The sequence below is a fragment of the Heliconius melpomene genome, chromosome 14 (genome assembly GCF_056956725.1).
Source record: "Heliconius melpomene rosina isolate 202511_hmr_F chromosome 14, ASM5695672v1, whole genome shotgun sequence".
In the NCBI taxonomy this organism is placed as follows: domain Eukaryota; kingdom Metazoa; phylum Arthropoda; class Insecta; order Lepidoptera; family Nymphalidae; genus Heliconius; species Heliconius melpomene.
The window spans coordinates 5131013-5243126 of NC_140402.1; the positions used below are offsets into that span (position 1 = coordinate 5131013).

The 112114-nt window shown below is 33.1% G+C and overlaps 11 protein-coding genes and 1 long non-coding RNA gene across 18 annotated transcripts; 7 read left to right on the forward strand and 5 right to left on the reverse strand.

Moving 5' to 3' along the window:
- Window positions 1-9045: 9045 nt before the first annotated feature.
- On the forward strand, window positions 9046-10907 carry LOC146532081 (uncharacterized). Its single transcript, XM_085197368.1, has 3 exons — window positions 9046-9566; window positions 9833-10025; window positions 10512-10907. Exons 1-3 carry the CDS (start codon window positions 9249-9251, stop codon window positions 10808-10810), a joined length of 810 nt encoding a protein of 269 aa, XP_085053494.1. The 5' UTR covers window positions 9046-9248; the 3' UTR covers window positions 10811-10907.
- Window positions 10908-11852: 945 nt separating this feature from the next.
- On the forward strand, window positions 11853-13265 carry LOC146532082 (uncharacterized). Its single transcript, XR_014878754.1, has 2 exons — window positions 11853-12898; window positions 13039-13265. It is a non-coding gene; the product is annotated as an uncharacterized LOC146532082 (long non-coding RNA).
- A 1467-nt stretch (window positions 13266-14732) lies between these two features.
- Window positions 14733-16895, forward strand: Prosalpha3 (proteasome alpha3 subunit). The gene is made up of 6 exons (XM_085197438.1): window positions 14733-14874; window positions 14996-15038; window positions 15252-15581; window positions 16045-16175; window positions 16390-16513; window positions 16699-16895. The coding sequence occupies exons 1-6, from the start codon at window positions 14872-14874 to the stop codon at window positions 16839-16841; spliced, it is 774 nt and encodes a 257-aa protein (XP_085053564.1). The 5' UTR covers window positions 14733-14871; the 3' UTR covers window positions 16842-16895.
- Window positions 16896-17569: 674 nt separating this feature from the next.
- Use1 (Vesicle transport protein Use1) lies at window positions 17570-21872 on the forward strand. Of its 2 annotated transcripts, XM_085197052.1 has the most exons (7): window positions 17570-17865; window positions 17961-18057; window positions 18268-18397; window positions 18595-18800; window positions 19168-19309; window positions 20082-20143; window positions 20474-20643. In XM_085197052.1, the coding sequence occupies exons 1-6, from the start codon at window positions 17675-17677 to the stop codon at window positions 20129-20131; spliced, it is 816 nt and encodes a 271-aa protein (XP_085053178.1). In that variant the 5' UTR covers window positions 17570-17674; the 3' UTR covers window positions 20132-20143; window positions 20474-20643. The 2 variants fall into 2 exon arrangements, with proteins under 2 accessions (XP_085053178.1, XP_085053177.1); XM_085197051.1 differs by having other exon boundaries at window positions 20082-21872.
- On the reverse strand, window positions 20637-25542 carry LOC146532085 (peptidyl-alpha-hydroxyglycine alpha-amidating lyase 2-like). Its single transcript, XM_085197047.1, has 5 exons — window positions 25327-25542; window positions 25092-25237; window positions 24572-24770; window positions 23640-24155; window positions 20637-23308 (listed from the first exon to the last, which is right to left on the reverse strand). Exons 1-5 carry the CDS (start codon window positions 25456-25458, stop codon window positions 23189-23191), a joined length of 1113 nt encoding a protein of 370 aa, XP_085053173.1. The 5' UTR covers window positions 25459-25542; the 3' UTR covers window positions 20637-23188.
- A 113-nt stretch (window positions 25543-25655) lies between these two features.
- LOC146532086 (uncharacterized) lies at window positions 25656-26582 on the reverse strand. The gene is made up of 2 exons (XM_085197053.1): window positions 26301-26582; window positions 25656-26104 (listed from the first exon to the last, which is right to left on the reverse strand). Exons 1-2 carry the CDS (start codon window positions 26403-26405, stop codon window positions 25931-25933), a joined length of 279 nt encoding a protein of 92 aa, XP_085053179.1. The 5' UTR covers window positions 26406-26582; the 3' UTR covers window positions 25656-25930.
- Window positions 26583-26869: 287 nt separating this feature from the next.
- LOC146532087 (uncharacterized) lies at window positions 26870-41029 on the reverse strand. 3 transcript variants are annotated; one of them, XM_085197049.1, is made up of 7 exons: window positions 40479-41029; window positions 34726-34849; window positions 31848-32118; window positions 29755-29968; window positions 28556-28702; window positions 28265-28405; window positions 26870-27643 (listed from the first exon to the last, which is right to left on the reverse strand). In XM_085197049.1, exons 3-7 carry the CDS (start codon window positions 32107-32109, stop codon window positions 27565-27567), a joined length of 843 nt encoding a protein of 280 aa, XP_085053175.1. In that variant the 5' UTR covers window positions 32110-32118; window positions 34726-34849; window positions 40479-41029; the 3' UTR covers window positions 26870-27564. The 3 variants fall into 3 exon arrangements, with proteins under 3 accessions (XP_085053175.1, XP_085053176.1, XP_085053174.1); XM_085197050.1 differs by lacking the exon at window positions 34726-34849 and having other exon boundaries at window positions 31848-32115; XM_085197048.1 differs by lacking the exon at window positions 34726-34849 and having other exon boundaries at window positions 40479-41028.
- On the forward strand, window positions 32257-34749 carry LOC146532088 (uncharacterized). The gene has a single exon (XM_085197046.1). The coding sequence runs from the start codon at window positions 32453-32455 to the stop codon at window positions 34400-34402; it is 1950 nt and encodes a 649-aa protein (XP_085053172.1). The 5' UTR covers window positions 32257-32452; the 3' UTR covers window positions 34403-34749.
- Window positions 41030-46715: 5686 nt separating the features above from the next.
- LOC146532089 (uncharacterized) lies at window positions 46716-53041 on the forward strand. Its single transcript, XM_085197239.1, has 9 exons — window positions 46716-46944; window positions 47998-48122; window positions 48619-48887; window positions 49388-49507; window positions 49746-49961; window positions 50425-50639; window positions 51460-51686; window positions 51758-51924; window positions 52226-53041. Exons 1-9 carry the CDS (start codon window positions 46757-46759, stop codon window positions 52697-52699), a joined length of 2001 nt encoding a protein of 666 aa, XP_085053365.1. The 5' UTR covers window positions 46716-46756; the 3' UTR covers window positions 52700-53041.
- Rab19 (RAS oncogene family member Rab19) lies at window positions 52961-56107 on the reverse strand. The gene is made up of 4 exons (XM_085197240.1): window positions 55821-56107; window positions 55672-55756; window positions 55307-55563; window positions 52961-55140 (listed from the first exon to the last, which is right to left on the reverse strand). The coding sequence occupies exons 1-4, from the start codon at window positions 56028-56030 to the stop codon at window positions 55039-55041; spliced, it is 654 nt and encodes a 217-aa protein (XP_085053366.1). The 5' UTR covers window positions 56031-56107; the 3' UTR covers window positions 52961-55038.
- A 262-nt stretch (window positions 56108-56369) lies between these two features.
- PIG-K (Phosphatidylinositol glycan anchor biosynthesis class K) lies at window positions 56370-59005 on the forward strand. The gene is made up of 7 exons (XM_085197436.1): window positions 56370-56528; window positions 56609-56887; window positions 57008-57216; window positions 57550-57667; window positions 57968-58078; window positions 58423-58601; window positions 58862-59005. Exons 1-7 carry the CDS (start codon window positions 56466-56468, stop codon window positions 58935-58937), a joined length of 1035 nt encoding a protein of 344 aa, XP_085053562.1. The 5' UTR covers window positions 56370-56465; the 3' UTR covers window positions 58938-59005.
- A 351-nt stretch (window positions 59006-59356) lies between these two features.
- On the reverse strand, window positions 59357-108382 carry LOC146532092 (carbohydrate sulfotransferase 11). Of its 4 annotated transcripts, XM_085197055.1 has the most exons (9): window positions 108319-108360; window positions 108092-108148; window positions 90905-91170; window positions 90710-90766; window positions 67958-68145; window positions 67283-67580; window positions 65426-65602; window positions 63194-63351; window positions 59357-61815 (listed from the first exon to the last, which is right to left on the reverse strand). In XM_085197055.1, the coding sequence occupies exons 3-9, from the start codon at window positions 91055-91057 to the stop codon at window positions 61734-61736; spliced, it is 1113 nt and encodes a 370-aa protein (XP_085053181.1). In that variant the 5' UTR covers window positions 91058-91170; window positions 108092-108148; window positions 108319-108360; the 3' UTR covers window positions 59357-61733. The 4 variants fall into 4 exon arrangements, with proteins under 4 accessions (XP_085053181.1, XP_085053182.1, XP_085053180.1 ...); XM_085197056.1 differs by lacking the exon at window positions 108092-108148 and having other exon boundaries at window positions 108207-108382; XM_085197054.1 differs by having other exon boundaries at window positions 90905-91284; window positions 108092-108382.
- Window positions 108383-112114: the final 3732 nt, after the last annotated feature.

Consider the following 112114-nt stretch of genomic DNA (forward strand, 5'->3'; position numbering starts at 1 on the left):
GTAATTGACGATTCTAAGATTGTTATATGATTTATTTATTTATAGGCATTTCGTATCATAAAATACTATAAATTAATTAATTAAAATACGTATTAATAAAGGACAAAGCTATAACAAAATAATAATAAAAGAAATTAATAATACTGTCAACAACAATTGAAGTTAATTTTCTCTAAACATAATTATCATGTTTATTTTTCTTGTAATACAAGAGTACGTCGCCGTCGGTCCGCATGCGCGTGCGCATGGCCCAGTGGCTATAAATCTAACGATAATAATCGAACGCAGTCGGTGCCGCGTCGATTTATGATAATAAGTATGAGAATCAAGAGAGACGTGAACAGATCCGATTCGGCCTTGCTTCGGTGAGGTCGCACAATTGGGCTATTATATTTATTTCGATCCCTTGTCGAAGTGATACTGTATTTATATTAGTGTTGTGCTGCGGATTCCTGCGACTGCTGAGCTGCGTGGCGTCCTACTGCGCTGCGTTGCCCTGTGGTTGCCGAGTCCCGCATCGCTCGTTTCCAGCGTCCGGATTGTTGTTCAGTAAGTGGATACACAGTTGCTATTAGATAGGTACTCACCTACCGTTCACCGACGGTAGATTTTGCTTGTTATATATAGTGTTAGTCTTAAAGCACACACCCCGTCCCTCGCCGCAAGGTGAGGGGAGAGACAAAGCATGGCCGGCCTCAGTAGCTCCGAGCTGCTGAGGTACTTAGAGACCTTCCACGGGGAGGCGTTCAACGCCGTGATGAAGTTCGCGCAAACGCGACATGATGCGCCTAGCTCGCCTAGCGCGCCAGAGGTCGGCCCGGATGCCGATATGCAGCCTTCAGCTGCCGGCCCGAGTGCCGATGATGAGCCGATGTTCTCCGGTGGGCCTTGCGACCTCGGAGTCGCCCCGCCGAGGGAGCATTCTCGTGCCCCTACACCGATCCAGTCTGAGGTAGAGATGGAGGAGGGCACTTGCCTGTCCTCCGATTCGGACGATGACGGTTTCGAGACCGTCGGATCACGCTCGGCCAAGCGTAAGGCCAGGGCCCCTAAGGCCCCCCCCCCCCCCGCCCAAAAAGGCGAACAAGCCCGACGGCCGCCGTTCCCGCGCGAACGACTTAACGGTTTTCCCCTCCCCTGCCCCCGCCTCTGCGGTTGAGCGGGAAGAGGACGACTTCCCCCGCGCGCCCCGCGCCCCCCGTATTAAACCGCCGCCACCCATTTATGTGCAAGAGAAGCACAAATGGGGAAAAGTATCCCAGTGGCTTAATAGCCACAATATTCAATACACTACCGCGCGTTTAACGCAGGTAGGTATTAAAATCCAAGTCAGGTCTTCGTCGGAACACCGACAACTCACCTCTTTCCTTCGTGAGTACCAGATAGGGTACCACTCTTACGCCCTGGAGGACGAGCGCCAACTGCGCGTCGTCCTTAAGGGCATTCCAAAAGAGATCGAAGTCGATCTCGTCCTTGACGATCTCAAAAGCAAGGGCTTCCCCGTGCGCCAGGCGCACCGTCTATACAATTCTCGCACTAAAGCGAAATTCGACATTGTTCTTGTTATCCTGGACCTCACTAAGGAGGGAAAGGAAATTTTCAACCTGAGGTCGGTGTGTTCTCTCACCGGCATCAGAGTCGAACCCCCACATACGAGGGGTCTCATAGGGCAGTGTCATCGCTGCCAATTATACGGGCACTCTGCCCGCAATTGTTTCGCGCGGCCTAGGTGCGTTAAGTGCCTAGACGATCACGCGACTGCGGATTGTCCCCGCAAAGTCCCCGATCCCGCTGTGCCCCCAAGCTGCGTGCTATGCGAGACGCAGGGCCATCCCGCGAACTATCGCGGATGTTCCCGCGCGCCGCGCAGACGCACTAGGCGCGGAGGCAAAAAGCGCACCTCCAATAAAAAGGAGCCGGCTCCTACTCAATATGAGCCCGCCCCTCTCCCTAAAGAGAATGCGTGGTTTAAACCCGCACCTACACCGGTCGTCGCCCTCGCCGCGGCACCGGTACAGCCGCCTACCCCTCAGGTAGCGGCTCCCCGCCCCGCGCTCGCGCCTTCCGGCGCGACCGCGACCGCGCCCTTGCGCCCGGCGCCTTCCCGCGCCGCGCCCGCGCCCGCACCCACGCATTCCCGCGCCGCGCCCGCCCCCTCTTCTAACGCTAGCGACTTAGCACTTGTGCTAAGATTCGCTAGATGTTTTGATTTCAAAGAAATCAAAGTCCTCGCGGCGAAACTTAGGAACACGAACGGTTCCGACGATCGCGCTCAAGTTATTATAGATCATATAGATCTCATCGAAGCCATTCAAGGCTTCGTCGCGGTTTAAATTTTTCCAATGGCGGTCATAAATAGATTTACCCCACGGCCCGCTGACTCGCAACTCGCGCGTATTAAACCTAGAGCCCTGTCAATAGCGACCTTTAACGCAAACGGTGTCAAACGCCAAAAAGAGGCTGTGAGCGCCTTCGCGCACGCCCATCAAATAGATATCTTATGTATACAGGAGACTTTTCTTAAACCTGCTGTTCGTAGTCCTGGCATTGCGAACTACAGGATTGTAAGAAATGATAGAGCCACCCACGGTGGAGGCACTATGATTTATTACAAGAAGAATTTACACTGTATACCACTCGACCCTCCGTCTCTCGAAGCAGCCGAGGCGTCGGTGTGTCAGGTATTCCTCACAGGCCATCAGCCTTTAATTATAGCTTCAGTTTATCGTTCGCCGTCTAGGCAATTATTAGAAAGCGACATTTTGGCGCTACTTAGTATGGGAGACTCGGTCCTTCTGATCGGGGATTTCAACTGCAAACATAGACTTTGGAATTCGTCGGTGACTAATGTCAGCGGCAAGAGGCTTCTAGCCTTCACAGAGAAATATAACGCTTGTGTTATAGGCCCGCCTTCTCCCACTCGCTTTAGTGTCCTCGGCACAGGCGATGTACTCGATATTGCCATACTTTCGAACGTTGCACTGTCGCAACGTTCAATAGATACCATTCTCGACCTAGATTCGGACCATCGTCCTGTCATTCTCAAGTTAGGTGACGAGCGCCCCTCTGGCCCTCCCACCAAAACTGTGGTCGACTGGAGGAGATTCGCAAAGCTCCTCCGCTCGAATGAATCCCCTCTTAAGGAATTAATACCTGGCATCGCCGACTCCGCGGCGCTAGCGATAGACGCGGCGAATAAATTTACCGATTATATTTTAAATACAATCCAGAGCTGTTCGAAAGAGGTAACAAACTTGCCCGACGGTAGGTTTGATATCAGAAAAGCTCAGGCGATTGATTAGACGCAGGAACGTAGCTATGCGACGACACGATACCTACCCGACTGACAAAAATCGTAGGGAATTTTACAGATTAAAGAGGAGAGTTCGATTCGAATTCGAACTTCTGCGCGGTGAGTCGTGGGATAAGAAGCTCGAGGGGCTCGCTCCATCGCACCAGGCATTCTGGGCGCTGTCGCGAGCTTTTAGAGTCGATTGTCTCTCGACTATGCCTCCTCTAGTTAGGTCAGATTGTTCAATTGCCGCCGATGACACCGAAAAAGCGGAATGTCTCGCTGACAGTTTAGAGGCTCAATGTACCCCGAGTAGTCAGCCCTGCGATCCGAGCCACATTGCGCGTGTGGATTCCGCGGTCGCAGAATGGGCGCTGACGCCCCCGCAAGGGGAACCGCTCCGCCCGACCTCTGAAGACGAGGTCAAAGTCATCATCAAAAACCTCAAAGATAGGAAGGCCCCGGGGCCCGATAAATTGTCTAATAGAATGTTCAAGTCCCTACCGGCTCAGTTCATATCTCTATTGGTCATTATTTTCAATTCCCTTCTTAAGTCGTGCTCATTCCCCGACGAATGGAAGGAGGCCATAGTCATAGGCATTCCCAAGCCTAATAAGCCGCGGAATATCCCGTCCAGTTATCGACCTATCAGCCTTCTCAGCTGTTTAGGTAAAATTTACGAGAGAATCATTCTCGTTAGACTCTCAGAGGTGGTAGAGGCCGACTCTCTGCTCTGTAATGAGCAATTCGGTTTCAGAAAGAAACATTCCGCCATACATCAAGTCCACCGTGTTGTAGAGCATATAGCTCGATACAACCTTAGGGATCCTTCTCACAGCAATACAGCTGCTATTTTTCTCGATATAGCGAAAGCTTTCGATAAAGTCTGGCATAACGGCTTGATTTACAAGCTGCGCGCCGTTTACGGCTTGCCAGACTGTCTCGTACACATCCTGCGGGACTTTCTCTCGAATAGATACTTTCGCTATAAAGTCGAAGGCACTCTCTCTTCCCCCCGCCTCCTCCGCGCAGGCGTGCCACAAGGCTCTACGCTAAGTCCTATCCTGTACTCGTTGTACTCCAGTGATATCCCGCTCACTCCGGGTGTTCACCTGGCTATGTACGCCGACGATACAGCCCTCTTCACAACCTCGCGTTGTACTATCCTATTAAAAGATCGACTCCAGAAAGCGGCCCGCGCACTAGGTGAGTGGTTCCGCCAATGGAGAATCGAAGTCAATCCCGAGAAGAGTAAAGCAATACTCTTCCCTCTCAATAAAAATATAAGAGTCTCTACCATCCATCTCTTAGACAAACCCATTCCCTGGGAAAAACAGGTCAAATATCTAGGTGTCACTCTAGACTCTAGATTAACTTTCAAACCCCACATTACAAAAGTCTGCAATAAAGCAAAGTACATTCTCAATAGATTATATTATCTCATAAACAAGAATAGTAAAATGTCACTTAGAAATAAGCTGACACTATACAAAGCTTGTATTAGACCTGTCCTTACTTACGCTTGCGTTGCGTTCGCGCACACCAAGCTTGCTCCCTTGCAAAAAGTGCAAAATAAATTCCTGCGCATCGCATCAGGTTCCCCCTGGTACGTGCGTAATGTCGACCTACATAGAGATTTTGAACTGGAATCGATTCACGAGCACTGCAAACGCTTAGCGAAGCGCTACTTTGAGCGCGCAGGCTCGCACGCGAACCCCCTCGTCGCTGAGGCGTGTAATTACACGCCTCACGCGATTCGTAGACGCCCGCGTAGCGTCCTCTTAGACCCCGATGACGCCATTACCGTAGCAAACGGCCCGTACGTAGGTAGGAAACACACTACACACGCACGACACACACACCGTCGTCGCCGGAATCGACGACGTAGTCTAGCCTATCTCACGGCCCGGCGGCGCCTCGGCGCCGTCGGGTCCAGCGGTTAGGGACCGTTAGCTCCCTTAGATTAGTCTAACTTTATTCCCCGGTCGCGGCTTCTGTGTCGCGGCCGGCTTTGCTTAGAATAGGGAAACTCCCAGCCCGCTCGACGACCGCAAGCCGAGGTTCGAGCCCCGCAGGGGGCGCCCTTGCGTCGTCGGCACTCCCCACAGGCAGCCACACAGTGCCTGCATATTTTCAGGGACAGAGTACCCTCTTCCCTACCCACCCGGTGTCGCTGTAAAGGCCAGTAAGGCTAACAGCATTAAAGTCAAGTCCGAAAAAAAAAAAAAAAAGAGACGTGAACTCGGGTAATTTACCAGGTTAACTTAGGTTTCATCTTTGTCCAATTAGAAAAAGATAGATAATATTTATTTAATTATGATATTTAATTCTTAAGTTATGCACTAATGACGTTTATTTTTATTTATCTCGCTTCACGCTCTCATTCTGTATCCAGCAGGGTAGGCAGAGGAAACCTGGTTTTATCGAAATTATTGCCCGAATTTTTAAAGGCATTGCATGTTGAATGGCGAAAACCAACGCCGGGCTTTTTGCCTTAGAGCCAGAGCAAAGAAAAGAAAATATTGATATATGATAATTCATTCCCTCGAATGAGGATCGAATCCACGACCATCGCATTACACCTCTGCGTCCCTCCGCCACGACAGCCTCAATTATTATTTATTGTTCAGTTACAAAATAAATATAAAAGCGTCATGAATCAAATAAAATATATTGTTATTCGTTAATTTATACATTTTAGTGATTTCTTCACTTTATAATTACTACTGCGTATTATATATATGGAACCCACTTAGTTCTACCTTTTTAAATGAATGTGTAAAACACTTAGCAACATCTGGTAAAGGGTCGACTGAGATGGCATTCGTCAATCAGCTGTTACAATTACCGTGTCAAACTACCGCAAACAATTTTTAAATTACAGGTCGTGCCTAAGATTCCAGCAGAACGAGCCAAAGTAATTTTATTTAGTCTGTGAAAATGTGATATTTATAAAAATATGGAGGCACATGGGTAACCTAACGCGACGGTTGTTGGTTCGATCCCCACTCAGAGAAATTAATTATTATTTGTTAATATTTTCATTTCAGCACACACAATGCCTCGAAAATTTAGCAGAAAATAATAGAAGCAATTTTTTTCTTTATTTAAAAATATATTCTTATTACTTAATAATATACTTATCTCATTAAATTAGACAATTATTTAACTAGCAATTAATTAAATACTACATAGAATTAATAATATATAACCACAGACCAATTTATTAAAAAAAAAAACAAAAAGTTACACAAACACCACTTCCCTTGTTAGCCAAAACCACATAAAGATGGATATTATAATGTTGCCATAAATCAAAATCAATAATCTACTATAATCGATATTCCATGCCGATACCGAAGATCGATTTATAATAGAATAATCGAGAAGCCGTCTATGGGCTTAGGAAATGAATTTGATGTTATCTGGCAAAAAAATAACTATATTAACTTTGTGCAATGATTTATATGCCAAATACATTTAATTATTACATATCGTAAGTGTTAAGTACGGCTTAAGCAAAATTGAAGTCACGATTTTCTATTATTTACTAGCTATCAGGTCTTGTTTCTGTTAGTACTGTATAAATTGCAATTATGAATTAAATGAATATATAATTGTATAGGTGTTGTTCGTTTTTAATGTCATATATTTGACCTTGGTTGACCTATCAAAATTTAGTTATATTATACAGATATGAAGAAAATGGAACCTTCCACCAGTAACATAACTTATGAAGTGAACACATAACCTAGCACCCATTTTTTATGAGACCAGTCGTGGCGCAGGGGCACAAAGTGTGACTGTAAAACTGACTGGTTCGATCCCCACTCGAGGAGATGAAATATTTATTTAAATTTTTATTTCTATTTCTTCGTTCTGATGTCGAAGAAAAGCGCACCTTTTTGTTCTGCCAGTCATCACGCAATGCCTCCAGAATTCGGTGGAAATTGGTTCTAACACTAGGTTCCCTCTGTCTACCCTGATATATGAGGAATACACCGTGAAGCTGATTTATTATTTTTTATACTGTATTCCGCAGATTTAGCAGGATAGGTAGAAGGAACCAGGAAGATAGACTTTCTAAACTAAGACACTTCTGTACCCATTTTCCGCCGAATTTTGAAGGCATTGTTACCAGAGCGAGGAAATGCATTTTTTTTATTTCAATTTAATATTTCATTTCGTCAAGAGAGAATCGAACTCACAACACAACTGACTTCTCGGTAACTTCAGTAAAACTTCAAATAGATATCTATCTATTTAAAAAAGTATATGTACCTTATATCTTGAAAACATTCAGTATCTGACGCTGACCCCTTATTATCAAGTGTTGGTAAGGTGACAAATGGGGTACGCCTCACATGGCTGCAGGGTAGAATTAATTAGACACTTATTAATTTAGGGACTGCCCCTCCTTGCTGACGGCGCGGTCTCTTTAAACTCCTGCTGCCTCTTATACTATAATTGTACAATCTGTAGGAATAATGTGTCAGTTATTAAAAAAATAAAATTTATTGATACACATTCCTATCTATTCTGAAGCCAGCCGTGGCGCAGAGGCACAAGCCTATGAATGTAACCGCGACAGATTGTGGGTTCGATTTCCAATCGAGGAAATTAAATATTTAATATTTTCATATCATCTCTCTGGAGTCAAACCAAATCGCTAAAAAAGCTGTAAAAAACATTCCTATCTATTATATTAGGTTTTTTTTAAGAAATAACATTTTATATGTGATCGTAGTGTGCCTTTTATGCCTAATGAAAGATAAATTTTCACTACCTCAAAATTTGGCGGAAAGTGAGATATTTATTTTTAGTTTCTTAACACTAAGTTCCCTCTGGTTACCCCGCTATAGGCTGGATACAGCGTGAAGCTAATACGATAGAGGCACACAGTGCCATCTAGCGAGTAGTAGCGAAAATAGTTTGGTAATATTTGTTAACAGATGGCTCTACTATGTAAAAAATATATAAAATTTTAAATTATGTTACATTATTTTATTATTTATAGCCTTGTCGTTTTTTTAAATAATATTTTCACTGAAAAGATGACTGATAAAAGCGTATAATGGTAAAATATATAATATGATGCAAGAGTCAGTGTTACAAGAGGAAGAGGGAAACCTCACTTGATATATTAGAAAATATTAGAGATCACTTTGGCAAAAGTTTTTGAAGCCATCTTAGTGCGTGAAACGGTTTTGGGTTCGATTCCCACTTGGGAGAATGTCATATTTCATATTTTTATCTCTAGTAACGAGTCAGTGTGATGTTGACTTCCACTCAACACGCAATGCCTTCGAAATTCAACGGAAAGTGGAAAACAGAAGTGTCTTAATGGTCACGTAGCGTGTTAATACTAAATTCCCAGGTTTCCTCTGCTTACCTGCAATAAAAATATTTATTTGTATTCAAGGTAAGTACTTTTTTTAAATAAACCTTAGCTTAACTATACATATGCACATATTTCCATTGTATAGATCAATAAATTAATTATTTACATTTCACTTTGCCATACCTATGTTTTAATATATAACGAAGAACAGTACAGTCATAGCCACCTATATTTACCTATATATTTGTAGTTAAAGTTCTTAAATAGGTCAAATTATCACATTTGCCAAAACAGTACGAGAAAAAGTGAGTTTCAACATTAATATTATAGTGTCTAACTAAACGTAAGATAATCATAATCTAACTTATCTCAGAATATCTACGAATTACCCAATTTTCTAATCTCGTACCTGTCAATTCCTTTATGATAGCTGAAGCGGAGATCGAATTCCCTACCGTTATCAATAGCGAGTGCGCTATCTCAAAAATTCTTACTATGTTTAGAGTACTCCCGTCGACAGATCTTAGTGATTGTGCGTGAAAACTGAAAAGTATTCAATTGAATACTAAATTTCTAGTAAATACTAGATTTCTAGTAGTTTGAGCGTTCGTTTCGATGATTGGAAGAATGGATATAAACAAGCCCAGCACGAGTCAGCAATCTGTGGAGAAGGTGGAAATGTTCGAGGTGCGCGAGCATGTTCCTTACCAAGCAGAGCTGACGAGAGCCCCCGCGGCGTACGATGAAGAGAGCGGCGATGTTTACAGCTCCTCCTGGAGTTCCGCCTGGTCTTCAATATGCCAGCTCATCAACTTACTTCATCATATGCAAATTGCTATAGTGGTGTTCTGTTTGTGGCATTTCGCGTTAAATTCGCAAGCCGATGGAACGATTACCAATTTACAGCTACATATAGTTTTCGCGGGTACTGGGGTAAATATTAGTTTACTTAAAAACATCTAAATTTGTAATTTTTGAAAATATTTAAATTTTTTATGTATCTTATTCGTCGTAACTTTTTTACACTTGTTTACATTTATAAAATAAATATCGATAATATTTATTTAAATAATACTTATAATTGTATATTTCAATTTCGCAGTGTAAAATTAAATATTAACTAAAAAACCAATTCATACGTTCATCCTATATCTTCTATAGCATAAAAAAAATATTTTTTGCCAATTTAATATTTTTAGTATCAACTGTTCATGGTGGAGTCCATGCTAACACTCAACCGGCACAACTCCTGGTCGTTTCAACTTAGCAACGACAGTAAAAGAGTAGTCCACGGATGTCTCCAACTAATCGGATCCATCTTCGTCCTCGCGGGAACCTTCCTTGCATTGTCAGAAACAAACATGTCAATTAACACAGCTCATGGAATTTGCGGTAAGATGTTTCTGTAAAGCTATCGCTATAAAGGTATTCCGAGATAGGGTCACGAGTGCCGACACGATAAAATATCACACTGATAGTTCGATTTCAAAGATAAAGTTAGAATGCCTACTCTACTCTCACTTAAAACCGTTTTAATATACAATTTTTATACCTACCTTATAAATAACATAGCATGCTGTGTGACATAAATTTTTTTATGTGTCAAGGTAGAGGGTACTCTATAATGTGGTTTGCCTTGACACCAGAGCGAAAAAAATGGAAATATTGAATATTTAATTTCCTTGACTTTTGTCCCTCTGTACCACGACTGGTCTCATACAATCATCAATACATATATTTATGTGACGAATATATCTTAACAGTATCAAAGTCGTAGAGAAAACATCCTGTTCCCCTTTTTATATAGAATTGCAGTCCGTTTTAAATTATTTATCAACTCATAATTATTTTCTTATATTTTCTTTTTTGTATTTTCAGGTGTCATCGCGCTCACATTTACCCTCATCAGTTTCATTTCAGGCGTCATAGCATTATTCTCATCCAAAGTCAGATTACTGGTAAGGAGTGGGCCTATTAAGATAGTCCACATGGCTGTCGGCATGTTAGCGGTATCTATGGGTCTTATTACTATGACGATAGGGTTGAACATGCCCTTCTATAGGGCAAGCCAAGGAGGATTGGCGACAGCACTGATAACATTTGTTGTTATCATTCTGTTTTACACTCTCATTCAACCAATTGTTGATATTATTTCGTCTTCCCGAAAAGGTTTGTGACTAGTTAAAGTCGAAGGGTCTGTCAGTGGTGATAGTGATGCTTAACTGTCAGTAAATCAGCCACCAACACTTTTTACTTCCTTTTAGTACCATTCTTTTACTATTACTTCCTTATTCTTTTATTTATGTTCAAGTTCGTTAAAACACTGCAGTATTTTTTTAGATTTAAGATTAATTTTAAGGTATTAGGTTATATTTTTTTATTCTTAATTATTTTAGCTATAGTTTACATACATATACAAATATTATTTTATGTGATGCGTTTGACATTTAAATGAGTAAAAATTTTTGTGCGTAACTTCATGGGTTACACATTTAAAAGTTCAGTTTGCAAGACTATAGGTGCACTTTCTGCTTTCTAAAATCCCTTAAATAGTATACTCGTATAGATTTGAAAAATAAAATGGGAGTTAGTGACATGATTAGAGAAGATAGTGACAAGACACTTTAATATCAATACTAAAAAATAAGTTCGGTTCGGTTCGGTTCTTTATTTATGGCGCTTCGAGCATGCCAAAAAAAAAAAAAGTTAATAAAGATTACAAAACTTTAGAGAAGTTTTGATGAGTATTTTAAATATTTTTTTATTGTGAATGTTTATAGAAATAATTACTAGATTAATAAAGAAACAATGTTTCTTGAAATTTTTATACTTATATTGTTATTAAAATATAATAATATAAAGTAGATGTAAGTGGCCTATTTTAAGAATGAATGGTTTCTAATAAAGATATTTATTTTATGTTTATTTTTTATTAATTTCCCAAATAATGTAACATTTAAAATTAAACTATGAAGTAAAAATAGAGGACAGTCGTCGCGGAATACAAGTGTGCGACTGTAAACTCGACAGGTTGTGGGTTCGATATCCTGCTCGAGAAAAATCAAATATTTCATTTTCTCGCTCTGGTAACGCATTAAATTCCTTCACTCAATAAGCAATGCCTCCAAAATTCGCCGGAAAGTGCAGAATGGAAGTGTCTTAACGAAGTATTTTTTTATACTAGGTTCCCAGATTCTCCATCCCTAATAGACTGGGATCCGGCCGTTGAATCCTGCATATACGAGTTTTCTTAATTAAACCAATATTAATGAATAATACATGATTAGTAGAACAGATTACACCTGGGTTGCCTGGAAGAATCCTGCCGCAATCACCTTTAATTACATTTTTTCGTAACTCGTTTTTGGAGAAAATTGCACCAATACGTTTTTTATATGAATCGCACATCATTTGAAAGATAATCCCATAAGGAATTGGAAAATTAAGGGTTGCCAGCTCTCAGTCTGCCGCAAGTCTAGGGTTGCCTGGTTTAAACATGTCACTAAATGTTAATAATTTGCACTCATGTGTTTTTTTAATGAATTATATATCAAATTAAAGCTTATTTTTTTCTGAACACTATAAAACAGGGTTGCCTGGAAAATTCCTGCCGCAAACAGGGGTTGCCAGCGTTTGAAATATTTTATTCCGGTTCCGTTTGACTATGAGAATAGACGATGAAATGCGCGGTCTGCCTTATGTTTTAAAGTAAAATATTATATAATAGAAGGTCAATCTTAAAATCAATGTTTATTCTAATTGTTCACCTGTTAAATGATGATTTTAATCATATTAAGTACACGCAGAAAACTATTTAAAGATCATGAGGCAGAAGAAATCATCCTTATTTTTAAAGTAAAATAATGAATCTATAATATTGAGTCTTTGCAAAATCTATTTTCTAAATACTAATATTTATTTATTAATTTAAATTACCATTTTGAAACAATTAAATTATCTAGTTAAATAAATGTTTACAAATATTGATCTACTATAAACTATTAATATATATACATATACATCATGTTCCCTTAATATAATGAAGGGTGACCATTATTGCGGATATTTTTTTTATTAATTATATTGAAAAATACATTTCAATGAACTCTCTCTCTTCGTCCTCTACTTGTTTGATTTGACAAGGCTTGCCGCAATTATTTTTTTCTCACGCAATTTTTAATAATTTGCATAGGAAAGAAATATATATAATAGAATTATAATAAACAAAACTAAGTTAGCAAAATAAATTCGAAGAAAATCCGACAGTAATGCCGACTAATAAACGCTATTTACGGTTTATGACCAAGAGTCGGCAAATATCAATTAGTTGGCTATTTTTTACTATAGATAAACATTTTGCGGCGCCATACAAAGCAAACCAAATGCAATAAAATTATTTTCGAAGATGTATTGTTTCTAAATGCAATGAAAGTGCAGATGGCCAAATGAGTTGTTTTTGAGCATATTACTTAGTTACTTACCTCTCGTTTTGGAGTAAAGACGTTTTTACTTGACAAAAATGAAGATGTGTTTTTTGTGCGGCAGGAGTGAAAATGTGATAGAATTTAACAAGGAATCTCTCCAAAAGTGTAAAATTATGTTATTGTTTCGCCAAAAAATGAATTTTAAATACAGTGACATTTTTTTAAATAGTAACACAATGCACAGTTATCATTTACAGTATTACAAAAAGTTCATTGTTTTAAAACAAAAATATAAAGAAGTATTTTTTAATTATTTTCTAATGCAAAACGTAAGTATACTTTAATATTTAATATTATATAGTTTAATAAAATGTAGACAATTGTGGCCGTGGGAGTTGCCTCAGTTTTGATTATACTAAGTTAGGGACGTTAGTGAGTGATTACGCTTTATTATAATTATAAGAACAATTCTTTCAGACCTAAATACCTTAAAAACTCTCAGCATAGACGGACAAGTTCTTGCTAGCGACATTTTATTATCTATATTTTTTAATAGTTTTTATTAGTTGAATAGTTTTCATTTACTTTGCAAAAACGTAAATATTCGTACCAAAAAGATGGGCGCCATAGTTCTTTCTACGGATACGGACGGCGTTGTCAAATCAAACAAGCAGAGGGCGAAGAGAGAGAGAGAGATTGTTTATTGAAATGTAATTTTCCACATTTTCTTAATTAATAAAAAAAATATCCGCGATAATTGTCACCTCTCATTATATTAAGGAAACATGTTCTAATTAATATCTTATAGTAGATCGATATTTGTAAACATTTACTTAATTAGATAATTTAGTTGTTTTAAAAGGGTTATTTAACTAAATATTATTATTTATAAAATAAATTTTGCGAAGACTCAATATTATGGATTATTATTTTACTTGAAAAATAAGAATGATTTCATCTTTAAATAGTTTTCTGCGTGTACTTAATATGATTAAAATCATCATTTAACAGGTGAACAATTAGAATAAACATTGATTTTAAGATTGACCTTCTATTATATAATATTTTACTTTAAAACATAAGGCAGACCGCGCATTTCATCGTCTATTCTCATAGTCAAACGGAACCGGAATAAAATATTTCAAACGCTGGCAACCCCTGTTTGCGGCAGGAATTTTCCAGGCAACCCTGTTTTATAGTGTTCAGAAAAAAATAAGCTTTAATTTGATATATAATTCATTAAAAAAACACATGAGTGCAAATTATTAACATTTAGTGACATGTTTAAACCAGGCAACCCTAGACTTGCGGCAGACTGAGAGCTGGCAACCCTTAATTTTCCAATTCCTTATGGGATTATCTTTCAAATGATGTGCGATTCATATAAAAAACGTATTGGTGCAATTTTCTCCAAAAACGAGTTACGAAAAAATGTAATTAAAGGTGATTGCGGCAGGATTCTTCCAGGCAACCCAGGTGTAATCTGTTCTACTAATCATGTATTATTCATTAATATAGGTTTAATTAAGAAAACTCGTATATGCAGGATTCAACGGCCGGATCTCAGGGTATAACACATGAATAAGAATACAAATTATATATTTTAAAAAAGTTAATGTTTACAATTTTTTATTCTCGAACGCAGCTTACTTTTGAAAAGTTACCTGTCATCGTGTTGTTAATCTGTGGCTTTTGCTTATAATTGTCAAATCACTGTCATATTCCGGCAAAGCGAAGCCGTCTCTCAAAAACTATAAAGAAACTGCAATTATCTTTGAACATTACTATATTTAATATTTACATATATTATCAAAATGGTAAGTTTATATTTTCAAAATATGAAGATATTCACATATAATACAAATATATAACGAAATAATAGGTTAACGAGTTATTGCTTGGTCATTGGTGTTCACAACATTTTTTTGTATTTTACAGGCTCGTCGTTATGATACGAGGACAACAATATTTTCTCCAGAAGGTAAGAATAGAGGGATTTTTGAATTTATTTAAATTTTTAATTATTTATAATTAATTAATTTTGTATGAAACTTTCTCATTAGTCATTCATATCGATGCTTATATGGACTATGCCTAAAAAATATATAGATACATGATGACAGAAACCCGTATTTTACAGTGATGTGAATATTTTTAAAGGTATTTTTAATTTATCATACTCTTCGTTTTACAGGGAGATTATATCAAGTTGAATATGCTATGGAGGCGATTAGCCATGCTGGAACCTCTCTTGGAATTCTCGCTACTGACGGGATCTTACTTGCAGCAGAACGCAGGAATACTAATAAACTGCTAGATGAAGTGTTTTTCTCTGAGAAAATATACAAGTTAAATGATGATATGGTTTGCTCTGTGGCTGGAATTACATCAGATGCCAATGTTCTTACAAATGAGCTAAGATTGATAGCACAAAGATATTTGCTGCAGTATGGAGAGTCGATTCCTTGTGAACAATTAGTTTCTTGGCTCTGTGATGTTAAACAGGCTTACACACAGTATGGAGGTAAATAATTATATTAATTTCAAAACAATGTTAATTATTTAAATAAAATGGTTTTCAAATTTCATTATATTTATGATTTCTGATATCTCTAAGACTCTTTATAAAAATGTTTAGATATTTAAAATTTAGTTTCTTGTACGAAATATACCATATTTTGATCATTATATCATCATAAAATTTAGAGACAGGATAGAACCTCGCACACCACTGTATATGTTGATATATTGAGTGATAAGAGTCTGGTTACCAAGCAACAAATAAAAAATGATGTGTTCCTCTGAATAGAAATTAAACCCACAACCATTGTGTTTACAGTCATATTTTACTTAACAATGGGTACAAAAAGTAAAAAATAATTTAAAACAAGCATTTTTTTTTGATTGAATTCTCAATAATAATTAACAATTAAATCCATATAATATGTGAATGATACTTTAATTTTAATGCTATTATTTCTCTTAAGGTAAAAGACCATTTGGTGTCTCCATTCTCTACATGGGTTGGGATAAACATTATGGATATCAGCTATACCAATCAGACCCCAGTGGTAACTATGGTGGATGGAAAGCTACTTGCATTGGAAATAATAGTGCTGTAAGTATGCATAGTGCTATAACTATACTGTCATATGTCATGTTGTTTAGAAAATTAGACAGATGGAGAACAGAGTATTGAAACATTAAAGACAGGTTCCTTCTGACTACCAAGCTGTGCAGAATACATAGAAGCGAAAAATTATGCATAATATTTTAGTTACAAAAAAAAACTTATTTGTCACCTTTTCTATACTATCAAAAATATTTTTTAGGCTGCAGTATCCAGCCTGAAACAGGAATATAAGGAAAATGAAACAACATTGGCTGAGGCTCAAGCATTAGCTATTAAAGTTCTCAGTAAAACCTTGGATATGACAAAACTCACACCCGAAAAAGGTAATAACTAAATTACTAGTGCATATATAAAATTACTAATAAAATAAATAACAATTAATACTAGTAGTATTGACGAAAATGTCTTAAAATTTAAATATAATAATAGTGCTTGATATAATTTATAATTAGTACAGTTTTCTTATCAATTTCTAGAAAAAGTATGATCCATAATCTTTTTTTTTTAGTTGAGATGGCCACACTCACTCGTAAAGATAATAAGACTATAATCAGAGTATTATCCAGTTCAGAAGTGGAAAAATTAATTGCAAATTTTGAAAAGAGTGAAGCAGAAGCAGAAGCTGCCAAGAAACAGCCACCTAAACCATAATTTTATAAAAAAATAATTCTTATATTTGCACATTAAACACTTTACTTGAAATTATATTTTATTTCAATTTATATATAATATTTAAGTTTATATCACTTGTAAAATTATACAATGATCAAATATAGCCAAAATAAAATAATGTTTTGGCTATATTACTAAAAACAATGATAGTAATATAAACAAATAACAACATTTAAATATACAATACCACATACTTATCCATATTTATTGAAAATTTTATGCATAAAATATATTAAACAAAGTCATTTGAATAATTTTTAAACTACTAATAAGTTTTTAACTAATTTACTGCCTATGTCACTATTTATAAGTTTTATAAAACTTGAAATATTCCACATTTATAAGTTTTTTGACCATGATAAGACAAAAAAAAAGGTCTAAACATACCTTTTGTACTATTGTAATAATTTCTGAAAAATAAAAAAAATACTATATGTTCCTTAGTAACTAAAACTCGAGCAAAGCAAGATGCACAAGTTTTAGTTTTATAAATACTTGATGCACCAAATTAATAAGATAACTTATCTATTATTTAGTTAAATATTTACTACGACATTTCCCCTTAAAAGTGCATATGAGCATTTGGTAGAACCCGTATCGTAACAATGTTTACTTAAAAGCCAAGCAACAATATACATCTTTTAAAAAAAGTTAATGACATTTGGGTGAGGTTTTGATTTATGCCACATGTATGTCATATATGACAAATGACAATTGACAAGTCATAATAAATACGGTCGATACTAATATTTTGAACAAAACAGATTTTTTCTCAAGAATTTTTACTAATTTCAAGGATTTATATTAAAAAAATGGCTGTAGAACGGGCAAAAGTTAATGCTACTGTAGTACCAAAGAAATCCAGATTAGAAATGAATGTACGCCAGCTTCTAAACAAATGTGAAAAGATGGCAAAAGAGGAGCCTATTGATGCAAACTGCAGACTTCATCAATATGTGAAATCCTTGAATGAAATGATCGCTGAACTAAAAGCTGCGAATGAGTAAGATTTTGTTTTATTGAAACTTATTATTCATTTAAAAACCAATTAATGTTTAGTTCTAGTGTTATTGTAATAAATTTGATGTTTATTTCCAGAAAACCAACAAAAGATGTTTTAGCTGAGTACATTAAAAGGGGAGCTTTCCTTAAAGGTCTTATTCAAACGGTTAGCCTCAACAGCCCCATGGAAAAGGTTATAATTAATAATCTTTTAAATATAATTAATATAACAGAAAACAGTTTTGCAAATCAACAACCAATGTCTTAAATTCAGGTGTAATTTAGAAAGCTGTGTTTTATTATACTCTTGGCTGAAAACAAATATTTATATAACAATATACATAATAAAATCCCTATTAGTATTTCAGTAAAACCTAACATTATGCATATTTAATTATTTTAGCTGGAAGCAGTACAACAGTTATCTCATGGAGCGGCTACAACAAACTCTGAAGATGGTTCAGCTCAAGAAATACACCAAAAAACTGTTGCAAAGTATGGCGTGGAGTTGAGATCCGAATTATTTGAATTAGGTTGCCATCACTTTTATATTTTATTTATAAAGTTTCATGATTTCAAACTTATTACTCAACAAAAACTAATAATTTCCTGTATCATTATAATTCACATATCAATATAATTTATAGTAACTTTTGCCATAACCCTATTTCAATGACACTGTTAATTTGTTGTAAATTTATTATAAATATATTTTATACTAATATTGCAGATGACAGTGACAATGCTCTAAGACAGCGAAATATAATAAAAGCTGCAAACTTTACAAGTAACCGCACTAGCCAGGAGGACATAGACTCCCTATTGAAATATCACCAAAATATGCAAGAAAAAGTTGCTGAGAATATGGTCATGTTGACGAAGAGCTTAAAAGAACAGTCACAAATTGCCAGCACAATTATAAAAGGGGATACTGAGGTACTTAGAAACATATTTTTTTTTTAGTTTCAGTTTTTTTTAGTGAGAAGGAAACTTCACTTAATGGGTTATTGATAATTAACAATTATATATTACTTCAACAAAGATACATTAATTTCTTGTATGCTTTATTTACTTTTAAATATTCTTTCTCAAAAGTCAAGACTATGACAATAACTATTCAGTATGAAACCCATGGTCAAGATAATTTTATGCAAACAAAAGAGATCTGCAACACAGTTTATACTACTGCAGTTATTAACAATTAAAGTTGTATTGTAATGTATCAAATATTAATTTAATAAATATATTATTATTATTATTATATTATTATCTACTTATAACAACTTTTATTATTTTATTCCAGGCGTTACAGAAATCATCAGACTTGACAGACAAAAATATAATATCTCTGAAATCTGAATCAGAAAGGCTTCAAGAGCACAGTCGCAGTGCGTGGAAGTGTTGGTTATGGCTGATGCTAGCTGTCGTCATGGCAATATTTATAAGTGAGTATTTTATCAGCTGTAAGCATGTTATAGTCTGAACATAACAGATCATCCATAGGGTACCTGGGAACCTACTTTTAAATTCCATCCCCATTAAGATGCTTCTATTCCCTACTTTACACTGAAATCTTGAGGCATTTTGAGTGGCATATTATACATTATTGTGTACATAAGTAGACTTAAGGTTGTGGTGCAGTGATAAAGTGTCTAAATGTAAATGTGTTGGTTCTGGGATCAATTCCCACTCTGAGAATAAAATATTTCTTTATATTCATTTCCTCGCTCCCGTAACAAGGCAAAGGGTGACGTTGAGTTCTGCCAGTCGTCACTAATAAAATGATGAACTATTGTTATAAATTTTATATTTGGCTTCATTTCTTAATATTTTACATGTTATTCTAATAACTCATCTAAAAAATTGCTGATAGTATGCTTTAAGTTACTGAAAAAAAAAACTATTGATTAATCTATTTTTAGTGGCTTAAATTGATAAAAAATACTTTTGTAATGTTTATGAAACATTTATTTAAAAAAGATACTTGTTCTTTTGAGGAATTAAGTGAAATTAAACATTAAAGCCATTGGGGCACAGTGGCTAAGCATCTGATTGTACACCAATGGTTGTGAGTTTGACTTCCTGTATATACATAGGGAGTCAAATTCCCACCTCCCAACAACACATCCCAACGTTAGTTTCGCCACTCAACAGTGTCTTTCTGAAGTGATTAAATGTGCAATGGAAAATATAATTGTATGTAAATTTTATTTTCAGATATGGTTTTGTTTATGAAAGTTATGAAGAAGCGAAAATATGACACTTAAAAAATATATTAGGTTAGTTATTTAATTTATTATTTATATTACTGTGTAATTATTGAACATTTGTTTCTAATAATAACAATATAATAAATTATCTGATTATTTATTTTACTAACTATTATTACCGATTTTTTATATCACTATTTAATTATTTGAAATGTTTTATCATTAACACAAAAAATGTAATTTTATTGATTTATAAAGATATTTATTATTGAGTGAATTACATGATATGAAAGGTAACTTATTTATATTTAAAAAAATTACATAAATGCTTTACCAGAGACAATTTAAATTGTTCGCAATTAATAAAGATTCATCTATAAATTACGTCACTATTTAAAGGAGACGCCGCGACGACGAAGTATCACACACGCAGAAAACTAGAAAAGAGTAATCAAAATATCAAAAAATTGCTAGGGCAAAATTTATGGATCACACCTAAAATAATTATATCACTTAGATATTTAATTAAAAGTAAGGATAAGTTTCAATAAAAGAATTATAATTTCGTATATCTTTATATTTCTCTACTAGCATTTTATAGTTACATATAGTTACCTAGGTATCTATAATGAACATACCAATTCCAATATTGGTCCGTTAGTCATAGCGCATTCAAATCTTCAATTTCAAAGCCAGCTAAGTTCTACAATTCAATTGCATTTATATAAAAATATTTATTTATATATTTGGATATTACTATGCGTGAATAAGTTGATAAAAATATAAAAATAAAATACAAAACTTTTATTTCTAATAAGGTACCTAATATGATAGATAAGTAATCAATATGATTACTTTTAAAAAACATAGCTTCGCGCTTTATCCCACATATAGTAGGGAATGCAAAGGAACCCTAATGTTACGACATTTCATTCCCCACTTTCGGCCCAATTTCAGTTTCATTAAATCAACCACAGCCTTAAATGGTATTCCGATTCCTCCATTCCAGGCTAGAGGCTTTGTTTCTCCCATAGAGTGCTCTCCCCCAGTCCACAATTTGCAGTGGCAATCAATTACGTGGCCAAATTGGCCTATGCAAAGGAAACCTTGTAAAATGGGGATATGCTCAGAAGGATGAAAAGACCTGTGACTGTGTCGCCAACCCACAAACAATGGCATACTCGCTCTCCTGCCCAAATTGTCCGTCTGCCTGGTCGTTTAATAGTCCTATCATATGACACGAAGAAGCCCAAGTTGTAACTTAAAGTGCATTTTATGTATTTTTTATCAAATTATTCACGCGAACCAAAGTGCATTTAAGTAGTAAGTACCAACTACACAAAACTTTAGTTAAACTATTATTATTGAGATTTAACTGCGTTTATAAGTAATAATATATTTTCGTGTGCGTGTTTTTATTGACCCTACCAGTATTATAAGAAAATTATATCATTATGGAAAAAAAATTATGATATATAAAGAGTTGAAAAGTTAACGTAGACTATAATTACTCTTAGTTTACGTAGATAATAAATATATTTTGAATGAAATTTTAACTAAACACAATAGTTGAAAAAGGAACAGACTGGCCCGTATTAAAACTGGCCCGTATTTAGTAAAATGTGTACAAAATATGTAATATTTTTTATTATAATCTTTTCAAGCCGATATAGAAACTAGTGTTATTTTTTTTATAAACATATAAGTATATTAAGAATTTGACAGCGACTTTTTTTTAACTCGCAACAATACTTTTTTATCTATTATGCAAAAATACAAAAAAACTTTTTAACTAAAATACTTTTTTATCTATTATTTTTGTAATATTTAATAATATAATTTTGTCAATCATAGAATTGATTTTTCTTTAGCTTCATATCATGTGATAAGCTGATTATTATCGAAGTGTGGATATTGCAATAGGTAATCTATATATATAAAAGGACTTGTCCTCACTGACTGAGGTAAGATGCACGCACAGCCGTAACCGCTGATGGTAGAAATGTGAAATTTTGGACAAAAGTTTACTTTTGTAATCTGGACATCCACTAAGAAGGGATTTTGAAAAATTTTAACCCTAAAGGGGTGAAATAGGGGTTCAAAGTTTGTATGTAAAAAAATTTAAATCGGCACCGATTTTTATAAAATTTGAAATTTAGATTTTTAAAAGTATTTAATTGAACACGTGTTTCATCGTTTTCTAGAATTCTCCTCCTAAGGGTGCAAAAAAGGGGTTGAAAGTTTGTATAGGTTTTTTTTAAATCGTCACCAATTTTTATAAAATTTGAAATTCAGACTCTTAAACGTATATAATTAAACACATGTTTCATGGTTTTCTAGAATTCACCCCCTAAGGGTGCAAATAAGGGGTTCAAAGTTTGTATGGAAAAATCTTTAAATCGCCATCGATTTTTATAAAATTTGAAATTTAGACTCTTAAAAATATTTCATTGAACACATGTTTCATGGTTTATTAGATAGAATTCACCCCTAAATAAGCAAGCGTAGCTGCGCGCGTCCGCTAATATCTTATAATAACAAATAAGTCGCCGTCAAATGAACTCGTAGGAAGTCCCTTCCAATATGTTAATATTACTTCCTTTTTTTTATTGTAATCCTCTCTCACAAATTGCCCCAAAAAGATCTTATTGTCCATATTAACCATTTGAACATATTTATTTGACATGTACACTATATAGATTTTACAATAAAAGTTAAAGTTAGCCCTAACTGAGTAAAATGACTAGAAAGAATCTAGTACCTTTAGTTATCCTAAAATCCTAAAAATTAACTAATTTCGTTAGTTAACGTTAGATATATATATATGGTTGCATACTTATGTTTATTTTATGATTATTTAAAATATATATTTAATTACATAATTAATATAATATGTGAATGTTGAGCACTCTATGACGAACACCTAAAGAAACACACGATTTAACCAACTTTTGCCTATAAATTTTAATATATCAATAGAAGATTTAAATTATCATAATTTTCGATTCAAAATTTACGTATTAAAGTAGCATAGTATATTTGTAAGTGAAATTACGTGTAAGAATAGATCGAGCTGCTATTAAGCGTTCACTATTTAAAGCCTATGACTATATTCTACTTTTTATCGTAAACGTCGGTCAATTCGAATTTCCATATCTTGTTTGGTCCAATTTCCGTAACGTAAAGGTGGGAGCCATTTCTCGTTACAGCGACGGAATGCGGGTTGGAAAAGCCCTGGAAAAAACGTACATACTTTTAATTATTACTGAATGACTTCTCATACCACAAACTTTTTCTTTCCTAAGTGTGGAAAAGCACTTTAGAAATGTAAAAAAAATATCGAGACTTCCTGGATCTATTAGTTAGTAGTAGATAATTGGATAAAAATAGGTAAAGCTTTAAATTCCGTTGCGTTGAAAAAAATTGTAGGTATACTTAAATGTTATTTTTTATTAGATGTTCTAAAAGAAATATTTAAAAAAATACATGAATCTTGCGTACAAATTACAGTACCTACTACACATCCTGTTTGACAACATTGAGATACAAAAATAATATAACTTACGGTACTGGGCTCCCACGTGTCCAGTATGTTTCCATATAAGGCATTAACAGTAAAACCTCTTATTGCAATGTTCTGAGACGTTGGTCCATTTACAGCGTATATCATATCCCCATGGGAAGCAACAGCGAACACACGGCCTAACGTAGGGTCCTCTATCACAGTGGCTGGTTCCAACATTTTTATATAGCTTTTCAATCCTGCTTTAGGACAGACTATTCTCATATTTTCTCGATCGGCAACACAAACTATATCTAGTTGTTCTAGTAATGTGACACTATGAGGTACGTTTAGCGTTAGTGTATCAGAAAAAGAAGGAATGGCGAATAGGAGTGTTCCAGCTGCATTGAATTTTAGAATTTGATTATTGCAATATCCATCAGCAACGAAGATTTCACCAGTTGTGGCGACTGCTACTGATGTGGGCATGCAGAGTAAGACCCGACGACGATAGGGATAGCCTGCTGTAAAGGCTTCTCCAATTGTTAGACTTGGGTACTTGTGGTTGTTGGGCGTGTACTGAAAGGGTAAATATCACCATCTTAATTTAAGGTTGCTTTGGCAAAGTGGGACCGCGTCTTAATGTGGGTTGTGGGTACGATCCCCATTCGTAAGAAAGATTATATTTAAATGACCACTCTTAATTTTCCATCTTTGAAAAAGCGCAGTATTGCCATACGATACATGTCGTATTCAAAAACGGAGAATGGAGTGTATTAAAACTAAAATCTTTCCGCCTAGAAGTATTTCTATTTTCTTTGCGAGTATTTCTTTTCATTAAATTGCCGTTGTTTCTATAATAGAATGGTGATCTATGGTATTATTATATTAAAAGATATAAAATTAAATTATGTATCACACAATATTTAAATTTAGACTTCAGTTTTAATCCAAAAATACGAATTACTTAATCATTCATTTATTTGATTACTTACTTTAAAAACTTGATGCTTAGCTACATCAGTAACCCAAACATTGTCGTGATGGTCAACGGTTAAGCCGTGTGGCATATAAAACGCATATGCTCCCCAACTATGCAGAACTGATCCTGATTGAGGGTCGAGAACTAATATGGTATCTTCAACAATTGGTCCTTTATCAAGATTTTGGTACACATTCGATTCGTTAAAAGTACTGAAAGTAATATAACAGAAAATAAGCCATTATGCTAATATAACCATATTCATTGCCTCGACACCAGGGTGAAAAAATGGAAATGTTAAATATTTCATCACTCAAATGGGAATCGAACCCACAATCTGTCGCGTTTTCTTTTTTTTTTTATGGTAAAAGGACAAGGCAAACGAGCGTTAGGGTCACCTGATGGTGATCACCGCCGCCCACGACCCCGTGTAGCACCATTTAAAGTCATATGCGCCCCTTCTCCGCGCGATTCTCCTCAAGACATTTAAATGTTGAATATAGACTATAGATTATCATAAATTAGTGTAACACCTTTCGTCCCACACCCTTTCGGCCCTGTGGAAAATGACAGGTTGTCCCAGAGAATTTATTGAAACAGCTGTTATTTGTCCCACATTAAGTGACTGCTGCGGCCAATCCTTCACTTCCTGTGGTCTCAAAACAATTTCATCTTTCGGCTGTAATTATAATGATTTAATTTAGAATTAAAAACATAAGCTGATATATATTAATATTATTTTTTTATAATAATAATTATAGTACTTACAGCATGTACGTCCGAATTTTTTAAAAGATTATCTTCGTTTCCATAGCTAAAATAATCAAAATTATCTCTCACTGTTTCTGGTTCACAATTAATACAATAAATAGTGGCTAGCAACAGCAGGAACGACCACATTTTGTAAGAAATTAATAAGAAATTTAGTACTTGTTCAGATTTACTGTATACTGAAATACAGTATTGATTGTTGGTCCTTCTTTTAAGTGGCTAGACCAATACGCATGCGCTTTTCGGCAATGGTTACTTATAAACTAGAGTATATTTTCAAGGTCAATACAGATATAAGCAAGGATGTCTAAAATGAAAACAAGTGGTGTTAACGATACTTTTATTACTTAAATACAACAAGAATTAACAAAATTGGTCATCCGAAAGAAACATCGCCCTTCCGTTAAGGAGAAAAAAGGCATCTTAGGCATAATACGAAAATAGAAGATGAAATTTCATTTCTTTCCTACCAAATCAGTCTCAGGGTCGTTGAACGTGGCACATACGGGAATACTTAACGGTTTCCTGGTGCTTCTTCCAAGGCATTCCATGTGGGGAGAAAATATTTAATTAATCAAATGAAACGGGTTAAGCCATTTGATTATTGACCTCTCCATTGGGAATTGGGCTGGTCCCATATGTAGCCGGTCTCGGTCATCGAGCAGACCGCGTTGTAGTACTTGCCAGGGCTGCGGCAGTACGACCAGGAAGGACACTTGCACCGGAAAAGTCTTTGGAATTCTTCCTTGCACACTTCGTTCCACCAACAAGTTCTCTAAAACAGATGTTTTATTTGTACATAGGTAATTGGAAAGATCGTACCACACATTTTTTTTTGTAAATTACATATATTACTATGCTATAAAGTTTTCCAAATTACCATTAGGTACACTAGACACATAACTTTATAACCTAAAATAAGAAATCATTGAAAATTCTCAATCTTTCTAACACTATTTCTACAAGCTCACCTCAGTAACGTATCCCTTAATAGATTGGTCCGAATAACTCCGTTTACTGGTAGCCGCAGCCTCAAACATCGCGAACATGACAATATAAGCAATCATTAAGTACATATTGTATCTAAAACGGGACACATCACCTTTTCAGCACAATTTTACACAGTCTTTGATCCAAACATAGCAAAAGTTAGTCTTAAAATAGGCTTTTCGGTGTATTCGGGCTTTTCTCACGCGCCTCGCCCGCTTGAAGCTGTGCGCACGATATAGAGACCAGACTTACGAGGTTTATTTACCTATGTTTATGTTGGGGGTAGGTATGGGGTGAACAGGACAAAAGCGTGTCAAGTGGATGGGGTAGACGCTAATTGGACTTCCGCAGTGGTTTTATACTGCTAGTTACTTATATGAATTCTGTTTTTTATTTATAATTTTGTTTGTATGGACGGTTTTGTATAAGAAAGATTTAATTTATTATTTGAACTTAAAAAAATATGCTTTGGGAGGTAAACTGAAATGTTTATATAATATTAGATGTATACAAATGTTTTAAGTATATGGTTAAAATAAAAATCCCACAGTTTTAACACAAATATAACTTTATTGTTATTAATTAAAATAAATAAATTTATAATCTAAATTCTAATAGGACTTTGATTAAAATCAAAATACTATACTAATGAAACAATAAATTACATAAATTTACATTAAATGGTTAAATTAAAACTATTTTTTTTTCAAGAAAATATTTTACAATACAAAATTACGATATACAATTGCTTGTGAAGCACAAGGCTCCATTTCCAATGGCACTTTAGATTAAATAAATAAATATGGCATTATAATTCACAGAATCTTAGTTTTAAAATAAGATTGTTAACATTCGTTAATATAACGTGAAACTACGAATTAGCGTTGCTAAAAATCAAATTAATTTTACTAATAAAAAATGGTTTTGCAAATACAAGTATACGACAGAATTACCGTTTCATTTAATTAAAACATGTTGATTAATGAATAACATGTCTTTTTATTTCAAATATTTATAATATATTAAAATCTACAAAAAGCATATAAATAACTTTCTTGTGTGACAGTAAGAATTGAGGACAATATAACAATTAATTATATATCACAAACTTACAAATTTAGTACATTTTAGTTTTAGTAGAGACTAATTTTCGTCAACTTTGGTTTTAAACTAAACTACATTTGGAATTTGGGATACATCGGCATATTATAATATGCCTCTATCGACGTACTAATACCTAATATTCTACATGGCTCTAAATTCCATTTTGTTATCATTAACGGTTTCATGCTCTTGTCGTCTGTGTAGTGTTTCTGCATCTTTCCTGGAATAATGTGGAATACTTTATATATTTAATATTTTATTGATGATAATATTTTATTTCTTTGCTCTGGTGATGAAAGTGCGGTGTTGAATTGCTCTACTCAACACGCAGAGAATCCAGAATTTGGCGGAAAGTGTGGAACGGAAGTGACTTAATGGGAACGGAGTGTGCTAACACTAGGTTCCCAGATTCTCTCTGCCTACCCTGCTATGTGCGGGATACAGTGTAAAGCTTATTATTTTTATTTATATGTGCATAATAAATTTAAAGATTTAAGTTAAAACTGCTTACGTTTTCGTTTCATTTAAAGAAAAACAGAATTTTTCTCTACATAAAACGATTATTTCAGATATATATTCATTTTCGGTATATTAAATTCTACATACGTATTTAATTGAATAATATAAAATTACTTATAGGCGGTCGTGGTGCAGATACACAAGTGTGACTATAAACAATTGTGGGTTCGATACCCGAGTGGGTCAAAATTTTATTTAATATTTTAATTATCTCGCTCTACATTACATTGAGTTCCACCACTCAACACGTGACACCTCGTCTATTCGGTTTAAAGTGAGGAGGTTATTAGAATATTCCTGAAGTATAAACACTGATACTTACGCATATTTATTGTTATTAGAAGATTGGAATATACTCTTAGGACAAAGTCTGTAGTACGGCCAGCACTCTCCGCCGGACTCTCCGGCGCGTTGTGCCTCGACGTATTCGGCGAGCAGATCCGCATATGGTGACTTACTAGGACTGTTTATAATAGTTTACGATTAGAACACGAAGGAATTAAATAATTTTATAAAAAAAACTAGTTTTATTCACACTTTGAATTATTATTAAGTTATACCTACATATTATTTTATAAATATAAGCATAAATATAATTATGTATTATATATACCTAAAGAAAAGTTTCATGACTTCTCCAAGAAAACCAAAATTCTTCAACGGATGCGCGTTTATTTCGCAAATGGCCCTCAAGAGACATTCTTTGCCATCTAAACCAAAATTCGCTAATAGGTCTTCAGCAATACCGTACATTAGAGCTCTGAAAAAAAAACCAAATGTATATATTTATTTAAGTTTGCATTATAATGGGGCACAAGCGTGTTATTGTTAATGCGGCAGGATGTGGGTTCGATTCCCACTCGAGAAAATGAAATATTTAATAGTTTTGTTTCTTCGCTCTGGTGTCGAGATATCGGCGGAGTGGAATGGGTTCCCTCTGCCTAAACGACAAGATGATAAAATGTTTCAATTAACAGTTAAATAATAATAATAAAATAAAATAAATGTAGAGCGCTTAGATAACAATTTCTTCTACAGTATTGTACAACTTCAATAAAAATTCGAAACAGGTATCTATTATACTATTTAGACCGAATGAAATTATGCAATAGAATTTTCGATATACGTTAAAGGAATATCAAATGGGCTTCCTTCAATTCCTGAGCACCATCTGTGTACTGATATCTACAGGTGGCCTGGCAAGTGAAAGTAGCTGAATTTTTATGGTCAGAGTCCTTGATCCTTTAGGCGTTGTCACGTGTGAGGTACATTACCATTTATTCTTCAATTGTTATATGAATGAATGAAATTTATATTTTATTTATATTTTCACTATTAATGGTAGGTTTATATATGGACCGTTTATTTTGAGAGTGATGTAAGTCCATTTTCCTTTGTTTCGAGAAAATTAAAGGTTGGTATGTCGATGATTATGCAATTTCATTTACCGACCGATTTTAAGTTGTTCAAAACATGGGTTTTTTTTGAGAAATTAAACACGGACTAGTTATATATAAAAAAAATACATTAAATTAAGCATGAATTACGTGATAGCTCATTTTTCTCAAAAATGGACTTACACCACTTTCAAAATAAACGGTCCATATTGTACTCTTTAAAGTTTGATACATCACGATCTAGTGGTAGCTCGAATATTGAACGAAAAATATGTACATGTATAAAAGAAGATTTTTATTAATTTCTTTATTTTAGTTATTTTTAAAAATTGGAATAATTTATAGTTCTTTTGTGTTGGACAGCCCATTTGTCTAGACATTTCATAATACGAGTATATAAAGTATATTCACATACCTTTCACCTCCATGAAGCCTATCTAAAACCATCTTCTCAGCTTCTGGAGGAACTTCCTCTTTTGTAGATCTCTTCCCTCTTCTATTATCTAAATATTGTCCAACATAATCCGCCATCATGGACGCTGCAGCGTTGCCCATTGACCGCGCAAAAATAGGCGGCAAATCTCCATAAGGATTTTCGTTGTCTGTTAGTCCTAACTTGTCGAAGTCGACTGTGTAAGTGAAAATTCAATTTATTAAATGTAATTAAATTAATTTTTTAGTTTTAGTTTTAATTAAAATATAATATTTCTTTTAATTACGTTAGAATAATCTCTTTAACAGTTATAGTATACCACTAATATTTTTGTTGTTTTTTACTAAACTATTTTTCTATATTAAATATATATTTTTTTATTTGTCTATAATATAAATATACAACAAATAATTAATATTAAACGTTAATATTTATTTTAATAAAAAATAGACCTATAAAAATATTTTTCAACCAAATCAGCTAAAAATACATGTAAGACTCATATTCTAACAAAGACTATTAACATTAGAAGTTCAAATCGACATACAAATTACAATTTAAGCATAATTTATACGATGCTGTTATAGCTCTAAGTACCATTAACTATATGGACGGAGTAATAAAATGAACATTACCTTTCTATATAATTATGGGTAATTTCTAAATTAATATGAAAACAAAATTTACTTGTTAAAGATTTAGATATAAAATTATAGTAAAATAGGTGTCTTAAAAAAATATGGTAGGCATATCTCACATGATAAAAAATCTGTCTATAAAAACTGGAGATAAATAGGAAAAAATATATTTGAAAACAATCTATCTAGAATTTTTTTTATAATTTGAAGCTGAAATATAAAGAAAAACTCATTGAAGTCAGTAAATTTTATTAATAGTAACTAAAAGTAGTCTATCTACAATGTTATTATTAACTCTACTTCTACAATACTTCTACAACTCTACTAAAACTGTTGACTTTTACAATACTGACTTTTACATTCCAGTTGATACATAATTGTACCTGTAAAATCATTACGTATGACATTTAAAATGTTAATCGTAAAATCTTAAGACAATAAACCTCCCCACTTGTTTACGTAATTAAATAATATTTAGTACTTAAAATAAAGAAATATCTTCTTGTACAAGTACCGTTTGAAGATATATTGCAAGTATTAAATAATGACATTTCAAAAGAGTCGTGAATAACTCACGTTCATGATTTTATGGTTATATGAAAAATATTATTGTCCAATGACATGACAAAAGGGATTAGGCTTTATTCATTCGTATGTTTTATCTTTCTCTACTTTTTTACTTTTGTATCCTGAATATAGCAAAGTAAGCAGAGAGACCTGGGCATCTAGTGTTAAGAAACTCCATTTCCAATTAAGACACTTCTGTTCCCTACTTTCGGTCAAATTCTGAAGGCCTTGCGTGTTCAGTGAAGGAAATAAATTCCGCGATTTGCCTCTCTCTCGGAGCGAGGAAATGAAAATATTAAATATTTAATTTCCTCGAATGGGAATCGAACCCACAACCTATCGGGTTTACAGTCACACACTTGTGCCAACTCTCTACTCCAATTTAAAATGCGATAAATAGAAACCTCGTCCGCAACTAAAAATATATTTTGGAAAACCACAAAAATGGACATTCGCATTAATGAAAGAAAAAAGTAAAATTGTTTATTATTTATCTATCCTAAAAAATATAATATAATCTATATATATAAAAGGACTTGTCCTCACTGACTGAGGTAAGACGCACGCACAGCCGTAACCGCTGATGGTAAAAACATGAAATTTGGGCAGATGTTTACTTTCGTAATCTGGACATCCACTAAGAAGGGATTTTGAAAAATTTTAACCCTAAAGGGGTGAGATAGGGGTTGAAAGTTTGTATGGAAAAAACTTTAAATCGCCATCGATTTTTATAAAATTTGAAATTTAGACTCTTAAAAATACTTCATTGAAGACATGTTTCATGGGTTGTTAAAATTCACCCTTAAATACGCAAGCGAAGCTGCGCGCGTCCGCTAGTAAAATATAAATATAAAACCTATTTATACTCACTTGAAAAAGGAAAACTAACAGTCATATTCGATAGAAATCCTTTGGGGGGATGCCTGACAAAAGGCATTGATATAGAAGGCGTTATGGCCATTGTCGTTCCTGGCGGAAGAGCCAAACGCCCGTCGTTTGTTATCCAGAGTATCCTTTTCTGACGTGAATGAGGAATGTTCTCCTTCGCAAGCTTATCTTGATTTTCTGGTGACGCTATGGGAAGTAGCGCAGCTAAGGCTATACTAAGCAGTACTCGTGGTATTCTCTCCATGGTTGCCTGCTAAAGAATATTTGGATTTTTAATTATTTAGTAAATAAAACAATTAAATATTAAAGCAAATTAAGCGTATTTTTGAAACTATAAGCAAAATAAATATTTTTAATTTTAAATTTGTTAAATTTTATTAAAAAATACAAAAATATAAGTTTTTGTAATTTAAATATATTTGAATAACTTCGAAGAAGGTTCAATAGTAAATTGGAAGCTTATTGTTATCTATAAAATTATTATTAATCTGTCTTAAACATGCGTATTGATGACAGCTTCAATGTTACGATTAATATATTATTTTGAAATATTTAATTTATTTTGATAAACTCCCTTAAAATTTACGATGGCCACTTTGAGTCATAAATATGTGCGAATCAGAAATCATAATAGTAATTTTGATATGGACGCAGAAGAATTTATACAATCATTGGAATCACGATTTAAAATGGACATAAAATCTTTACCGAACTGGAAAGAGTTTATTAAAGATATTAATAAATTAAAAACTGATTATAAAACAAAACTTGAAAATGCAGAACAACGTAGAGTCGCGATTATACGAAAGCTTTACACACAGTACTACAGACTATCGCCATTTGAATTAACAGATTACTTAATAAGGACAGCGAGTTTGTGGAAAACACAAAAATTACCCAATATATGCGTGAAAATTAGCTCAACTGAAAGTGTTATGCCGGTACCTGCACAAAGTGTGAAAAGTGTGATGAGTGACGAAGCTTCAAGTACGATAGCTCATCCTAATACTGAAGTTATACAATCGAAAGATCAGACAGATATAACCCCAAAGACAGATAATGAAATAAAATCTAACAGCTCATACCATTTACCTACAATAATTCTTACAAATCAACATAGGATTATATCACCTCTTAAGTCACCATTTTCTTTAATGGATTTGAAATATGGTACACGCTTTGAAGACGATTTAACTAAAAGCGTTATAGATGAAGATATTATTCTACGCTATGAAACAAATTCCCTCAAATGCTATCCCAGCACCTTATTAATAACTGATGATTCATCTCGAAAACAAACCTTGAAGTTCACAATAAAAAATTGTGTTTTGGAACATATATATGTGCAATTTAAGAGATTATCTGATTCTTCGTACTTTGATAATATTGAAATTATTCCAGCTACACCGATTAAACTAAATCCAGGATTAACAAAAACCTATAAATGTATATTTACATTAAGAGAAAATTTTGGTGGACTTTCCATAGTTTCCTCTTTATATTTTAGAGCAGGTCGTAATGTACTATTTACATCAGAGGAAAAAGTCCTCCGAATTCCAATTTTAAGTCAATTTAAGGAAACAGATTCCGTAAACGTTACAGAAACTATTTATATACCACCTGTTTATCAATGGCAAGTTATAGCCCCTTTCAAGTATCCTAAGGGGGTATTAATAATAGACGTTAAAAATAATAATTCTTATGACGTTTATATTCGAAAAAAAGACGTAGATCTTGCTAAAGGATATAATGATGACCTAGATTCTTCTAGAGCTAAAAATTCTGACACAGGAAGTCTGGAACAAGAGGCGACAAATTTTGATAACTCTGAATTTCTTAAAAGTAAGATTTTGTCTTCACCAAAAATAACAGACAGTTTTATTGACGATTTACCAAGCTCCGATGATATTGTCAAGTTAATATTTGATGATATCGTTAGTACTGTTCTTCAACCATTTATATTTAAAAACACGTATTTACGATTACCGCCTAAGTCAAAAAGAATAAATATCGTGTATTTTACTAAAGCTGAACATATCGGCTACCATCAAAGCTACTTTGATTTAATTTTTACCAAGCCAGATAACCATAATATCGTTTTTGTTGAAACGGTTAAAGTATTTGCTGAAATTTTACCTCATCCTATTGTGATTGTTCCTAATATTCTAGACATGACTGAATCACCTGTAACATTTGGTTATTGTAAAGGTAATTTTACTATCAGTAATACTAATAAGACTTTCTCAACAACGATAATTATTAAAGCTACTGCGAAAACGAAGAAATTATTCAAAATCACCCCTGAAAAAGTCTTGATAGCACCTAAATCAAAGGCTGTTTTCGAAATTAGGATGTGCGTTAATTACGATGATGAAGACTCCAAGAATACAGAAGAATATGCATATTTCATTTTAAAAATATGCTGTACTGAAAACAACATAGTTTTTCAAAATGCTCCCCCATTATTCTACGAAGTCATAGCTCCTTGCGATCCGAATTTTAACAGATATTTGGCAAACAATATTATAAACATGTAATAGAACCTAATAGGACAAATGTTTACTCAATCAACATAGAGAACATACTCTCTTCTTAGGTAATTTAATTTAAATATATAAATAAAATTTAAAACAAAAATGTTTTCTTTATAACGGCGTTCTGCAAAACGAATACAGCTACAACTGGTAAATTAAGTTGTAAACGCAAAAAATGTATGCTTAAAATAAAAAAAAAGTACACATATTTATTCACATTATAACACTATTTTATTTCAATGACATGTTTACAGTTGTCAATGGCCACTTCGGTGTTGGTAATTCAAGTCGTATGTCACTTTCTCGCATCATAAAAATTAAATTACCAGATGTACCAAGGAATGTCGCGAGGACGGCCAGGACTAAACCTGCTGGCCAACTTTTATGTGGTACGGGTCAACGAGATTGCCTTATGCATGATATTCCAGTTCAGGCTGTCAGGTCACAGACCTGTTACAGACAATCGATTATAAATCTTCGATGCAAGTGCTGTGACATCAATGTCACCAGTGCGGTTAATACGACAGTTAAAAGAAGAACGTAGTAAAATTATTATATTATGATGGAATTATGTTATATGAAAAGCTTATTAATAAATTAAAATAAAAACAGCTTCAAGCTGTATCCCGCACGCAGTAGGGTAGACAGAGAACCTAACACTCTGTTCTTAATTTTTTGCCAAATTCTGTGTGTTGATTGGTGGAACACAGCACCGCAGCTTTGCCTCGACACCAGAGCAAAGGAATGAAAATATTAATTTAGATAAATATTTAATTTCTTAAGTGGGAATCGAATCAACAACCACGGGGCCCTGCACAACTGGCCTTAAGTTTATTAATAGATTACTTGCAATTGTTTATTACTATACAAACATGATTCACAATTATAAGGCTATATATAGTTTTAAGCTGTCTGGTCTGTCATTTAGTATATGCTTAGAACGTCATGGTTTCTCCATACCATAATAAAAACATGGAACGAAAACCCATAAAATATTAAATATTTTTTTGTAAGTAAAACAAACGCATACATAATTAGAAATCATTAAATATTAATAATAATGGTAGGTACAAGCTGGTTGACGATGTTAGCATTTCTAAACTTCATTGTTTTGTATTGTTTACGAAAAACAATCGTAGAAACGGTCACGAAACTTTATGTTTTAAGTATTTTAAGCATAATTTACTCATGTGTGGAGAAAAGTAGGTGCATGTCAAATGTTAGTGCTGTTCCCAGTAAAATATAAATACGTTAGCGGACGTGGCCTTATTTGAAAATTGATATTGTAGATGTTGTTTTTACTACTGACTTACTAATACGACTCATTTGAATAAGAAATCTGGGTAATATTTTCTCGATTTGTGTTTAAATGTTAAGGTTCGTTTATATTTCTATTTTTCTTATATGTATTGATAAAATGAGACTAGTCTTTATCGAAATAGTATAATTGTATATTTTACATTTTTTTCTAACTTCACGCTGTATCCCGCACATAACAGGGTAGGCGAAAGGGACCTGGGAACCTAGTCTCAAGAGCAAAATTCTGGAAGTATTGCCTATTGAATAGCAGAACTCAAGGGCGTGCTTTGGTTTGTTACCAGAACAAGGAAATGCAAATATGAACTCACCTGCACTTCTCACCAAACCACCTTCTCCTGCACCACAACTGGCGTAAGACCTAGCCTATTTTTATAGGGATATATTTTATTTTATAAGAAACTTGTATATTGATATCTTAAATATATAAGATACGACGACAATAAACATGTGTGACCCTATAAGTATCAAAGAGTTTAACACATTTACTGCATTAGCAGCTATCGATTGAGCTTTAAGTCGACATCCTCGTACTACACGTAAACCTACTTTTTATTAAAGAAATATCTCTTATTGGCTTTTTTTCATATAATTTTTTAAACATGTTTTATACGTTCTATGATACACGTCGGAAAGAGAATTTTATTCTGATATATTCGGATAAGATTATTTCTTGTCATTTTTTTTTACTCTTTTCCAGCATAGCAGGGCAGACTGAAAGAACCAAGAGAAGACACTACGTTTTCATTTTTTTTATTCTCCTTTTGGAGATGTTGTAAACCATTTTTTTCTTTACTTTTTGCTTTTTCAGCTAACATTTAAAAACTTTAATTAAAAGCCAGAAAAGCGTTATACATATATAATAGTTATCATCCTCATTGCTTATTGAAAAGGACTGTTGTCAATCGAAAATTTGATAAAATTTAAATTAATACTTATAAGCTTATTTTATAACTATTATATGATCTAGGCTCCGTACATAATTTATATATTAATATATTTTTTTTACAACCACAAACAAGACCTCGACTAGACATACAAAAAACTGCCTAAAGCGAATATTTTGTACTAGTTTTTTCTATGCTTAAACTCTCATCTCAGTAATTGTTTGAGTTAAAATTGTTTATTATATCATTAAACCTTTACCATGCTTATATTTATCACGTATGACTTCTTTCAGCTTCACGCTATATCCCGCATTGGGCACTCCGTTCTCCACTTTCAGGCAATTTTTAAAGCATTGTATGTTACGTGGCAGAAATCGTCGCTAGGGTTTTGCCTTGGTGCCAGAGTGGACTAATTAAAATATTAACGAACAATAATTTATTTCTCCGAGCAGGGATCGTACTTACAACCGTTGCACTACAGTCACACGCGTGTGCCTTTGCACCACGACGACCTTAAAAACTTTGAAAAAAAATTTGATTATTATATAAATTTCTTTACTTAATATGGCCAGCGTCACCTTTGTGTACGATATCGTGTAAAGATTGAAAATCGATAAGCAATCGATCGCAATATTTTGGATTGTAATCACGGCACGCATCGATTAGTATTCATTCCGTACACTACTTTCGCTGCAATGAGTGTTGCCATATAAGTCTCGTTTCTGGAGGAATTTAATGGAAACCACCAGCTCTTATATTATTGACAATATATTAAACCAAAACTGTTAACTCATATATACAACTAGCCGACCTGGGCGGCTTCGCCCGCTAGAACTATACGAATATCTATTAAATATATTTATGAAATTATTTTCAATTTAATATAAAATTAAATATTTTTGATAATCTGAATTTCAAATTTTATAAAAATCGGTGTAGATTTAAAAAAATCCATACAAACTTTCTTTAATCTTTATTTCATCCCTTTAGGGAAACTTTCAATAACGTGGCTAAAAAACAATTTAATTAAATTCCCATAAGCGTGAATCGTACCCAGAACCGTGGCGAAGAGTGGGAAACGGAAGTATTTTAATGGGAACGGAGCACCTTAACACTAAGTTCCCAGTTAAAAAGAAACATAATATATTTTCAATAGCCATTTCCTTTACCAATATTTGTAGACAATGCGTGATAAATAAACACAATGACGCATTTGTTGAAATGTTTATTGAATAGAATCGTGTAAATCAATAATTTTCAGCTTTTAGTGTCTATATATCTATAAATAATATGTAAAATATATTTAGAATAAATGTATATATTTTACATAAGGCTTATGGAACCTTAAACCTGGAAACCTTATTATGGCGTACGCTCAAACTAAAATAAATATGGATTAATTATTTTTAAACGTTTTCTGTAAAAGGAGGAGGTTACCAATTCGACTGTATCTTTTTTTTTGTTTTCCTCAAAACTTTTAACTGGATGAACCGATTTTGATGATTCTTTATAATATGTTTGAAAGCTGGTGCCTCCCATGTGGTCACATTTTAATTTGGTCTATTTCTGATATCACATGTCTTAAATTGTCTTAAATTTACATTAAGTATGTGCGTCAAATGGACGAATAAGTCAATATAACGCCAATTCATTTACTTTTTTTTATTGTATAGGATACATTTCAAGGGTAGTTTGGTTAGGTCCTGAATCGGAATCCGGTTGAAGTCGTTTTTCTTTATTAAAAAATATTTTACATATGGCTTATCTATCTATGAAACTAAAATAAATATATATATTTTTTCTGACATTAATTGTTGATTGATTTATTACAACTAGAAAAATGTCATTGCCACCAAAATTCGGCGGAGAATGGGGAACCGAGTGTCTTAACACTAGGTTCCCTCTGCCTGCTCTGCTATGTGAGGGATACAGCGAACGCACAAGAATTAAAAAATTAAAAATATTACAGTTTTTAGTCACAATCACTAATCATTATGTTACACTGGTAATCATAGAGAGCCCGCGGCGGCCAACAGATTTTGCTCTCGTCTCTAAGACGTCTGTCTAGTTACAATTACTTCTTTAACTTATCTTACTTGGTGCCTATATATGCATGTGCATATATTACCTAGTTTCTTTATAAAGTAATTTAAAAAAGGCAAAAACTTTTTTAGAGACATATAAAAATTTTAACGTAGCGAGATTTTAATCTGCTCTTGGAAATCATCCAAGAGGGAGCGAACGCGAAAATTTTATACGTTTCTAGTGCTCGTATTTGTAAGTCGCTCTCAAGTATGAGATCGATCTTGAGATGTTGTTACATTTATTTGAACCAGCTCTTGAAAACTCTTCGAGAGCCAGAAAGCGAAATGGGACTCAAACTCAGTTACGTTCAAAACTTTATAAATTAAAAAAAAATGTATTTTTCTTTCCTAAATGTGGAATAATACTTTAAAAATGTTAAAAACAGCTTGCAATTTTAATATAACAGTACCGACCAAGCTGAATTTCCAGTAGTAGGTAAATCTACATACGAGTCTACCATCGACCATTGTAGAGACCATACAAAATGTGCACGAAACATAAATGACACAATTTCATCAGCCAAATGTGTTATTGTTTCACTTGCGGTTCGTTTTATTCTTCGACCACTGTATTTCCTATACTTGAACTCAGATTTATGTTTTTGCCTATTTATTTCATATCTCATATGGTCAGAAGAGGCCAGTCGTGGCGCAGGGGCAATGGGTGTAAACACAACAGGTTGTGGGTTCGATTCCCACTCGAGGATTCATTTCATCTATATATATAAAATCGAAAGGTTACTCACTCATCACGAAATCTCAGAAATTACATGTTCTAGGAATCTGAAATTTTGCATAGGAGTTATTTATAGGACGTAGGTGCTCGCTAAGACGGGAATTTGTAATATTCGACTTCTAAGGGGTTGATTTTGGGGTTGAAAGTATGTATGAAACTTCGTTACTACAAATTACGTCACTTATAGGACGTAGGTACTCATGGAGACAGAAATTAATAATAAAGTAATTCACGCAGGCGAAGCCGCGGGCGGGCAGCTAGTATTTAATATTTTCATATCGTGTCAAAGATCGAGGCAAAGCGCATCGTTAAGTTAACCGCCACAATGCTTCCAGAATTCGGCGGAAAGTGGGAAGCTTAGTGTCTAAACACTAGGCGAAGGTAGGCAGAGACTACCCTACATTCGGGATACGGCGTGAAACTGTATATATATGACGCCACAGTGTCCAATCTGAACTATATTTATATATGAATAATGGGTTAATTAGGTGGATAACACTTTAAAGAGGAAAGAATAAAGGAGGTTATTAATCTTTTAAAACCTGATTTACCTGAATACAGAACAAGTAGTATTTGTATCGAAAAAAAAACATAAGGCCATAATTATTAATGCAAATATCATTCAGTTTAAAATCAAGAAACAGTTATATAAGAACTCTAATTAGTTAATTATAATAGCAAGGTTATTGACTCTTGCTTTACTTATTTCACTTTTTTAGAAAACTACTTTGAAAAATTTAACTAAAACAAAATAAACTCTATATATGGCAGAATAAAGTCTGAAATATTTAACGCATTTTATCATTTTAGTTTATGAATTATAATATTAAACTAGATTTTTTGTTTTATCTACTTTAATTTAGCACAACACATATATATAAAATATCGGGCTTCGAAGAACCAGAGCTCTCAAGTACTGAAGTACTAGAAACTGATGTCCCTTATAATTAAAAACAATCTCTTATGTAGGCCTTACTTTATCAAAATACAGCGATAACACACGGAAGTTTCGCATCAAAAAGGAAATTATTATTATTAATAAAATAGAATCTTACCAGTTTATATCGATTTGGAAAATATATTTTTAAGCACTAAGCGCACAGCACTGATTTGAGTATATCAACACTAAACAACGTCAAGGTTCCCGACGGGTGATCATCACGAAACGTACCAGATGATTACTGTCCAGCACTGCACTTGTCAATGTCGTTGAGTCTCTTGCCAAAATTTCGCTGACTCCGGAACACGGTCTCGCATAACAAACACTATGAAATTTGCCCTCCTTAAAATAATCCAAATCGAATTTCCCCCATTGACAGTGTCAAAATTGACGCACTATACCCTCGGAGTTCTCGCGCCGTCTGTCCGTAGCAGTATTAGTATTGGTAGTAGTCACTCGTCGCCGAAACTCTCTTTGCTAATTGGTATGCAAGAGGTGTTCTTCGCTTTTCTCTTGATGAAACAATGGAGTGCCGCGACACCCAGGGGTGATGAGTACGTCATCGTAACACGAACTTCATGGGTCAGGTGGTTATAGGTTGTGGTTGTTATTTGCGAGGCTGCGGGCGTCAGGTCGGCGGTACCGGTGTGGAATGGTGGCGCGCGCGCAGTAATCGTTCGATGTTGCCTCGCGAGTTGGCCACTGGGTTAGCAGTGCTCCTTTTCCTGCTTCGCTTTGGTAGCATGCCTACTTGTGGGCAAACCCGCTTGGATAACTAATGGGAACCTGTAATTACCACTTATTATACTGACATAACCAGAGAATAAATTTTAAAAATACATTTAAATCCAATGTCCATAAATTATTTATTAAAATTTACTTCGTATGTCATATAAATGGATATTTTATGGAAATATAAGTAAAATAAATCTTTTGAGAACACAATTACAGCTGTTTGCATATTCTATAGGTGGACTCCAGTATCTCTTTGAATGCTGTACTGCAATATAATTGAAAGCGAAATCTCGTAATAGGCGCCATACAAGCTATTCAAAGCTATTTGTAGGTGGTATTACTTTGTAAGTTGAGAACAGAACAAGATATAAATTGACCGCTAGAACTTTACCACTAATTTCCTTTATCTTATCTTCGCCTTGTTAATTTTATAATCAAATCAAATTAAATAATAACGTGAAAAATTAATTTTGTAATCTCCATTTTTTTTCATAATTACTCGTGCGCAAATGAAATAATGAATTGATATTTACTAACTATGATTTATCAATAGATAATTTAATAGGTACCTACTATGACCTATATCTATATTTATAGTAATATTGTAAGGGATCGGTATACTGGTATATACATGGAAGATATATAAGAAAACATATTATTGGAGATATTTATTAATGTCACATAATAGAACTGATAACAATGATTTTTTTTTGTCTGTTTGTCTGTTTACTTGTGCGTTTGTTTACGCTAATCTCTGAAACGGCTTTACCGATTTAAATGCAGTTTTCGCTATTGGAATCTAGCAAGTCTTCCTTAACATTTAGTGTTGCCTTATGTCAATAAAAAGATTTAGATGCGGCAATATTACTACAAAATAAGTGTTTTATAGAATTGGCTAAAACTAACTATCAATATATGGATTTTATCTTTAAAATAATAATGTAATTAGATTACAAATATAATTCAAATGTGAAAACAAATAATTATGTAGTCCAAGCGGGCGAAGCCATACTGTGGCTACTAGTATAAACTTAAGCTTCCGCCGCAACTGACGGCAATTCGCAATAACGTCATAAACTATTGAAGAAAATTTCGTATAGAAATAAGTAGGTAGGTCGACAGTGCAGAAATTAAATTTACTGAGTTCATTCATCTTTTACTCGTAACTTTTATACAATATAACTGCTGAAGGTACCTAGTCACATTGAAGGGAACCTTATACAGCTATAGATATGGAATTTAATCACCAGGAACTTAACCTACCAGACTTCATTGAATATTGAAGAATAAATAATGAATTTTATGTCCTATTGTTGTGTTAATTAAGTATTTAGCCTAAATAGGAAGAAAATGAAACAAAATAACAACGACAAGAATGTCACAAGAAATACTTGAAATTTTAATAATAAAATGTTCCGTTAAAATTGCTTTTTGTCACATTAAAGTTGCGAATGTACGCAAACCTGAGACTAGTTTATATGTAGCCTATGTTGTCTCGATGGATGGAGCTTTCTAAGAAATCAATTAAACAAATGACATTGTCGATTAACATATGAGATCTTAAGACGTACCTTGAGACGTGCCTTACATTCTGATATCGTACCTTATTTTTCATATTATACACTTTAAATTCAGAACAGGTGAATTGGAAGATTAGAAACAAGATGAAACAGCCTGATATGGAGAACCGCCAATTTAACTGCCTAGTTACTGGAAACGAAGTACAAAGGTATACACGTAGTTGTTTTGAAATTAAAATTTATCTAATTATCTAAATATTTACATTTGTTATAGAACTGTAATATTTGATCATTATTTATTAAATAGCATTGATTTTTTTTTTATTTATTTATTCTTCATCTTCATTTAAGAGCACTCCATTCTCTCATTAGACTCAATTTTTAGATTTTCTTTGAATTACTAAAATAAATAAGCGTATAATTCAAGTAGGACTAAACACCTATTTTTAATTTTTCAACTTTACGATTTATCGTGTGTGCAGGGGTAAACAGAAAAGACCTAGGGCCAAGAGTCAAGACTCTCCTTATTCAGCTATTCGCCCGAATTTAAGGCATTGGCATCTATTACAATCACGATCAAAATCACATAGATATATAGTATCAACATATATTTAGGCAAAAAATATGAGATCACAAAAATTATCTACATTGCAAATATATGATCTTCAAGCTATGACCCATGACCCCAACTTTCGAACTATGTGCCGTGAATTTTTGCCTTTTCGCATTTTACTGTTTTCTAAAACGTATCCTGATATAATATGAGAGCGACATTGTCCTATAAGATTTTATCGCCATGCATATGTGCCTCCGCCCTGCTTCAGTCAGGCCAGTCGACTGTTAAACTAACTAGTTGTGGATTCGATCCCCAATTGAGGAGATGGAATATTTAATTAAATTTATATTTCTATTTCTTCGCTCTGGTGTGGAAGCAAAGCGCGGCGCACGCAATGCCTCCAGAATTCGGCAGAAACTGGGGAACGGAGTGTCTTAACACTGCCTACCCTGCTGTGTGCGGGAAACAGCGTGAAGCTGAAAAAAAGTGTATATCATGACGTGCCTAAGCACAGGATGTGACTCAATTGACGTAACCGCGGTGAGTTCATATCCATGTGACTCTTATATATGTCAGCGATTTTCAGTTAAAATTTAATTTGGTTTTTTTTTTAAATTTAGCACATTGACAAAATGTTAAAAATGGTACTTAAACCATTCAATTGTATAGAGAAATTAACAATTTTCCTCTCATAATTTATATTAAACTGTACCTTTTATTGTAAATGTTTCCAATAAAACTATTAGACAACTAGAAGCCGATACAGCCACAAAGGAAAACGCCTCCGGCCTGAGAACTAGTGAAAACGACTCCGTAGAATTTTCTAATCATTATGTAAAATAATTATAATGATTGCTATAATTTTAAAACGTTTCTTTATTTATTAGAAGATAACAACTTGTTAACATAAGTAGGAGGCAAAGCTGAATGTGTATTTACATAGTTTAAATATAATATAGGTGGTGGTCGTTAGAGCGGCGAGGCACGGCTTACCACATGTCATGGCTGTCGGCTGAGCCAAATAATCACCTATTAGTGTTCTATGTTGAGAATAGTGGGTTAAATCTAATGCAATTATTACGTTCATTTTTTTAGTTTTACGCTGTACGTACGAGGGAACCTGGGAGCGTTTCCACTTTCAGAATTGCTTTCTTTCACTTCATTCCCCATTAATTCTGGAGCCATTGCGTGATGACTGGTGGATCTCAACGTAGCGCTTTACGAGCGAGGAAATGAATATATTAAATATTTTTAACCGATTTCTGTAAGAAAAAGAGCTTATCAATTGAGTTTATCGACTTTATTTTTTTATGCTTGTTACCCCAGAACTTTGAATTGGTGAACCGATTCTGACGATTCTTTTTTTATTTGAAACTGGTGCTTCCCGTGTCGTCCCATTTATGTTTGGCCTATTTCTTCCATTACGAGGGAGGGAATTAATTATACTTATTTACATGCGTTTGGGAGATCATATATGGCGTTTAGTTGCGCTATTCCACAAGCAATATTTATATTTTGGTTGTCCCTGCCTAATAGACAAAGTACTGTAACAATTAATTTATTATTACTAAAATTTATTTCAAATATAGTTAATAATAATTTTAAAAAGCGGCATATATCTATTAATGACATGTTTATTTGTCCTTTGAATGCTAATCTACCGACACAAGACAGCGATTACGAATCGTAAAATGAAATCTTTTAAAATATTTAATATACAAACAGTAGCGAAACATGACGTTACTCAAACCACGAGTCCACGGCCCTTATCGTTGTATGACACATGAATACCTTTATCATTACATATACCTAGATAATTAGTATTTACGAAAAACTTATGTATCTACATAATTTAATAAAATAAACTCATTTATTGTGATTAATTAATTAATAATTTTATTTTACTTTCAAGCCCTTATCTCGCCGTATTAATAGAGAGGAAACCAGTGTTAAAACACTCCGTTCTCCACTTTCCGCCAAATTTTGGAGAGAGTAATAATAGTTTAGAATAGCGAAGTAAAAACGTAATTTAGAAAAAGTAATTAGATAAAAAAATAACAACACAACCCCGAACACTGTCTTTACATATTAATTCATAAATATATCTATTTTTACATTAATAAGCAATATTTGTACCTATTTTCTAATTCGCTATCTGTAATCATTCCAAACAAACATATAATACAATTTAATTACAAAACACTTTATTACAACTAGATATATTAAAATACTACAACTACAACTATACAATTTTTTATAAGCAAAAACATTTCTACAAGTGAAATCGACATATTAACCTTAAAATCAAACGCGCAAAGCTGTAGATAGATAATTCATTATAATTAATAGCGGGCCACATATGTTTTTTTGCAGGACTTGCATCATCTCGGAGTGTGCAGGTTCGCTTACGTCTAGCTCAATTGATGAATTGAGAACCTGTTTACCCTGATCCGCTGGCGGCGGTGACACGGTTAGCTGGACACCTCCCTCGTGGTTTAGTGCTTAATGTGGTATTTATTATGAAAGAACGTGGAGGTCGTAAGTTGAAATTCTGCGAGATTATTTTTTTTTATCAGCTTCACACTGGGTTAGCAAGAAGGAACTATGGGAACGGTGCCAAGACACCCCGTTTCTTACATTTCCGCCGAATTCTGTTGGCATTGCGTGTTGAATGGCGGAATATAACTCCATGCTTTGACTCGACAGCAGAGCGAAGAAAAGAAAATATTATACATTTATAAAGTGGCGAATAGAAGTGTCCTGGAGAAATGGGAAACGGAATGTCTTAGCTAATATTAAGTTTCCAGGGTCTCTCTGCCTACCCTTCCTAGTGAGCGATACAGCTTAAAAAATCCACATAATTTATTTGTTATTTATAAGGAAAATCTCTAAACAATAAAAAATATGAAATCAAATAAAATATGGCAACCCAAAAGCCTACATCTTTTCTGACTTTCCCAAATAAGATTCATGTAACGTTATGTCCTTGTTTGTATACAAGCTGAATTATAAAAAAAAAGATGTCTTTTAAAGTTTCACTTCTTTGAATTGTATTTAAATCATATATATCTAACTGTAGGTATATGCTAAGAAATTAAATAAATAAAATAAAAGAATGTGGGGAACAGAGTGTCATAACACTAGGTTCCTACTGATGAATGGTGAAGCTAATTTATTTTATGATAATGTTAAAAAAACAATAATCTCGTCTTATCACAATATTTTAAGCAAATAAATTAGAATTTTCTATTTCTATCATCTTTAGTAATTATTTATTTTAATCTTATATTAACACGCTTAATACCAGTTGCAAATCCCACACATATCTAGTCGTTAGATTATAAACAGGACGTAAAATAAATAAACTTAACTCAGAACAAGATAAATGAAATTTTATTGGCGAAAACACTTATGTATTAAAAGCGAGCAAATAATAACAATATATATACATATCAAAATCGTTGTAATCTTATCAAAATTAGCCAATCTTAATATAGAATCGCCATAACTGATAATGATATTATGATAATGGATAAATTTGTATCAGTTTTAATTGTTTTATTAAACTTACAAGTTGCGAATATGGCAGAGAAAGTGAAAAAGAAGCCATTTTTTAATTTGAAACGTTGGAATAGTCAAAAAGGTGTAGATGATGCTTCTCCTACCCTGACGCCTCAGCCGCAAAGTAGCCCTCCTGTATTTAAACAAGCTATACCAGCTGTATCATCTCAGAGATCTATGAATTCAGCATGTGATACAATACCAAGAAAGTAAGCTAAATTTGTTTTAATAATAGATGAAAAATAAATTAAAAAGATCAAAAAAGGCGGTGTTTTTAAAGTTCTTTATATCTAATTATAATACAATCTTTATCACTAAAATCTATTAAAAGTGTTTGTAAATATCTAGGTTCATAATCATTACAAATCTATTATTATTGAAAAAAAAGGGCCTACAGGCTCTAACCTATTGTTAAGGCACCCCGTTTTCCAATTTCCACCGAATTCCAGAGAAATTTCATGCTAAGTGGTGGAGCTAAACGCCGCGCTTTGCCTCGAGATCAGAGCGAAGAAATAACAATCGCTTGTGTTCCTGCGCCACGAATGACTTCAAGTGTTTATTGAAACGATAACATTAATTACAATAATTTACTAACAAATCAACATTCAAAAGATATAATAGTTTATTTAACCAAACCACTTTTAAAAATCTATTAAATAAGTTAAATGGTGGTATTCTATAAGTGTTCGTCAAATTAGTATGCCTCGTCGAAACTGTAGTTGGCAACGTACAATACAAAATACCTTATGTATGTGAGGATGGTCGTAAATTCTCCAATAATGACCAGGGCTTGCGACATCATTGGCTTCATTTTTATTTTCGTTTTTAAATTTATGCCATGTTCAAATCCTTCTTTTTCTTTTATGGTGAAAATATTTACTTTGCCATATATGGTATTTACAATATGCGAGGTTAAGCCCCGCTATCCAATATGTTAAATTCAAATGGGTTAAAGGTCAACCTAATGAAGTAAAATCAGCTTCACGCTATACCCCGCTTACTGCTGGGTTGGCAGAAGGAACCTAGTGTTAAGATACTCCGTTCTCTATTTTCCGCGGAATTTTGGAGGCGTTGCGTGTTGAGTGGCGGAACCAGAGCCAACGCGAATGGTAGTGAGTCCAGTCCACCTCCAGTGAGAATCGAACACAGCGTTTACAGCCGTTTGTGCCTGGACTCACATCTGGCTTTTATTATAATTATTTCTTATTTATTCCTTAGTTACCGACAAGAACATCTTAGTAAAGCTTCCTCTCTTTTAATAGGTTATCAGCCGGCGGTCTCAAGGAGCTCGTCCAGTGCGCACTATGCCTGGAAGTTCTAAATAGACCAAAAATGTTGCCATGTCAGCACACTTTTTGCTATGCATGCTTAAAAGCATATGTTTCAGGTTTGTTATTTTTTTTTAATAATTTAACTAATTTGCGAAGCCTTTACTAATTAGCACGTAATTTTAAAAGCTAATTTAATTAATTTTGCTTAAAATATATTCTATATTTATTGTAAATTATTTCGTTCAAAAAATTAACGTATAAATAGCTTTATTTGTATATCTTGCAAGCTTAATTAAACATAATATGATTACATAAAAAAGAAGAATAATGGAGAAAAATAAAGACATATTCTGATGATGCCTTTAGTCTTCTTTTGACATAAGTACGCAAATCTTTATAATCCTGCATCCCCAATAAAACCACATTTTATTGTAAAACGAGTAAAATCTATCATATCATTAAGTAAATCTAAATTTAAAGATAGATACATTATCTTTTATATTATATCAATTTAATATAATATTAGTCAGTCAACCATATCTTTATTATTAGTCACCGATTATAACATTAATTTTATGACTTCATAAAACAGTATATTTCCAATGATTTCAGATTTTCCAATAATCTCTTGTCCAATATGCCGTACAAGGATTCAGGTGCAAAACTCACAATTTGTGGACAATTTGCCATCTAATCTATATATAGATACCCTCCTAGCAATGGCTGGTATAAATGAGGGGAAAGAGAAGAAGGTGGAGACTCCTCCTGTAACTCCTAATAATATGCAGAGTGTGGATCTCTTCGCGGCCGGTGTGAGATGCACGCATTGCAAGAGTATATGTGATAACGTTGACGTTACGTACTGTGAACATTGCAAATTGGTATGTTCAAAATAATAAAAAATTATTTATTAATAATAATAATTTCGATTAATAATTTTTTCGAGTGTTTACTCTAGAATGGATATGGATTCAAATTCCATATATGAAAAAGTTAATATTAGAAAAATTAAGGTGTAAATTAATACTTATTACTTCCAACGAGAATGGACATATGAAGGAGAGGGGCCGGTTGAGCCGTGCCCACCCCAGAAATTTTACTTACAACAAAATTTGTCCCCAAAAAAAGGACAAACGAACATAGCTGTTCAAAGCTAAAAACCACCCCTCCAAAAAAAATCTAAGTACCATAATGCCTCGTAGGCACCTACATTGTGAAAAATTGAAAACTGAGCCTTACCACAGCCTCGATATTAAAAAAAATCATGAATACTTACTAATATCTAGTACATACAAACTCGTATAATAAGAATTAGCAAGATTTTCTCTAATTAGTAATCCCATAAAACATTTATTGATAGTCTAATGCCATCTTATTTTAGAGCTTCTGCCGGGTTTGTTGGTCACAACATCTAGAGGACATGCGGACTCAATTAGGATCCATTTTAAAAGAACTAGATTCCGCCGCCAACCGGCTCGAACATAAAATAGAACATTACAAGGTAAGCTTTCTCTAAATTGCAAATAAATATCAATGAAATGTCATCTTTAGATAATATTTTAATTATAATATTATTATTAATTCAATTGTTTTGTTGTCGATGTACTGATGCTTATCTTTTTAAAGATAAGTTTCAAGAAATTGGACTAAATATTCCTTTAACATATGAAAAACTTGTATATAATTCACATTAACTTCCTAACTTCTCCTAAACTAAAACATAAGTGTATATAATTTAGGACCGCTGTGAACGTATCGTCGAACATATAAACATAGCAACGGAAGAAAAAATAAATGAAATTCTAGAAGCGAAAATGCAATTATTGAAAAAGGCGACAGATTTACAAAAATCAAGAGATATGTCTGCGTTGGCCTTAAAAGCGTCTTTGGATGAAGCACGGAGCGCCGTTACCCTTGCAATGAATGCGAAAGAACATACTGAAGATACTGACGGGGTAACATTAGCTAAACAGAATTTTAATATTTTTTATGTATTCTTATTTTATTTTACTTACTTATATCTAGCTTACTTTTTAAGATAAATTATATTATCCAAATTATTAATTGAAAATTAATTTTTAACAGTACCTTTAAAGAGTTAATAATTCCTTGTCTAAGCAGGTATCTTGTTAATGTTATTTCAAATCTATTTCATATTAGAAAAAACTTGTAATTTGTTAGACTATAGGTAAACAAATAATGTTAGGAATTAGATGGCATTTTATTGCCACTTACCTATCCATTTCAAATACATCAAATATACAATATAGGTGGAGGAACCCTATGCTTTATCTAATTAGTTCTTGACAACCTGTTAGAACCTAAATAGTAAACTATAAAGAAATTGTTAATAAATATCTATAATTAAAAAAAACTGTTCCAAACGTTTTTAAAGAAAATGAAACTAAAACTTTCCAGGTAGCGACTTTTATAAACATACATCAAAATACATTAGAACTCCTATCTGAGGTATCCAAATGGGATTCAGAAAAGTATACATTCGACAAAGAGAACTTTAGTATAGAAGCTGACGAGGCCACACCTTGTGATGCCGAATCTGAAGACCCCGTACCAGAAGCAGCAAAAATGTATGACCCGATGGAAAGTGAAACCAGTTTATCAGTATTTTATAGGTACTTACTTAATATATTTTATTTCATTTTCGCATCTCTAGAATTCGGTCGGGGCGGCATCGTTTCGGGGACGAAGTGTCAGTGCCCATAAATCGCAAAAACTAGCAGAGATAATAACGAAACTCACTAAAATAATCGTATAATATTTTTTAAGAAAAACAAATTGAAATATTATAAGAATTGTCTTATTTTTATGTTTTACTAGCGGCCCGCCTGCGTGAACTACGTTATTATTAATTTCTGTCTCCCAGAGTACCTACGTCCTATAAGTGACGTCCATGTAAAATTTAAGAATCTTAGCGTTTGTAGTATCGAAATTTCATACAAGCTTTCAACCCCAAAAACAGCCCTTTAGAAGTAGAATATTGCAAATTCCCGTCTTAGGGAGCACCTTATAAATAACTCCTATGCAAAATTTAAGATTCCTAGCACATGTAGTTTCTGAGATTTCGTGATGAGTGAGTGACCTTTCGATTTTATATATATACTAGCGGCCCGCTCGCGGTTTCACCCGCGTGAACTATGTTATTATTAATTTCTGTCTCCATGACTACGTCCTAGTGACGTCTATGCAAAATTTGAGACTCCTAGCATTTGTAATAACGAACTTTCATACAAACTTTCGACCCCAAAAACAACCCCTTAGAAGTCGAATATTGCAAATTCCCGTCTTAGCGAGCACCTACGTCCTATAAATAACTCCTATGCAAAATTTGAGATTCCTAGCACATGTAGTTTCTGAGATTTCGTGATGAGTGAGTGACCTTTCGATTTTATATATATATAGATATAATGATATTTAAAACATATCACATTTAAGATCCCGAAACTTCGTACCCCATTACGTATGGCGTAAAACATCCCGTCCAGCCGGTGTGGGCGTCAGTCCCTGGAACAACCACCTCTACATTTGCGGCATCGACAGCCACAGCGTCCTCGTGGTGGAGAGAACTAAAGCTAAAATTATAACTAGGTTGTCCTGCGAGGAGATGCTTTGCCCTGTCCATATTGCCTTTATGAAGACTTTAGGAGAGATTTATGTTACTGGTAAGTTTATGTTACTGAATTTTTTTACAGTCAAATAAATATGTGCTTAAATTTTATATTATTTGTTTTAGACAAATGGAAACACTGTATCCACGTGTTTTCTAAAGACGGAGAGTACATTAGGTCTATAGGCCAGAAGGGAAGTCGTGATGGAATGTTCCGGTCACCAGAAGGTATAGCGACTGATAACGCAAATCTTCACATATACGTGGTTGACACTGGCAATGATAGAGTGCAGGTATATTTAATATAATTATAATAAAAAAATTATCCGCCTCACACTGTATCCCGCATATATCCGAGAAGGCAGACGGAACCTTCCGTTCCCCACTTGCCGCTGAATTTGTTGAGGCATAGCGTGTTGAGTGGTGGTACTCAACGCCAAGCTTGCAAGCTCGAAAAAATGAAAATTTATTTTTTTCGTTTCTTCGAAAATATAATATAGGAATCGAACTCACAACCTGTCGTGTTGACAGTCGCACAATCATGCCAATATACACTTTTTGCCTTTAAAATATCTTTTTTTTTCGGAACCACAGGTAATAAAACCAGACGGCACCTTCCTACACCAATATGGAGTAGCAACAAGAAACCAGACTGTACAAACATCACTATGGGAAACAAAGGAAGTATTATGCACAGAATTCAACGCACCAACATCTGTCGCAATAACCAAAGACAGAGTCATAATTTTAGATAGCGGTAATAGACGCGTTAAAATATATAATAAACAGGATAAAACTAAAATACTTGAATTTGGTTCCTTAGGTCAGAGGAAAGGTCAATTTAGAATTCCTGAGGTGCTAGCTGTTGACCCGTTGGGATTCATTTTAGTTGGTGATTCAGGAAATTGTAGAGTCCAAGTTTTCAAACCTAATGGCCAATTAGTAAGGGTTTTTGGACGACTTGGCACGGAACCGGGCAAGTTTGGCTGGATTTCTGGAATACATGTAACGAAGCAATTGGATATAATTGTTAGTGATTCAAAAAATCATAGTGTTAACTTCTTTTAATATTAAATTTCTTCGTATGGGAATTGAATCCACAACTTGTAGCGTTTATAGTCATAGGCTTGTGCCCCTGCGCTACGACTAGCCTATTTAGTTAATATAAAGAAATACAATTTATTATATAATATTATTACATTAAAATTATTGTACAAACTAAAATCTAAAATCTATCTATATTTTATTCACCAATTTAGATCATATTTTCGATAATTACAGACATTAGGTGATACCGACGTATAATGTAACAAAATAAAAAACTTTGAGTGTTAACAAAAACACATTTATTTTAAAAGAAAATATAAATGACTTTGTTAGATCACTGGTTTATACAAAATAAAGTAAAATGTATACATGTCAAGTTTTATTTTTTCCCCAGAATAAGGATATTTATGTGACATGAAAATGATTTTTTTAAATTATTAATTGTGGCAAAAGAGGCCTTAAATTTTATGATGTTTTAAAAGATATTTAAGAAGACGTATCAAAACCGTTCAAGAAGCCGGTTCGTGACGAAACGTTCAATTTTTTATACGTTTTCTAAAATATTTTTCAAAACTTAGTGTGGTATTTAACATTTTAAAAATATTTAAAATATTCTACAATATTTGTGACAGCAGTGGCACTACAACACAATATACATACAAAAAATGTACTAAAATCAAGATTAAAAAAAATATACACCTTGTAAATGACGTAAGAAATAAAGATAATCTATAAGTATTACAAAATGTAAATATGGCGAATGTCAGTCTCGATTTGGTGGTACATGTATATATTTATTTATAAGTATATTATTTACACTATCGAAACTGACTTCTGATAATTTCATTAAAAATACTTAAAACTAATGAGAATTTACATTTAAACTAATACTTTAAAGCCATCGTGAACATAATTTCGAAATTAGTTTGTTACTGACATGATGCGGTAGTGTCTGACTGTATACTCGATGGCTGTAGGTTCGGTTCCCAATAGGCAAGAGTGAATTATTTTCATTTCCTATCTATGTGTACAAAACAAAGCGCAGCGTTGAGTTACGCCTCGACTATGAATCTCGAAGCTAGGCGGGAAAAATCTCATGTGTCAATCTTTTGTGATAAACTGATAACTTTAAATTGTTTGAAAATTGGTACATATAACATTTATTTTTTACTAGTATTTATAGACAAACTATGAAGTAAGACTTTAACAATTGGTGTTGTATTATAATATTATATAAAAAGCACAATACTATTGTAACAGTTCACACAGAGGTAGTATTAATTGATCTAGTTTATATAACATTTAACATATATTATATACTTAGTAAAGTAAAATAATTACAATTTAAAAATTTCACAAGATACATATAAGCTCTTTTAAGATCTTTCAATAGTACCTATAATTTGAAACATGTTATGTGATGTTTGATTTTGATGACATGAGAAGTAAAGAAAAAACTGTCAGGGTGAAATTAAATATAAATTACATTTTTCATAGTTGTTTCAATTTTCAAGACGCTAAAAACTAACATAATTATATCTGATAATAAATATAATACTGATATTTTAAATATCAATCCCTGTATCAAAATTTCTGTTAATTTAAAATAATTACAAAAAATAAAGAACTTCACAAATTTCTCATGGTATTCAAACATCACAGTTAAATTGTGTTATATGATTCGAGACAGGACAGACAGGTTCGAGAAATAATAACATTATTTAATAGTTTTAGATTATAAAGCTCAAATATGAGCCATTTTGTGAGCAAACCAATAGAAGTTTATTTATTTAAAAAAAAAAACAAAAAAAATGTTGTATGGAGATTCTCTATACACTTATTCTAATGAGCACCAATATTGGTACACTAATAAAAAAAATATATAAAGGTGGTTATTTGTGACATATACATATGCAGAAAATTCATAGCCAAAACATACCAAATAAAAAATGTTTGGTTATTTATTTTCTTCTTCATTAGAAGGAAGCTATTATAATTAACTTAGACAATTAAAAAAAAATCAATCAATTGTATTAAATAATAATTTGAAAAACAAAAACAGTTTGCAAGAAAATATGTGATTAGCAAACATTATGAGAATTGTTGTTAACATTTTTGTGTTTTCCGAATTCATTAGCAAAGGTACTAAAATGTTATCAAGTACATTTCACTTAGTGTCATGTAAAATTAAAGTAGGTTATATTACAAGATATATATACAATAATGAACCATAACGGCACCATAAAATCACCATAAATTGATTGTCCAAAAAATTAATTTTACAGACATAACCAAACAATTTTTACTATAACAATTATAATAATAAGAAATGGCAATTTGTCTAGGTATAAAGAATATTATTAAGAAGATCTACAAGACTGGCACCTACTCACTGGATGACTCTCACCCAACACTACCGAGTCAGATTCAACGGGAGGTCCTTCACTGCTATCATGTTGCCTCTGGAATGAAATAAAATAGTAAATAAAGTAAATCAATTTGAAACACTGCATATTAAATACTGGAATTTGATGTTGCACTTCCTTGTTTATAGCAGATATATGAAAATATTAATTTATGAGTGTTGCTTTTGGCATAAAATATAATTATCATATATTTTAAAAGTACCTTTAGTTCTGTTGCTAAGCTGCGGAATGTATCCTCAACATTTGTGTTATCTTTGGCTGACGTCTCCATAACAAACATTATTTCAGGAACATAGCGACAAAATGACTTAGGTTCATCTGGCTCTACTTCTCGCTGATCTGGTAAATCACATTTATTCCCTATTAAAGAAACTATTACATTTGATGATGTGTAACGTCTCACTTCCTCTATCCACTTTTGCAAGGATAGAAATGTCGATCTTTTTGTTATATCATAAACTGAAATTAAAAAACTGTTGTTAATATATCAACTTTGACAGTTTTAGAGGATAATAAAAGTTGGTATATAATTAATATCATAATATGTAAATAATACGACGCACATACCGATAATAACTCCATTCGCTGAGCGATAATAGCTTTGTGTTATTGTTCGAAAGCGTTCTTGTCCTGCAGTGTCCCATATCTGAAGCTGAATTTTACACGATTAGTCAATTATAGATTGGGATATATAAATTTCTAAATGATATACAAACCTTGACCTTCTTCCCGTCTACTAATAAAGTTTTCATTGAAAAGTCTACGCCTATTGTATTGCCGTGTCTTTCTATGAAGTTACCGGATTTCAGTCGTTGCACAATACATGTTTTCCCCGTTCCACAATCACCAATAAGGACAATTTTAAATAAATAGTCAAATTGTTCGTCAGGAACACTCATTAACGTGTTGGGATTACGGTTACTCATGACTAAAAAATGGTAAAATTTACAAAAATTATGTTTACGTTGTTCACCTGACAACCATTTCTCAAATATTAAATTTTATGTCAAAAGTTTTGTTATAAGCTATGCAACTTAGTATTGCCATCTAAATCATATTTTTTTTAAATAATATAATACATCGTAGTACACCTATGCAAACTTTATAAAATGAAATAGAAAAATTCATGATATTAATAATATTAATTATAATGTTTATTGTTTTAAATGAATACTATTATCAATAAAAAATACACAATAAAATTCAATATATTTAGATTTCTGAACGATTATTGAGTAATAAATGTTGGCGGCATTGTACCCCAATGTCATTAAAAAATTTAATCAAATGTCAAATTTCAAAAGAAGGGATTCATTAATTTATCACAAGTAAACAAATAATTTAAAATTTACAAAAAAACAATGCAAAGCGTGTTGGTATTATTACTTATTCCCTTTTTTATAGGAGTCAATCATGCGATCGAGGTAGTTTTTGTCATTATTTCTTTTCCGAACATTTATTACAAATGTTTACGGTCTCCTTATCATGAAAAATTTCATTTTAGATTCCAGAAAAATTTCAAAAATCAAATCATACCAATAATTGGGCTGTGCTAGTGGATACTTCACGATTTTGGTTCAATTACCGGCATGTTGCGAATGTTCTTTCAATTTATAGAAGTGTCAAACGGTTGGGGATACCAGATAGCCAGATTATACTTATGATATCTGATGACATGGCTTGCAACCCACGAAACCCTCGTCCTGCAACTATATTTAATAATGCTCATGAACAAATAAATGTTTATGGAGATGATGTTGAAGTTGACTACAGAGGATATGAAGTAAGAAAATTGGATACCTATCTTTATGATTTAAGGTTACATAGTATGTTTGATTCAGTCTTCTGTCACCAATATAGCTTATACATAAATAAAACCAACAAAAATTTGTTATAATTCTAGGTATCAGTAGAAAACTTTGTTCGTCTTCTCACTGGCCGAGTGCCACCTGATACTCCAAGGTCAAAGCGGTTACTCACAGATGAAGGCAGTAATATTCTTATTTACTTGACTGGCCATGGTGGAGATGGGTTTTTGAAATTTCAGGACTCTGAAGAAATTACTAGTCAGGAATTAGCTGATGCCTTAGAACAAATGTGGCAGAAAAGAAGGTTTTTCATTATATTGTTATTTTAAGTTTAGTTTAGTGTAGTTGTTTTTTTTCCCATATTGCAGAAGAAGCAAAAAGAGCATGTAGTTCTGTTTTCCATGCTTACTTAACATACCACACCACATAGTTTACTGTCAAATTCCTTCCATTTTAATAGCATCACCACAGCCTTTTTATTATATTCAGATTGTTGGGAATGTTTTGCTTGGAATTTAGTTTGTTTGGACCTTGCTATCTAAAATAAAAAAAACACATGTTATATATTTAAAGTATCTTTTTAGTATACAGGCGAAATATTTTTAAAACACCTTTATTTAAAAAAGCTAATTTTCAGATATAATGAGATTTTTTTTATAATCGATACATGCCAAGCATCATCTATGTATGAAAAGTTTTACTCTCCCAACATCCTTGCTACAGCCAGTAGCCTAGTAGGGGAGGATTCTCTCTCTGTAAGTATATATTTTCTATTATATTTTTATCATAACTTTAAAGTTATGATAAAAATATAATAGAAAACTCTTATTTTAACTTACCAATATGGAACATTCTGTAATATACCGTCACCATACATACCATCTTAAAGATTTTTTGAAAATTGTAGACAGTGTTTCATATCACTTCCACTTTTACTGTGATAATGTGATATCTAAAGTTAATTTTTATTAAATATTTATTTCTATTATCAGCAGTAATATTAATTAGAAAAACATTGTAAAATAGAAAATAATTGTAATATATTTTCATTGCAGCACCATGTTGATTCAGCCATTGGAGTTTATATAATAGACAGATATACATACTATGTATTGGAGTTTTTGGAGAATGTGCACCCTAATAGTGAGAAAACAATGTCAGAATTTGTAAGTTCATGTAACCTAATATACACATCTTTTATATATACATGAATAATAGGAAATATATAAATAATATAATTTAGACTATATCTCATATAGGCAGGTAGGCAGAGAAAACCTAGCGTTAAGACATCCTTTCTTAGTAATCCACACTCACTTAGTAATCTCACCAGAAAATGAAAATTAAATGAGTGGGGATTGAAATAACACATTTACGGTCAGACTCTATCCCACAATACCAGAATGGCCTCAAATATGTATTATCTACATTTATTCTAATATAAAATCTGTTGAATTATGTTTTATAAAAACTAGTTAATTATTATAGCATTATTTATATTAAATTTCAGCTTGCCGTATGTCCGAAAAGTGCTTGTCTATCAACAGTAGGTGTTCGGCGTGATCTATTCAAGCGTGATCCCAGTAAAGTGCCCATCACTGATTTCTTTGGGTCAGTAAGGAAAATAATTATGACAACAGATTATATTGATATAAAAGTGAGGCCTAAGAGGAAAAAGACTGCATCAATGTAAGTTAACATAAAACAATATATTTTTTAAAACAATATATATATGTTTAACTTCTTTAAAATGATATAAAATCTTTACATAAATAGTAGTCTATGTGTTATTCTTATGTATGAACTATATTATTCTAAAGCTTTATTTAAATTTATTCAGTAGTTATTTCAGTTGTTCAGTTTCTGATTGTGTAAACTTTTTTAAAAACTGATTGACTTAAGATACTTATATTTGCAATTAATAAATGATTATTTTCTTAATATTGCAGAAATAACACAAAATTACCTGAGAAGAGAGAGTATCTACCTCAATTTCCCATGCATTTAGTCAAATCTGTAGTGTGAAGTGTAGAATAGTAAGTAAGTTACTGGTTGTATTATTATGAACAAAATAAAAATTACTTTTAATTTTATTGCATGTTGTTTCATTTATTAATAACTTACGTTAAATAACTGTAAAGTTTAATTTAAATCAGTTCAGTAATTTTTGCGTGAAAGAAGAAACCTCACAAACTTTCACATTTATAATATTAGTAGAATAAATGATAATATTCCTTTGATTTTATAACATCTTTATATACCTAAATTAAGGTCGCATCCCAGTAATATACAATGAAATTTTGCAAACCACGCAATGGCGTTTCAAGCTTCGATTTTACAGAGTTACTTAAAAGTAAGTAAGGTTATAAATAAAAACTGAAAAATAAAAAAAATGTGGGTGATCATAACAATATTTTGCTGTATAAAGAAATAAAACAACATCCCCAGATTTTTAACTAATATTTATTTCTCTATAAGTACTAAGAATAAAATTTTTCATTAACATCATTTAACACAACCGATTCGATAGTTTGATTCGATAACACAATTTATAGCAACAACACTCATGCTGATATGAGATCAAAATCTAAGGATCTATAGCACCATTTCAGTTACTATCTAGGCCATTAATTTGGTCTAACAATCGTCCCATATATTATCTAAGTATATAAATCTAAAAGCGAAATATAATGGTGAACAATATTTATAATAATTTAAAATTTTTAAGTTATTAATAATATCTACATACTTTTTTTTTTGAGAACGTGGCAAAAATAATTGATATGTAAGCTGAATATTTTGAGGTCATTATTTTTTTAAAAGAAAAAAATATACACGCTTTGCTTTAATTTATGTTGTATTAAAATATTTTATTTTTTTCTTATATATTTTTCTTATAAAATATCAATCATCTCCCGCTTCTAAATATAACTAATATGGTGTATCGATTTCTTTTATAATTTAATATAAACAGTGACGTTATCACATACCTATTGACTTTTAGTACCAAAATCATCTATTTCTTTATTTTAATTATATACTATTTATTTATGTGATAACGCCTGTGTACTATTATTCTAAATCTTAAGAATTAAATCTGCTACGACCTAAAATGTGCTGTCGCAGTATTTAAAATTGCCACCCATAATATCAATCACGCAATAACACGAAAATAATTACAAACTTTAAATAAAATAATGATCTAATAATGTAATAATATAAAACAAAACAATACGTGTAAAAATATAACAATTCCTGCAATTTATTTATGGCTGCAATATTTTTTTTATTTGTTTTAATTTTTATGCTTATCCACATTTATTTTTCTTTTTACTGCTATGACTAGGCAAGTAATTATTTCATCTGACATTACATTACTTTTATTTGTAACTAACTACAAGTTATAATATAAAGAAACTTTTTAAATATTTTAGAGTGAAATAGAAAAAAAAACTAATATTATAAGGATTTCAATATAAACAAGCCATTATTAATATAATTCTCATCCACATTTCGCTGGGCAGCGGGACTTAGTGAGTGACATTATGTCACGTCACTCGGATACCCAGTGGCCAGTGGTGTTTTATCTTTAGCCCCTAACAAGTGCACCTAGACTAGTCCCAAATATTTATTTTAATATTACAAATTCTAATATTTAAAATACAGTATTATATTTTTTACGTTGTCTAATAATAAAAACTGACTAAAGAAAGTTAAGCTCTCGGTATATAACGTACTTACAAAATAATATACATAAATAATTAACTGTAAGTGCCTATTCCTTTGTTGTACTCCTGAATTACAATTTTATATGTAACAAATGATAGATATCTAACACTTTCAACGATACACTGTTAAGGATTGATTTTTATTAGTTCATTTGTGACGAATAATCTCCTATATATTATTTAATATGAATTAAGAAAATAAAAATATTAATTTTCATATTATCTTGCGAATTTGGTATGAAAATTAATATTTTTCGTAGGTAAATGCTTCAACAGAATCATCTAACAATAATAATTAATAATATTTATATAATGGAGTTTCACATTTGTACTTTATATTACTTTTAAATTTAATATAGATAATAATATTTTATAAAATTGTAATAATTTTAAGTAGTCAATTAGTAATTTGAAAGATATTTTTTAATACATACTTAATTACATTAGATTTTTAAATTGCTCAGCATTAAAGAAATTAGAACGAAATTTATTAATTTCTATTGAAACTTCGTCTTATTATTAATGATGAATACGGAAGCACTAATTATTTTGTTATCGTATTAAAATAGAGTATTTAAATTTACATTACACTCTAATACCCATATTAACTAAATTATATGAGTAAATCTACATCATTTACAATTTGTTTAAATATTTACATTTACAAATAACAATTTAAGCTAATATTCCTACTTTCTAAATAGCATAATAAACATTCAAATATAATAATAATTTGTAACAAAATATTGGAAATAATCGAATATCATCGCTAATTAATATTTACAATTGACTGTAACCAAATAAATATACTTAAAATTAAAATTCCATTTTATAAATTAGGTAGTATAGCTTAAAAAAAATAATTTAAAAACATAACCAATATGGAAAATTTCAATACATAATAAATATGAATATAATATAATGAATTAAATATAATTTTAATGATGTTTGTTCGATTTAAAATTTTTATGAACCGATCGAAAAGGTGACTTTGCTTATGCCTTACATTCAGTCTTCCATTTTCCGCCATCAATCACCTCGTCGCGCCTTTTTAGCGATGAAAAGCATTCAGTTTGTTTATGGGTTCTGGCGCTCACCCGTGACTGGTGCCCTCGTCTTTTTTAATTATCTCATAATAATTATCTATGGTGTAGTTAAACAATTGGAAGTCGTATCTGGAAAATTATAGCTTATTGTAATATATAATTTATTGTATTTTTGTTATTTATTAACATACAAAACATTTATAGCTAATTTATGAGGTTTTTACCTACATATGTCTAAGTTTATGGGAACCTGGAAAGCTAGTGTTAAGTCGCTTCGTTCCCATTAAGACACTTCAGTTCCCCAGTTTTTTCTCGAGTCGGAATCGAACCCACCTTTCGAACCTTGCCGTGGTATTTTTTTTTAGAAAATATGGTTAAAATGGAATTTCGAATAGAATTATAATGTTATTTTATATCGTAGGACAGGCCGTGACCTTTTGTTAGTTAGATAAGAAAGCCAGTATATGCTTAGAAAAAATACTTGACTTAAGGTCACCCCTGCAGGTAGATTGACTTTATAATAATCTATTACAACATAGTAGAGTATAAAGAATTATACTTTATAAGTATGCAAGTTAGTTTAGAATTATATAAAAAAATAGACAGTTATGGAGCAGAGAGAACCTATTGTCAAGACATTCCGTTCTCCACTTCCTGCTCAATCGTGGTATCACGTTTAGGGCGGAATTTAACACCGCGTATCGTCGTTTCAGATCGAGAAAGTGAAAATAATTTATTCCTCCGAGTGAGAGTAGAGTAAATCATAACAACATATATTATAAAGACATTTTTGTAGAATGCATATTTATGTAAAAACAACAAAAAAACTACATTCGACTAATATATTCTTTTTAAGGCCGTGTCTTAGATTGTCCTTTATAAAAAAAGAGTGATTTGTCACTACATTATCTGTGTTTGTCGAACGGAAGTGCGTGCGGCAAACCATTTATTTCTATAACAACTCGGGCCCGCCCCTTATTCACACAAAACAATATGTACCCAGGCTAATTGCCTGGCGCCCCCAGCAGGGCACCGCCCTACAACCATAAATTGCGTAATTTTCATAATTTTTTTACATAGTTCCTAAAGTTTTATCTTAAAATAATATTCGTATGTTTGACCAAAAAGGTATTTAATAATTATCTTCTTATTGTTAAATATCTTATTTCTATTTGTTTATTTAGTAGGTATTTGTGTCAACAGCTTTTTCTCAGTATACTTTTTTTTACTATGGTTATTTAAATGTTATTACTGGAGAGACTTGATTGACTTATAGAAATGTTAGCTTAATTAAATAGGTGATATAACAATAAAAAAATGATAACAATACTAAAAATTATATTACAATCTTTTCGCACACAGCAAGCATTACCTACGTGTTGAGTGGCGGAACCCAACGCCCCTCCTCGCGGATATTGAAACCACAACCTGTCGCGTTTACAGGCACACCTTGTGTCCCTGCTCCACGATTTATAACTTTTTTCTACTAATTAATGTTTCCACTTACCTGTACAAATTGTAAAGACCATCAAGTTGAGATTTCTTCAAACGTGAATACAGGTGATTAATGTTATGCAACGTGTTGGTGCCTTTGCCGCTGTTCCGCCATTCGGGCTTGACGATATCTTGGAGACGCGCCATTTGTATGAGAAATCTTTGGTCTTCCTGTAATATGCATAGAATAGAATTTAATATGCTGTTCTACTTATTGCTTGTGGCTTTACATGTAAGTTTTTTTCCAGGTTCACGCTGTATCCTAGTGTTAAAACACTTCGTTTTCGTTCCACCATGTGTTGAGTGGTGGCACTCAACTCCGCGTTTTGCCTAGTACTAAAGCGAAGAAATGAAAATATTAAATATATCATTTCCAAAATTGGAAATGTATTCAGCTATTTATGCTCTTCTGATAAAGTCAATGTAATTTATTTAAGAAACATATTTTGAATTTTGATGTATTATATACAGATATATTACTCGAAAGAAATTATTGGTTAGCAACAACGACAGAAATTACCAACAACAAAAACAACAAAAGTTATTGAAATTGTAAAGGACCAATCAAAAATGAGTGAAATTTAAGAATACATAAGAAAAGTCTTTTTATCTTTTACTTTTTCTTAATTTAAATATTATATAAAAATAAAAATAGCCTACAAGTGACAATATAAACACCCAAACATGTCCACCCACCATATATTTGTCAATTATTACTAACTTATTTGGACATTAACAACCCAAAGACAGGTTAGAAGACAAACAAGCGATAGTCCTTGACATTTCTTGCAACGCAACTAAACCAATAAGTTGTCTTCTTTAGAGGATATTGGTTATATTATTTACTTGTAATTTCTTCTAATATATATTAAACGCACCTACTAGTACTATTATATTTTTTTATAGGTTTACAGAAAGCCTAGCGATAAGACACTTTGTCTTCCACATTTTTTCAAATCCTTGAAGCATTGCATCAACTCAGCAGCAGCAGCTGCTGAACTGCTGTTCAGCTGCAGAACTCAACGTGGAAGATGTAATATGAGTTTTCTATTGTAAAGTAGACATTTTATTTTTTTTTATTAATAAAGGGTATGTAAAATTTTTATTTTTAATTTTACCTCCACAAAAAACCAATGAAAATATTTATGTGAATAGAATAATTTATTAAATAAGCTATATTAGAACGAAACGTATTTCTCTCGATATTTATAAATTTTATTTGGAAAGAGATATTGACAATTCGGTCTTTGGAAAATTTTGATGGATGCAGGGAAGTAACATACAGGGTGTATATTATTCATATAGAATACGTATGAAGTAGTTAAAATTTGCTATAGCTTGTATTCTAATAGTCCTGATGATGCCCGAAATAATTGATGTTATAGAGTGAAAACATGTCTATAAATGTCTATATTTATTATTCGATATAACCTATTATATCTTTTTTTCTGAAGGCCTCAGGGCGGGATATACAGACAAACCGACAAAAAAATAACATGGCATATACACAACGTCGTCAAAAATAAAAAATATAGGAATTACAGGAATAATATAATAAATAAAGGAAACTCCAATACAAAATCCAATATAATTTATATAAACAAAATCTACAGCAACTCACAGTTTTAATTGCTTTTTATTTAATAAGCCACTCTCGTAATACCAAACGCTTAAGCGAAGAGCTCAGCTTTAGCGTAACACTAAGAACTTAAAAATTGGTTGAATTTTAAATACTTTATCCCATTTTATAATTATTGTATTAAATTTAAATAATAATGATTAAAGTGTTTAAACACTTAACAACGAGACCGGAGCAGTGGTCCATGTGTCTGGCTGTAAGCGCGATAGGTTATGGGTTCAATGTCCACTTGACGAAATGAAATATTTAATATTATTTTTTCATCGTTCTGGTTTTAGTGGTATCAGTGTGAGGCAAAATGTGGCGTTAAGTTCAGCTATTCAACACGCAATACCCCCAGAAATTGATGTCTTAAGCAACTAGGTTCTCTCAACCTCCCTTGCAATGAGATACAGCTAAACAAAAAATTAGTATGCTTGCATAAATCTAATCTTTCATAATATATTAACTGAGGCAAAACGTGACGTTAAGTTCCGCTATTCCGCCCGTTCCGCATGCAATACCCCCCTCCATACAATTAGGTTCCCTTAACCACCCTAACTGTGCGCGGGATACCTACAGTATTTAAATATAAAAATTAGTTTAATAGATATATGAATCGCTTACGTCCAAAGTTTCAAATTTCAGTATAACATCAAAGTTGAACTTGCAGGGCGTGCAGAAGTCGGTGTACGGCGTCCAGTGCATGTCTAGTGTGCGCTTTACTTTAGCCTCATCTAGCACGTACGACACGAACTCTTCGAACACTGGGTACCTCTCCGTGGGTGCAGGTTTGGGTCCCGACTAAAACAATAATGAGATAATTAAGCTACGAAGACATTATATAACGCCAGAAAAAAAATTAACTAAAAATACAAACGAAGTAATATAATATCATTAGGTTCTCTCATCCTAGCTTAAAAATACTGTACCTATATTGAAAAATAAAAGGTTAAGATTTTCACTTTTATAGCTTCACGCTGTATCCCGCACATAGCAGGGTAGGCAGAGGGAACATGGGAACCTCACCTTATCGAATACTGGAGACATTGTGTCGTTAACAGAGTCAGAAAATGAAAATATTAAATATTTCACTCTAGTGAGAATCGAACCCACTACCATACAAAATTCATCACAACAATTAATAATTCCGCTATGATGTATTCTGTCAACATAGCAAATGGATTATTATCCCAATTTGCTCATTACATGACAAGAGTAACCTTAATTGGCATTGAATTGACAACCATTGTTCGATGAAAAAATAAAACGGTTTTAAACAAGGAAAAATCACTTCTGGTTAGCAGTAAAAAATAACAGTTTACATTGCGAAGGAATTTTTAAATGTCTTACGAATACTAATGTGAGATACTGTAATGAATTATGTAAGAAGGGTACAATATTTATTAATTCGCTTGTATTTTTCGTCTTAAGCTTGATTTAAGGAAAACTTAGTTAAACTCTGTAAATTACTCTTTTCTGCTGAGGGTTTTGGATGTAGGCACCTATTGTTGAGAAAATGGTGAAAACTTGAGCCACAGTTTGATTACGATATTGTTTTTTCCAGCCAGCAGTGTTGGCAGAGGAAGCCTGGTGTTAAGATAAAACACTGCCCACTTTCCGTCGAATTCTGGAGACATTTTGTATTGAGAGGCGTAACTCAACGCCACGCTTTGCCTCAACAAAGAGAAGCAATAAAAATATTAAATATTTCATTTCCTCGAGTGAAAATCGAACCTACGACCTGTTGCATTAACAGTCACACGCGTTACCACTGGCCTCATTACTATATCGTTAGTAATTATGTTAAATAAGTAAATAATTATGTTTCAATTTCAGTAATATAATTTTTTATATTGTCATGTCAGATTTGAACCCACACTCCCTATAAAACTCTACGATAAGTAAGATTTTCAATTTACATATTTTTATATGCTTTGCCAAATGTACCGAAATTTCGTATTCTACATGCGATGTTTGTATTTTTAGAATTGAATCTGCTACTATCTTATATAATAAATAACGATTTAATTAGCTATTGTACTACAAATGTATTACAAATTATTTTTGGGGCGTGTGTGGATGACTCGTTTAATTTATATTCGTATTTCTCAATTTAAACGTGGGTGGTGATAAGGTCATTGTTTTCATAAATTTTTGTAAATGTAGCTTATTAAAATTGATAAAAAAATGTATAATAAAATACGTAATATACGTTAAATTATATATTATAAGTTAGTCGTGGCGCATGGGATGGTCGTGGGTTCAATTCCCATTCGACGAAATGAAACATTAAAAATTTTCATTTCTTCGCTTAGGCATCGAGGCAAAGTGCAGCGTTTAATTCCGCCTATCAACACGGAATGCCTCCTGAATTCGGGGGAAAGTAGGTAGCGGAGAGTTTTAACACTAGGTTCCCTCTGCCTACCCTGCTATATGAGTAAAGCTTTGATTTGATTTATCTAAATAGGATATTAATTTTACCTTTCTATATTTTTTGATAATTCTTCGTCCCATTTGATCATGGAAGGACTTTGGCCAAGCGTGTACTATTTTGTCATTGTAAGCAGACGCTAGCCGCTCCAATGGATGACGTACTATCAGGAATGATATGGAATCGCCCTGAGCTTTCCTTATCATTTCCACGGTAGGTCTCGCATATTTCTTCCTGGCCAGTTCCAAAGGCACCTCCTTTGTCTTATCTAGGAATGCCGCTGTATAGTTCGCCATGAGGTTGAAGTTATACATCCATGATGTTGACGCAGCCTTGAAAATGTTGCACCTATAAGTAAATATTAGTTATTTTACCATCGCTAATATTATATTTTTTTTATTTTATAATATAGGTGATTTTTTAGAATATCTATTATTTCGGTAGTTCATCTCTATTTAAGAAGAAATCAATTATGATTAATAGGATTTTTTTAGTAATTAATTATTAAAATAAATATAATGTTTAAAATTGTTTTGCAAAACTTTGTTTTGATACTTATAAATTCTAAGAATAACATTATTTGTTAATGCTCATATTATTCGCTTAAATAACAATATTTTACAACTCTATCTACTATACAAAGTAATATGAGTTTGCCAAGTCAAGTTTTTAATATGAAACCCGTAGTCAGTAATGGAGTGCCAATTACTTGAGAAAATTCTCACCATATAACATGATACTGTCGGTTAATGAGGTACTCCCAAGCATAAGCCTTGTGGCTCGTGCTGTCCAGGCCGAGCTTGGAGCATTCGCTCCTCAGGTACTCTCTTCTACCGTCCATTCTGCTTCCAACTTCAAAAAATTTGTCGCGGGAGAGAAGACCCTCGTCGTGACTCCCGTTTTCAAATACATACTAAAACAAAGAAGTTATTGAATTTATTATATGCTTGTGTTTTCACTTTTGTTCAGTTATATTTTAAGATATTTTTATTTTTAGAAATATGTTTAATTAAAATATTTCATCTTTTTATAGATTTTTACTTGTTTGGTTTACTAACAAAACAATAATTAATTAATGCCACCATATTCACACCACCTGTCTGTCTGTCAAGAGCCTTTATCTCAGGAACGTTTGGAAATATCGAGATGAATATAATAGTGATTTTCTGAAAAAAGCGCTATGCTATGGTCGCTTATAACGCAAAAAACGCGTATTCCAATACTATAAAAGAAATCAAAATTAATAGGATACTTCCGGTTGACCAAGAATTATGAAATTTGGCACCTAGCATCTACAGGTAGTACTAGTTCAGTAAACAATATTAAAACTATACAGTTAAGCCTTAAAAGGGGGCAAAATTTGATATTAAAGCCGCTGGTTCAAGAGAGGTATCAGTTGAAAGGGCTCTGACGAAACTTAGCTAGAGTTTCAGAAAAGGCCCGAGATCTCCAATTTTACGTTGTACGGAACCATCGGTGAGCGAGCCCGACTCGCGCTTGTCCGGTTTTTTTATCTAAGTATATCACAATATACCACGAAGTTTCCACGAATGTCCGAATATTTGCATATTTTATGACATTTTAACAAGGGCAATTAAACAAATAGGGTAAAGACCTGAAGTTCGCGTGATCCGTTTCATAAATATCCGAAATTCGTTATGCGGTGTAATTAGAATTAATTATTTTACGGTCCAATTCACTATTCGCATTGAAATATTCATTATAAAATAATACTTTCGTTATACGTTAACAACCTATGCCTATAACATATTTATTTAGGATAGGCCAGTCTTGGCGCAGCAGCACAAGTGTGATTGTAAACGTGACTGGTCGTGGATACGATCCCCACTCGAGGAAATGAAATATTTATTTAAGCTTATATTTTCATTTCTTCGCTCTAGTGTCGAGGCTAAGCGCAGCGTTGAGTTCCGCCGTTCAACAAGCAATGCCTCTACAATTCGGGAGCGGAGTGTCTTAACACTAGGCTCTCTCTGCCAACACTGCTATAAGCGGGAAACAGTGTTTTTCTTCTACAAGATCTCGAAAACTTGTGGAATATATGGGTCAGTCGGACGTAAGAAAAAAATAATTTTCGTTTTTTCGTAAATCTATTTTTATCTATTTTTTTTATGAATTTGGCAGTTCTGTTCTGATATCATCTTCTTCCTGGCATTAATCCCGACTGGCTGACCTAACCCTGGCTTTTACTAGAGTCTGCTCATAGAATATAATCCTGTATTGTAAATTGTAACTTTACAATAATAATTGGACTTTTTAAACATAAAAATACATAAACACATTGCGGTACGCCATCACGTTAACGACCGAACGAAATAAGAACGTCGTTTTACAGACACATGTGGTTTGGTTGTTAAATTCGCATGCATGCGGTTACCTCATTATTCCAAATTATCGTCATGTTTTATATTTAGATAGCTATAGAAAAAATATACTTGTAATATATTATTAAGGTAACTTTCAAAGACCTTTGTAATCTTTAACTTAGGTACCCAATATTTTTATCGTTTAGTGTTCATATGTCAAAAACACAAAGGTAGGGTAGGATAGATAGGTAGTAGCAACTGTTCTTGAGTTAGTCCTAGATTCCCTAATGATATGTCACGTAAAACACTAGGGGTAAGGACCCGCTCGCGGCTTCGCCCGCTCATAATTCTTTCTTAAATTCATTCTTAAAAGATTTCTTCCATGATTATTTTAACAAAAGACATGATCAGTTTAAAAGATAATAAATTTAAACTAATCTTCGTAATTTCTGTGTGCGTGATACAGCGTGAAGCTACGTGAAATGGACATGATAATTCCCACTTATCAATGTCCTTGTTCAATAATTTATTCAATTCAGCCTTTCTACACTCCCACACTCATCTACATATATTTATACACACAGAGGCACACACACATATGACATTTATAGCACACTTATGTAAATTACATAATTATAATTGCCCCAGTACGGGTTCTGCCCCAATAATATACATTACTTGAATTACATTGTAACACGCAATAGTGGGTTAGGAATTTTAATGTTTTTTTTTAGTTTCACGGTGTATCCCGCATATAGCAGAGGAACCTGGGAACTTAGTGTTAACACACGCCAGCCCCATTAAAATACTTTCGTTCTCAATTTTCCGTTGAATTGTAAGGTGAGTGGCGGAACATACCGTCGCATTTTGTCATATTAGAATAGTAACTATCTTATTACCCCGATTGGGAATCGAATCCACAACCAAATTAAGTAAGTAGCTGTAAAGAAAAGCTTTCATCGCTTTTCATACAGTTGTTTAAGAAAAACAGCTTATAAGTACGTTATTTAAAAAAATAATAATAATATATTCTTTACATAGATTTGTTTAATACATATCTCAATATTACTATTTAATTATACATTTATCTGTCTGTCACGTAGCATACATTTTAATAGAAACGTTATACTAGCGGAACTCCTACAGTCTAGTACGATCGCGCTATGAATGATGATGGGAAGGAACAATGGTGTAAACTATCGTTTGAATTTTATAGCTATAGATTAGAATAGAACCCCCACTTACTAAGCTATAATTTATATGAGTTGACTGTAAGTGTAGCGGCTTATAACTAAAAGCTAATACGGGATAGATGGCATGCTTCACGCTGTATCCCGCACACAGCAGGGTAGGCAGAGGGAACCTAGTGGAAAAACACTCCGTACCCCACTTTCTGCCGAATTCTGGAGGCATTGCGTGTTGAGGGGCAGAACTCAACCGCGAAACCTTATTTTTTACTATTATAATATTTTTTACTATTGTAATAGGCACTTATTTTATATAAAACGTTCCTTTATAGGTATGTGATATTATTCTCGTATATCTAAAGGATTATATATTGCAGAGTTGGTAAAGCTGAGCTGGTAACGAGAGTTGATTGCAAAACAATATTGTTTGTGCGGAAACTGGACGTCAAACTTTGACTGATGAAAGCTTTCAAATTTCCGTTGGTTAAATATATGTATGTATAAATATAAACAAATAACTAAAATAATAAATGAAATATTTATTTAAATGTATATTTATTTTTTCCCCCTCTAATATAGAGGCAAAGGCAACACGCAAAGCTTCCAGAATTCGATGGAAAATGAGCAACGGAGTGTCTTAACATTAGGTTCCCTCTGCGTACCTTCCTATGTGCGGGATACAGCGTGAAAAGAAAAAAAATAACACGATTAACAGGTAAAATATGATGTAATCTATAGAATATAGATTACGGAAAATTACTGTAATCGTTTTCATTAACTGCGATCGCTCTACAAAGGGTCTCACGGTCTCATTGTCTACTGACCCGCGAACCATACGAGCTTCACCTGCATATAGGAATAGGTGATATTTTCTATGGCATTAACGGTATGAATCTATCATAGTACAAGCTATCATAATAAAAACCGTCGTGGCCCAGCGGCACAAGGGTGTGACTGTAACGTGACGGTTGTGGGTTCGATCCCCACTCGAGGAAATGACTATTTGCTTAATTTCAATTAATTAAATTTATATATTCATTTCTTCGCTCTGGTGCTGAGGCAAAGCGCGGCGTTGAGTTACGTCACTCAACACGCACTGCCTCCAGAATACTAGTTCAATTAGTTCAAGAGTAAACACAAGTCATTGTCAAATTCTACAAAATTAGATAACATGATAAAAAGAACACGAAATAAACAGCAGCAAAAAGTGTATAAAATCCTTTACATATCTATATAGGTATTAATTTACAAACTCTAATATGATAAAACAAATTGCTAAAATGAAAAATAACTTAAGCTAAAAAATTATGTTTTTCACAATATATTTTAATTCTTCACATTTTAGAATTCTGTGAACTTTGTGCTAAGACACTCTGTTCCCATATAGTCACTTCCTCGAGTGAGAATCGAACCGACAACCTGTCACGCTTACGGTCACGCTTGCGCCCCTGCTCTACGACTTACATTTCAAATCATATAATATACGTATATTAATTCGAAATATCTAATAGAGAATTATTATAGAACCCAATAAGGCAAGTAGTTTAACCAAGTATCTAATAGCACTGTTTATGGTAAATTAAATCTAGTAGAAGTGAACTTGGCATTGACTGGCAACGAGGTGAACCAGCCAGTTTTTCTTGAGGAAAGCTTACCTATACCTAAACGACTTCTTGTTTAGAACGAAATACCAAATATGTATTTACTGGTGCTACATTAGAATTTTTACCTACGATTTACACATTTACATATACCTACGTATCTTCTATATATATAAAATCGAAAGGTCACTCACTCATCACGAAATCTCAGAAACTACAAGTGCTAGGAATCTCAAATTTTGCATAGGAGTTACTTATAGGACGTAGGTGCTCGCTAAGACGGGAATTTGCAATATTCGACTTCTAAGGGGTTGTTTTTGGGGTTGAAAGTTTGTATGAAACTTCGTTACTACAAATTCTAGGAGTATCAAATTATGGTCGTCACTTATAGGACGTAGGTACTCATGGAGACAGAAATTAATAATAACGTAGTTCACGCAGGCGAAGCCGCGGGCGGGCCGTTAGTTATATTTAATGTCTGTTACTCAATCGTGCTAAAAAAATCTATAAATAAATGGTACAACATACAATCAACTCTCACACAGTCAATTAATTAAGAAATATATATATATATATATTTTAAAAACATAAATGAAAATATAAAAACATATTTTTTTACTTGGCGTGACGCAGAGGCACAAGCGTGCGACTGTAAACGTAACATGTAATGGGTTCGATTCCCACTCCAGGAAATGAAATATTTATTGTTTTCATTTTCTCTCTGGCAACGAGAGAAGCGCGGCATTGACTTACGTGTTTATGATGCTTTTATTTATGACAATTTACTAATTCCTATATACTATACTATCTCCTCTAAAGCAGTAGGATCTGACGATATTAGTCGTGGTATGATCACCCTTATTTTACACATCCTTGTTCCTGTAATAACCCACATTATTAATTTTTCTTTTTCCTCTAGTCAGTTTCCCGTGATGTGGCGCAAGGCATTTGTTCTCCCACTTCCTAAAATATCTAATCCTACGCTACCGTCACATTTTCGTCCCATTTCTATCCTACCTTTCCTCTCTAAAATTCTAGAATCCACCGCTTACCAACAAATCTCTAGGCATTTTTCTAAATACAATCTATTAAACCCTCTACAGTCCGGATTTAGAACTGGTCACAGCACCACTACTGCTTTACTGAGAGTCACTGAAGACGTTAGATCAGCAATGGAAAATAAGCACTTAACTGTGCTTATTTTAATAGATTTCAGTAATGCATTCAATGCCGTAGACCATGATCTTCTTATTGCACTCTTATCCTGCGCTAACGTCTCCAGCACAGCTTTACAATGGTTTTCGTCTTATCTTCAGGGGCGTCGGCAGTCGGTTCGTGTAGGCCAGACCTCTTCTGACTGGCATGATGTGACAGCTGGTGTCCCTCAAGGCGGTATTCTATCTCCTCTTCTTTTTTCATTATTCATTAACTCTATCACTTCCGTTATAACCTCTCGATACCATCTTTATGCTGATGACTTGCAGCTTTATGAACACGCTAGTGTAGATAATATTGTTGGTGTTGTTAATTCTCTTAACAATAATCTTCGTAACATTTCGATTTGGTCGTCCAAATACGGAATAAATGTTAATCCTGACAAATGTCAGGCTATAATTATCGGCAGCTCGCGACAGCTAGCCAAGCTCGATTACAGCAAACTGCCCAACTTAACTTATAATGGCACGGTCATCAATTTCACCACCACTGTAAAAGACTTAGGTATTATAATTGATAATAAATTAACTTGGAGCAATCATGTGGCAGATATGTCCCGCAAAATTTACGCTTCCTTGCACTCAATGGTGCGCCTCAAAAATTTCTTACCTGTGCAGACCAAACTACAGTTGGTCAATACCTTGCTGCTTCCTATTATTGATTACGGTGATGCTTGCTCCTTGGATATGAATAAAGAACTGGTAAACAAGCTCGAGCGGATACTCAACACTTGTATACGCTTTATTTATAACCTCCGCAAGTATGACCGTATATCATCTTATAGGAGGCAGCTTGGCTGGCTTTCTGTGGCTGATCGCAGGAAGTCTAGAGTCCTTTGTTTACTTTACTCCATCCTCTTCAATCCTCAGTCTCCCACTTATCTATCTTCTGACTTTTCCTTCCTTTCCTCTTTCCACGATACATCCTTACGTTCCCAATCCAATTTTATGCTGTCCACACCCCGGCATACATCAGGGTTCATGTCTGACTCCTTTGCGGTCGCCGGTGTCAGGCTATGGAATGAGCTACCCGAGCCCATAAGAAAAGCTCCCTCTCGTGAGGTATTCAAGCGCCGGGTAAAAGAGTATTTTTTTAAAAATAACATAAATATATAATATTCATCTATTTAATTAATTGTATATATTGGAGTATATATGGTATGCTATATTATTATATGGTTTATATTTTTATGTATTTTTTTTTTATTTCTTTTATTTATAATATCCGTAATATTTTATTATAATTATATATTATATGTATAACTATTTATTATATGTATATTTATATATTTATTGGATGTGTATGTATGTATATGTATGTATATTTTACTTCTGCACACCTGTATACTTATTATCCCACATGACAAGGTCGGCTGGGAGAGAATGCTTTTAGCGTTAAGCCCGCCTTTTGTACATTGTTTTTTTGTAATTTTGTGCAATAAAGTATAAATAAATAAATAAATATTTGCAGTTTCGACTTAGCGGGTATATTTGTTCAAGCTATAAAAACAATTTTACTTTCATAAAAAAATCGTCTCATATGTTAATCTAAGCCACACACTAGGAAGCCAAGAAGTCAGTCATTATATTAATAAATAATTTTCACTTTATTAATTACCATACATTAAAATAAACTTCCACATTTATATAACAGTATTGGGGTGGATGAATAAAAGATTTCATCCATTTCTAACTATCATTAGTTCTGAGAGAGAGACAGAGAGAGAGAGTCTACAAAGACTAAATTGTAAATACGCTGAATCACAATAATATATCAGTGTAACGCGCTTTTGATTGATGAAAACGTGAGAAAGCCAGAAAAGTTGGCAAAATATCTATTACGAAAATAAAGCATGGAATAACTTAGCATATGTATTTGGGAATTGTTATTTTATGCAATTGTAGTAAGTTCGGTTTCCTGTCAATGTTTTTTTATATATGTATGTCTAAGAATATTTTGCTGTATTCTGCCACTCAATAAGTCAATACGCAACAATAGACAGTGTCACGAAGACAGAAGAGAACAGAGTATCTTGACACTATCTCATTTCTCCCTACTACTATTTAAATTTGTAGTGAAAATATATCTCATTATATAATTATAATATATAATGAGATATATTTTCACTACAAATTTAAATATAATTGGTCGCTTTATTTTATTCCGATACAAAAATATCATCGCATTTCCTTCGCTTTTCGAATACTAAAAATATAGAAGAACCACACCTAGCAATTTGGAATCGATAAGAAAATTTGTTTCACGTTTATTTCAATATTCATTCATTTCTTTAGGTCTGCTATTCTTCACAAGTTCTTTTAAATTAATTTATTCTTTCAGTTTTTTTATTTTTGTAACCTAATATAATAAAAATGAAAAAAAAATTAAAGTATTATATAATATCACTAAATGACCTACCTTAAAAATGCCTATTCGGGACATCTAGGCCGGTATTTATAAACCGCTCTCAAGTCTGAGATCGATCTTGAGATGCTGTTTTTATTCTTATATTAGCGTGTATTCACTAAGATCGAAAACATAGTAAATTAATGGATAACGTGAGAAAATCGTTCTTCAAGTCACTCGACTGCGCTGAAAGAATTAAGGTTCCGTTGTTTTATATCTCCGTTAAAATGTTTTACGATTGTCATTAGCGTTCATATACGTTTTGTGGTTTAGTAGATTTTGCGAACACGGCGTGAAGAAAACAATTTAGTCGTTTGTGCCACTTTATTCGGTGATTTACACCGACGTGTGGCAAGTCTGTAGATACGTGTTTATGACAGCTTAGTGTTTGTTATATTTTATTTGTATCGTTTGATATAAAATAGTGAGTTTACTATTTTTTATATTTTTTGTTCTGTTTTTAATATTTACCTTTCAATTACTTTCAGAAATATGTAGTTAATAAAAAGAACAACACAATTTTTTGATTCATAGGTGTTTTGAAATTAGTCGTGGCGTACCTACTCGAGGAAATGAAGTTTAACATTTTTAATTCTCGTTCTGGTCACGTGGTGAAACGCGGCGTTAAATTCTGTCAATAAAAATATCTTCAGAATTCAGCGGAAAGTGGAAAAGGCAAAAAAAACATTTTATTCAAATATCTATATATTACATTTTTCAAAACAACACTAAAGTAAAAATATGAGTAAAAATACATGAATTACTAAAAAAACTCGCGTTAATAAATTAATTTCCTCATTCGCATCCTCTATAAAAGAATTCCATTTAAAAACTGAAACGTAATTAACCGCTCGCACCGTTCACATTCGATGTCACTGGGACATGACGACAGATGTAAAACGACCATGTCATACATTCCGTGTGATTTTGATAATATTATTTATAATTTCCTGTATATTTATATTTGTTAAATATGTTTATAATTTCAAAAATATCTTGTAATATTTTTAAAAAATTCTTAAACTATTTTCTTTTATTTTTTTAGGTATATGAGTATACGTGTATATAATAAAATTCCGCAGTGTATTCTTAGTTTGCCAGTACCAAAATTTTAAATATCTGTAAAAAAAATTCTAACAAGTAAAGCTTATTACACTGTTCAAGAATATTTAGAGGATAAACATGTATGGAATTAATGTCTATTGAATTTAATGCAGAATATCTGCCAGCAAATGTAATAGTTTGTACCATTGTCTTTGAAAAGAGCAACTGTTGAGTTTCTTGCCGGCTCTTCTCAGCAGAACTGCCTTACGAACCGGTGCGGTGGTAGCTTTGTTCATATGTTCATTCGACGATTCAAAATTTTGAATTTGAATTTTGAATGTGAATTTTAGGTTCACGCTGTGTCCCGTATATAGCAGGGTAGGCAAAAGCTGGGAAACTAACTTAAGATCCTCCTTTTTTATTAAGTTTCTTCATTTCTGTCGGATTCTGGAGATCTTGTATGTTGAATGGAGAAGCTCGCTTTGCCTCATTACCAGAACAACAAAAAGAAAATCTTAAATATTTAAAAGTCTCAAGTGAGAATCAAACCCACCACCTGTCGTTTACAGTAGCACCACGCTGATGCACTATTGGCGTCCCATTTGGCACGATTTTATAATGTCAATATATTTTAAAATATTTAAATATACATATGTATATAAGTTACGTAAATAAGTTTCATAGGAAATGTATGCAATGATGCAGTGTATGCAATATAGCAACGAGAGAACTGTTCCACTGAAGTTCCCCTGAACTTCCGCTGAAGTTTCGCTTCATTCGACTGAGAGCTTTGTGCACGACATACAATGGTTTAAGTATATACATATGTTTGTATTACTGTATAAAATGTTAAATGAATATTTTATTTGTTTATTTTATAACAATAGCCTATAGATACGAGTTATATTGTGTATGGAGATGATTGAAGTTTCAAACAATAAAATATTTTCTTTTTATTTTTATACGTTTTCCTTATATAAAATAAAGATTATTTATTCCGTTCCATTTTCATTTTTTCGCGTAGTGGCACAGAGAATGACTAAAAACTTGATGGTATATTCAATCTCCACTCGTATGAATTTTTATACGTGAGGAACGAACTATCTTAACACAAGGTTCCCTCTGCCTACGCTGCTGTATGCGGGAAACAGCGTAAAGCTAATTTAATTAACGTAAATGCACTTACGATAATTAAAAAACACATGACAAAATACGACTTTTCATTGTCTACCATAAGCTTGAATTGCTTCATCAGGGTTTTGAAGACATTCCAATTTCATTTTATTACAAAAAGTATTTAAAGCTCAACCATGATGGCCAGCTTATCGTGCCAGACCCTTTTTTGTACGGTCACAGGTGTAGTACATGCCATTTCAAAATTAGCAGGTTGGAAATGTCAAGATTTTAGTTACTTATTTTAATAGGATACTTTAAACAGTAAATATTTTATTTATTTGGTGTATTTCAAGTAATAAATAATGTAAATGGCATTTATTAATTACTACTTATTTTATACTTTTGTATATTCTTGTGGGAGAGGCAAGCCATCACCACCCACATTCATGATCCTATATGTGGTGGGATCACGCCCTTTGCAGGTAGGTCGTATTCAAGTTAATTCGTATCCTATATAATATACTAGCTATTCTTCTTCCATCTTAAGAACTTGCTAAACTTTAAACATCTATGTTATGACCTAGTAAAGATTTCCCTACAGAAATTCAAAATGAAAATTACAATTTCCAAGTTCAGATTTGGCTCACACAACGAGTTCTGAAAGCCTTTTGATGTTTCTATATCGACCTATTTGTGAACTTCACTTTGCAGATACTTGACAAAGCATTGTGTTTCATAATCAAAGGTGTAGAGTGTAGCGGAGAGTGGAGAGTGGAGAGCAGCCATTGTTAGGAGTGTCGCAGTGCGACAAACATTGACCTTGTAGAATGCACCGGCTTGGTATTCGGCGTCATTTCGACATTATTGCTATAACGTGTGAAGGTTCTCTTTGTTTATATTACTTGTAAATGGTGGATGTGTTATGAAACAGTTTCACAGTTGATTCTCAGATTTCATTTTATTATTTGAGAAATATAGTTAAAGTTTATTTGAGAAGTTTGCTATACTCGTATATTTATATATGTTTACTATATGTGTTGGTTTTTGGCAATCTTTACGTATAAACCTACTGTTGTTGCTGTCCATTTATTAATAAAGAGAACAGAGAATAAGTACATATTTATGTCTTTCTATTAATGGTAGAAATATATTAAAAAATAGAAAACAACAGATAAAAGAGTACAAATGCAATGCTGTTTCCCGCATATAACAGGGTAGGCAGAGGGAGCCTAGTGTTAAAACACTCCTTCCATTTTCGACTCCAGTGCGAAGTGCGAAGAAAGGAAAATATTAAATATATCTATGTATATATATATCTCTTGCTAATACATCTATTATTAAATTACTTACATATCAACAGCAAAAGTAATACAGCACAAACAAACACCAGTACAATTCTCTTATTATTAAATGTTTTGCATGTGCAATTATGCAGTTCACACACGCTGTATAATCACGAGACAATCCTCATACGTTTTTGTTCACAGTGTTGCCGAGAAACAATCAGATGTAGGGCAAACTTGCATTTCTGAATATTAACTATGTGAGTCTTTGAGGCACAGTGTTCCTGTGAATGAGATTCACATTTCCTGGTGGGTGGTTGTGGATTCGATCTCCACTCGAGGAAATTAAATATTTACCTATTTAAATTTATATTTTCTTTTAGTTGCTTTGGTGTCGAGGCATAGCGTTGGGTTCCCCCACTCAACACTCAATGCCTCCAGAATTCGGTGGGAAGTGAGGAGTGTTTAGGTTCCCTCTGCCTACCCTGTTGTGTACAGGATACAGTGTGAAGGTGATTTTTTAATTTTAACTATATGAACAGAAATTTAGATATACCTAGAATCTGCAATATGAGGGTATCTTCTACATTTATGTACGTAATCCAAAGAATTTTGGATTAAATCATATATATGCCCAGCAGTGGATACATTTTGGTAATATACCTAATTGTTTTAGTGAAAGAGTTACTGATAGCTTCATTCATTCTTCTTCATTCTTCATGAAAATATAAAAAATATATATTTCCTCGAGTGGGAATGGTACCCTGGCAATGGAACCTTTCGTGCTTACAGTCACCTGCTTGTGCTCCTGCGCCAAGACTGGCTTACTCAGTTATGTATGCAAAATATAACAAAATTATTTCGCTATGGTACACCATAAGGCAAAAAGAATTAAAAAACCCGATTCTTATAGCCTTATGTATTTATAGTAGGTTTAAACATTTTATGTTTTTGACAGAATTATATGTATTTATACCAACCACCCATTCAAAGCATTAAATACAGGATGTTACTACTGAGTCACTGAAGCGCTCGGTCTGTAACATGTGCTGTATGACCTAAAAGTCCTAAAACATCAAAGGCTAACTAAATACATTGTAATATACATGATGTGACAATTTCTTTTGGCTCAAAACGAGACATCGGTTTTTTTAATTATGATTATTTTTTTTTTTTTAATTTAATTATTTTTGTCTATTGTATTAAAAATAACATTTGACTTATATTTTTGTGTTTTTTTTGTGTAGGTGTTACTTACTTTCTTTATGGGGCTTTTCGACTATGCTTCTGTTTATTTAGGCATTATTGACAAAAAAGTCCATTCAGTTATTTTTTGGATACAATAAGGTAGCGCGATAATCGCAACGAAAAGCGACCGACCAAATTTACGTCCCACTTTCATGTTTGACACCGGGACACAAGCGAAAAACGGGACAGCCCCGTTCAAACCGGGACGTCTCGTCACGTCAGTTATGCATCAAACTGCAAAACATGCATATAGCGTGACATAATAATTAAAAGTGTAAAGAAGAAATACCGTGTTACCGGTAAACGAAGCCAAATGCAAGCTGGTGTTTATCCTCTTTGTTAACTGGGTGAATGCTTATTACTGATTACCTACTTGAATAGTATTAGCATTTTAACACTGCTATTCTATGGCTTCTTTTTTATATAGTCTCTTTATCCAGGACAGCTGGGTGGGCAGAGGGAACCTAGTGTTAGATCCATACAGAGATCCATTCCCCATTTTCCACTGAATTTTGGTAGCATTGCGTGTTGAGTGGCGGTACTTAACGTTACTTACAAATTTAAAGAATTATTTCATTTGCTCGAGTGGGAATAGAACTCACAACCAGTGTCGTTTACAGTCACACACTGGGGCTCAATTAAATTGATCTGGCTGGCTTCTTTTTGCAGTCTTATTTTTCTTTTTTACAGAAAAAAAGATCTTTTTATAATAGTAAAGTCATTTTTGACTGATTTTCAATGAGCTTTTGAATTTTCATGAAAACTATATACAATATTTACAATTATTATTGTATTCAAATATAATTGTACTGAGTCATCTACAAGACCGATTACTAAAGTAAAGTATTATGGCTGCGACCTAATTCTTCCCATCATTACATCGTCTATACTGTATAACATTATAATTTTTATATCATTAAAATTCTGTCATTTGTTGGAAATAAAAACATATTCTTGGTATTTGAGTCATATTTGGGATTATTATGTTATGTAGGATTTAATTATTTTCGTGGTCATTTTACTATCATTTCTTGTTCTTTATAAAAAATTTAAACATAATAATATGTACTAAGGCCTATTTTGTTTTTTTATTGTCAATTTACCCAATTTATACACTAAATGATGAATTATCTATATATATAAAAGGACTTGTCCTCACTGACTGAGGTAAGACGCGCGCACAGCCGTAACCGCTGTGCGTAGAAACGTGAAATTTGGACAGATTTTTACTTTCATAATCTGGACATCCACTAAGAAGGGATTTTGAAAAATTTTAACGCTAAAGGGGTGAAATAGGGGTTCAAAGTTTGTATGGAAAAAAAATTAAATCGGCACCGATTTTTATAAAATTTGAAATTTAGATTTTTAAAAGTATTTAATTGAACACGTGTTTCATCGTTTTCTAGAATTCTCCCCCTAAGGGTGCAAATAAGGGGTTGAAAGTTTGTATAAGTTTTTTTTAAATCGTCACCAATTTTTATAAAATTTGAAATTCAGACTCTTAAACGTATATAATTAAACACATGTTTCATGGTTTTCTAGAATTCACCCCCTAAGGGTGCAAATAAGGGGTTGAAAGTTTGTATGGGAAAATTCTTAAATCGCCACCGATTTTTATAAAATTTGATATTTAGACTCTTAAAAATATTTAATTGAACATATGTTTTATGGTTTTCTGAAGTTTACCCCCTAAGGGTGCAAATAAGGGGTTGAAAGTTTGTATGGAAAAATCTTCAAATCGCCACCGATTTTTATAAAATTTTAAATTTAGACTCTTAAAAATATTTCATTGCACACATGTTTCATGGATTATTAGAATTCACCCTTAAATACGCAAGCGAAGCTGCGCGCGTCCGCTAGTTTTTTTTATATAAGTGAAACAAGCTAGTAATAATTTTATAAAATATTTTTAATTTTAGTAAAAATTCACTATACTTATTTATCACGACGTTTTCGATCGTAAATCGTTAGGTAAAAAACTATCAATGTAACAATTCTTTTATAGAATATATATACAAAAAAACCCCTACTGTTGTCAGATACAAAACAATTATGAGAGCCATATGGCCCGTACTAATGTAACACTTAACTGAAATAAATATTTACTTTACGTTCGAGATGATGTACGATACGGATTCTGTGATGAAAGGCAACATTGTTTTTACATCCTAATTTCTAATTAAAATTGTTTGTTTTACGTGAAACGGAAAGATTTAGTTTTACATACTTTTACAATTAATTAAATTATATTCTTATTCATGTAATTCCATTTAAATAGAAATCAGAAAAAGCCAGTCAATTCCCAGATGGAATCGTCCACCGAGGGTTCCATACGAACGAGGGTTCCACGTGTGTGGACTCGTATGAAAAGTACAAATATAAATTTGTATTGATATTTTTCTATGAAATATCAATAAGTTTTATCTTTTCGGTTTTTTTTTTCATATATAAAATGAAAATTAAATTACATAAATAGCTGTTCCCACGTTCTCTAAAAAATGTAGAGGAAGTTCAAATAAATGTTATGTATAGAGCTTCTTTGTGGTGGATTTTTCAGTAATTTAGTAAATAAAGTTCAATGCATGGATGTCGTAGTTGAAAAACAAAGTAAAGGAAGTTAGTAAAACTGTAATGACCATTTAATAGCAACATTTTACTAACTTATGTAGATAAAATGCCGAATTCTGGAGGCCAGGTGTGTTGAGTGGCAGAACTCACCGCTACACTTTGCCTCGACACCAGAGCGGAGAAATGGAAATATAACAAACATTAAATAAATATTTCACTTCCTCGAGTGGGGATGGAACCCACAACCAATCGGTTTTCCAGTCCAGTCCTCCGTGCCTCTGCGGTACGACTGGCCTCATTATTTAATAATTAATTATTTATACAAGTGAATAATATACAAAAATATTTAATATACTTTCGTGTACTTTAAATATAATTAAGTAGGTATATTTTAATCTTATTTATCTTAAAAGTCGATTTCAAAGCATCTAGCAACGTGACTTCTTACGAGTCAGTCCCGTTGTTTCCATGTAAAAGGTAATTTCTTAATATCTTCATTTCTTTAGCTTTTGTATTAAATTTATAGACTTTGCTTGTTTAAAATTAATATTCTCGAAACGTCTTCTTCTTATAGAAAAAAACTGAAATTTTTAAATAACACCCAGGCAAATATAAGCGCTATTATAAATGCATAACATCTAAAATAGCTTGTGATTGTCACTAGTGAACGTCACAAACACGCTTTTATCCCTTCACTAAGGTCATCTAAATGCTTCTTACTTCTCACGATGGAAAATGTTAAGATTTTATAAACATTGAATTTGTTAGTCTTTAAAATGTATTCGCTTAGAAATGTCTTATAATTTGAATGTAGATATAAATTGAAATTTTCATTGTTTTTTTTATCATCTTCACGCTGTATCCCGCACACAGCAGGGTAGGTAGAGGGAACCTAGTGTTAAGACACTCCGTTCCCCACTTTCTGCCGAATTCTGGAGGCATTGCGTGTTTAGTGGGAGAACTCAACGCCGCGACACCAGAGCGAAGAAATATTTCACTTCCTCGAGTGAGGGTCCACGGTCTCTTATGGAAGGCTCGCTCAATCAATCAATCAATCAATCAAATCAGCCTTTTCGGGTCCACTGCTGGACATAGGCCTCTCCCAGGGTGCGCCAAAGTTCTCGATCCTCCGCCTTCCGCATCCAGTCGAAGTCAGCAGCCTTCTTTTGACCGTCGTCGGTCCATCGAGCTGGAGGGCGCCCTAGGCCCCTAAGGCTCGCTCATTGTTGAAATAAAAGTACAATAAAATACTAGTACAAATATTGAGAGAACTTTAACAACGACGACTACGACGACGGCGTTTAAAATATTTAGCATTTTAACATTAAATACTTAGATATCTTTAAATGACCGAATTATGGAGAATGTAGTGATTTATTAATTCTGCCATTCCACGAATACGATAATACGACTTATGTGTGACGTTTCTCAAAGCAGAAACAAATAAAAATCTTTTGTTAACAACAATAATAGAAAAAAATAAATTGAAAAGCGCAGTTACCGTTCTATTTCCAATATGAACGTAAAGCTATAGATAAACCCACACGGAAATGATTTCCCATAACTATTGACAAAGCACCGTAAACGAGAAGTATGCCGTAGCCTTAGGAAATACGGGAACGTCACGTCACGGCCGGCACGCTCGAACGCCGTCACGGCGGTCTAATCGACATTTAATATTATAAATCATTGGAACAATTTACATTCTACTTGATTTTATCTACTATATATAGCTTTTGTAGCGATAGTTTGAATAGAAATTTACCAGAAACAATGGTTTTTTACTACGCTAATAATTACGTCGATAAATAATGACAAATATAAAGTACTAGCCGATCTAGACGGCTTCGCCCGCTTGAACTGTAGGGTATCTGAATATACTTAATGGTTTTTAGGGTTGGGGATAATTAAAATACATATTTCCAGTGTGTGACTAAAAATACGGCAGACAATAGGGAACAGAGTGATTTCCCTAACACTAACATTAACACTAAGTTCCCTCTGCCTACCCTACTCTGTGCGGGATAAAGCGTGAAGCTAAAAAAAAAAATAATGACGAATTTTATTACCCCACTTCGCACACTATTAGAATTATTTTAAACATATTTTAATATTTACAAAAAAATCTTAGCGATAGCATCAATTATTATTATTATAACGCTATAATATTTTAGTTTTAACAAAATCAACAAATAGTCCCTTGAAATATATATATATTAGATAATTTTAATACAACCCTCATATTATACAGTACCTGCAAACTCTATGGGGGTAGAACAATATTGATTTATCCTTTTCTAGGCAACGGGCGATGAACTTTGCGACAGTTGTAATCATCGTATTAAACATTAACATAAATTGAACTTAAACTAGTTTAACCTATTAAAAGTTTATGAGTTAAGGTTGTTAAATTCGATTAATTAGCTAAATTAGGAAAGTTTTGACGTCGTATTTAGGATATGTTAAAATTATTTGAATCGATTACATCATATTTATTTAATTATAAGTGAAGGGGCAACTACTAGAACAACCAGTTTTTAATAAATAATTTTGCAAGTGTTTGTAATAAGTAATGCACTTTGTTTATATTTCTCACAATTATTTTCCCAGTTCTAGGTCTTTCGTGTTATAATTGTTGGCGGATTTATACTTAATTGCAATTAAATTTTGAGTATTATTTTTAAATGTCTTCTAAAAGAATATAAAACAATAATAAAAAAATACATGGCTCTTTGGAAATAGTTCATCAATTGAAGAGAAGTGCTAAATTGCTAATTTCTTTTATTGTGTTTTAAACTACTAACACGGGTAGTTCTCAATTATATGTAAATTTTAAAAAACGCATAAATAGCTATTTGTTTAAAATTTTGAAAAAATCTCCTTAAAACTAAGGGTGATAAAAACATTAGCGATTTTTCACATTGGGATCCTGGGGACCATCGGTTTGTGTTTATTGACATCTAGATACTCTAACTTAAGTGAAAAATATTTGTACCCATTACATCATTCTATTTATATAAAACTACATTAAAAAAGTAACAGCAAAATGAACAAAAAACTTAAACCCCTTGTATCGTTAAGTACTTTATTACGGAGACCAGCAAAAAAAGTCTTTCATCTCACACCTTCAATTTGCCGGGACCCCCGAGCGCTTATTCAAATAATTATATTGTGTTTTTTATGCAGGAATCTGCAAACTGTTATTCATTTGATGTAACTTTTTAAATTGGCTACCATTTTAAATTCGTAGACACGTTCAGAAACGTGTTCAGATTTATAATTATAAATTAAGAAACATACGATGTCATAAAAATTATTGTATAATTATATTATATATATAACTAGCGGACGCGCGCAGCTTCGCTTGCGTATTTAAGGGTGAATTCTAGATAAACATGAAACATATGTTCAATTAAATATTTTTAAGAGTCTAAATATCAAAATTTATAAAAATCGTTTGCGATTTAAGAATTTTCCCATACAAACTTTCAACCCCCTTATTTGCACCCTTAGGGGGTGAATTCTAGAAAACGATGAAACACGTGTTCAATTAAATACTTTTAAAAATCTAGATTTCAAATTTTATAAAAATCGGTGCCGATTTAATTTTTTTTCCATACAAACTTTGAACCCCTATTTCACCCCTTTAGGGTTAAAATTTTTCAAAATCCCTTCTTAGTGGACGTCCAGATTACGAAAGTAAACTTTTGTCCAAATTTAACGTTTCTACACACAGCGGTTACGGCTGTGCGTGCGTCTTACCTCAGTCAGTGAGGACAAGTCCTTTTATATATATAGATTATAGAATAATTTTTATATATATAATATATATAATAATATATTTTTTTATTTTTTATTATAATTTTTTTTTTAGCTTCACGCTGTATCCCGCATACCGCAGGGCAGCCAGAGGGAACCTAGTGTTCAGACACACCCGTTTCTCATTTTCCGCCGAATTCTGAAGGCATTGCGTGTTGAGTGTCAAAGCACAACGCCCCGCTGTTCTTTGACACCAGAGCGAAGAAATGAAAAACTGGGGAACGGAAATAGTCTTATTAGGAACGGAATGCCTTAACACTAGACTCCCAGGTTCCCTCTGCCTAATCTAAAAAAGTATACGTTACTCCGAATTAGGAAAACGAAAACTATTAGGTTCACCCAGCAGCCCTACGAAATATAATTAGTAAAAGTTAAATAAAATGTCTTTGGAAAAACAACAGAAGACATAACTAAAAGCAGTATTTATGTGTCATGTGAAAATCCTGCCTTTTTTTTTTAGAAGTTTAAATCAAAATTAAATAGATTGGCAATTACTTAGTTACATAGAAGTTTTAAATTACATAAATTTATTTAATAAGTAAAAATAATTCTAGGGATATTTAAAAACTGTATAAAATAATACTAGAATTCAAAACAATTGTGTTCACCGTTAGTCACTGACCTAAGGTTAGGACATGAATACAAAGTTATTTCTTTTGTTTTACTATTGGATGGCGACTAAGAAAAAATTTTTTTCCGTTAACTGTAAAAAAAAAAACTTTTAAGTCAATATTTGTTCTCACGATGTTATAGATTTGACATTGCTATATATAAATTACTAGCGGCCCGCTCGCGGTTTCAACCGCGTGAGCTATGTTATTATTAATTTCTGTCTCCATGACTACGTCCTAGTGACGTCTATGCAAAATTTGAGACTCCTAGCATTTGTAGTAACGAAGTTTCATACAAACTTTCGACCCCAAAAACAACCCCTTAGAAATCGAATATTGCAAATTCCCGTCTTAGCGAGCACCTACGTCCTATAAGTAACTCCTATGCAAAATTTGAGATTCCTAGCACTTGTAGTTTCTGAGATTTCGTGATGAGTGAGTGACCTTTCAATTTTATATATATAGATAGAAGATAAAAAGCACGTGTTAGAAATGTATTTTATTGTAATTATGTCTACTACGAGTCTATGGGGACTCCACCAGACTCCTCCAAAACAGATATGCGGAGAAGTCCAAAAGCTTCTAATCCAAAAGCTTAGTGACGTTCACTGGAGACAAGATGTGTAAATAACGAAATTCTTTTAATTAAAAAACATCTCTCCGCTCGTCTGGTCTCCGCTTTGATGGAGGAGGGGCCTTAAACAGTATTTTCCACTTCCTACAGTCCCTTTACTACATACAAATATTCAAGCATTGTTGTATTTACATATCACCAACGAATTAAATGGTGCCATATTGAAATTAATAATAGATAATTTAATTATTCATAGCTAAGCTAATTTGCAGTCACAATTACTAGTAGATACTTATGTTATTTCATTTCACTAAATATGCTTTTTACTATTTTAATAATTAAATATATTTTTTATATTTGAAGTAAATGGTCTTGACAGACGGACAGACGGGAAACGAGGTGATCCTATAAGGGTACCATGTTCAGCGACCAGTTCTATAGATATAGATTTGAACTATTGACTTTGGAAGACTATAACTTCACTTCAGCTCTTATAGTATGCTCTTGAATCCAGATCAAGAACCAACTGCGGATGTTTACCATCAATTCGATCGCTTGATCAAAATTTAACTCGAATGGCCTCCTTCCAGCACAAGCTTGTCATAACGTCAAAATCAGGGCAAAACGAACCTTATTTTTATCAATATTTGATTATTCACGCTGTATCCCGCACACAGCACGATAGACAGAGGGAACATAGTGCTAAGACACTCCGTTACCCATTTTACGCCAAATACTGAAAGCATTGCGTTTTGAGTGGCTCAACGCCGCGTTTTGCCTCGACACCAAAGCGAACAAATTGAATTATTAAATATTCAATTTCCTCGAATGGGAATTGAACCCATAACCTATCAGGTAACGTTCACACGCTTTCGGAGCCCAACCGTACAAGCCCACAGCTGGCCACTAAAAATATTAGATCTATTAAAAAAAAAACAAAGTTTATTATATCTTCGAGATGTGAACTCACAACTACCACAAATACACACCAAATAGGTACTAGAATCTTGGTTGGTGCTGTTTAGTGAACCTGAACTACTTGAACTGCAATAAGCAAAGTGCGAACTGCCTTCATCCCAGGATATGGAAATGGTTTCACACAGTGTTATACCGTTTTACGCCAGTATAATTATATATGTTTAGTAAATAAATATACCTAGGTATATATTTATATATTTATATATATATATTTATATATTTACTGGTGTAGCTTCATATTATGTGTGATATTATTTCTCTATATAGTAATTTAGTATTTAGTTGGGATGATAATTGTTTTGAGGATAACTTAGTAATATAATATAGTAGTTTACATTTTTTTTTGTCTAATATATATATTTTTAGTGCCCCGCTGTAACCTGCATACGGCAAGGTAAGAGTTAAGACACTCAGTCCCCAATTTTCCGCCGAATTGTGTGTGTTGAGTAGCGGGACTCAACGCCGCGCTTTGCCTTGACACCAGAGCGAAGAAAATGGAAATATTATATATTTTTATTTTCTCGAGTGGGAATCAAACCTACAAGCTATCGCGTTTACTATCACACTTTTTGCTTCTGCGCCACGACTGCCCTCAATAAATATAGTTACTTTAAATTAAATAACAATGAATTATTGTACTAAAAGTAAACAAAACGGCATTTAAAATCTAGTGCAATCTAACCGTTCTTTATTGTAGTACAATAATAATTTTCTCGCTTCAAAAATAATTCTTTGAAGCGATGTGACCGCAATGTCTGAAATATCTAGTCATTAGACTCTAGTGCATTGAAATAGAAAACGGCTCTTTAGCTATTTAATATATTTTTAGTAACTAATTAATAATAATGTTTATACAAATTAATTTCGTAGTTTATATAAATGTACGAATAATTTATTTTTTCACTTTTATTTACTTTGTTCCCTTTTTTAAGCCTGTATTTATAAAACGCTGTTAACTCTGAAATCGATCTTGAGAAGCGGTTTTGATTCATAAATTGTATATATATGCATGAAAACGGCATCTCAAGATGGATTTTTAGCGGGCCTTATTTATGACCAATTATAAATGTTGCCATTAGAAAATTTTTAGCAATCTATCACTTATGACTAGCTTAGAAACAATTTGTGTGTGGTCTTTAATATAAATAAATCGTTTTTTATTTAATTTTGCATGCTTTTTACCCGACTGCAAAGGAAGGGTTATGTTATGTTAGTTGTAACGTTTATTAGAAGCATATTAAAAGTCAATTGGGTTAGTCCGCTAAGCATACGTTACATAAACGTCAGGTTTGTAACGGGATATAATAAAGGCAGTGTTTTCCATTCAACGTGACACTGGCGAAGTGATTAGTGCTGAATGGGCACGCTCGGAACGCCATAAATAAAGAGCAACAACAATAATAAAGGCAAATAATTAATTCGTGCAGAGTCGTCTTTAGACTTTTATGTTTTTTAATTAAGCGCTGTGCAACGTTAGCATCAAGTGACATTTTGTTTTGTTACCTGTGTCCGTAAAAATGTCGGTGTATTTAACGTTCCGTTTAATTTATAGAAGTCACTCTGGAAAAAAAAGAAATCCAAATTGAATGTTTCTTCTGTAATTGTAAATTTTGGAGTGAATTTTCGCCATATTTATGAAATTTTATAATATCTTATAACTAAATGAAAATGGAAATTGATATTTTTAGTAATACATACCTCTTGATAGAAGACTCGTTTCGAATTGTACGTGAGGTTATACTGTTGATCGGCCACCATCAGCAGTATGGTGAAGGGCAGGAGGAAGGCAGCAGCAGCAAGAAACGCCACACACCGCCCAAGTCTCATCACACTCACATTTCTCCTACCCATTTTGTTCTTAATATTTCACTAAAGAAGTACACTCTCGCTTAACGCCAAACCGTTTATATACTTGTCCTCACATTTTAGTTATTTATTATCTGTGGTTATTAACGTTATTGTACCTATGGTAGTTTTTTATGGTGTTAGATAAGAATACAAAAAAATTTAGGAGAATGATTACTCTCAATTGTTTTATGAGAGCTGGTTAAGTTTTAATAATGGTGTTATTTACTTAGCTAAAAAAAATATTATATTTTGTTGGTTATTTCTATTTTTATTTATTTGTTATAATGAAATATCAATTAATATATTTAAAAAATATATAGATAAAAGTAATTGTAAAGGGCAAGGTCAGCGAAAACGGCAATTGAATATTCAAATAAATGTACTTTTTATTTATTTTTTAGTAGCGACAATCTGCATCTAAGTAAAAAATCTAATTAAGTATACATTATTAAGGGAATAATGGAATTCACTTGCACGAACGAGTGGCCAAACGACTTTAATATCGAAAACCAATTTTCTGGGCAAGGCTATCTTTTGAAAATTAAATTGCATAGCCGAAGCTTTTCTCGAAGGATAGAATTTTTCTTCACACAATCTTTATTAAGAAAAATTCTTCATTAATTTTTAAATTTAATAAGACACTGGATTATAGACCATATGTAAGTATATAGACCATATATAGCACTAGCGGCACAAACGCGGCTTCGCCCGCTTTAACTTCTTGTTATATTACAGATAAATAAAGAAATCTTTAAATAAATTGTACCCCATATGTTATTCTGATGTTATAACCTCCACAAATCCAATTAAGCTTTACAACTGTATGTACTAAATATTTTATGATGCAAAATTATATTTACATACAATTCTAATGTTAATACACAAAAATATATTACTATTGGCACGATCTCTTCATTTTGTTTAAAGTCATTCGAGTATTAAGCTGGGGAACGGAGTGTCTTAACAATATGTTCCCAGGGATACAGCATGACGCTAAAAAAACCGGTTAAGTGCGAGCCGGACTTGCATACCAAGGTTTCCGGGTTTATCTATATATATAAAAGGACTTGTCCTCACTGACTGAGGTAAGACGCACGCACAGCCGTAACCGCTGTGCGTAGAAATGTGAAATTTGGAGAAATGTTTACTTTCGTAATCTGGACATCCACTAAGAAGGGATTTTGGAAAATTTTAACCCTAAAGGGGCGAAATAGGGGTTGAAAGTTAGTATGGAAATTTTTTTAAATCGGCACCGATTCTTATAAAATTTGAAATTCAGACTCTTAAAAGTATTTCATTGAACACATGTTTCATGTTTTATTAGAATTCACCCCTAAATACGTAAGCGAAGCTGCGCGCGTCCGCTAGTCATTTATAATACTTTAAACCTCTAGTCACGTATGATTTTATCTAAATTTTGCATCTGAGTTGGTCTGTCTGTAATATTTTCCTTGTTTGTTGACATATGTTGTTATATACATATATATTATAATAATTTACTGATATTGTTTAATAACATATAGAGCGGGCACGACTATTTATAGTTACTAGGTAAGAGGTACATATAGCATGTTAAAATCTCGAACTGGGGTTTTTAAAATTTTGGTCTAATTAGTCATGATTTTTAGCGTGCGACTGTAAACGCAGCAGATTGTTTTGTAGGTTCGATTCCCATTCGAAGAAATAAAAAGATGAGCCACTGAATACATCATCGAATTCTGGAAGCATTACGTAAGATTTCGGAATCCGGTGGAAAGTGGGAAATGGAAATCTAAATGTGAACAGAGTGTCTTAACACTAGGCCACAGGTTCCGTCTTCCCATGTTCAATAGGAATACGTTACAAATTTCTTGTATTTAACCAATGAAAATATAATTTTAAAAAATTATGTAATTACTATATGGTAATGTAATAGGTCAGTTGCTCATCGGTATATTGGCACGGAGTATTGGCATGCCGAGTGTTCTAATACTAGTTTGTCACGTTTTAATTTTGGCCGAGACTACTTTTGTTACACTCTTGTAGTGATGTATTTTTTAGATTTAATTGTAAACCAAAAATTAGTTTCACGCTTTATCCCGCACACAGCAGAGTAGGCAGAGTGAACCTAGTGTTAAGACACTCCACTCTCCACTTTCTGCCGAATTCTGGAACATTGCGTGTTGAGTGGCAGAACTCAACGCCGCGCTTTGCCTCGACACCAGAGCGAAGAAATGGAAATATAAACGTTAATAAATATTTCACTTCCTCGAGTGGGGATCGAACTCACAACCGTCGCGTTACAGTCACACCCTTGTGCCGCTGCGCCAAGACGGCCTCAATAGATTTAATTGTAGGTACCTAAAATACCCAAATATTTGACTCTATGATCATCTTATATTTATAGTACTGAATTTCGAGTTTAAATTTCAGATTGTCTTAACAATTCAACCTTAATCGACCCGCAAATAAGGAAATATTATAATTTATAGCTTAATATATTATACATATGTTTGTGTATATCTTACTCTATATTATTATTTTAATTAAAATATTTTTTTATGATTAAAAAATCCCTTTTTTTAATTAATACGTTTCACTGAGTGTCACAGTGGTGAGCTCACATTCCATTTAGAAAACCGGACAAGCGCGAGTCGGGTTCGCCCACCGAGGGTTCCGTACAAAAATTGGAAGACTTCATTTTTTTCTCAAATTCTGGCTTAGCTTAGCATCTGATACCTCACTTGAACTAGCGACTGTAATACCAAGGTTTACAATTGCTTCAAAATTTCTCAACACATGAAAAATATAAATATTTGAATTGGAATTTAAAACTTACAAAAGAAAGAATATAAAAAGGAAGAATATAAATTGATGCAATACACAGCTTATTTAGTTATCAAGCCAATTAGATGATATTGAAGTGGCCTAAAAATAGAATTTTAAACTCAATGGCGAATGTAAAGCGTCGACGGGTATTTTACGAATTGTACATATCTACAATATAACATCATTTTATTGACGTTATTCAAACGCCATTGGACCAACTAGAGTATAAAACAAAATTAGTTTAATGTTAAATGGCAGCTGGTGGTGTCTATTTTATTGTTATCCTTGTATATATAATACTAGCGGCCCGCCCGCGGCTTCGCCTGCGTGAACTACGTTATTATTAATTTCTGTCTCCATGAGTGCCTACGTCCTATAAGTGACGTCCACGCAAAATTTGAGACTTCTAGCACTTGTAGTAACGAAGTTTGGTACAAACTTTCAACCCCATTTTTTTTTTTTTTTTTTGTCGCTGGGAAATGCATTTACGCAGACCGCCCATACGGAAGGCGTGCCTTACGGATGAGCGGTACTGTGGGACTCACCGGTGAGACCGATCCTACCCACTAAAACCCAGCAGAAACCCTCTCCACCAAAATGAGACGCCGCAGGATCGCTCGCGCATACTACTACGACGCCTCGGTGGAAGGCCCGCCTTTTGCAGGCCATCATCGCTTTCAGGGTGCCCTAGGGCATCCGCAATAATCTTGCAGGAAGATCAACCTGACCCTCCCGCGGTAGCTCCTCTAGGGTAGGGGGAGTAGAAGATGCGCATACCGCCTTCTTCTACCCCCTGGCCTACGGCGGCGGAGCGAGTCTGCGTTCGAGCTGGACTCGCGCACCCGCTCCGCGGCCTCCTTCAATGCGATTACTGATTCGCAGAAGGAGACCATTGCAGACCAGTTCCTCTCACAGTCCAGCATAGCCCCTACCACACTGGCCAGTGAGAGGTCTCTACCCACTGCCGCCATCAAGGCATGGCGTTGTGGGGCCCAAGCGGGGCAATCAGCCAGAGTGTGATACGCCGAATCCACGGAGGCATCACACTCGTGGCACACCGGCGACATCTCCCGGCGTGCAATCTGATGCAGGTACTTACCGAAACAACCGTGCCCCGTCAGAACCTGCACCAGTCTGAACGTCAGGACACCAAAACTCCTTTTAACCCAGCGATCCAAGTGTGGGCGAACTGCCTCCACTGTCGCTAGGCCTGCCGCCGGTGACCCCAGGTCCTCTCTCCAACGCCGGATCAGGGCTTCGTCCGCTCTCCTCCTGATCCGCGCGATAACCTCTTCCGATGGTTGCTCACCTCGCGACCGCTCACTTGCTCGAAAAGTGTAAACTTTAGCAAGCACTTCCGCCTGCAGCTCCCAAGGCGGATCGCCCGCCAAGAGTGTAGCCGCCGTCCACGACACCGTACGGTAACCTCGAATTGCTTTCACCGCTATAACCCGCTGCGCTTTCCGCAAGTGGGTTTTATTGTGAGCGGTGAGAGCGTCAGCCCACACAGGTGCACCGTACAATGCCATGGATCTCAACACACCGACATAAAGCCGTCGGCATGAAGAGTCCGGCCCTCCGACATTCGGCAGTAGCCTGCCAAAACTGAAAACTACACTGAAACTGAATTGATCTACATTATTATTAATTTCCATCTCTATGAGTACCTACGTCCTATAAGAGACGTCCATGCAAAATTTGACACTCCTAGCATTTGTAGTAACGAAGTTTCATACAAACTTTCAACCCCAAAAACAACCCCTAAGAAGTCGAATATTGCAAATTCCCTTCCCCCAGTCGTAGGGAGCACCTACGTCCTATAAATAACTCCTATGCAAAATTTAAGATTCCTAGCACATGTAGTTTCTGAGATTTCGTGATGAGTGAGTGACCTTTCGATTTTATATATATAGATTATGATTAATCAAAGATTTCGTTTGATTTAAAGTAGATACGAAAGGTTTTAATAACTTTGGTATGTACCTATGCTGTACTTATTAATTAGCATTTTGCATGCCTTGATAGGGTTATCAACGTACTGTAAAACGGACTATAGTAGAAGTAATTAATAAAAGGATTTCGTTAGCGGAAAATAATAAATCACTCCATTCTTCTTACTTTGTGTATTTAGAAAATATATTCCGTGTTAAGTGGCGCAAACTAATTTTATAATATACTTATGTAGGTATATTATAAACATAATTTTACCATCAAATGGGAATCAACCCGCAGCCATCAGGTTCAGTCAGGCACATCACAATTGCGCCACGATAGCGTCAACTATTCACGCTCTATTTGTCAAAATCGACTCAATAGGGGTGCGGCATACATACTTGTTTGTTAATGTTAGTTAATAATGCAATAATAAACTTACAAAAAAAATGTTTAAATAAAATGCGTCAATGTTTTTTAAAAAAAACCTCCAGAAACTATATTTTATGAGCAAGTGGAATCGATCCTTTAACACTTCATGTCGACATTGGGGTTATTTTGAAAATTCTTGCCTATTTTCTTCTCTATCCTTTTTTTATGCAAACTTTACCAGGCGACTAATCCCAAGTAACAAAAAAAAACAATTATAATATGTAATATATAGTTGTTTGTATACAGACATTGTATAATATCGTAGTACCTATATCTAGAATTGAGGCCCGTCGTGGTGCAGAAGCACAAGCATGAGACTGTTAACACGACAGGTTGTGGTTTCGATACAGCCCAGAAAAATTAAACATTTAATATTTTCAGCTCCTCGATCTGGTAAGGCAAAGCACGGCGTTAAGTTCCACTACACAACACGCGATGTCTCCAGAATCGGGGGAAAGTGGTGCACGAAAGTGTTTAAATCAGAACATTTGGGAGCGTATTAACACTAGATTCCCTCTGCCTACCCTGCTTTGTGCGGAATACAACGTAAAGCTAATAAAAATCTAGAATAATTACTCTTTACCAACTAGAATTATATTCTAAGGTATATGAGTAGACACGACTAAGTAACTCGAGTTACAACAGTTACAGTAAGAAAGACAATTTTCTCTCATAAATTTCTTAATTACGTTTATAACAGTAAAAGCATTATTGAATGACATCCTCTTACAGTTATGAACGTAACCGAGTTATGTAACGTAACGCTGATGCTGGCCATTAAGGAATAACAGTTTTGGTTATTAGTAAATTGTTTTTATATTATTATTATTATGTTTAATATGTTGAAATAAGTAAATGTTATATTTGTGCATCCAAATTCAATTTGAAAAAATAATTATTTAAAAAAAACCGGTTGAAATAAGGTCAGTAGTTCATTAGGATTAACAGGCGGGACTCCTTAAGTTTTACTGGGTTCCTTGTGAAAATTTAATTGGTTGAAAAGTCCCGACTGTTCATATAATCGTTCCGTTTTTGTTCCTTTTGAGGTACGGAACCCTAAAAATGAATTAAAAGATGTCGAAAATAAAAAAATCTTGAAATCGATAAGTGATGGAACCACGGTTGGAAGCCATATTTAAGTAAATCTGGTATGTATGCCAATATTTTGAATACAAATAACGGCTTTTAATAAACCATATTTTATTACATATAGACACGCGATCTACGAATATTTTACATACATTTACTATTGTATATCATTCGTTATATTTCACTTTTGTTTTCAACATTTTTAATCTGTATTTAAGAATCGACTTTCACAGCCTTTAAAAGTTTTGTTTTGTTTCTATTTTAATTGCGATTTACAAAGAAAATCGTTAAAAAAACATTAATCTCATGTTGTTAGTGATTTGTATTGAAAATATGAGCCCCACTAATACCAGTTACTTTTATATTTTAAATGTGCTCATATTTTTGTTATAACTGTGTTCTATAACGCTTTTTTCACTGGACATGGAAAAAATTACAAAGATTACAGAGAAAGCTAGAGGTCGAGAGCTTCGCGAGACTCGAAGGTTTCGAAAGTAAGACAATTTGCAGTTCATACATAAAACAAGACAAGCGGCTGAACTGGGTGATCGATCGCCGCGCGAGATTCTCGGAAGTTTTGAGTAATGAGTAATTCAAGATTTTTTCTTGGTTCAGACAAAATTGTTAACGGATGAAATAAAAAGTGGAATATTAACGTTTTTCTGGAAACATTCCAAGGTTCCGGCTGTCAGTTGAGCTACATCTATGTAGGTATTGTTTTGTATGGAGGTAGGCCAGAAAAAAGCGATATTTATTTAAAAGTTGCCTTGCTAAGATATATGTTTTGTTTTCTTTTTTGTGGTTTTACCGCAGTAAATTTATATGTCAAAGATCGTCGATTGCAATTTTTAAAAAAATACAAATCGAAATGTCTTTCAAATAGGAAAAAAAAACAAATAACTTGGAATTATATTCATAAGTATGAACCACATCGAAAAAATACTTTTTTATTATAACAAAAGAAAAAAATCAGCTTCACGCTGTATCCCGCACACAGCAGGGTAGGCAGAGGGAACCTCGCGTTAAGACAGTTCCGTCCCCCACTTTCTGCCTAATTCTGAAGGCATTGTGTGTTGAGTGGCAGAACTGAACGCCGAATTATTATAACGATATGTTTAATATATATTATTAAGAACATTATTACTAAACCAGAAACAAATATAGGTTCAGGTCAGTGAATGCAGTAATAAATCTACTTGTACATTAATTTGCGAAACACCATTAAGACGAACTATTTTGCAATGTAAATGGTCCCTTTTAATTTAAACTTTACCGCAATTCATACCGGTATGCGGGATAATTTGGATTCTGTCTGTTAGAAGTCAAAATAGTCTACAAGCAAACAGTACCTAACCTACTTCTGTAATGAAGAATAAATAATGTAAGAGATAATTGCGCCTTTTGATAATGTTATATACAAAACTAGCGGCCCACTGGCGGCTTCGCCTGCGTGAACTACGTTATTATTAATTTCTGTCTCCATGAGTATCTACATCCTATAAGTGACGTCCATGCAAAATTTGAGACTCCTAGCATTTGTAGTAACGAAGTTTCATACAAACTTTCAACCCCAAAAACAACCCCTTAGAAGTCGAATATTGCAAATTCCCGTCTTAGCGAGCACCTACGTCCTATAAGTAACTCCTATGCAAAATTTGAGATTCCTAGCACATGTAGTTTCTGAGATTTCGTGATGAGTGACCTGTCGTGGCCCAGAGGCACAAGGGTGTGACTGTAACGCGACGGTTATAAGTTCCCCACTCGAAGATTTACTAATGTCTTCATTTCTTCGCTCTGAAACGAAGGCAAAAGAGCGACATGCTCAACATGCAATGCCTCGAAGAATTCGGTAGAAAGAGGGAGCAGTGTCTAAACACTTCTTTTAAATGTGTTGTATTAGAATTTTAGACTTACAAGTATCGAATAAACACGAACAACGAAAAATCAAAACATTAGAGAAATGTCTTCATTTAAAAAAGCCACTTCCATATAATTGACGCTTCAAAACCCGTAATCACGAAATATGGAACTACGAGTATAATTTGCGAATGACTCAATCATCTATATTATATTTAACAGTTATATTTCACTTAAATGGTTTTTTTACCCGTTAAGATGTGCACGCAGAATTAAATATTACGGTATATAAAATTTAAATAAGGTTAATACAAAAAATATATTTGTTTCTTAAAACTTTTGATAATGAACCCTATTAAAAATTGGGGCCATCGTCATCTGACTGTAATATGAACCTGTGGGTCACTTCGGTCCCCACTGGAGGAGAGAGAGATTTTTTTATTTTCTCGCTTTAGCAAGAGAAAAATTGAGTTGAGTAGAGTTCTGTTTTTCAACACGGTAAGAGAGCGGAAAGCTTAGTGTTCTTACAGTTAGTTCTTTATAAAAAAAAATACATAATAAAACACTTCTGATGTAAATTTGTGTATTTTAAACGTATATTATTCGATCATGTATTATATTATTATTAGTACGTTGATAAATATTATTAACTTTATTTTATTCTTATTATAAAATTTTTACCTTAATTTGTAGTAAAATAATAACAAAGAAATACTATTAATATATATGTGTCATAATAAAGGTATTATAATAAATAATAAATAGATATGTGTGTCATCTAGGACGTGGTGCCATTAGCCAAGCATCTCAAAGATCAAATACGATCAACGTAATGTTCGTACATTATAACATTTAATATAATGCAATGTTTCAACACATAATTTCTAAGTCTCATTCAATATAAATAACAATGGTATGTTTGTTCTTTGGTGTTTTGCAACAAAATCACATGTAAAGTTTAAAATAATGGACTCATAAATTATCATAATTTTATTATTGTTTATTGATGTACTTCTAAACTCAAAAATTACACTAATTGTTGTGTATACTTCGTGTATCATCAAATCTAAGGTTATTTTCTTGAAACCATTTTAAATTAGGTTTCCCTCTCTATCAGCTTCACGCTCTATCCCGCAAACAGGGTAACCAGAGGAAGCGTAGTGTTAAGACACTTCGCTCCCCATTTACCGCTGAGTCATGGAGCTGAAATATGTGGTAGAACTCAAGCCGTTGTTTTTACTTTTCTAATTTGCTGTATACTCAAAAAATATCTAATTTGTATAAAAGCTCAATATCTCTTTGAAATATCACGTTTTACTATGTAAATGTTTTTCTCATCTATCAATTTTAAATATGTAAATGTTTTTCTCATCTATCAATGTATTTAATTGTAGTGATGAAGCTTAAATTCTTTAGAAAATTACTTGAAAATTCAAGGAAGTGGAGACTGGAAAATTAAAATATTATGCGAGTGTGTCAACTCAGACCTAAGTTTAAAATGTTAGCAAAGAAATAACAAGGATAATTGAAACGGAAGTGACTTAATAATACCTATAAAATACAAAAACCAAATCCTCGTTGATCTAATAAATAAAATTAGAAAATTTTTGGTCAATCATGATTTTATTATGTTTATGATATTATTTTATCCTATATTATTATATATTTATTATTATATATATATTTATTATTATTATATATATTTATTATTATATATATTTATTATATACTATTATATATATTCCTATATTTACGTATGTTAGTCATTAATTAAAATAAATGAATGCGGTTGTTATCGCCACTCTTCTATTCCACATTAATTAAGCACGTTGACTACATCAGGTTCGTGTTTCGTTTGTGAAAATTAGTTTCATTATTCATTTTATATATTTTTTCTTTATAATAAATAGATATTTTTTTGTTGTAAATATCTCTTATAAATTTTATATATAAGCAATATGCTTTTAGAATGTTAATTGCATTAATTGATTATAGTTAACCCTAATTTGAAAGTGCAAACATAGAATAAGAACAGAACAGAACAGAACAGAACAGAACGGAACAGAACAGAACAGAACAAAACAGAGCAGAGCAGAGCAGAACAGAACAGAACAGAACAGAACAGAACAGACTAAAACAGAACAGAACAGAACTTACTTTATTGCACACATAAAATAAATATATAGAAAGAACAACATAAATAAAAAATAAAAGAAAAACACTTATGACACGTACGTCAAACATTATTTTTTTTCAAGAATTCCTTCAGGCAGCCAAGGTCTCCCCTTAGAATCTTTAACACTGTTTTTCCAAATGTCTATCACCTTCCTGTCTTCCAGCTCACTCTTATATTGCTTATCATTTACTTGTATGTAATAATAGTATTATTTCCCTAATATTCCTCTCAACATGGCCGAACTACATAATGATGTCAATTTATTACTCTTTCTCACTAGACTAACGGGGAATGGAGTGTCTTAACACTAGGTTCCCTCCTGCTATGTGAGAACTTTAACATCAAATACAAAACTTGTTATTTATTGATAGGAAATGTTATAAAAGCAACTGTTACTTCTCATTTGCTACCGCATTCGTCGGTTGCGATCTCGGTATAGTGTTTCCGTCAGAGCTGACCACGACCTGACCACAAATTTTTATCTTATTCTATTACAATTTTTCCACTTTATAAGTTGACCACAAGAATTTTAAAATTATGTAGATATGTAGATATTAGTATTTCTTTGCCACGAGTGCAGTCGAGATATCTCTTACTTACTCGTATAATTCCAAATTCCCTTTATAAAACTTGTGACAATCGCAAACGCTACATTTTATATTACAGTTTATTAATAGTACGATAGCTAGTTCTAGCTATAAACGCGTCGGTTATGGGTTCAATTCCATTGGGGAAAATAAAATATTTAATATTTTCTTTTCATTGCTCCCTTACTAAGGCAAACTACAATGTTCCATTCAACACGCAATGCCTCGAGAATTCGGCAGAAAGTGATGAAAGGGAGTGTATTAATGGGAACGGAGTCTCTTAAGACTAGGTTCCCAGGTTCCTCTACCTCACCTACTACGTACAGGATACCGCGTGACGTAATAAAATTATATATAACTAAGCCTCTAAAAGACCAGGGAACATTGGAAAAAGAAAAGTCTAATTAGGTTCTTTTAGCCTATACTATAAAATGACAAATATATATTTTTTTCAAAGAAATCAATTATACTACAGATATAAAATAATGATATATTATATTTCATTATTTATAATGATATATTATAATTTAATTGGTTACGCCATAGCCCGCAGTTAATTAAGTCACGACGCCAAGGTCTATGTTTTCTAGTTTTTATTAAACAACTTCACAAGTAGCTATATGAAATTTTTATTATGATAAAAAAATATGTTATACAATGTAGATACTAGAGATATAATTATAATATGAGATATAATTGATGGAACGACTTTGTTCTGATATTATATGAGGTGAGGCTAATCGTGGTGCAAGAACTCAAGGTTTGACGGAAACCCAGGTTGCTGATTGTGGTTGTGGGTTCGATTCCCACTCGAGGAAATGATATATTTAATACTATTATTTATTTTCTTCGCTCTAGTATCGAGGCAAAGCGTCATTGAGTTCTGCTACTGAACACGCAATGCCTCCAGAATTGAGCAGAATGGGGAATCGAGTGTCTTAATACTAGGTTCCCTAGATTTAATTTTTTTTTAATTAGGTAAATTAGGTTTTTAATTAGGTAAATTAGGTTATATATTTTTTTATACTACCTAGTATAAAAAAATATATTTTTTTATACTACCCAGTATAAAAAAATATATTTTTTTATACTAGGTAGTATAAAAAAATATATTTTTTTATACTAGGTAGTATAAAAAAATATATTTTTTTATACTAGGTAGTATAAAAAAATATATAAAAATTAAACAAAAACCTCCGAGCGTATTTCGTAAATACGTAATGCACTATTGATTAATAATTATTTATTATGATTAATGTCAGTATAACATAAAATTGTCTGTTCCGTACAAAGTACTTAGAAATAAATCATTTTTTTTTATTATATTACTAGCGACCCTCTTGCGGCTTCGCCCGCTTTAACTACTGGATTATTCATATAATGTATGTTTGCAAAGCACTTAAGATAATGTGAAAATTAATTAAACCCTAATGCAACCCGCATTTTCGTAGTTTCAATAAGGATTTTCCAATTGTTTTACACAGCAAGGATTTTTTAGTAAGTACCGTAATTTTAAATCTGTGCTACTAATCTTTTCAAGTACTTATTAAAATATATTTAAATGACTATTTTTAGATAGTTAAATTACTATTTTTAAACGGAAGAAATTATAAACAAAAACCTACCTACTAATAACTACTACAAAAAATATGAAACCAAATATATCGCGCTGAAGTAATACATTCAACTCGAACTATCCAATACGTGCAAACGCATCTAAATCTTCGTTGCTATAAAGGCAGGCTTTTTTTTCGAGCTTGTGGTTAATCCTGAAGAGAGTATTCTGTCCCTGATAAAAAGAAAGCACTACGTGGCTGTCTGTGAGGAAAATTAAATAGAATGCATCGGCCGGGAATCGAACCCGGGCCGCCCGCGTGGCAGGCGAGCATTCTACCACTGAACCACGGATGCATGTAAGGCAGGCGGGCGCGGCGGACGCATGGCGAGTGGCGAGCCGTTTCGCAGCAAGGATTTTTTGATATTGTAACAACTTCTAAAGTACTTATTAAAATGAAAAACAGAAAAGACAGTTTTGATCTACATTAAATGGCCAACGTAACTAATATACTTATTTATATGCTGAGAGTAAGGGATAAGTGAAACTTGACTCGATACAGCTGACGTGTCAACGGCGGGATGTGTCAACAATTAAATGCGTTTTTCTGTAAAACTATTCGCAATTTCGAAATATTGTAAAAAGCAAATTTTATCTTCGTTTAACGTAGAAAATTAATAAGTATTTTAAAGTATAAGGATTAATACCATTATGGAAAAATATCCCTCACAATAAAAAATATATTGAAATTATTATTTTTAGACAGAAAAATGATCACTACACGTTATTCTTAAAAAATACGAATATGCCGTCGCGGACTTTTTTGTAATTCTTATTATTCTAGGAACAATACTCCAGTACATTTTTTTCATGTAGTGCTTACCATTAGAGCAGCGCATGCGCGAAAGTGTCTCAACGGGTAGGACTTTATACACATTTATCGTATTTATGTTAATTTACATAAGAATGTATAAATAATAAACTATATATAAACCTTCTACGAAAAATACTCGACTTAATGGTGAAGACCGCATCAAAATCCGTTGGGTGGTTTAGAAGAAGAAGAGTTAGAAACAACAGACAGACACGAAAAGCGACTTTGTTTTATAAGATATAGGATAGGATAGGATAAGTAAGTAATGTAATAGAAAAAAAAACTATTTATTATCGGTTTATATTGGTTATTAATAGAAAAAGTTTTGCAACATTTGTGGAATGAATAGAACGAACGGCGGAACCAGCTTGGTGTTGAAGCCACTTGTCGACCTCGAGGAAGAAATAGTGTAGTGACTAGTGAATCACTTGTAACACGACAAAAAACAGGATTGCGGATAATACAATTAATTGAGTCCCACACCGTATATAATTTAATACGACATGGTTAGATGTAGGAAACATTTGAAGGAACATTTTTCCTTAGGTTACCCTAACTCTAGGATGGAATTTTATAGTTTATCCGTGCTATCGTAGTATTATTATAACTTATGTGAAAAGCCAAGTAGTAAATTTTAAAATTCACCTTTTGTTTCTAAAATAAATAAAAAAATTGTATCCACCGTTCATTTAATTGAGTAAATTAAAACTGGATATTTTCTTTGGGAGAAAATTACGAATGGATGTAGTTACTATTCTTTATTTTTGATATAAGGAACGGTTAAGAAACGGTTTTTCCTTATATATTAAGAAGTACAAGTAAATGTAAGGTAAGCAGCTTATATTAAATATTCATATATATTCATTTTCGTAAAGAATATTAATATAAATAAATATTTAAAACACCTAAAATAGAAATGGTTCGCATATTTTAAAAGATGACTTAGGACTTGCAGTCTATGAGAGTGACACTAGTAATTTTTAACTGTTTATTTTAAAAAGAATATACACTTGTGAGGCAGTGGGAACCTTCTAAGTTTTTGGTGAACCTATATGAGAACCTGTAGCAAAACTACCAAATTTTTAGTAAACACCAATACTCTACTGACAGTAAATTAATATATAAATAAGTAATAATATATGTCTTAACATTAGGTTCCCTCTGCCTAGCCTGCTGTTTGCGGGATACAGCGTGAAGATGATTTTTTTTAATACATATAGCATTTTAATCACATAACCAAAAAAATAATTTTAAAATGTAGAACAAAAAGGTGTGAAACATCAAAACAGGTTTATTTTGTAAAAAAATTAAGAAGATTTAAATGTAAATTGCATTATCAACATTTGTCTTCGAGCTGACGCGACGGTGTTCAACTGGATATTACATAATCAAAACTTTCGTTTTCTCTTATTAAGAAGCGAGATTCCCGTTTACATTATACAAATGTAGAAAGAAATATAGTAATTGCAACATTTTAATATATTTTTCATACAAAACTATTGAAAAATGAAGGTCGTCTTGGCGCAGGGGCACGTGTATGCGACTGTATAGGCGATGGCTCTGGGTTCAATTCCCACTTGGGGGAATGAAATATATAATATTTTCACTTCCTCGCTTTGGTAACGAGGCTAAAGCGCAGTGTTTGAGTTTCGCCATTCAACATTCCAGAATTGGTCATATTTTCAGAATTGGTGGAAAATGGCCAAAGGAGCTCTTAAACATTAGGTTTCTAGGTTGCCTCTGGGAAACTAAAAAAACTATCTCTCAAAAACTGGATACAATTTCTTCGTTTTACGATTATTCCACATACATAATTAGACTTTTATTTAGGCTTTAAGCAATGTTAGCGGACCTAACTTCCACTTTCTTGTCAAAAGATAGCCAAATGGAATAATAAAGTAAAAAAACTAATCAACGAAAAACTACCCGAAGACCCGTTTTGAACCGAAAAAAGAATGATGACGTTTGGTCTTTGTATAGGCACCTATTGCATTATTAGTTAATGCATATTAAAGACAAGTAGAAAAACACCCACGTCCCGTCACGCGCTACCAAGACCTCCACAGGAGTATATAAGCTGATAGCCCAATCAAATGGTATTTGAAAGTAGTTTGCGGACAAATAGTTTTGTTAGCGCATCCGTAAGTGTTAAGATTGTTCTCGATAAAAGGTTTGGTCACGCCATTTTTTTCATTCAAGTTATGGTAAGATATGGTATTCAAAATGGTGTTTAAGATATGGTGGTGCTGAAGCCCGTAGGTATTTAGAAACCGCTGTCACGTCTGAGATTGATCTTGAGATGCTGTTTTCATTAATAAATGTATAATTTTTATTGGACCTAAGTTGTTTTCATGGATCTCTTTTTAACATGCATTCTCCTATTGTGTATAATATTCACTTTTTTTCCGTACAATCCTTCGTGTGTTGCCCATCGGAACGCTAAAAATTAACATTTGAACTGAAATGAAGTTGTTTTCAAAATTTAAAAGACACTATTTTAAATTTAAAACTATACATCTGAAGTTAATTAACATTATTTTCGTTTTAAACAAATAGCCCATATCATTGCAGTAACCTACGAATATTTAATAGCCATAATCAAAGAAATGTAAGAAGAGGAAAGTAAATATTAAATATGCAGTTTCAGATATACAACTATTTAAGCACTTTTCTATAATTTTGATATGCATGTTATATGAATCATCAACATACAAACAAAATGTATTGAATAAATAAACGACACATTTTCTTTGTAATATTAATATTGTAATTGTAATTGGTCTGGCAATTAAAATATTTTAGTCAGCAGTGTGCATAATTGTAATTTATAAGTCTAGAAATATATCTAATTAAAATTTATAAAATGTCCCGTATTATAGAAATATTAATGTAGGCAAGTCTTGTGTCACGTGTCACGCAATCAAGAAGATGCAAACATCAAAGGCGTTTTTAGACGTGTCAGTGTCACGTTGATATGGTCGATTATATTGTGTTACCTGTTTTAGTTTAAAATGTGCATAATTTTAAGTTAAAAAAAATATAAATCTAATAAAAAATATATTATATAACTATTAATGTAGGCAAGTCTTGTGTCACGTGTCACGCAATCAAGAAGATGCAAACATCAAAGGCGTGTTTGGCCGTGTCAGTGTCACGTTGACATTGTCGACTAATGACTATACTATATTACCTATCAACGAAATAGAAAGTTTGCTGACAACAAGATTGCCGTGAGCCAACATCTTCTGTATAGTATTTGTATATTCAAATGGCAACATTTCCCTTATATGAGTTTTATTTGCAAGAAGGGTATTTCGTAAATATTATATTATATTTCTATTATACGTTTATTTTTTTCAGCTTCATCAGGGTAAGCAGAGAGAGCCTAATGTTAAGAGTAAGACACTCTATTCCCCATCTTTTCGAGTCCAGTGGCAGAACTTAACGCCGCACTTTGCATCGATGATATAAGTTTAATAAATCTTTTTCTTATTTCAATATGTTAAACAGTGCTTAACAGCTGATATTTGTACCTTACGTTTACGTAATATGTAGACATATATATATATTCGTGACATTATATTGTAATTGGATAAATATGTATATAATGTATTTTTATTTCTTTTAGCAGAGCTTTGGAGGCCGCAATTCAATTGACAGTAATCATTCTTATAGTAAAAAAACTCAATTATTAATATTATTTTAATTTAACACTAATATCTGTTACCAATATCCGTTATTTATCAAAAGATCCTGTATCTGGAATCGGCACGTGCGCTTTCACCTTTCAACATAAACATTAACCAAAACAAATCACTTTCCACAAAAAAAAAAATACTAACTGAATTATTCAAAAATAACAGCAAATTCGAATAAAAAAATAATTGCATCAATAAATAAAAGGTATTTGTTTATAAATAAAAGCTCGATGCGATGCAAGAGAACGTCACAGACTAGGAACAGCCAGTATAACAACCGCGCACGAAGGCAGACGCGCCGGCACTGGACGAGAGTCGTATCGACCTCATGACTCGACTTATGAATGGAAAGCCACCATACCGCAGTATCTCGCTGCAAACACACCACTGCACTGCAGCTTTATTTTTGGCAAGCACCCTGGCTACAGTTCTTAGGACAAGTATCGCCAAGTGACCTGTTTACATTTTACATACAAAAGTATCCAACTCCTAAAAATTCTGAACGTTTTTGATTGAAAATCTAATTTAGACGCATGCGTGACACAAGAAGCACCGATGAATGACCTTGTTCTCACGACAGCAATCGGCTTCAGCTGGATGGAATAGGCCTGGAGGTCGAGTCATGGCCGAATTAAAATATATTGCAATAAATGAAGTGACATATGACTATGAAATATGACTAGTGTTCCGTGGTAGATGTGAATGCTTCTATTTCTTAATTTTATTATTCTTCAAAATAAACTTATTTAGTTCGCTTATTTTTTATTTGTAGCTTAATTTTATGTAAGACAAGCTTTTGCTGTGGCTTCGCCTGTTTAGTCAAATGGAAATAACTAAGAGTGATGACACTTGAGTTTGGTAATATTGAAAGGTCCTTTTTTATAAAGCGCTTTCATCTCTGAGATCGATCTTCAAAGCGATCTTGAGATGCCGTTTTCATTCATAGATTATAATCTCTCAAGACCGATCTGAGAGTTGAGATTTATAAATACGGGCCAAGTGTCCAAGGTAACTCTGACCTTGGATACATAGAAACAATTAATGTGATGTAATATGATCTATCTCTGGTCTTCTTCGAAAATAGGACTTTCCAGCACAAAAATAATGATAGAATTTCTGTATTTCCTGAAATTACAAACTGTTCTGTTTTATAATATAAGTATAGAATTATAGATTTCACATTTATGATATAAAAGACATTGATTCATTTCTATAAATAATTATAATTCGTATTTAGATCGTTTAGGAAAATTAATCAGTCGATACGTAATATTGGACACAAAAAAGATTTTTTTTTGGTTTGAGTTCCGCCACTCAACACGCAATGCCTCCAGAATTCACCAGAAAGTGGGGAACGGAGTGTCTTAACACGCGGTTCACTCTGCCTATCCCGCTGCGTGCGGAATACAGCGTGAAGCTGAAAAAGAAATAATGTCATGATATAATATTTTGAAAAACCAGTCTAAGCCTAGCAGCACTACATAAATCAAATTATTACCATATCTTGACAGATTTGTTTCAATAGCTACAAGATAAACTGCTTAAACAGTCTACACACCCGTCATTTTCCATCTTGGTCTGGTCTCCGTAAGATAACGGCATTGGTTAATGTCAATCACTCTTATCGCTAAGATAAAAGGTCGTATAATAGAATTTGATATTGATATGAAAACCATGAAAAAGGTTGGGAAATACTAAAAAAATTGGCAATAAAACCGATCTTTTTTTAACTTGTTTAAAGAAGTCTTTTCAAAACTTATATTATTTTTGGATAGTTTATATTTAACTATTTGTAATTAAAGAACTCGAATGATGTGAGTATTACTTATACTTGAAATAACTACTTTAATTAAATACCTACCTACATGTATTAATTTTTACCATATTTAATGTATATAATTTTGATAGCGGCGATGAGTACTGCCACTCAACACGTAATACCTTCAAAATTTGGCAGAAAATGGAGAACGCAGTGTTTTAATACTACGTTCCCTCTGCCTACGTTGCTGTGTGCGGAATAGAGCATGAAGCAAGAGAAGAATTTTAATTTTGATAGATATAGACTGACGAAAGGATAACTATAAAAAAAATACCTCTGAACATTTTGCAGTAGTCCGTGGTAGCGAAAAATCTGACCACGTGACCATGGACTACTAAATAATTTTATATTTTACAGATTGATGATTAAATAATGGTTTACTTTATAAGTTTTACGTGACATTATTAGAATTTATTCTATTTAGCTATACGAGTATGCACGTGTTTTCGGACACGCGTTGCGTTGTGCGATTATAAATATTACACGACGCGAGCGCGAATAAGTACTTAGTACGTAAAATGTAGAATAAATTATCGTAATATAAAAGAATTTTCTTTTTTATATTGCCAGATTTGTATAAGTATCGAAAATTTGCATTTATTTATACATTAACGTTTTAGAATACGATTCGAGTCCTGTAGACATCCCCTACAGGATTCGCCTCCCTTACCTTTGTCTCCAGCAGCCACGTAATGCTTGTAATTTCTCACAGACGGAGTAGTCTCTTCTAACATCATTAACAATAATTTGCAAAAAAAGCAAACGCCAATATTTAAACGTGAAGCAAAAAAGCGATTTACTTTAAGTACGATGGGTACTTAAGCTTAAGCTTAAGCTATTAAAACAAAATCCTCATTTACAAAAAATATATTATTAATTAAATTTTTAATAATTAATTAATTTAAAAAAATATTTTTAATTATAAAATATATTATTTTAATATATAATTATCAATACATTCATTTTCGACCTCAAACCACAAGAATAACGGATGTTAAATATCTATATGATAAAAAATGACACACGATTTATCTTTTCAACGAAATGTATCCTGATTGAAAGTTTATTAAGTACATACATACATACTTTCATTTAAATATTCGATATATTTTATTTTTTTGTTTCAAAATTTTACATAAATAAATAAATCAGTTTCACGCTGTATCCCGCACACAGCAGGGTAGGTAGAGGGAATCTAGTGTAACACTTCGTTCCTTACTTTCAGCCGAATTCTGGAGGCATTGTGTGTTGAGTGGCAGAGCTTAACGCCGCGCATTGCCTCTACACCAGAGCGAAGAAAATGGACATTATTTTATCTCCTCGAGTGGGGATCGAATCCACAACCAGCCGGTTTTACAGTCACACTGTGCCCCTGCGCCACGAATGGCCCGATAAGTTATTGACATATACTTAAGGGGTAATTGTATATTTTCTTTATTCACATGATACCTAGTTCATGAAAAAAGACTGAGCTTAGATGCCCACTAGGTGAAATAAAATATTTAATATTTTCATTTCTTCGCTCTGGCAACGAGGCAAAGCGCGGTGTTTAGTTCCGCACAAAGCCACGAGAATTTAGCGAAAAGTGGAGGACGGAGTGTTGTAAGGTTCCCTTCGCTTACTCTACTACATGCGAAATACGTTAGTTAGTTATAATATGTTAAATCACACATTTTTAACATCCCTATTTTCTTTCTTTTCTTTACAATTCTTCATCTTTAAAAATGTATTTCATTAATCGTCATTAACTCTACTTAATTAAATACAGTATAGCTACTTAAAATTATGATAAACTCCTGCATAACCATTTTGGTGACAGTCATATAGTATGGTGTATGGATGATTGGAAGGAAGTATGCCATTTAAAGTAACTATTTTAAGCCGCTGCCCACGACGTATGACTCGTGAAGGTCTAATGCTAACAGACGACAACAAATGTATTTATTATATGCATAGTAATAGTACAAGGAGACCGTTATGGCACAGTGGTAGAAGCGTGTGATGGTTGGGGTTTCGATTCCCGAGAATTGTATTTTTAATACTTTTATTTTTCCAGCTCGGTGCGGTGGAAAGTGGGGAACGGAGTGTCTGAACATTAGGGTCCTTAGGGTCTTGCTATTTGCAGGATAGGTACAGCGTGAAGCTGAAAAAAAATGTATAGAAGTATATTTATTTTAGAAAATACATGTAAAAGATAATAAATATATCGTTTTAACTCAACGAAATGTCAAAT

Excerpts from the sequence above, each read along its gene's own strand:
- LOC146532092 (XM_085197056.1), bottom strand. The coding sequence starts at position 91,057 with ATGGGTAGGAGAAATGTGAGTGTGATGAGACTTGGGCGGTGTGTGGCG. Across the intron at positions 68,146-90,709 it reads CGACATTTTTACGGACACAG|TATGTATTTGAAAACGGGAG; the intron begins GTAACAAAACAA and ends TCTTTGTTTTAG. Across the intron at positions 65,603-67,282 it reads TTATCAAAAAATATAGAAAG|TCGGGACCCAAACCTGCACC; the intron begins GTAAAATTAATA and ends TTATTGTTTTAG.
- Rab19 (XM_085197240.1), bottom strand. The coding sequence starts at position 56,030 with ATGAGTAACCGTAATCCCAACACGTTAATGAGTGTTCCTGACGAACAA. Across the intron at positions 55,757-55,820 it reads TAGACGGGAAGAAGGTCAAG|CTTCAGATATGGGACACTGC; the intron begins GTTTGTATATCA and ends TGTAAAATTCAG. Across the intron at positions 55,564-55,671 it reads AGCGAATGGAGTTATTATCG|TTTATGATATAACAAAAAGA; the intron begins GTATGTGCGTCG and ends TTTTAATTTCAG.
- LOC146532086 (XM_085197053.1), bottom strand. The coding sequence starts at position 26,405 with ATGTACTTAATGATTGCTTATATTGTCATGTTCGCGATGTTTGAGGCT. Across the intron at positions 26,105-26,300 it reads TTAAGGGATACGTTACTGAG|AGAACTTGTTGGTGGAACGA; the intron begins GTGAGCTTGTAG and ends CATCTGTTTTAG.
- LOC146532087 (XM_085197050.1), bottom strand. The coding sequence starts at position 32,109 with ATGGAGAGAATACCACGAGTACTGCTTAGTATAGCCTTAGCTGCGCTA. Across the intron at positions 29,969-31,847 it reads TGTTAGTTTTCCTTTTTCAA|TCGACTTCGACAAGTTAGGA; the intron begins GTGAGTATAAAT and ends TCACTTACACAG. Across the intron at positions 28,406-28,555 it reads GTCATGAAACTTTTCTTTAG|TCCTAGTAAGTCACCATATG; the intron begins GTATATATAATA and ends TATTATAAACAG.
- LOC146532088 (XM_085197046.1), top strand. The coding sequence starts at position 32,453 with ATGGCCACTTTGAGTCATAAATATGTGCGAATCAGAAATCATAATAGT.
- LOC146532089 (XM_085197239.1), top strand. The coding sequence starts at position 46,757 with ATGGCAGAGAAAGTGAAAAAGAAGCCATTTTTTAATTTGAAACGTTGG. Across the intron at positions 49,962-50,424 it reads ATACTGAAGATACTGACGGG|GTAGCGACTTTTATAAACAT; the intron begins GTAACATTAGCT and ends AAAACTTTCCAG. Across the intron at positions 51,925-52,225 it reads CTGGCAATGATAGAGTGCAG|GTAATAAAACCAGACGGCAC; the intron begins GTATATTTAATA and ends TCGGAACCACAG.
- Use1 (XM_085197051.1), top strand. The coding sequence starts at position 17,675 with ATGGCTGTAGAACGGGCAAAAGTTAATGCTACTGTAGTACCAAAGAAA. Across the intron at positions 18,398-18,594 it reads ATCCGAATTATTTGAATTAG|ATGACAGTGACAATGCTCTA; the intron begins GTTGCCATCACT and ends CTAATATTGCAG. Across the intron at positions 19,310-20,081 it reads CGTCATGGCAATATTTATAA|ATATGGTTTTGTTTATGAAA; the intron begins GTGAGTATTTTA and ends TTTTATTTTCAG.
- PIG-K (XM_085197436.1), top strand. The coding sequence starts at position 56,466 with ATGCAAAGCGTGTTGGTATTATTACTTATTCCCTTTTTTATAGGAGTC. Across the intron at positions 57,668-57,967 it reads TAGGGGAGGATTCTCTCTCT|CACCATGTTGATTCAGCCAT; the intron begins GTAAGTATATAT and ends TTTTCATTGCAG. Across the intron at positions 58,079-58,422 it reads AGAAAACAATGTCAGAATTT|CTTGCCGTATGTCCGAAAAG; the intron begins GTAAGTTCATGT and ends ATTAAATTTCAG.
- Prosalpha3 (XM_085197438.1), top strand. Across the intron at positions 15,039-15,251 it reads AACAATATTTTCTCCAGAAG|GGAGATTATATCAAGTTGAA; the intron begins GTAAGAATAGAG and ends TTCGTTTTACAG. Across the intron at positions 16,514-16,698 it reads AAAACTCACACCCGAAAAAG|TTGAGATGGCCACACTCACT; the intron begins GTAATAACTAAA and ends TTTTTTTTTTAG.
- LOC146532085 (XM_085197047.1), bottom strand. The coding sequence starts at position 25,458 with ATGTGGTCGTTCCTGCTGTTGCTAGCCACTATTTATTGTATTAATTGT. Across the intron at positions 25,238-25,326 it reads AAAATTCGGACGTACATGCT|CCGAAAGATGAAATTGTTTT; the intron begins GTAAGTACTATA and ends TTATAATTACAG. Across the intron at positions 24,156-24,571 it reads CTAAGCATCAAGTTTTTAAA|TACACGCCCAACAACCACAA; the intron begins GTAAGTAATCAA and ends TTACCCTTTCAG.
- LOC146532081 (XM_085197368.1), top strand. The coding sequence starts at position 9,249 with ATGATTGGAAGAATGGATATAAACAAGCCCAGCACGAGTCAGCAATCT. Across the intron at positions 9,567-9,832 it reads TAGTTTTCGCGGGTACTGGG|TATCAACTGTTCATGGTGGA; the intron begins GTAAATATTAGT and ends TAATATTTTTAG. Across the intron at positions 10,026-10,511 it reads CACAGCTCATGGAATTTGCG|GTGTCATCGCGCTCACATTT; the intron begins GTAAGATGTTTC and ends TTGTATTTTCAG.